We start from the raw sequence: 129,816 nt of genomic DNA on the forward strand, positions 1-129,816 counted from the left end.
GAAGCCACTCCTTCGTTGCCCGGGTGGTGTGTTTGTGATCATTGTCATGCTGAAAGACCCAGCCACGTTTCATCTTCAATGCCCTTGCTAATGGAAGGAGGTTTTCACTCAAAATCTCACTATACATGACCCCATTCATTCTTTCCTTTACACGGATCAGTTGTCCTGGTCCCAAAGCATGATGTTTCTACCCCTTCCACACCCTTGCTTCACAGTAGGTATGGTGTTCTTTGGATGCAACGCAGCATTCTTTCTCCTCCAAACATGACGAGTTGAGTTTTTACCAAAAAGTTCTACTTTGGTTTCATCTGACCAATCCTATTCTGGATCATCCAAATGCTCTCTAGCAAACTTCAGATCCAGACATTTACTGGCTTAAAGGGGTTATCCACCATAAGGTGATTTTAATATGTACCTGGCAGACAGTAATGGACATGCTTAGGAAGGATCTGCACTTGTCTTGGGGCTAAATGGCTATGTTGTGATATTACCATAATACTGTGGCTAGCTTTTTGTGAACTATTTCCTGTTTGACTTTTTTTTACTACAAATCCTAAAATTCAGTTTTCCTCCCTCCCACACATCAGCCACCCCACCCATTGAAACATAAATGAGCTGCATCCATTCAAAGACCTTTGGTTTTCAATCAGGGTGCCTACAGCTGTTGCATTAGTTGCAGATTGATCTCTCTCCCTCCAAGCAATCCCTCCACCCATTGAAGCAGACAGGTCCATGTCATCAGCTGACTAGTGAGTCAGGTCTAAGCTGCATTGCAACCTGGGAAAAATCTGAGACAACAGTCATTTTGTGTGCTGATAAAAATAAATCTTGGGGTGAAAATCACAGAAGAATTGTGAGAAAATCGTCAGACACAGGTACAGACACTATATTATGAACTACACTAACTTTACAGCCCCTGTAGCATAGTGAAAAAAAAATCCTGGAATACCCCTTTAAGCAAGGGGAGACATCTGGCACTGCATAATTTGAGTCCCTGGTGGTGTAGTGTGTTACTGATGGCAGCCTTTGTTACTTTGGTCCCAGCTCTCTGCAGGTCATTCACTAGGCCCCCCCATGTGGTTCCAGGATTTTTGCTCACCATTCTTTTGATCGTTCTGACACTACGGGGTGAGATCTTGCGTGGAGCCCCAGATCGAGGGAGATTATAAGTGGTCTTGTATGTCTTCCCTTTTTTCATAATTGCTCCCACAGTTGATTTATTCACACCAAGCTGCTTGCCATTTGCAGATTCAGTCTTCCCAGCATGGTGCAAGTCTACAATTTTGTTTCTGGTGTCCTTCAACAGCTCTTTGGTCTTTGCCATAGTGGAGTTTGGAGTGTGATTGTTTGAGGTTGTGGAAAGGTGTCTTTTATACTGATAAGTTCAAACAGGTGCAATTAATACAGGTAACGAGTGGAGGAGAGAGGAGACTCTTAAAGAAGAAGTTACAGGTCTGTAAGAGCCAGAAATCTTGCTTGTTTGTAGGTGACCAAATACCTATTTTCCCCTATCAATTGCAAATAAATTCTTTAAAAATCAGACAATGTGATTTTATGGATTCCTTTTTCTCATTATGTCTCTCATAGTTGAGGTATACCTATGATGAAAATTACAGGCCTCTCTCATCTTTTTAAGTGGAAGAACTTGCACAATTGCCCCACTGTGTATATATAAATATATATATATATATATATATATATATATATATATATATATATATATATATCTTTTCTGTAGGCTAAGTCAGACAGAGACCATGGATAATAGTGGTGTTTTTGGAATATAATGCAATTTTTTTCCCTATCTTTTACACAATGAGTATAAAAAAAATTAACACTAAAAAAACAAAAACAAATTCAATTTACTGTAAATTTTGGCAAAAACATTTTTCATTGATGTTCTTAATACTAAAAGATTATCAGTGAACAAAGTCTTAAAGCAGTTTGGGATCAAAAAAAAAAAAACATGGTAACTTTCTTAATAATAAAAAAAACACCTCATTTAGGGGTTCTATCTGGGTATTTTTTTTCCTAACATATGGACACCATTAGTGACTGAGTTGCCCAAGCCTGATAATGGACATTAGCGGGAACATTAAAAGATCTGCATTTGGCAACATGAAACCAGGTTTATAAATAAAAATACAATAAAAAAAAAAAAAAAGTGCCCACCTATTAAGCAGCGCTAGGAAACTACTGATATTCCAGCTAGTCTCTCTAATACTACCATACTTCCCAAGTCTTTTACTCCATGAATGGCCTGTTGCCCCTGGTTTCACATATTTCCAAAAATGAGTTTTCCACAAAGTGCAAACAATACCAATTGTATGTGGTTATAAAACACAGCTGTTATAAAGTGGTACATTTAAGCAGCCATGGTGATTGAGAATACCCATAAACCATTACTCAGGGGCCACAAAAATGATGTATTTTAATACATCTAAGACATGGCATTCTGGCGGGTGCTGCAGTCCTGTCACTGTTTACGGAGCGGTATAGCCACTACTAATGTATGGTGCCATATCTGTTAATCAATGGGAATGTGGTGTTTGCCAAAGTGCTTTAAGACCCTTTAGTCAGCTTATTGGCAGGGGTGCCAGGCTGAAAACTCCCGCTGGTCTGATAGTGATGGCCTATCCGAAGAATACATTATTAATATGAAGGTCCCAGGAGACCGCTTTAAAGGGCATTTCCTTAAAAATTATATTTATCATCTATCCACAAAACAGGTGATACGTGCATTAAAGAAGAAGGAGTTTTCCATTGGAACCCCTCTCGTATTTAGCAGCGCAACCATGTACAGGTGCCATGTAATACTACTTAGCATCTGCAGGGTGAATATATGGCTGCCCGCAGCTCATGTCGATCTATGAGTTGTTGGGTCAAAATCCTTTTAAGATTAATGTTGACCCAAGTGAAAAAAATTCCTTGCAAAATATATTATGGTTACGTGAAAGGTTCTTTATAGTCGAGCAGTCAAGCTAAAGAATGCCTTAACCCAAGAAGTAGTAATAGATATTTTATAATGGCAATGTCATAACGTCTGCTAAGAATAACAGAAATATTTGTTTATCCTGAGCACATTAAATAATGTACTAATACATTACATTGAGATTATCCCTCTTTCTTGAAATAAATATAGCGGTTTGCAACAGTGCAATTCTGCCCTACAAATATAGGGCAGAATGCAACAGTGAGCAAAGTACACCTACCAATAAGCAATAAAACAATACTCATGCTATGTTAACATGGCAACTTTTACCACAAAAGTAGCATATTTGGCAGCTATTAGGTAAAATAAATACATTCGTAAACATAGAGATGTTGTGACAGCATAAATATAGAAACATTCTAATAGAGGATTCTTCTCCTCTAGGTACCAAGATGTGGAGCTCATTGCACTGCATACAGTGTGGCGTTGACGTGTCCCGAACTGGAATCGGACACAATGAGTTCCCATAGGGTCACGTATGTCCCCAGAACAAACCCCAAGAAGCCCACAAGACTGATGAGAACATCCTTGGCTATGACCCAGCGGCTAAGACCTTCTGAGTAGTAAGTGGTTATTTCCAGGAGAGGCGGAATGATGAGAGCCAGGGCACTGCTGCTGACCGATCCCACCAGGGAGATGACCAAATCCAGGCGAGGAATGAGGATTGCCAAGATACCTGGTGACAAAAAGAAAGAATTCAAACATTTTCAACCAAGTCTGGACTAATAACTTACTAGTGACATTACTTGTGTTACTATTATGGTGCTTGGCTACAACCTTCAAGGAGCTGCGGACAGTATGATAAAGCCTGATACATAATGTCCTACTAACCAAAGGTTATAAGGACATTTATATGCCCATTAATTAAAAAGCTGCACCAATAATTTTCTTAGTGCCAGCTTTTTTTTCCCCAAATTAGATCTCAGTTTGTCCGGATGGTGCACAGATATTTTCCCTATGCATTTCTATAAGATACTCAATGTGAGTCAGATCAGGCTACAAAGAGAATGTATCTAGCCCAGGGTTTGACAAATCCCAAGTGCCAGGTCCCCATGGCGACTGAGAATATCTTGCTGGCACATCGGTCTTTGATTGGCCTTTTCATATTGTCTCAACAATTGCCTCATAATACTTGCGATTCACCACAGCGGGGGGTTTGGGTAGCGGAGAATGAGCGGCACCAGTATATCGTCTTAGCAGCAGAAAAGATTTTTGCTGTGGATTAAAGATTATGGTCTGCTGCGGTTTTCAGTGCACCGGATCTGTGCTCCAGACGCACCAAACATGGTGTGAATGCACGTTTACAATTGACTTTGCCTCTAATTTACTGTTTGAACTTCACATATTAATTGTGACGTATGACGTGAAAAAAAAAATTCTGTACACTTTCCAATAAAATATAGCTTCCAGTACAAAGAGTCTTCATAACTGCTGAAGGTGCATGCAGGGGTTAAGTGTGCTAAATTAATGTACATAAATAGTATGTAAAAAAAAAATAATAATAATCCTGACTCCTAACTTTTTATGCTGGCTTCTAGATTTAAAGGGGTACTCCGGCCCTAAGACATCTTATCCCCTATCCAAAGGATAGAGGATAAGATGTCTGAATGCGGGGGTTCCGCCGCTGGGGACCCCCGCAATCTCTCACCCACCTGTCTCAGCTGCACGAAGAGATAAACGCTCCGTGTCTGAAGCCTCACGACCACGGGCCGGAGTATTGTGATGTCATGACTCCACCCCCTTGTAATGTCACGCCCCGCTCCCTCAATGCAAGCCTAGACCACGGGGTCGGAGTATTGTGATGTCACGACTCCGCCCCCTTGTAATGTCCCGTCCCACCCCCTCAATGCAAGCCTATGGCTTGCTTGGATGGGGCGAGGTGTGACTTCACAAGGGGGTGGAGTTGTGATGTCACAATACTCCAGCCCCGTGGTGGTGAGGCTTCAGACACAGAGCGATCATCTCTTCGTGCAGCTGAGACAGGTGGGTGCAGCATGAGAGATTGCGGGGGTCCTCAGCAGCGGGACCCCAGCAATCAGACATCTTATCCCCTATACTTTGGATAGGGAAAAAGATGTCTTAGGGCCGGAGTACCCTTTAAATCAAATTTGCCGAGTGCTGATCTAGCCCATTTGAGAATTTTTTTCAACACTGTACAGAGTAAAAGCTGCACAATAAATGAAAGATTAAAAATGGTAACACAATTTCTTTTGATATAAAACAAATGTTCGTGTGTCAAACGTTTCTATAAGACCCTTACTAAGCTAGAAATAAAAGGGATTCACTGCGATCACATGCACCATGGCATTTTTCTCCACATATTTGAAGATCTGAGCTCATGAGGACGTAGTACCCATATAATTTAACGTGAATGCAATGAACATGTATCATAATCTGAGGTGGAGCACACTTACAGAGCTCTGCAAGTAAAAAGTTGGGAGCATTCTGAATTTAAAGCATACCTGTTATTTAAATTGACATTTCAGGATAAGCTGCCCTGCGTGTACATGAGGAGCAGCACTATATTTGTCTATATTATAACTCGTATATGGTATTTTTAGCAGATTTTTGTTATTCAGGCTTAATCAATAATTTTCAGTTCTTCTAGTGCTGGTGGGCGGAGCCTAATGACTCTATACACTGCAAACACACACAGAGAAGATCCTGCACTTCTATGTCTACACTATGTAGAGGGCCCTGGGGTGAGATCTCTCATTTACAAAGCTGTCTGTGCCGTCTATCAAAAAGTTTGATAACAGGAGAAAGAAGCTCTTTTTGTCTGATAAGATATATATTACACAGATTCTCATATTCACTTGTACTGTTTATCTGTGCAAAGTAAATATTCATATACTACAATATTACTTAATGTGATTTGTAGGATGAAGTGTACATTTTGCTACCCCATCTCCCCCCCCCCCCCCCCAAAAAAAAAAAAATTAAATAATAATCCAGTGTATGTAACAAAGCAAAAACAACAATATTAAAAAGAAAAAACGAAACAAAAATCTGTGAGGGCACAATATAGATTTTATATATATATATATATATATATATATATATATGTATGTATATGATTTATTAACAGGAACTAAAAACAAAACAAAAACTGGTTAGAGTAAAATAATACAAAACAAAGAAAAAAGAAAGAAAAACTAAATAAAAAACAAAACAGTAAATGCACAATACAAAACGGAAAAAAATTGACACATGGTCTCCCACCTTTCATAATCTAAAGTTCCATAGGGAGTCGGCAAGTAATCAAGTGAAGTATAGTACGTGGATGGGAAAATCCTGTCAGTACCTAATGGATAAAGGCCACTGCGGTCACTGCCCGGGCGAGACACTGGAGACAGATCAGTATGAGAAGAAGACTTTCCATAATCAAGCTCAGCATACTGCAATCAGTTAATGTAGAAGGAAGGAGACGCAGACCACCCCCAGTGCAGAATATGGACTTTCAGAATTATGGGTCTTATCTACTTATTGATGTGATGGCTTCATATTGCATTGTACACATGAGTGAAGGCTGAAGTGATTATACTGCTGCCAAAGGACATAGAAATATTATAGGTTATAGGCAACTCTAGAAGCTGGAGGTATGTTAATCTTGCTGGTTGCTAATCTTGATTAGGGTTTTGTATCACGTTGTGTGATTTAAATTTTTAAGTGATTTATAATTTTAAAATCTTAAAGGGGTACTGCAGCCAAAATTAACTTATATCCATCCCATCCATAGCATAGGGGAAAAGTTGCTGATCCCCGGAAGTCTGACCGCTGGGACCCCCTGCAATCTCCGGAATGGGACTTGGCTCTGAGTGAGGAGTGCCTGCGGTAGACGGCACACGCTCCATTGGTTTCTATAGGGAGCTTCGAAGAGACCGGAGTCCAGCACTCGAGCATCATCGGAGCTCCCATGGAATTGAATGGAGTGTATGCCGTTTAGCGATAGACGATGCGCGTTCCTCACTGAGTAAGACGGGGGCCCGTTCCGGTGATCGCGGCGGGTCCGACCGCTGGGATCAGCTACTTATATGGATAGGGAATAAGTTAATTTTGGCTGCAGTACCCCTTTAAAACACTCTCTGCAGTTTGGGGTATCTGACTACGGGGGAACAAGAAAACTAGAATATAGAATTACAGCTCTCCTATGTTTGGTCGCTACAGACAACAGACCTTCTTTGTATTTTGTTCTGCAGTTACAGGTTATAAAAACTTCTGTGATCCACAAATAATAAACCAACATTGCATATAGATAAACCCCTAAGGGTCTATTCACACGTACAGTATCCTGCGCAGGATTTGAAGCTGTGCTCAGTCATTTAGTTTACATTAAAATCTGCATCAAATCTGCCAATGAATACAACTGGATACAATGATATCAGCTGCTGAACTCTTCCTCAGATCAACAACCCCTGGGACTTAAAGCCCAGGATGTAACAACTTAGTATAGGGGACCCCCCACGATCTCCCGCACAGTGAATTGGCTCTCTGCATGAAAGGAGCCATTTCAACCACAGCACGAAGCTGCAGCCGACATGCCCCCTCCATGAAGCTCTAGGGGAGAGCTGGAGATAGCCAAGTACAGTGTTCCGGCTCTGCCACAGAGCTGCATGGAGGGGGCGTGTCGGCCGCCACTTTGTGTGGTGGTCAACACGCCTGATTTAAGCAAAGAACCGGGGTGCAGTGCGGGAGATCGCGGGGGTCCCAGCGATCGGATCTGACACTTATCCCCTATCCTTAGGATAGGGGATAAGTTGTTACATCCTGGAGTTCTCCTTTAAACCATCAATATCAATCTTTTAAGTTTTACAGAATGTTAATCCTCTATTCTCCTATTTCTATTAATTTCAAATATTAATAGAAATAGGAGAACAACACTGTGGTTAACCAAAACAGTCGGAGATGCGATAAATGATAAAAAAAAAAGTATTCAACTACTGAAACGGAAGATAGTGGGGTGGCACTAAAAATTATAAAGAAAATAATACATTCTGCAAAAAAAACAACTAATAAAATTGGCAAAAATTCCAACAGAGAGAAGTAGAGATGAGCGAACTTACAGTAAATTCGATTCGTCACGAACTTCTCGGCTCGGCGGTTGCTGACTTTTCCTGCATAAATTAGTTCAGCTTTCCGGTGGGCTGGAAAAGGTGGATACATTCCTAGGAAAGAGTCGCCTAGGACTGTATCCACCTTTTCCAGCCCACGGGAGCACCTGAAAGCTGAACTAATTTATGCAGGAAAAGTCATCAACTGCCGAGCCGAGAAGTTCGTGACGAATTTACTGTAAGTTCGCTCATCTCTAGAGAGAAGGATTGCCACAGAAAGTAAAAAAGAACCCAAAAAGATTTTTCACCTACATAAATAATAGAAAACTGTAAAATGAAAATGTTTCCCCAGCCCCTTAGAAATAATCTCGGTGTAATGATAAAAGAGGATAAAGAAAAGGCCAATCTACTAAATTCCTTCTTCTCTACTGCTTTTACACAGGAAAATCCAGAAAGTCTGATGACATGAGTAAGTAGATGATGGAAATCTCATCTGTTTATCCGAACAAGAAGTGCAGAGCCACCTTACTGACAATAAAACACATAAATAACTGGGCCCAGAAGGCATCCATCCTAAGGTTTTGCAGGAATTAAGAACCATGCTAGACAGACCCTTATTCTTTATATCTAAAGATTCTATAATGACAGGGATTGTGCCAAAGGGCTGGTGCTTAGGAAATGTGGTGTTTATATTCAAAAAGGGATCCTGAAAGTATAGACATTATGTTTAGCCTCTTTTGGGAGTAAGATTTTTGAGGGTTTTCTGAGAGATGCTATTCTGATGTATCTTAATAAAAGTAACCTTCTAACAGCCCCAACATGGGTTCATGCGGGATTGATCTTGTCAGACTAATCTGATCAGCTTCTATGAGGACCAATCTGAGGCATTTAATATTGTGCCACACAAAATGGGTAGTACATAAAATGAGGATGCTGAGACTAAGGGAGGGTCCGGTCCACTTATTTCAATTTGTTTATTAAAGGGGTTATCCACAATAATGTGATTTTCGTACGTACCTGGCAGACAGTAATGGACATGGCTTAGGAAGCATCTGCGCTTGTCTTGGGGCTAAATGGCTATATTGTGAGATTACCATAACACGTTGGCTAGCTTTTTGTGAACTGGCATTTCCTGTTTGGGTTTTCTTTTTTGCCTACAAATCCCATAATTCCATTTTTCCTCCCTCCCATTCATCAGCCACCCCACCCATTGAAAAATAAATTAGCTGCATCCATTCAAAAGACCTGTGGTTTTCAATCAGGGTGCCTACAGGTGTTGCATTAGTTGCAGATTGATCTCTCTCCCACCAAGCGATCCCTCCACCCATTGAAGCAGACAGGCTCCCTGTCATCAGCTGACTAGTGAGGTCAGGTCTCAACTGCATTGCAACCTGGGGAAAATCTGAGACAACAGTCATTTTGCATGCTGTTAAAAATAAATATTGGGGTGAAAATCACATAAGAATTGTCAGAAAACCGTCACACACAGGTACAGACACTATATTATGAACTACCCCTTAACGACGCAGGACGTAAATGTATGTCCTGGTGAGGTGGGGCTTAATGCACCAGGATGTACATTTATATCCTATACATAATCGCGTGCATCGGAGCGATGCTCGGGTCATGCACGGTAGGTCCCGGGTGCTGATAGCAGCCAGGGACCCGCCAGTAATGGTCGACATTCGTGATCGCACGGATGTCCGCCATTAACCCCTCAGATGCCGTGATCAATACAGATCACGGCATCTGCAGCATTGGGTCACTAAAATGGATGCTGCTGCAGCGATCCAATCACCCAGAACGGCAGACGGAGGTCCCCTCACCTGCCTCCGCTGCCTTCCACTAGTCTTCTGATCTGGTCTGCGATCGAGCAGACCAGAGTAGAAGATGACCGATAACACTGATCAGTGCTATGCCCTATGCATAGCACTGAACAGTGTTAGCAATCAAATGATTGCTATAAATAGTCCACTATGGGGACTATTAAAGTGTAAAAATAAAAGTAAAAAAAATTTTGAAAAACCCCCTCCCCCAATAAAAACGTAAATTGCCCCATTTTCCCTATTTCACCCCCAAAAAGTGTAAAAAAAAATAATTAATATACATATATGGTATCACCACGTGCATAAATATCCGAACTATTAAAATAAAATGTTAATGATACCGTACAGTGAATGGTGTGAACGTTTTATATAAGCAAATATGGTATCAGTAAAAAGTACAGATCATGGCGCAAAAAATTAGCCCTCATACTGCCGCTTATAGAGAAAAATGGAAAAGTTATAGGTCTTCAAAATAGGGGGATTTTAAACGTACTCATTTGGTTAAAAAGTTTTCGTTTTTTTTTTAAGCGCAACAGTAATAGAAAAGTATGTTATCATGGGTATCCTTTTAATCGTATTGACCCAAAGAGTAAAGAACACGTCATCTTTACCGTAAATTGTACGGCGTGAAAACGAAACCTTACAAAATTTATTTTCAATTTCCCCACACAAATAGAATTCCACACAAATAGTAATTTTTTGGGTTGCACCATACATTTTATGGTAAAGTGAGTGATGGCATTACAACGGACAACTGGTTGCGCAAAAAACAAGCCCTCATACTAGTCTGTGGATGAAAATATAAAAGGCGAGGAGTAAAAAACAAAAACTTAAGAATTAAATTGTCTGAGTCCTTAAAGGCCCAAATGGGCTGAGCCCTTAAGGGGTTAATGACCTTGTAAAGGGATTACTGAGTAGAATCTCTATATTTGCAGATGACATTAAAAGGGGTACTCCTGTGGAAAAAAAATATTTCAACTGGAACGAGAAAGTTAAAACAGATCTGTAAATTACTTCTATTTAATAATCTTAATTCTTCCAGTACTTAACAGCTGCTGTATTCTCCACAGGAAGCTCTTTTCTTTTTGAATTTATTTTCTGTCTGAACACATTGTTCTTTGTTGACACCTCTGTCCATGTGAGGAACTGTCTAGAGTAGGAGCAAATACCATATCAAACTTTTCCTGCTCTGGACAGTTCCTGACATGGACAGAGGTGTCAGAGAGCACTGTGGTCTGACAGAAAAGAAATTCAAAAAGAAAAGAACTTCCTCTGGAGCATACAGCAGCTGTTAAAATTTTTAGATAGAAGTCATTTACAAATATCTGTTTGACTTTCTGGCGTCAGTTGATAAAAATAAAAAAAAATAGTTTTCCACCGAAGTACCGCTTTAAACTGGGTAAGGTGATCACCGCAGAGGAGGATAATATAATATTACAGAGGGATCTGGAAGCTGGAAGCTTGGACACAGACATGGAAAATTAAGTTTAATGTGCATAAATGTAAGGTTATGCACTTAGGTCGTAAAAAAAAATTACAATTATGTGCTGAATAATAAGACATTAGAAAACCAGTGACCAGCTGCTGCCAAGGCTAACAAAAGTCATAGAATTTATCAAAAGAGGTAGAATGGATCATGACAGGAACATAGTTTTGCCTCTGTATAAATCATGAATCAGACCATACATGGAGTATTGCATCCAATTTTTTGCACTTGACATAGAAAGGACGTGACTAAACTGGAGAGTGTGCAAAGGACAGGACAAAGGAAATTAATGTTAAGGATGTATTAAATACCAAGACAGGTTATCAAACTTGGGGTTATTTAGTTTGGAGAAAAGACGTCTTAGGGGCGATCACAATGTAAAAATAAATGAATGGACAGTACAGAGATCTTTCTAGTGATCATTTTATACTTAGGTGGGTAACCATGACAAGGGGGCATCCTCTACGTCTAGAGGAAAAAAAGGTTCACTATCATCACAGATGGAGATTCTTTACAGAGTATACCAGGACTGGAAACTTATCCCCCATCCTAAGGGGCCCCAGCAGGGAAGGGGGCGTGTCGACCACCACATGAAGTGGCGGCTAACACGCCCCCTCAATACAACTCTACGGCAGAGCCGGAGCGCTGCTTTCGGAAATCTCCGGTTTTGCCAAAGAGTTGTATAGAGGGGGCGTGTCGGACGCAGCTGTGCGGTGGTCGACACGCTATCTGTCCGGACAGCCAGGGCCCCGTAAGGGAGATCAAGGGGGGGTGGGGGTCCCAGTGGTCTAACCCCCCGCGATCTATCCTTAGGATAGGGGATACGTTTTTCAATACTGGACTACTCCTTTAACCCCTTCATCAAATTTTTATTTCTGGCTCATGTTTTTTTCCTCCTTACATTCTAAGTCCCATAACATTTTTGTTTTTTGACTGACAAAGTTGTATTAGGGCTTATTTTCTGCGTGACGAGTTGGATTTTCTAATGATTCACTTTTTTTTTCTCATACAATGTATTACAAAGCCAGAAAAAAGATTATATGCAGGGCAAAATTGAAAAAAAATATGGAATTGCACAATTTTGTAGGGCAATAATTTTTTCGAAGTTCAAAGTATGGTCAATCTGACATTCCATATTTATTCTATGGGTCTGTATGATTCAAATGATACCAAAACTTGAATACTTTTTCTTTCGTTTTATTGTTAAAAAAATATAAAAAAAAATAAAAATTAAATAAATAAATAAAAACTTTGTTTATTACCATGTTCTCACCTCTATAACTTATTTTATTTTTGCACCTACAGAGCTGTTTTAGAGTCAGCTTTTTGCGTCATGAGCTATAGTTTTTAACAGTACCACTTTTGTGTAGTTCTGTTTTTTTGATCACTTTTTATTACATTTTTTACGGGATGTAATGTAACCAAAAATCTGCAAGTTTGGCGTTTGGAATCAGAAACATAATTTAATAGTTCGGACAATTACGCACACGGTGATACCAAATATTTGTATTTTTTAGTTTGTACAGTGTTTTATTAAATAAATGGGAAAAGGGGGGTGATTAGAATTTTTATTAGGGGAGGGATTTTTTTCATATTTTTAAAAACATTTTTTTACTTTTTTTTTATTCACATTTTTCGGCCCCCCTAGGTGCCTATCATAAGCCCTCATCAGATGGCATTACATTGATCTATGAAATCTGTGCTCGATTACTAAGGGCTGCCTAAGTGAGCCCTAAGCAATCTCAGAGCCAGGGAAGATGCTGAGGATCAGGTAAGACCTCGGGCTTCCCAAGTAACCCATAGTTGATCCAGGGATTTATTCTGATGCCATATTGTAGTCGAGAAGGAATTTTTCCTCTAGTATGGGAAAAACGGCATCAGCCTCATATGGGTTTTTTGCCTTTCTCTGGAGTAACACAGTAGTGCACTGTCCTCTATTTTGTTAATGGTAAAAGGAGATGCAAGAAAGGGAGATGAATCGCGCTGCCACAAGAAGTATGTAGAATGTAAATTTATTGCACACAAAGCGTTTCAAAGCCGCGCCGTACCGCCTGACGAAAAACCCTGCGCGGCTTTGAAACGCGTTGCATGGATCCTTTGTGTTTAATAAATTTACCTTCTGCAAACTTCTTGTGGCAGCGCGATTCATCTGCCTTTCTTGGATCTCCTTTTACCTATTTTTGCGCCTGGATGCTGGGAGCCACTATCACAGGATTCCTGATCAAGCGCATTGAGTGTTGTGCCTCCATTCGCACAGGTGAGTGCGTTTTGATTGGGCTCTCCACTATCTCATCCATCAGGTTCCATCCAGGGGCGCGCACACCCTGTTCTCTTTTGTATTTTCTATTGTGTTAAAGGGGTACTCCCGTGGATCACTTCTATTAAAAAAAAAATCTTAATCCTTCCAGTACATTTTAGGGTCTGTACACTAAAGAGAAATCCAAAAAAGAAATGCATTTCCTCTGATGTCATGACCACACTGCTCTCTTGTGACCTCTGCTGTCCATTTTAGGAACTGTCCAGAGCAGCATATGTTTGCTATGGGGATTTTCTCCTGCTCTGGACAGTTCCTAAAATGGAAAGCAGAGGTCAGCAGAGAGCACTGTGGTCATGACATCAGAGGAAATGCATTTCTTTTTTTGGATTTCTCTTTAGTATACAGCCCCTAAAAAGTACTGGAATGATTCAGATTTTTTAATAGAAGTGATTTACAAATTTTTGGGCACCAGTTGTTTAAAAAAAAAAAAAAAAGGTTTCCACTCGAGTAACCCTTTAACCCCTTAAGGACCGAGCCCTTTTTCACCTTAAGGACCGGAGCGTTTTTTGCAATTCTGACCACTGTCACTTTAAACATTAATAACTCTGGAATGCTTTTAGTTATCATTCTGATTCAGAGATTGTTTTTTCGTGACATATTCTACTTTAACTTAGTGGTAAAATTTTATGGTAACTTGCATCCTTTCTTGGTGAAAAATCACCAAATTTGAAAAAAAATTTAAATTTTGCATTTTTCTAACTTTGAAGCTATCTGCTTGTAAGGAAAATGGATATTCAAAATATTTTTTTTTTGGGTTCACATATACAATATGTCTACTTTATGTTTGCATCATAAAATTTATGAGTTTTTACTTTTGGAAGACACCAGAGGGCTTCAAAGTTCAGCAGCAATTTTGAAATTTTTCACAAAATTTTCAAACTTGCTATTTTTCATGGACCAGTTCAGGTTTGAAGTGGATTTGAAGGGCCTTCATATTAGAAATGCCCCATAAAAGACCCCATTATAAAAACTACACCCCCCCAAAAGTATTCAAAATGACATTCAGTAAGTGTATTAACCCTTTAGGTGTTTCACAGGAATAGCAGCAAAGTGAAGGAGAAAATTCAAAATCTTCATTTTTTACACTCGCATGTTCTTGTAGACCCAATTTTTGAATTTTTGCAAGGGGTAAAAAGGAGAAAATTTTTACTTGTATTTGAAACCCAATTTCTCTCGAGTAAGCACATACCTCATATGTCTATGTTAATTGTTCAGCGGGCGCAGTAGAGGGCTCAGAAGGGAAGGAGCGTCAAATGGTTTTTGGGGGGCATGTCACCTATGGTGCCAGAACAGCAAAAAAACACACATGGCATACCATTTTGGAAATTAGACCCCTCAGGGAACGTAACAAGGGGTAAAGTGAACCTTAATACCCCACAGGTGTTCCACGACTTTTGCATATGTAAAAAAAATATTTTTTTTTTTACCTAAAATGCTTGGTTTCCCAAAAATTTTACATTTTTAAAAAGTCTAATAGCAGAAAATACCCCCCAAAATTTGAAACCCAATTTCTCCCGATTCAGAAAACACCCCATATGGGGGTGAAAATTGCTCTGCTGGCGCACTACAGGTCTCAGAAGAGAAGGAGTCACATTTGGCTTTTTGAAAGCAAATTTTGCTCTGGGGGCATGCAGCATTTAGGAAGCCCCTATGGTGCCAGAACAGCAAAAAAAAAAACCACATGGCATACCATTTTGGAAACTAGACCCCTCGGGGAACGTAACAAGGGGTAATGTGAACCTTAATACCCTACAGGTGTTTCACGACTTTTGCATATGTGAACATTTTTTATATTTTTTTACCTAATATGCTTGGTTTCCCAAAATTTTTACATTTTTAAAAAGGGTAATAGCAGAAAATACCCCCCAAAATTTGAAGCCCAATTTCTCCCGATTCAGAAAACACCCCATATGGGGGTGAAAAGTGCTCTGCTGGCGCACTACAGGTCTCAGAACAGAAGGAGTCACATTTGGCTTTTTGAAAGCAAATTTTGCTCTGGGGGCATGCCGCATTTAGGAAGCCCCTATGGTGCAAGGACAGCAAAAAAAAAAAAAAAACACATGGCATACCATTTTGGAAACTAGACCCCTCGGGGAACGTAACAAGGGGTTAAGTGAACCTTTATAACCCACAGGTGTTTCATGACTTTTGTATATGTAAAAAAAAAAATTATTTTTTTTACCTAAAATGCTTGTTTTCCCAAAAATTTTACATTTTTAAAAAGGGTAATAGCAGAAAATACCCCACAAAATTTGAAGCCCAATTTCTCCCGAGTACAGCGATACCCCATATGTGGCCCTAAACTGTTGCCTTGAAATACGACAGGGCTCCAAAGTGAGAGTGCCATGCGCATTTGAGGCCTAAATTAGGGGTAGACATAGGGGTATTCTACGCCAGTGATTCCCAAACACGGGGCCTCCAGCTGTTGTAAAACTCCCAGCATGCCTGGACAGTCAGTGGCTATCTGGCAATACTGGGAGTAGTTGTTTTGCAACAGCTGGAGGCTCCGTTCTGGAAACAGTGGCGTACCAGACGTTGTGTAGGGGTATGTGTATATGTAGGCTGTGTAGGGGTATGTGTATATGTAGTGTTTTTTACTTTTTATTTTATTGTGTGTTAGTGTAGTGTAGTGTAGTGTTTTTAGGGTACAGTCGCATGGGCGGGGGGTTCACAGTAGTTTCTCGCTGGCAGTTTGAGCTGCGACAGAAAATTTGCCGCAGCTCAAACTTGCAGCCGGATACTTACTGTAATCCTCCGCCCATGTGAGTGTACCCTGTACGTTCACATTGGGGGGGGGGGAAAACATCCAGCTGTTGCAAAACTACAACTCCCAGCATGTACGGTCTATCAGTGCATGCTGGGAGTTGTAGTTTTGCAACAGCTGGAGACACACAGGTTGTGAAACACCGAGTTTGGTAACAAACTCAGTGTTTTGCAACCAGTGTGCCTTCAGCTGTTGCAAAAGCTACAACCCCCAGCATGTACGGACAGCGGAAGAGCATGCTGGGTCTTGTAGTTATGCAACAGCCGGAGGCATACTACATTGGCTGGGGATGCTGGGGATTGTAGTTATGCAACAGCTGGAGACACACTGGTTTACTACTTAACTCAGTGTGCCTTCAGCTGTTGCAAAACTACAACTCTCAGCAGTCAACGGGCATGCTGGGAGTTGTAGTTATGCAACCACCAGATGCACCACTACAACTCCCAGCATGCACTTTAGCTGATTGTGCAAGCTGGGAGTTGTAGTTACACAACAGCTGAAGGTACACTTTTCCATAGAAAGAATGTGCCTCCAGCTGTTGCAAAACTACAAGTCCCAGCATGCCCATAAGGGCATGCTGGGAGTTGTGGTGGTCTGCCTCCTGCTGTTGCATAACTACAGCTCCCAGCATGCCCTTGTTGCATGCTGGGAGCTGTTGCTAAGCAACAGCAGGAGGCTGTCACTCACCTCCAACGATCCACACTGCAGGACTGTCCCTCGCCGCCGCCGTCGCTCCTGGGGCCCCGATCCCAACAGGGACGCCGGGGATCGGGGTCCCCAGCACCGGGGGTCGTCTTCCCGCACCCGCTCACGTCCTCCGGAAGAGGGGCAGAGCGGGTTGCGGGAGTGACACCCGCAGCAGGCGCCCTGATTGGTCGGCCGGTAATCCGGCCGACGAATCAGGGCGATCGTGAGGTGGCACCAGTGCCACCTCACTCATGCAGACTCTGGCTGTTCGGGGCCCTCTCTGACGGCCCCGATCAGCCAGTAATTCCGGGTCATCGGGTCACTGGAGACCCGATTGACCCGGAATCCGCCGCAGATCGCTGGACTGAATTGTCCAGCGATCTGCGGCAATCGCCGACATGGGGGGACATAATGACCCCCCTGGGCGATATGCCGGGATGCCTGCTGAACGATTTCAGCAGGCATCCGGCTCCCCTCCGGCTAGCGGTGGGGGCCGGAAATGCTCAGGGCGTATCCATACGCCCTCGGTCCTTAAGGACTTGGAAACGGGGGCGTATGGATACGCCCTATGTCCTTAAGGGGTTAATGGCTTTACAGAGATTAGTATCATCTGCAAAGAGTGATACTCTACTATAAAATCCCTGTACAAGATCATTAAACCCTTAAGGACTTGGCCAATTTTCATATTTGCACTTTCGTTTTTTCTCCTGCCCTTCTAAAAAGCACTTTCAAATTTTCACCTACAGACCCATATAAGGGCTGGCTTTTTGCATCACCAATTGTACTTTGTAATGACATCACTTATTTTATAACAAAATCTGCCACAAAACCATAAAAAATTATTTGTGGGGTGAAATAAAAAAAAAAACACCATTTTGTAAATTTTGGGGCTTCCTTTTCTACATAGTTCACTTCTCAGTAAAAATTACACATTACCTTTATTCTGTAGGTCCATACGATTACAAGAATACCCAATTTGTATAGGTTTTATAGTTGTTATTTTTTTGTTTGCTTTTTACCAATTTAAAAAATTTAAACTACATGCACCAAAATTAGTATGCTTAAAATTGTCTTCTTCTGACCCCTATAAAACCTTTTTACATTTTCACATACAGAGCTATATGTTGGCTCATTTTTTGCGCTGTGGTCTGTAGTTTATATTAGTACTATTTTTTGATGGGACTTTTTGATTGCTTTTTATTAAAAAAAAAATTGTAAATATATTATATGAAGTGACCCAAATATGCACAATTTTGGACTTTGTTTTTTTTTTTTTACGTGTACGCTATCAATCATGCAATTTAATAAACATTTTATTTTAACAGTTGAGACACTTATTTTTTATTAAATTATTTTATTTTTAAAAATGGAAAAAGACCGGTGATTCAAACTTATTAATTCACTTCTATTAACTTTTTTTTTTAAATACAATTTTTCCCTTTTTTTTTTTTAGGGGGCTATAACTTGCAATCTTATGATTGCATACACTGTTCAAATGCTGAGCTTTGGCTCAGCACTGATCAGTGTTATCGGTGCTCTGCTGCTCTAGCCTGTCATGTCTGGTAGGGACATCAGAGCACCGATCGGACAGTGAGGAGGCAGGTAGGGGCCCTCCCAACGTCCACTAAGCTGAACCTTGAGCTACCAGCAAAGTTAGATTCTGCATTTAGATGCCGCAATCAACTTTGATTGTGGCATCTAAAGGGTTGATGCCGCAATCAACTTTGATTGTGGCATCTAAAGGGTTGATGCCAGGCATTGCCCAAATCGGCAATGTCCAGCATTAAAGGGGTTATCCAGGAAAAAACTTTTTTTTATATTTCAACTGGCTCCAGAAAGTTAAACAGATTTGTAAATTACGTCTATTATAAAATCTTAATCCTTTCGGTACTTATGAGCTTCTGAAGTTAAGGTTGTTCTTTTCTGTCTAAGTGCTCTCTGATGACACGTGTCTTGGGAACCGCCCAGTTTAGAAGCTCTTCTAATCCGGGCGGTTCCCGAGACATGTGTCATCAGAAAGCACTTAGAAAAGAACAACCTTAACTTCAGAAGCTCATAAGTACTGAAAGGATTAAGATTTTTTAATAGACGTAATTTACAAATCTGTTTAACCTTCTGGAGCCAGTTGAAATATAAAAAAAAGTTTTTTCCTGGAATACCCCTTTAACTGTGAGTCCTGGCTGCTGATAGCAACCGGCACCCACAGGGTATGAAGCCTACTCAGTTTGTGAGCATGCTTCAAACTGCGGTAACGGGACCAATATGTACAGGTACGCCCTTGGTCTTTAAGTACCAGGACCTTAAGAGGTTAATAAATGAAAAACACACACATTTAAATCCTAGTACACATTTTAAAGTTCAAAAAGCCATTTAATGAGCTCTAAAATCCTCTAAAACCTATTCTGGTTGTCTGCAGACACCCTAAGGTCCTGTACACAGTACGGAAATTCCGATGGATTCCACTAGCAGCAGCCTCCTATTGATTTCAATGGGATTCTGATGCACATTTCAAATGTCGGTAGTTAAGTCATGGAACTACCAATGAGAAATTATTCCACTGGAGAAGTCCTGTGACTACGCTGACCTGATGCAGGCATACATACCAGGGATCCTAGCATCTAGTCCCATTCATTTGCGCAAGTTCTCTGACTGGCTTAAAGGGGAACTCCCCTGGAAAAAAATGTCTTTTAAATCAACTGGTGCCAGAAAGTTAAACAGATTTGTAAATTACTTCTACTAAAAAAATCCCAATCCTTCCAGTACTTATCAGCTGTTGTATAATACACAGGAAATTCTTTTCTTTTTGAATTTCCTTTCTTCCTGACCACAGTGCTCTCTGCTGACAACTCTGTCCACGTCAGGAATTGTTCAGAGCAAAAAAGGTTTGTTATGGGGATTTTCTCCGGCTCTGGACAGTTCCTGACATGGACAGAGGTGTCAGCAGAGAGCACTGTGGTCAGCCAGAAAGGAAATTCAAAAAGAAAAGAATTTCCTGTGTATTATACAACAGCTGATAAGTACTGGAAGGATTGGGAATTTTTTATAGAAGTAATTTACAAATCTGTTTAACTTTCTGGCAGCAGTTGATTTAAAAGAAAATGTTTTCCAGTGGAGTACCCCTTTAATCTAATAGGCACAGGTGTGTGGGTCTTCCTGTTATAGGGCCCCTTGTTGACTCGATTCAGCCTCATGTAGTGTAAGAAAATGGGTTAGGTCAACCATTGTATAATTTGTGATGACCATAGGTTCTGTACTCCATTTTTTTATTCTAACTCCCCCTGCGTGGGTTCATTTTGTCGGCAAAGCAAACCAAACATTTTTTTTTTTTTTTAAAGCATCTTAATAAAACTTGGTGTTAAATATGGACGCTGACTTTTAGTCTGTTCACTTCAAGTCTGAAAAGGCCGCAGAATGGAGAAACAGTGTTTCACCTTCTATAGGTGAAGATTTAGATTTCCACTAGGATAGCGTCTATACTAAACTGCAATATCAAGATTAATGTGAAGCCAGAGCTGAAATCAAGAACTGTCCAAAAGCAAGGTGGAGAGGGAAATGGAGAGAGTGGTATTAATCAATACAGTAATGGAAGACTCGCTGTATGGGAAGTGACAAGGCGAGCAGCAAGGACCAACTTGTGGTGCTCGCATCTAATTTACACATCAACTCTGACAGCCTCATAATGGGATTAAGTGAAATTCTGACACCACAAAGGAGGTTACATGTGGAGGTTCAGGAGTCTGCCGCATTCGGGGATTTGCTCTCTATAGCCAATACAATAATTCATAGTGCATGGAATGGAAATTTCACCTACGCAATGCCCTTCAGAGGTTTGCGTAACATCTAGAAAATATCGACAAATATTTAGCAAAGTGCACAGAGTTCTCCCCGTAACCGGGAACATTGCTGACAGGCTACTAATGAAAAATAATGCAGAATTCGTTTCACAGGCAAGGTTGGAATGGGATCATCCAAACTCTGGTAAAGCCAGAGAATACTTTACCCTAAAATCTATCCACTTTAGGGAACAATAGGTTAAACCCAATCCCTGTATCTTGGCATGTATAGACAGGCTTTTCAGGGGTCTGTGAAAGCTGGGTTACGATTCTGCAGCATCCTCTGGATACAGATGTAGTAAAGTAGAGTGGTGCAGCAGGAGCTGTCAGTATTCTGATTCATAATCTGCTCAAAGGTAATATTTTCTGAAATATTACCTGTACCATGAACCACACCAGAGAGGTAGCGGGAAATTAGGGAGGTAAACAAATGGCTCAGAAGCTGTTGTAGGAAGGAAGGGTTTGAGTTCATGGAGAACTGGGCGGACTTCACTGTCGGATACCGGCTCTACCGTAGGGATGGGCTGCACCTCAATGGGGAGGGTGCAGCTGTGATTGGGGAGAAGATGGCTAGAAGGGTGGAGGAGTGTTTAAACTAGGGACTGGGGGGGAGGGAACCTACAACATAGAGGGGGAAGATAGTGTAGATAGAGAGGGGGGACTTATTAATGTACCTGGGGGTGGAGCAGAGGGAGGGGTTAGAATAGTTAATAGGCATAGGCTTCATAGGAAAAAAAAAACATACACCATTGAATTGCTTGTTGACTAATGGCAGAAGTCTGTCCAATAAAACAGAAGAACTGGAGTTGATCATGTCTGAGGAGAATTATGACATAGTTGGTAATCCAGGCTGGGATTATTATTAAAAAGGAGAACACTTGGGATGACTGACGTGGAAAAGGACTTAAGGGTCTTAGTAAACAGTAAATTTAGCTGTAGTGACCAGTGTCGGGCAGCTGCTGCCAAGGCAAGTAAAACCATAGGGTGCATCAATAGGGGCATAGATGCCCACGACAAGGAAATAATTCTACCACTGTACAAATCACTAGTCAGACCACACATAGAATACTGTGTACAGTACTGGGCACCAGTGTACAAGAAAGATAGTGGAGCTGGAGAGGGTTCAAAGATGGGCAACCAGGGTAATACGAGGAATGGGAGGACTACAGTACCCAGAAAGATTATCAGAATTGGGGTTATTTAGTTTAGAAAAAAGAAGGCTTAAGGGGCGACCTAATAACTATGTATAAATATATCAGGGGACAGTATAGAGAACTCTCCCATGATCTATTCATACCCAGGACTGTGTCTATAACAAGGGGGCATCCTCTACGTTTAGAGGAAAGAAGGTTTCTACACCAGCACAGACGGGGGTTCTTTACTGTAATAGCAGTGAGACTATAGAACTCTCTGCCAGAGGAGGTGGTCATGGTGAACTCTGTAAAAGAATTCAAAAGGGGTCTGGATGCATTTTTGGAGAATTAGAATATCGCTGGTTATGTATACTAGATTTATAGGGACAGAACATTGATCCAGGGATTTATTCTGATGCCATATTTGGAGTCGGGAAGGAATTTATACCTCTAGTATGAGGGGTTTTTGCCTTCCTCTGGATCAACTCAGTAGGGGCTCATTAGGGATACAGGTTGAACTTGGTGGTCTTTTTTCAACCTTATGAACTATGTAAACAGACTTTAGGCACTTGAAGGGGTTTTTACCATGATTCATTTTCCACAGCAAACTTAAAAGGAGAACTGTACTGAAAATTATTCCATTTCCTCTGTACCCGGGCTGCAAAAAAAAAAAAAAAACTTTAACTCACCTTCCGACGTTCCCCATGTTGCGCTGATATTGGTGTCCCGGTCCTCCAGTGATGGTCTTCTTCCTGCTTCCTGGGGACAGTGAATTATACTGCGCTCAGCGTATCGCCGGTCGCAGTGATGTCTCACCTCGGCCGGTAATAGGCTGAGCACACTGTAAAGCAAGAAACCTGGGCCCCACCTTCTCCCTGCTGCCCTAGCCACAACCCTGTCCTAAGAACATGGCCAAAACAACACAAAAGTGGGACAAATCCGTAAATGTCCTTACATGTCTGGAGACCTGAAAACGGCTTCCACTTGCAGCCCACATCCAACCTGACAGAACTTGAGAGGATCTGCATAGAGGAATGGCAGAAAATCCCAAAATCCAGTTGTGTACACCTTATAGCCTCATCCCCAAGAAGACTGGAGGCTGTAATCTTTGGCAAAGGTGCTTCAACAAAGTAGTAAAGGGTCAGAATACTTATGTCAACGAAAGATTTTAGTTTTTCCTTTTCAATAAATTTGACATTCTGACATTCTATTCTCACTTTGTCATTATGGAGGATTGAGTGCAAATTAATGGGGAAACTTTAATTTCATTTTTAGTGAACACTTTGCAAATGTATTGTACATCTACTGTGTATTCATATTTCACTGTGGTAAAAAATAAATAAGAATTAACACTTGCCTATACTGGTCTCCTGAGGCTCCTAGTCCAGCAAGATTTGGTCCCCTGCTTACTGCTTCCTACATAAAAGTCTTCTCAGTAGGACCTTCCCACTCAGCCAATCACTGAATAAGGCAGGACACCACTAGAGCCAGTGATTGGCTGAGCGGGCAGGTCCTACTGAGAAGGCTCATCGTAGAAGTAGCAAACAGAGGAATCAAGCAGAAGGACCAGAAGTTGCTGGAATAGGAGCTTTTGTGGAACAGGATAGATCATTTATTAGTATCATTTATTTTTATTTTTTATGGAAAAAACAGACACCCCATGACTGTCCCCCGTTTCTTTTAATGCAATCTGGGGTACATAAGACCCCACTAAGCATGCTTGATAGGTGCTGACTAGAGAGGAGCGAACTTACAGTAAATTTGATTCGTCATGAACTTCTCGGCTCGGGAGTTGATAACTTTTCCTGCATAAATTAGTTCAGCTTTCCGGTGCTCCGGTGGGCTGGAAAAGGTGGATACAGTCCTAGGAGACTCTTTCCTAGGAATGTATCCACCTTTTCCAGCCCACCGGAGCACCTGAAGGCTGAACTAATTTACGCAGGATAAGGTATCAACTGCTGAGCCGAGAAGTTTGTGACGAATCGAATTTACTGTAAGTTCGCTCATCTCTAGTGCTGACCCCAGTGGTGACTATGGATCCTAAGTATACGGTTAGAATACCCCAAATTATAATGTATGCCAGAGGAGAAATAAAAAAGTTTCCATAAATGAAAAGATATTTAGAGAAATCTCATCTCCGCACTGAATTGCTAATTTGGTACAGCTTCAAAAAAAAGAGACGTTTTTATCTTATGGACCAGGTAATGAATAAGAACAATGGACCGGAGGATACAGCCACGACCTGTGCCCCTCCAGGAAAGGAAAGAGGAAAGAGCTAAGTGGTACCATGCCTCCTCTACAGTGAAGCAGATTTCCATTAATTCGACAGAAACTCCCATGGGAATCTCCAGCTCTAGTGCATCAGTCAGAAAGCGTTTCATATGTGTCTTCTCCATTATCTAAACACAGCACTTGTCACTCTATGAATATACAATACCTGAAGAGCTACAGGGAAAAGCTGTGTATTTTAGGTCATGTTAACCCACTGTGGTGTATCAAGGTTTATTCTCATGCTATAGAAGGCAAGCAAAACAGGATAAACTCTGGCACGGATATCAGTAAAATCACTTATTCTTTACAAAATGTTATTAAAAGCAGTTATACGTCCATGGCAGACAATATCTGACGCGTTTTGGGTCCTCTGGTATGGAAACTTTTCATTGCTATGCGTACAGTCAAGCGCAACTAATTAAAAAGTGTCTTACAATAGTTATACAATATAGATATGAAATCCAAAATAAAACAACAACATACGACGGACTAGATGATATGTTGTTCTTTCTTCTTGGTTTATATCTATATTGTGCAGTATTATACTTGAATAGAACAGAAATAGGAGCACATAACCAGGATACTTTTGCTAATAATCCTCTGAACAATTTATTGCGTTTTACTACAGGCATAACAATGAAAAGCTTGCATACTGAAAATTTCTTATATACTGTATTTTTCGCCGTATAACACAAACGGGGGGGGGGGGGGGGGGAGTTGGTGCGTCTTATACGGCAAATACACATTAAAACCCTGTCCTATCGTGGCGGTCCCTGCGGCCATCAACGGCCGGGACCTGCGGCTAATACAGGACATCACCGATCGTGGTGATGCCCTGTATTAACCCTTCAGACGCGGCGATAAAAGCTGATCACCGCGTCTGAAGCGAAAGTGACACTAACCCCGCTGCTCAGTCGGGCTGTTCGGGACCCCCGCGGTGAAATCGCAGCGTTCTGAACGGCTTACAGGACACCTGGAGGGACCATACCTGCCTCCTCGGTGTCTGCTCCATGCCGGGATCCCCTGCATGGCCGGCACTCTCCTTCGTCGTCACGCACGCCGTCCCGTCATCCAATAGGAGCGGCGTGCGTATCGACGTGATGGCGGCGACGGAGAGCGAGGATACCGGGCCGCATAGACGTTCCAGAGCAACGGGGACACCCCGGCGAATTGGCTACAGCGGTGGAGGGCGACATCCAGGGCAGCAGTGACGAGCGGTGATGGGTCCGGAGAGGCGGGGACACGTGAGTACTACCTCCAATACCAGTGGTCTTCAACCTGCAGACCTCCAGTTGTTGCAAAACTACAACTCCCAGCATGCCCGGACAGCCGTTGGCTGTCCGGGCATGCTGGGAGTTGTAGTTTTGCAACATCTGAAGGTCCGCAGGTTGAAGATCACTGTCCTATACTTTACATTGTATTTGGTTCAGAATCTTTATTTTCTGGATTTTTATTCTTTAAAATTGGGTGCGTCTTATATGCCGGAGCGTCTTATATGACGAAAAATACGGTAATATTCTGATCCACTCCCTAAGCCAGGGATAAGCAACCTTTTGGTAGTGCTGTGTCAAAAAAAAAAAACAATCAAAGTCACTTGGTGTGCCAGAAATATGGGTGTGGCTTTATTATGGGTGTGGCTTACTGTGGGTGGGGTTTGTCACAGGGTGTTTTTTTTTCTGAATGATTCCAATATATTGTCCCTGCTGTAAGGAACTTAGCCCATACACTTGGCAATTTGGCAGGAAGAAGGATACTAACATTAATGGGTAAATTTACAATGATGCAAAACAGTAATTATGTCCAACAAGGGTTAACGGGGTATTCCAGGCAAAAACTTTTTTTTTATATATCAACTGGCTCCGGAAAGTTAAACAGATTTGTAAATTACTTCTATTAAAAAATCTTAATCCTTCCAATAGTTATTAGCTTCTGAAGTTTTCTGTCTAACTGCTGAATAATGATGTCACGTCCTGGGAGCTGTGCATGATGGGAGAATATCCCCATAGGAGCTGGACAGCTCCCGGGACGTGAGTCATCAGAGAGCAGTTAGACAGAAAACAACAACTCAACTTCAGAAGCTAATAACTATTGGAAGGATTAAGATTTTTTAATAGAAGTAATTTACAAATCTGTTTAACTTTCCGGAGCCAGTTGATATATAAAGAAAAGTTTTGGCATGGAATACCCCTTTAACTTATAGCACTTTTTAAATTTAACATATATTTTCTCTGGGATTTTGTGATGCCTTTTGCACGTGTCATTAATGTGTTTTTCAAGTATAATAATTATGCTCAGACCTGGCTGCTATTAGATATACTATTCATTGTCCATAGTGGGATCTTGTGTCTAGGGGGTAGGTTGTTTTTTTCCAACCAGAATTTTAAATATTTTTATGTGTGTTCTTCGTTCTTGTTTGTAATACATAATTAATTGGATGCCTTTCTTTTTGCTACCTACATATTAACATGCACTTATTTTCTTGCTGGGTCGGGGTCATAGGAATACAGTAGTGTCATCATTTAGGTTTAACCTATTAATATTGGTTTATATCTCATTGTCACATAACATATAAGTCAATAGAACTTAATTCTGAGTTAAAAGGTGTCTCCCTTTTCAAGACCACCAGTGTTACAAAGCTACAAAGACTGCCTCGCTCTGGAGGACCTGTTCTATCCTGTATTACTCTAGCAAGCCAATGATATAAACAGGTAATGCGTACTACTTAACTTCTCCTGTGGTGGCGCTGCAGGGAAACTGAACAGTTACTGCTAGGTTCCCTCACAGATGATCGCTGGAGGTCTGAGCATGAAAACACTCTGCAGAAAATATCCAAATTAGAAAACCTCCTTAAAGGGCATCTGCTGACTAGAGGTTAGGGATCGACCGATATCGTTTTTTTAGGGCCGATAGCCGATAACTTATACCGATATTCCGGTATAAGTTATCGGCTATTTATCCCCCCGCAACACCGCTGCAGATCATTGATTTAAAGCGGGCGCTTTAAATCAATGCACTGCATTGGCTTTTGCGGTGCCATAGGCCGCCGCCACCACCCGCTTCTCTCCCCCTGCCTGTCCGGGGGTCCTGAGACCTATCACCATCACCGCCACCGCTCCCCCGACCCGCCGCACCGGCCCCATTGCCTCCCCCATCCCCGGTTTTATAATTACCTGTTCCCGGGGTCCACTCCACATCTGGCTCCGGTGGCGTCCTCCTGAACTGTCACTGTGCGCACTGACGGTGACGTCATGTCGCGCACGTCACGTCACTCGTCATTGCGCACAGCGTAACGCAGGACGCAGCAGGAGCAAGATGTAGCGTGGGTCCGGGAACAGGTAATTATAAATCCGGGGATGGGGGAGGCAATGGGGCCAGGGCGGTGGGGGGTGCGACGCGGTGCGGCGGGTCGGGGGGGACTTTCGCTGTGCGGGGCATTATCGGCTTATCGGCAAGGCAATTGCTGATACCGATAATGCCCAAAATCGTGATTATCGGCCGATAATATCGACCATACTGATAATCGGTCGATCCCTACTAGAGGTATCAGTAAAATGCCGCTGGCAGTAAGCAGTCAATGATATCCTATGGCTCCATCTCTTAAAAAGATGTATTATGTAAATCCCCAATAAGTGGTGGAAAGTGTAGACCCGAGCTGTGCTATAAGAAATGAAAAGACCAGTTTCATATTGTCGATAGGGTACGTACCGAAACAGCATTGGGAGAATCTAGTGCCCAGTTATCTATTTAATAATGTATACATTTCCTGGATGTATAACAGAGGAACGGCAAAACATAGCTGGAGTGAAAGATGCTCCAGAATTGCTATCTTAGGCTACTTTCACACCACCGTTATCACATGGCAGTGTGGCAGCCATCGGAGGAGCCTGGGGAAATAGCGGGAGAAAAATTACTGCAAGAGCAGTCTTTTTCTCCCGCTACTCCCGTTAAAAAATAACAGGTCCTGGCGGCTCCCATAATATTAAATGGTCAAGAAAGCAGACAAGTAGTCTTCACATAAAAAGGACTCTAGTGTCATGGCTCATATAGAACATAAGGGTTAAAGGGGTACTCCGCTGCTTGGCGTTTGGAACAAACTGTCCCGAACGCTGGAGCTCATGACGTCATAGCTCCGGCCCCTCATGATGCCACGCCCCGCCCCCTCAATGCAAGTCTATGGGAGGGAGCGTGACGGCCGTCAAGCCCCCTCCCGTAGACTTGCATTGAGGGGGTGGGATGTGAAGCCATGAGGTGGCGGGGCTATGACGTCACGAGCTCCCAGTGCCGGCTCCAACGTTCGGAACAGTTTGTTCCAAATGCTGAGCAGCGGAGTACCCCTTTAAGCCTAGTATACAAAATAGTTAGATGGCAGCGGCAATTGGAGTCATCTCTCACGCAAAGCACAAAAGATGTAAAATATTACTTCACTCCACTGAAAAGGGGTTGACCTGTCAAATATCTTTCTCTGCTTCTGCATGAACGCTTTTGATGGGTGCTTATAGGTTTAGTCTAACATGCTGAAAGCTTATATGGTAAACTAGGGTGAGCCTGATGCTATGAAGTCTGGAAAAGCTAAGGAAGAATAAAGTCAGGAGGCAGCCAAGAAAGTCGTAGCCAAATGGGAACAGTGAAGCATTATATCTCTAGTTCTGAGGGGAAAGAACAAAGTATTGCAAGACAGAGAAAGGAACATATACAGTAGTAGAATAAAGGCTTGTTTATAGCTTTTAAAGCATTTCAGAAGACACATTAAAATGTAAAGCTTTTCTACAGTATAATATAGTGAGGTCATAATACAAAAGAGGTCATTCCCTGACCTTGCTGATCCTTGACTTGCTGTTTACTATTGATATTCAGGCTGTTGCTTGATGCAGCTCCATACTTCCTTAATGCAATGAATGAACTCTGTTTGTCAAGGTATTCAAACCATTTAAAGGGGTATTCTGACATCAGGTAAAAGATAGACATGCTGCAGAAGCATTAAACATTTACCCTGTAGTCATCTCCCCTACCATGTCACAAACAATACTTCTTGGTTAGGCAGTGCCCAGCACTACAATTTCCAAATGCATTGCTCAGTACTTCTGCCAGTTTCTCTGCAGAACCAGCTGTATTCATTCCCTGTCTGCTCCTCTGCCTGTGGCAATGCTAAGCACAAGGCAGCATGCTGTAAACAACCCTCATGCTTCCCTAGGAGAGATGTTGATGAAGACTGTAGGGGCTGGTCACAGGTGGTGACATTAATCAGGGGGTGGAGCTAAAGCTCTGAGACAATAAAGCTCTGAGACAATCATGTCTTGTGGTGATAGTATTAAATACAATTTTCTGATAATAGAATACCCCTTTATTTAAACGAATGCACATAATACAGTATTTCCACTGTTGTGGGAAAATCAGTCAGTGGTAAGCAACCAGCACCCTGTTCTGTACGGATGAGGGGCAAGAACCCTAAAACAGCTGTCTTGTTCTTTTGGAGAAAACTCTGGTTTGGCTAATATCCCTAGTCAGGTTTGACTTACGGAGTAGTTCTCTATAGGTGGAAGAAACAGTTTGCAACAGAGTAGGGGAATGAAGAGGAGAGCACAACATCATGTTCTACTGACACTGGAGGGATGCATAAATGGAAGTTGCTAGGAATCCTGTGAAATAGTTGACACCTGCGGGGTGCATGCAAAAAAGCTGTAGTAACAATGAAAAAAGCACAAAGAACGATAGCATGCACTCACCACGACAATGGTGTCTATACATCCAGAGGTCCGGGGCACCAGGAAGTACATCGGGCTGGAAGTGAAGCGCTCAGAGGCTACGCCTCTGAGCGCTTCGCTTCCAGCCCAATGTCCTCCCGGTGCCCCGGACGTATAGACACCATTGTCGTGGTGAGTGCATGTGATCGTTGTTTGTGCTTATTTCAAGAAACAGTTTACCTCCTCCTGAAGAAGGAATTTGCATACTTTTTTTTTCTTATCTCCAGGTAGCATTGCCCACCACAAGATTATCTCCCTAAGGACAACTAATGCCTTCCTAAACTTCCCACACAAACTGCAGATCAAAGTGCGGGAAGCTGCCATTGTCTGCTCATGTGGTGTTACACACAACCATTCCATTGAATGGCCATCCTTAAACAAGAGCTGCTACCTTGCTTCATATGACATCAATTAACTTGTTACTGCACCTTCAAATTGATATTACTGCTAGACCAAAACAAAAGCCAAACTTACATGTGATACAAACTAGAGCTGCCCTCACAGAAAGATCAACCGATAGCACCCAACGTTCATCCACTCGAGAGGTGGCTGAGGGGACTATGATTTCTGCCGCCACATAGAACTGTAATGCGAAGGAGATGAATATTCCAAAAGAGTACAGCAACTTCACCGACTGATACAGCCTGCAAAAGAGACAACCGAGATGATGACCATCACTGCGCAGCATTCAGAGCTTTTTTTGTTCACATCTTGGTCTTGACAGTATCACTGACATTATACCAACCATTGACACGTAAGCTTCAATGGACACCTGAAATTGTGTGTCTACAGCTTCAGTGAAGATCTATGTGCCATCATGGTAATAGACTATAAACTCAACCTGTGCAGTCCAATCCTTATTTGTTCGTAGTCTGTTACCATAGAGGTACATAGAGCTGTAGATACAAAACCACAGAGCTTTGAGATTGTAGATACACTGAAATAGAGTCAGAGGTCAACAATCTGTAAAAAAAAGTAACATTTTATAAGTAAATTAATATAGCCACATATTGGGTATAGTGACTTCAAATTCCTTATGGTATTAGTAAAAATTACAGTGAGCTGCAATCTATAGTCTGCTGAAGCATTTTTAAAGCTGGCCAAACATCTAACGTATATGCTTACCCCCAGCCACTGCAGATGTTGGAGGAAATAAGGATCATGCTATTGGATATTAACCTGTCTAATCCTTAAAAAGAGTTCCTGTCATCAAACCAAATTTTCTAGACTAACTCAGATCATGTTCCCTCGCTACAGCTTTAAAAGCTCTGTATCACACCTTTCCCCTTGCTCACATTGTGTGAGCTCCCGGCAGGAGAATGTGGGTGTTCCTCAGCAGGCGTGACGTCACTGAAGCCTGTGAGAGCTGTGTGTTGCCATGCCCTGCATGCTCTTCCTGAGTTTGGTCTCCTGCCAGGCCTGGAGGAGACCAAACTAACCGTTTGACTTGCGCAGGGAACAGAACAGAGCCTCCTAGTGGCCTTTTTTTCAATCACATTAAAAACATATAAAAGGTTGAGAATTTTGACAGCAAGTAAATTGCAAAGAGTCTTATAATTACATAAGGAATAATATATTAAAAATTTAATTTGTAATTGAACGGACATGTAACCATACATATTGCAAAGTAACTTACCTGTAGAAATGTGTTACAGTCTTTGTTCTGAAATTTACACTGCATTTTTTGTCTTTCTCAATTACATGTTTGTAATGTGTGTTGAAATATTAAAAAACAAAAATAAACAATTGTTTAAAAAAATAAAAGTTTAATTTGGTGACAGGTACACTTTAAAGAAGAAGATATCGAGTGCTAAGAAAATTATTCCCTTTCTGCAGGATATTAAAGTAAAACAGAATGTCCCAATGATGCAGCTTTATTCATGAGGCACAATGGTTCCAACAGCAAACAGACATAGATACGCAAACCTCTAACGCATTTCACGCTCAATGCGTTTAATCATAGAGTAATTTAATACAAGACAACATCGCTTAAAATACTACTAAACCCCGCCTCATATCTATGACGTGTTTCATTAACCAGTTAACCCCACAGCACAGGCGTGTCGAATAGGTTACAATGTTATGTCCATATAAATAAGTTAAACAACATAAATCCTACGTAACTCCTCCAGAATAAACAATACAAATATAACTCATTGCTACACAAGGGGGGGGGGGGGGGGGGGGGAGAGAAAATGATCCTATATACAATTGCATTATGTAAATAGCGTTCAATATGTCATAATAAAATCAAGTCTTTGATTTAAGGGGGAACTCCAGTGGAAAACATTTGGTGCCAGAAAGTTAAACAGATTTGTAAATTACTTCTATTAAAAAATCTTTATCCTTCCAGTATTAGTTGCTACATACTACAGAGAAAGTTCTTCTCTTTTTAGATTTCTTTTTTTGCTGTCCACTGTGCTCTCTGGTGACACCTCTGTCTGTATTGAAAACTGTCCAGAACAGGAGCAAATCCCCATAGCAAACCTATGGACAATTCCTGATACAGACAGAGGTGTCAGCAGAGAGCTGTCTGTGGACAGAAAAAAAAAAAAAAGAAATCCAAAAACAAAAGGAAATAACTTTCTCTGTAATATACAGTCGCTAATAAGTACTGGAGGGAGAAAGATTTTTTTAATAGAAGTAATTTACAAATCTGTTTAACTTTCTGGCACCAGTTGATTAAAAAAAAAAAAAAAGTTTTCCACCGGAGTACCCCTTTATTCTCCGGCTCCAGCGTTCGGAACAGTTTTTTCCGAACGATGAGCAGCGGAGTACCCCTTTAAGGCATGTTGCTAATTGCTTTGACTGATCCTGAAACGTCTGGTCCTCAGAGCAGTTTCTTTTAAGTCTACATAGCTCCCCATAGGGATATTGTTCACGACGTGACGGGAATGACAAGAGGAGGCCAAAACAGTGGAATTAGTAGCTGTCTCTTTTCCATAGGGAGAAACAATAATAATCACAGCCCTTTGATAAAAAAGTTAACACATGTTTTATCAAAATGAAATGTGAATTTCAAATTCAGATTATTATTATTGTTTATATAATTAACGAATGCGATGAACTTTTGCTCTGTACGCTTCCATATAATAAGATCATCTATATACTGTCCAACCCAATGGATTGAATGAAAAAACAGGTAGGTTGGACATAAAGAGGTACTGTAGCTCCCAAAAGATAATGAACAGGTTAGCAAAAGATGGAAAATATTTTGAACCCATGGATGCTCGCCTGGTCTGAAGGTAGTATTCGCCATCAAACATAAAAATATTATGATGTAATAAAAATGTTGTTGCTACAACAATAAACAACCTCATACCAGGGGAATATCTGCTAAACTGTTCAGGATGTCGTTAGAGTGCCAGCACCCCTAAATCCCATGGTATGGAAGGGTACAGAGCGAACACATCGTATGTCGCCCAGTAGTATGATGGATCCAATGTTATTTTTTCCAAAGTTTCAACATGTTAGAAGTTCGTGTATCCGTGTCTGTTTGCTGTTTGTCTCTCATGAACCATGGTGTCTCATGAATAAAGCTTCGGCATTGAAGATTTTAAACCGTACCGCTGAACATTCTGTTTTACTCTAATTATCTGGTTTAAAGCAGGAAGAGGGACAGGCAGGTCCGTGCGCAGGTGCCCATCCATTTTTACAGCAGGACACATATGGGAGAGTACAGCAGGATAGATATTGGGGGTTATAGCAGAACACATGACCACCCTTTCCCATCTTTGTACACTCAGACTTGCTACAGTGTGACCGGACTTGCCCATTCTGCTTCTTCTCACATGTAGGGGAGGAGCTGCTGCATTCTCTACACAAGAAGCTGCCGATCTCTGCATATATTGGGTCCAGGTATAGGGGGATATGTGTAATACAGAGGGGAGGGGGATCACAGCACAGTGGAGGAGTCACACACTGAGAGTCTGTGTGCTGGAGTGCAGGAAATGCAATGAATAAATTATGCAAATGAGCCGACTCAGAATGAGAATGGAGATCACAGCAGAGAGGGAAGAGGCAGAGAATTTTTCCTCCGCGCTCCTCTTTGGTGCCAGGTAACTGATGTCTTGCTGCCTTGTAGCAGCCATGCCTAGTAAGTGTTAAAAAAAAGGAACATGCTGGTATTGGGCACCGTCTCTATCCGGGACCCTTGGGCAGTGCATGACCAGTCAGTCCTTGGGCTAATCTGATTGTGTCCAGGACGATATTTTACATACAAATTTACCGGCAGGAAGATGAAAATACCGGCTCTGTCGGTAAAATACCGGCTGGGTGGCAACCCTATCTGCGATCAGACATTTATCCCCTATCCTGCGGATAGAGGATAAATGTCTTAGCACTGGACATCTTCTTTAAGTTCTTAGGCAGATAAATTAAAATAATTAAGAACACAAGCACACTCAGCTGAGCGGAGCATGCATGTGCATGTAAGGATTGAGAAAAACAGCGGTTGGCCAAGATAGGTAGCTAATATGTACAGTGGTATAAGTGAGTATAGGTAGATGTGGGGATCTGTGTAACTAATTTTATAGTATAAAGGGAGGTCCACAGATATCATAAAACATAGCTTTCATTAAGGATACAAATAAAATGAACATAAACAATGTGTAGTAGATAAACAGTAAGAATATAAATAGTGAGCCTAGATACTGGCCCACTTATGTTTGCCTAAGTAGCTGACCCTGCTAGTCAACAGACCTCCTACCTATTAATGCAGGGAGGCCTTCCTATAGAGAGCCAGCCCATGGGGGTCTTGGGAGATGAACATTTTAATATCAGCCAATAAAGGAACAATAGCGAGCGGTGATCTTGATGATCACTAGCCTTCACACGGCTCAATCAAACCCTTATTACATCAGTGTCGGACACACATCACCTGTTTACACAGGGCAATGTGTGCCTGAGAACGATAATTTAAATGGCTGCAGAAAAGATTCGATTAGCCAATAAACTACCATGGGCATGGGCTTAACCAACTAGCATGGGCATACCCAATAATCGGCCCGTATTGAGGAGCCTTAGGGTATGTTCACACTATGGATTTGTAGCTGAATCTCCGCTCGCGGAATTCAGCAAGCGGAGATTCAGCCTGGCAGCCGGAGGTAGGACTGCGCGGCACTGCGCCGTCACCATTGACGGCTATGCAGTGCTCGCGGACTTCCGTGCAAAGAATAAACATCTTCTTTCTTTGCGCGGAACAATTTCACCGGCGGAATTGTCCCCTGCTGAAATTCCGCAGTGTGAACAGGTCTCGCGGAAGACCCATTCACACAGATGCTTACGTTCACTGTACGGAATTTCACTTGCGGAATTCCACTCACGGAATTCTGCGGGAATTCCGCAGTGTGAACATACCATTAAAGGACGGCACATTCTTGCAATATATGGCATCACTTTGTGTGACTGGAATAACCTTTTACTATGCAAGGTATCTTTAGTGATCTTTACTTTCTCAATATTTGTATTCAAAATTGAACCAAGCAGCAGTGTAGAAACACTTACCAACAATTGGGCAAATTCAGAGTTATGCTGGGCATGATTTCTGGGCCAAATCGCAAATAACCAAGCGTCCCCATGCTGATGTAGAGAATGGTTACAAATCCCATACCAACGTACAACACAACTGGAAACTGATGAGGGATCTTCATCTTATTCTCCAAGGGTAAGACCTAAAAAAGTAAAAGAAAAACGCATAAAAATAACCTTAGTGTTTAATGCTACTGCAGCACAGGGGTGACTTACCCCATAACTCAGCAACTGCTGAAACTCGATAAGAAAAGAAGCTCTTTATGTCAATCAATGACTAAAGTAGCTACACGTGATGGAAAATCATTGTGATTGATATATCAATTATTTAGCAAGAATAAATGATCCCATAAATTCACTGAATGTTCTGATATGATCAAAACTTGCATTAAATTATACAATATTGGTCATATATTACTGTACAGCAAAAAAAAAAAAAAAAAAAGTCTTGTTGGGCTGTCAGTTGTCTGCTCCAGGGCCACTGACCCCTAATTTTGGGATTGGGGTTATTAACATACAATTAGCTTTGTTGTACAGATCACTAAATGCCTGTATATGTTTAGGCCTGTAATGCCTGGAGGGGCACCCTAACACCCTATACATTCAGTACAGACCTGGGAATTCTCATCTTGTGATCTGAGGCATTAACCTATCTCACCCACAATTATTAGTCCTGTCCAGAGATAAATGGTCATAACATTACTGTGTCAAACTAAATAGACAAGGAGCAAATGTCTTTCATTTCTAATAAGACGAGATTCTCCCTGGTGTAAGGTTAGATGGAATGTATAAAAGGCAAAACAATAAGAAATGGGGATATTCACCTGATACATTCAATGTAAAGCTTGGTCAACAGCACTCTGAACGACTGATGAAACTGGGGGTGAGTGTCCGACCACACGTGGAGAATAGGCCATTATGCAGTAAAAAAAAAAAAAGTGTCACTGCTTTTAATTAAAAAAGAAAATCTTTGGACGTGTCACAGATATCTTATGGGATATGGTCGCTGAAAACCCATCAATCTCAAGAACAAGTAGGGAGAAGCGCTCAGCTAAGCACTTCTTTCCCTTCATTTTCCTCGCTGCAGAAGTTGGGTTTCATAGACTTTCTACAGAATTCACCTCCTACAGTCGGGAGAGTAAGGGGTGAGAAGGGGTAAGTAGTTTGCGGTAGCTTCCTACATCATCTCTGGGATGACAGTCACAAGGTTCTTATACATATAAGATGATCATAGGGTCTGGTTGAATCTCTGGGTCGGGCATACATCTTTAATGTGTATAGGGGTAAAGGGTAATCCTAACCCAAGAGGTTATCCGTTATCTACAGGATAGGGGGTACCAGGAAAAAATAGTCCCCACAATAAATGATGCACATTGGTGACTGCATGTGAGCTGTGCTCTGTCTTTCCGGGGACAACTTTGTCCCAGTTGTCGGGATCACTGGTGGTCCCATCATTCAGGCCCCACTGATAAGTTTGTTATTCTTTATCCCCAGGATAGGGGGGAGATTTATCAAAACCTGTCCAGGGGCAAAGTTGCTGAGTTGCAAATAGCAACCAATCAGATTGCGCCTTTCATTTTTCAGAGGACTTTTAAAAATGAAAGAAGCGATCTGATTGGTTGCTATGGGCAACTCAGCAACTTTTTCTCTGGACAGGTTTTGATAAATCTCCCCGTATATATTTTTTATATTATGTACTGTTGTATGCTATATATTCTTTACCCCTTTAAAGCTAAATTCCCACATATTTTGCTACAGGATCTTAGGCCTTCTGCCGCAGATGTGGGTCTAAATGGAGGATAACTGCATTCACTGAGGATTATCTACTGGCTATGGGGTTCCAGAAGCCCCACTTAAATGCAAGGGATGGAGATTATTGTTGAATTTAAAGAATTACTGTTATTTGAATAAACTTTTGTCATTTTTTCCAGACACATCAAAAGTTAAAATTGCACCAGGTCCTGAGACCAACTAAGGAGTGCAAGGCAGCATGTTCCACTCCCCGGACAGCCGCCAAATCCGGTCCTTTTAACCCCTTAAGGACACATGACGTAAATGTACGTCCTGGTGCGGTGGTACTTAACGCACCAGGACGTACATTTACGTCCTAAGCATAACCGCGGGCATCGGAGCGATGCCCGTGTCATGCGCGGCTGATCCCGGCTGCTGATCGCAGCCAGGGACCCGCCGGCAATGGCCGACGCCCGCGATCTCGCGGGCGTCCGCCATTAACCCCTCAGGTGCCGGGATCAATACAGATCCCGGCATCTGCGGCAGTTCGCGAGTTAAATGAACGATCGGATCGCCCGCAGCGCTGCTGTGGGGATCCGATCATTCATAACGCCGCACGGAGGTCCCCTCTCCTTCCTCCGTGCGGCTCCAGGCATCTCCTGCTCTGGTCTGTGATCGAGCAGACCAGAGCAGGAGATGACCGATAATACTGATCTGTTCTATGTCCTATACATAGAACAGATCAGTATTAGCAATCATGGTATTGCTATGAATAGTCCCCTATGGGGACTATTCAAGTGTAAAAAAAAATGTAAAAAAATGTAAAAGTAAAAGTAAAAAAAAAGTGAAAAATCCCCTCCCCCAATAAAAAAGTAAAACGTCAGTTTTTTCCTATTTTACCCCCAAAAAGCGTAAATTTTTTTTTTATAGACATATTTGGTATCGCCGCGAGCGTAAATGTCCGAACTATTAAAATAAAATGTTAATGATCCCGTACGGTGAACGGCGTGAACGTAAAAAAATAAAAAAGTCCAAAATTCCTACTTTTTTTATACATTTTATTAAAAAAAAAATTATAAAAAATGTATTAAAAGTTTTCTATATGCAAATGTGGTATCAAAAAAAAGTACAGATCATGGCGCAAAAAATGAGCCCCCATACCGCCGCTTATATGGAAAAATAAAAAAGTTATAGGTCATCAAAATAAAGGGATTATAAACGTACTAATTTGGTTAAAAAGTTTGTGATTTTTTTTAAGCGCAACAATAATATAAAAGTATATAATAATGGGTATCATTTTAATCGTATTGACCCTCAGAATAAAGAACACGTCATTTTTACCATAAATTGTACGGCGTGAAAACGAAACCTTCCTAAATTAGCAAAATTGCGTTTTTCGTTTTAATTTCCCCACAAAAATAGTGTTTTTTGGTTGCGCCATACATTTTATGATATAATGAGTGATGTCATTACAAAGGACAACTGGTCGCGCAAAAAACAAGTCCTCATACTAGTCTGTGGATGAAAATATAAAAGAGTTATGATTTTTAGAAGGCGAGGAGGAAAAAATGAAAACGTAAAAATTAAGTCCTTAAGGCCAAAATGGGTCCTTAAGGGGTTAAATTCTTAGACTAATGCAGGCTTGCACTGCCCCACACTTCACCCGGCTGTAACTTGCAATCACAGCAGGTTTTAGGAGTGAGACCCAGTGTTATCTAAACTTTATTTTTTATTAATCACCAAAAAAGCTATACAAATTAAGTCAGTGACAAATATTAGCATACACAAAGAATGCTATCCTTGAGTAACTGGCAATGTCAGAAATATTGGTGCATTTATTCAATAAACAAACATAATATGGGAGTAAATCAAAAGACCTAACACAATTATGGAGTTCTAAGGACCTATAAAAAGGGTGTACCATTAAAAAACAAAGGATTACCCCAAAAAGGAAATATTAGTGAAGCATTAGGATCAAGTTTACAAAGTACACATGAAAGCCTCTATCTCTGAATGGTACACCAAATGAGTGGATTTTCTTTGAGAATGGGAAGAACCTCAGAGGGTTGCAAGTGTAGCAGGGTAAGCCACGCTAAGGGAGAAGCAAGACCACATTTAAGAGAAAAGTTGACAAATCTGTTCCTCCCCCCCCTAACCAGTCTAAAGCACAGCATACATTAGCCTAAATGCTGTAAACCTTTAGAATAGGCAGCCTGCAATTTTAAAAATACTGATCATGCACATCTAAATTTTATGCCTCCTATCACCTTTATTTATTATTTTAAAAAAATCCCTTTTTTTTTTAACCTCACAGTGTTCGTGTCCCTCCTTGTGGTGCTGAGAGGTGATTGGTGTGTCTGCTCATGCAGATTTGTCCATGAGTCATTTCGTGTCCTTCACTCATGGACAAGCCTGATGATGCTGCAGGACTGGTTAGTGTCCCCGTAGGCAGTGGTAGGATTTTCAGGAGCCTCTTTCTTTATTAAATATTTAAAAAAAATTACAACCATACAACCATATTAAAAAAGGTCTTACATTTTATCAGTAGTAACATATAAGAATTTTTTGGATCTGATAGTGCCCATTTAAGGCTAGTCCCTTAAAAAACAGTTGCTAGGAAAGAGGCATCCCTTCCAATTGCCAAATCTAACTAAAACAGCAAATAAGGATAACAAGCACAGGAAGTGCAACAAACATTCCAATTCATATGACAGGAAGCCCCCACAATAGTAGAGCTGTATACATTTACAACAAAATCCCTTAATAACAATGTAGCAGTGAGACATGCAGGAGGGCAGACTTCAGGTACATAGGAGAGCCTGACATCCCCCCACACCACAGATAGCCCTGCAGGGGCTGGGAGGAGGCGAAACGGCATCCTGCCTTCTCCCTCACACCAATTGCTGTCATCCTTCAGCCACAACTCCCTCATGCGAAACTCCCTCATCCAAAACGCTGTCATGCCTCAGACGATTCTCCCTCAGATGCAACTTTCTGCCACATAGCAGCACTGTATAGCAGAGCAGACATTGAATAGCATGTACAGCAGAACCCATATAGAAGAGAGCTGACATTGACTCGGCTCTGCTTCTCGGCAGGAAGGTTTTTCGTCTGAGGGATGACGGAGTTTTGGATGAGAGACTTTGTGATGACAAAGGAGGGAGGAGGGACTTGCGGCTGAGGCCTGACGGAGATTGGTCTGAGGGAGGAGGCAGGACGCTGTTTTGCCTGACAAAGGACGGAGGTACGGCTGACGATGTCCTAAAATGGACACTGTAAATTAGATACCTGTATAGAGATAGAGAAAAGACAACCGCATACGGCGCCTCGTGTATTACCCTTGGTAGGCTAGCAGAACTAACAGCAATGTGCTGTCTTCAGGGACCAGTACCGTCCCTTCAGATCTGTGCTCACCTTAGAAAAGAATAAAAAGAGCGTATCGCCCCACTAAAGGGGTACACTGATGTGGATAGCTGCTGCCGGGATCAGGTCACCGGACCACGTATGTAGACGAAGTCCTGGGTATGTGCAGGAGAAGAAGAACAAAAGGGCCTCTGGAATCCTGGCGCTGCCGATCAACACATCTAGATGGTGTATTATAAAGGAAATCCTGGGCAGGATTACATTTATTAAAATAAAAAATGTAGCATACAGCATACAAGTAGATTACGCGTTTCTTCCTCAGATCAGTATGCATAGTCAGAACACAAATAGCAACACATATATACACTTAAAAAATGGCGCCAAGTAATAATGGGCGTGGTTAACTGTGTCATAGGTCAGTAATCATGATGCAATAGTAAAAAGCAAAGGGAATACATAAATATAATAAAAACCATTAAGGGAGCATTGGGGGAAGATCAAAGACTTAACCAAAGTGATATGACATGGTTTAAAACACAACATTTTATAATTCCATAACCGAGGAGGAGCCGGGTTAAAGTAATGCTGTGGCTATCAGCAGCGAGCGAGCGGCTGCGTTGCTAGGGATGCGTCTCCCCGCCTCTGTAGTCACATGCGCAGAGGGACCAATCGAGAAGCGAGGGCGGGGCATCGCCTCTGCTTCCACAGCGCTACAGTACAGGATCGCGATCTTACCGAGGACATTTAATGGTGAGTCTGCAGCGGTAGTAAAACACGCTACAGACCAATCGCTCCGGCACTTCCTCTTCGGGATCCACTGCATCGTCGGCGCTCTCCATCGTCGTCATCACGTCGCTGCGCACGCCGTCCCGTCATCCAATAGGAGCGGCGTGCGTAACAACGTGATGGCGGTGACGGAGCGCGCGGATGCAGAGGCCTTGCCGGAGCGTCGGGGACGCAGCAACAGCGATTGACGGCGACATCCCGGGCAGCAGTGACGGTCCGGAGCGGCAGGGACAGGTGAGTACAACTTCCTCTAACAGTGGTCTTCAACCTGCGGACCTCCAGATGTTGCAAAACTACAACACCCAGCATGCCCGGACAGCCAACAGCTGTCCAGGCATGCTGGGTGTTGTAGTTTTGCAACATCTGGAGGTCCGCAGGTTGTAGACCACTATCCTATACCTTACATTGCACAGATCCCTCAACATGTGATGGTTTCCACAAACGATGGTCCGTTTGGAACGGATTACCATCGTATGTTGAGGGACCCCTGTATTAAAAAAATATTTTTTGTTGGCTCTGACAGGTACACTTTAAGATAATTCAAATTACAGTAATGCTTTAAAAAAAGCTAGGAATCTGTAACAAAATTGGTGTCAAACCTAACAAATGTGAACTTAGCCCAATGCCACATTGACATTGCACAGCACTATATAACATCAGTATTTGTATGCCAAAACCAGGGGCAGAACCTTCACAGAGAATGTATAATGGAAAGATTTGTGCCTCTTCTGTGTTTTGGATCCACTCCTCATTTGTGTGTACAAATTCTGGTGCAAAGCACTAACCAAAAATGACCTAACAGCAATTCAGCTATTATGATGACAGTTTTGGCTCTCTTGCACTGTGTCAGCCATCTATTGCTTCTGACAATTGAGTGTTAGCCTGTCCCCAGTGGGACTCGCAATCTCCTTATCTTGGGGATGGTGACAAGTTCCCCGGCATGTTTTTGGAGAGTGAGAAGAAACCCTCCAAAAAATCCACACAAACACATTGTCCATTTACGGTAACATGTTGGGAAAAATTTGAAAAAATGGGGTGTCAACGTATACATGCATGGATACGTTGACACCCCATTTTTTCAGGAACCCCTTTACTTTCAATGGCACCAAAGTCTCTTTCACATCTAGCAGCGAAGCATTCGCTCATCTCCTCTTTAAATAGGTTCACTAAAAGGATCTGTTAGCAACTTCAATTTCCCTTCAATACACGCAATACTACATACAGTATATGCAATAGGCCGGTCATCCTACAGTAAGTACATATCTATGAATGTAATTCAGTCCCAGACTCATGCTCTGCAATTTGGTAGAGGGTTAATTTCCAGGAATGGGCCGGGGGAGAAAACACCTCAATCAGACAGGGAAAAGCAATCTAGTCTCATCTAGTGGTGTGCGGGTAATAACAATGTATTGTGATATTTACCACTACATTGAACGATCATGAATCCATTCTCTACTGTGCTAAAGGCCAATTCTATATAACCATTAATGTTAAACCTACACAGACCATGTTTATGGCAAGAGGAATTCTACGTACTCCAATAAAGGGGATGTCTCAGCTATAAACAAAAGGATCAGGCATGATAAATCCTGATATTTTATTCCTTTACATTTATCATTGGGAAAAAAAGCCTGGGCACCCCAATAAACATTATATGGTTGGCCAGTCCCACTGAAAAAGTTGGGTTCAAACAATATTAAAAGGAACTTGTCACCCGTTTCATGCTGCCCAAACCACGAACAGGATGGAACAAGTGCAGTGAGTCAATTCATGGAACACTAGGATTTACTCTGGAACACTCAGACATTTTAGGATTGGTAGTGGTTATGGGGGCAGTTCCCGCTGGCCTTCTTTGACATTTCACTCTACACATAGGCAGAAAGAGACACGTCACTCAAGGCTGATGGGAGTGAAGAGCAGCTGCAGAGACTGTGTACAGTGACTACTTAGTCAGTCTATGTCCTTAAACTATGGTTTCTCTGAGATGTCAGAGTTAAATTTTAGTGTGACCACCCCCACTGCACCTGTTTCATGTTGTCAATTAAACAGATGACAGTTTCCCTTTAAGGGTATGTTCACACTATGTAATTCGTGGAATTATGTGCAGTGAACATTAACATCATTGTGAATGAGTCTTCCGCGAAAATTTCAGTGGCGGATAATTCTACTGCTGAAATTGACCCACACAAAGAAGGAATATGTTCATTCTTAGTGCAGAAGTATGCAAGCCCTGCATTGCTGTCAAAGGTGACAGCGCAGGGACCTGCAATCCTACCACGGGAGTATTTTGACAGCGACCACCAGATGGAATTTCCGCTAACAGAATTCTGCTAGCAGAGATTCTGTTCAAAATACTCAGTGTGATCATAACCTATAAGGGTTATCATATCTAGAGTATGTTTCCCCTATCTACAGCAAAAGGGATAACAAGCTGACTGGTGGGGGTCCTACAGCTTGGATCCCTAGTGTGCAACGTGCAGAGTGCTGAACTCGACAACGTTAAGCGGCCTAGCATATGGGCTCGCACAGTGTGTATTCCATAGATTAGTTGTTTTTTGTATTTGTTCTCATGATCAATTGGGGTCAAAGAAGTGGCACACCCACGTATCAGCTTGTTATATCCCGTCCTGTGGATAGTAGGTAATAAAAATATGTATGTAAGAAAAAATCAATTTGCGCGATTATCGCGATTTTTCATTTGGCGATACTGAATCGATTCAAAATATTTTTGAATCGATCCTTTTAGGGATGAGGAATTTGTATCTCCTGACGCCTGGGACATGCTTTTCCGGGCCCTGGGAAGGTGAATATTTCCGGCTCGTGCAAGCAGGGCCGGATCTGACGCGGCGTCACTCTGGGTTTATGGAGCGGGCTCCCGACTCCTGCCCGCTCCATTCTCTGCAGCCCCCGGCTGTTTTCAGTAGCCGGGGGCCTCCGCTAATAGCCAGCATGCGGCCATCGCCGCGGCTGGCTATTAACCCTTTAGATCGCCGCTGTCAAACCTGACAGCGGCATTTAAAGGGATCTGTGAATGCTCCCACTGTGGAGGTAGCCGGAGGGCTTACCTCTGCTTCCTGCTGTCCCGTGGCTCTGTCATTGATAGAGCCTGGCTGGACCAGGCTCTATCAATGGATCACAGATCACAGATCAATGGAGTTCAATAGAACTCTATTCATCTGTCTGAGGAATCTAATGATTCCTCCTAAAAGTCTAATAAAGTGTATAAAAAAATAAATAAAAAAGTTTTAATAAAAGTGTAAAAGACATTGTATTTGAGACAGAATCGGGATATATTGCGATATATTGTCCCATAAACAGAATTGGGATATATCGCGATATATCGTATCGTCATACGTGTATCACGATACGTATTGTATCACCAAATTCTTGCCAATTCACACCCCTAGTGGATAGGGGGCAATTTATTCAGATGGGAATACATTTTCAGTTGTTTTACATGGTAGCTATCTGGCTGGCTTACAGGATACCCAAACTAAAGACATTCATTTAACCTAATAAAGAATAGGCAAAAGGTGCCGTTGCCATGATAGCCTCTCACAGTGAATAGTCACAATTAGGTAGGATTTACACATCCAGAATTAAAGCCTACAAGTTAGCTCTTTAGCTGTGCACCCCTCCCCCTTTTTCACAGGTGGTGTTTTAAATTGTTAATCGATCCAGCATGTCACCCAGCCAGAGGCTATATGCCCAGCAGAGGTGAGTGGATATGAGCGTTAGGCTCAGAATTTGTGCTAGGGTCCCATCCTAAATGAGGCCACCTCCCCGTGGTGGATGGGGGACATGTTTTGATCAAAATGTGCGCTAAGAGCCTCAATTTTTGACCAATGTGTGCTGCTGCAATCTTCTTTTTTTGTATACCCTACAAGTTAGCTCTTTACATACATATTTTGCTTAAGTATACCCACGTGTATGCACAGTATTTTACATTTGGCGCCCTAACACCAGAATGGGGCGCTGCTCTCCCAGCTCCCTGCCTGCATTTTGAGATGGAGTTTTCGACTTTATCTCTATAGCAGCCATATCCAGCGCGACACCCAGAGTCGTGGAATAGCATTATGCTATGTCTCACACTGGAGATGGCTGCTATAGTCTCTTCTGAATAGCAATATGCAAAGGGGGGGCACCTAGTTTCGGTGCAGAATTTGAAATATGTGACAATATAGGTATGCTTTAAGATTTGACCCAATAGCAGAAGTTGGTTTCCATCATTTATCAAATTAATATCTATAAAAATCTATTCCCTATATTGAAAATAATTTTTTCAGTTCGCCATTTTTTGCAACCTGCAACAAAAGAAACATTTTCATCTTTTGTCCATTTAGACAACAACTTAAAGGGGTTATCCAGCCAAAGAGCAGTAACGGCATTCTATATGGGGCAGCACCTCCAGTCTCAGAAAGCTCTTTGCTTCCGGGACTAGAGATGTTATGCTACGCCCTCTCCATTCATGTCTATGGGAGGGGGCATGATGGAGGGGGGCGTTGCATGATGTCACAAGGGGGTGTCACATCTCCAGTCCCAGAAGCAAAGAGCTTTCCGAGACTGGAGGTGCAGTCCTGCATAGAATGCGATTGCTGCTCTTTGGCTGGATAACCCCTTTGATATTGATCAGTAACAAACTACCGTATTTTTCGCCGTATAAGACGCACTTTTTCTTCCCCAAAACCCTATCGCGGCGGTCCCTGCGGCCATCAACGGCCGAGACCCGCGGCTAATACAGGACATCACTGATCTCGGTGATGCCCTGTATTAACCCTTCAGACGCGGCGATCAAAGCTGACTGCCGCATCTGAAGGGAAAGTGACACTAACCCGGCTGTTCAGTTGGGCTGTTCGGGACCCCCGCGATTTCACCGCGGCGGTCCCGAACAGCCCGACTGAATAGCCGGGTTAGTGCTTACAGGACACCGGGAGGGACCTTACCTGCCTCCTCGGTGTCTTCTCTGTTCAGGGATCCCCTGTACGGCCGGCGCTCTCCTTCCACGTCATCACGTCGTCAGTCGCGTACGTGCGTCGGCGTGCGTAACGACGTGATGGCGGCGACGGAGAGCAAGGATACGGAGCCGGAGCGGCGGGGACACGTGAGTATTACCTCCTATGCAGTGGTCTTCAATCTGTGGACCTCCAGATGTTGCAAAACAGCCAACGGCTGTCCGGGCATGCTGGGAGTTGTAGTTTTGCAACATCTGGAGGTCCGCAGGTTGAAGACCACTATTGGGTTCAAAATCTTTATTTTTTTGGATTTTGCACCTATAAATTGGGTGCGTCTTATACGCCGGTGCGTCCTATAGGACGAAAAATACGGTATGTGCAGAAGCAGCTTCTCTGCTCTAGGCCACCATTGTGAATGCCCATGATGCCTTGCCCAGGCACCACATATGGACGTGTACTCAGATCACATGTAGCAGAGGGGGTTGATTGGTTTTTGAAATGGCTGCATGTGGTTTCTCGTCTATTTGCAGCACCAGAAACTAATGTGCATTAGTGGCAATACTAGAACTTGGTACTGAGGTCCAAACCATTTAAAGGACAGTAAACTAGTCATTTCTGTTGTAAAGAGGACCCCCTTGAAATAAAGCAGTTCTTGCTCCACATCAGTAGAAAGCAGGGTACTGGTTGACTAGAGATGTGCCTTTGAGGCAGCTAAGGAAAGTACTTGCTTCTAACTAAACAGACTTAGTTAATGAATTAAAAAATAATTTGACAACTGGGTGTTATCAGTTGGAGGTGTGCCCATGTGCACTCTGACACAGTCCAATTTGTGCAAACAGTACAAGACTGTGTAGGGACACACCACTTGTCAAAAAGAATTGTACCACCCAGTTGTCTAATAATTCAGAAATTTCCTATAGAAAAAACAGAAACAGTACAGTATTTTAAGTATTTATTGAAATAAACAGGTCAGAAGAATTTACAGTTCCACTTTAAAGGGGTACTCCGCTGATCAGCGTTTGGAACACACTGTTGCGAACGCTGGAACCGGCGCTGGGAGCTCGTGAAGTCATAGTCCCACCACCTCATGATGTCACGCCCGGCCCGCTCAATGCAAGTCTATGGGAGGGGGCGTGACAGCCGTCACTCCCCCTCCCATAGACTTGCATCGAGAGGGCGGGGCTATGATGTCAAGAGCTCCCGGCATCGGCTCCAGCGTTCGGTACAAGCTGTTCCAAATGCTGAGCAGAGGATTACCCCTTTAACAGGCCGTTTTCTCTTTAATGCAATTAGGATCCAACCCATTTGTTGTACTTTAGTTGCTTCACACTTTTCCTAACTTTTAAACATGAAATGTACACAAGAAAAAGTTTTTCACTGGTTTTCACTGTTCTTTACCTATAAATCGCTACATCATTGACAAAGGCTTGTACAGCATCCATCTGGCCTTGGCTGCAAATAAATGTCAAGTATTCTACTTCTGCAGGACAACAGATGGAATCAGAAGATCTGTCAGTATGGGTCTACAAAGCATTCCTCCAGTATGTTCAGAGCATACACTGGTATACGCTGACATATACCATGGACGTACTGTGAAAATGCTATGTTAAGCCAGACTTTCCACAAGATTAGGTTTTGAGTAGCCTATTGGTGCAGCAAAAAGACCTAACATAGCCACCACTTCTCTATGTTCAGCCATTAAATTCAATAGGTCAGCTGCCAGTCACATATACGTCTCTTTTAACCCCTTAAAGACCATGGTTGTGTATACATGTCCAGGGTGGATAAACATTCCCGCACCTGGACGAGTATACAAGTCCATGGATCTCATGGGTACAGCACAGTGTACCCACGAGATCGTGGCAGGGTCTCAGGTGTAACACACAGCCGGGACCCTGCCGCAGTGCCGAGACCCAAATATACTTTGACCCCGGCAGTTTAACCCTTACAGCTGCAGTCAGAAGCGACCTTGAACTGTAAGGAGTTAAAGCAACCTGTTAAAACCTGTTGCAAGTTCAAAGTTTTAGGCCTGCTCAATCTTCAGCTCCAATGTGAGGAGACGCAGGCCATGCTGGGCGGTACCGTTGCTAAAGCACCTGTACCACGCTCAGTGAAGTTCCGTGCATGAGTCCTGTTGATCAGTGCCGTACAGGTTGTCTTGAAAACAGTACAACCCAGTGTGGCCTGCGTCTCCCCATGCTGGAGCTGAAGATCGAATGGGCCTGAAACTTTAGACAGGTTGCTGAACTATATTAGCAATGTACTAGTAAAAGATGTTCTGAAATTAGCACCATAATTTCTAGGCTCCTTTAAATCTCTAAAGCAAATATATTGATAACTGTATTATTTTGTTGTCCTGAAGCCAGAATTTACCATCTTTAAAACTGGATTTTTCCCTCTATAGATCCCTCTTAGGGTGGGTTCACACCACATTTTTGCAATACAGTTTTTTTTCGGGTTTTTGATAAAAAACCGGATTCCTCAAAACCTGACTAAACTGTATCAAAACGTAAGTACAAAGTTTTATCTGTATACGGTTTGAAAAGTGATGTCCGGTTGCATCCGTTTTTTAAGAAAAAAAACGCATACGTTTACAACCTTTCACTCCATTATGAATAAAGTTTCACTTGTTTGATTGAAATTCCAAGAAAAAAAACTCTGCAAAGTCAAAAACTGTATGGTAAAATGGATGGAACCGTACACACATACAGTTCTGTACGGTTCCCATTGACTACCATGTAAAAAAAAAAAAACGTATACGGGTCAATATGGTTTTTCACCTGGACCAAAAACCGTGGTAGGTCACGGTTTTCTGTCCAGAAAAAAAAAAAGTAAAAAACCGTGTGGTGTGAAAAACGGAGACAACCGTTTTTGAATGGAAAGTCTATGGCCACGGTTTGCTGTATGGTTGCATACGGTTTAAAAAAAAAAAATGTATCTAAAAACTGTATAGAAAATCGTGGTGTGAACCCACCCTTAGTCTGATTTACAGGACAGTACTTTAAATTCAAGAATAAAGGACACACGCAAAAAAAAAAAAAAAAGCACCTATTATTTACACCACAATGTCTCTTTACTCACACAACAGCGTCTCTATACAATGGGCTATTCCGATAAAAATTATTTTTTTTTTTTTAAAGTCGCTTCACCTGTATCAGACAACTTCAAAGCATTCATGGTTGTAGAATCCAGTTCCTGTAATGGGCAGTAGTTCCCACGCCCCTGGCCTGGCAGAACCCATACCTAATCAATTGTCTTTTCTACATATAATACACATGTACTTCGGCTATCACTTTCCATTAAGACTTTTCTTTGTTGTGCAGCCAACCAAAGAATATACTTCTGTACACAGTACAGGGATTATTTTACCTGTAATATGGGGTTTAGCCAACAAATATATTCAGACAATAAAAGGTTTAGGTACAAGTCAACGTTGAGGCGTTTTAAAAAGAAGAAATACAAGCTGGTCTGTTCTATGAAGATTACAGCTTATATTGTCTAACAGGAATCGTCATACTACAGCCACAAAATTGAGATTACCCCTTTAATGTAGTTTATCAAAGGGATCTTCACTTTGGACAATTCCTTTTTACGTTAAAGCCAATCATTGGGAGTGTCACTAGTGAGACCCCCAGCGATCAGCACAAGAGGAACCGGACAGAAAGTGTTCAATTCTTCTGCAGCACCACCACAGGAGAAATGAAGTATTACACAGCTGTCACTGAAAACAATGGGCTGTCCATGAAATGTACAAACATGCGGTCTACTCTGGAGCAAAATATTCTTTGTAGCTGCTCTTTGCTTTGTCAACTAAATGAGGCCCCAGAATGAGAGACCACCGATCATCCAGGTTTCACCACACAACTCCATTGATTCTCGCCATTCAAATTGACCTTCCTGAGTCCTCCACAGTTTCAGACGCTTTAACATTACCCCTTTGGAAAGGCACATGCAGGAATAGTACTGCTCATGCAGAGCCATCTGTTTCATGAATAGAACCTCAATATAACAGAATTGTAGCACCTCGATAAGAAAGCAGGAAATAAGAGCCCGTAAAAGAGTAACTTCATATGATGTATATTTATTGCCATTCAGAGACTAAGGAAAGCAGGGGGCAGGACCTATAGTCATTGTAACATGACTATCATTCAATATAAACTGGCTGAAGAGTACCCTGAAGAGAAAGAAACTCTATTCCAAACTCACTAAAGGGGGCATACAAGGAAAGACAATAGTTGAAGACATTGGCCCTGATTTACTATTGTAAACCCAACATGTTTTGTCGGGTTGTGCGCCAGAATGTGCACCAGAATTGAAAAAAACCCGACTAACTCTTCAATTTACTGAGAAAACGCAAAAAAAGGGTGTGGCTAATTTTCACAAAAAAACTACATATTTACTAAGATTTCCAAAGAAAATGTAGTGGATTTGAACCCTACAGGTCAGAGCATGTGTAAAAAAAAAAAAAGCAAAGTGTAGGGAAAAGTGCAAAATGTAAGGAAAGCTTAGTAAATACCGTAGAAAAAAAATTGTAGGGAATTAAAACCCACAAAGAAAACTACACAACACTCTTACTAAATCACGGCCATTGGCTTAGATTTATTTTTGCAATTGCACCAGAATTCTGGCTTACATGACAATTGTCACATTTATTAGGAGTTTTAGATGCTTTGCTCTGAAGTCCAACAAAAGTTGCATGGCCTAAATGTGCCAAAAGTTTTGGCGCATAATTCAGGTTTGAAGTAAGCCAGCTAATAGTTGTTCTAAAGTTAGTCTAGCCCCCTTGAAGACTGTTTAGTCTAAGTATTAGATTAGACCGTTTTAGTAAACCTGGGTAATTGTTATATGCATATATATATATATATATATATATATAAATAAACCAGGTGGTGGCTGCATTTTAAAAGGGTATTATCTCTGATAAGATAAGCAAAGTACCGTATATACTCGAGTATAAGCCGACCCGAATATAAGCAGAGGCCCCTAATTTCACCCCAAAAACCCAGGAAAAGTTATTGACGCGACTATAAGCCTAGGGTGGGAAATACATCATCCCCCCGTCATCATCCAGAACCCCATCATTAACACCCTCATCATCATCACCCTGTCATCATCCCCCCCCCCTTCATCATTACCCTGTCATCATCCCCCCCTTCATCATCACCGCCTGTCATCATCCCCCCCTTCATCATCACTGCCTTTCATCATCCCACACCCCCCCCCCCCCCCTTCATCATCACCGCCTGTCAATGTCTGAACAGTATGCTGGGAGTTGTAGTTTTGAAATATCTGGAGGTCCGCAGGTTGAAGACCACTGCGGCCTTTGTCATCATCCAGACCCCCCCCCCACCCCCTTTAGTTTTGTACTCACCTCCGCTCGGCGGGAAGGGTGAGCTGGTCCGGGCCAACTGTGCTGCAGGGAACGTCCCTGTGCGTCGTCGTCAAGGCAGTGTCACTATTCCGGGCCCGAAGAAGAGGCCCCCCCCCCCCGGTGAAGATGGACAGCCCGGAACGACTATCCCTCCCCACCGGACGGTCCCTGCAACACTGATGGCCTGGACCAGCTCACCCTTCCTTCCCGCCGAGCGAAGGGGAGTACAAAACTAAAGGGGGTGGGGTCTGGATGATGATGAAGGCCGCAGTGGTCTTCAACCTGCGGACCTCCAGATGTTTCAAAACTACAACTCCCAGCATGCCATCGACTGTCCGGGCATGTCGGGAGTTGTAGTTTTGAAACATCTGGAGGTCCGCAGGTTGAAGACCACTGAGGGCGGAGAGTTCACTCGAGTATAAGCCGAGGGGGGGTGTTTTCAGCATGAAAAATCGTGCTGAAAAACTCTCATGCTGGGAGTTGTAGTTTTGCAACAGCTGGAGGCTCCCTGGTTGGGAAACACTGCTCTAGAGGATTTGCCCAATAGATTAGGGTCCTGAACATCGGAACCCAATACATGAGTTCAGGGTTCCCTAATAAGGTATTCGAGAATAAACTAAATTAATTATTCCTATGCACATGTTGCAAATCTTATGTCAGATACCGTCATCATCTCATTGACTTCACCCCCCACGGAGACACCCCTGGGCTAATGCAAATATTGGCCAAAATACCTTTTCATGTTCGCTCTGACATGTGTCTCATAGCGAAATGTAGCCAACCCCCTGTCAGATGAGGCTAAAATGTCATTGAAACCCAGTAAGGACAGCACTGAGATAGCAGCCGGGCCCCCACCTGGGGCCGCATAATCATCTCCGCAGCTGCAGCTGTAATGAGGTGTAACAGGACCATCCATTAGGATTAAGCCCCTTATTGCCTAATGTGAAGAGGCAGCGAGCCTGCAAGACATGGACGAAACAAGGAAGAATTCAGCGGCCAGAGGCTCTACAATAAACTTCAGCGGGCTGACAATGATAGAAGAACACAGAGGAGTAATGTGTAATAGCCGACTGCTGGCGAGGACGACTTAGATGTGCTGTGTAACATCGCGCTCGGGCCAATAGGTAATCCAATCCCCAAGTACTGTACTCCGAGCTGACCCACGGGCTATATCTGTAAAGTATTCAGACAAGAACAGGCGCAAAACACACAAGACGTATGTCAGGAGAGCAGAGATTTCAAGAATTCCTACCCTATAAGCTTACACTTGTAGAAACACAATGGGGGAGATTTATCAAAACCTGTCCAGGTTGACCAGTTGCCCATAGCAACCAATCGGATCGCTTCTTTCATTTTTTTCAGAGGCCTTTTCAAAAATGAAAGCAGCGATCTGATTGGTTGCTATGGGCAACTCAGCAACTTTTCCTCTGGACAGATTTTGATAAATCTCCCTTAAAGGGGTACTCCGGTGGAAAACAGGTGCCAGAAAGTTAAACAGATTTGTAAATTACTTCTATTAAAAAAAAAATAATCTTAATCCTTCCAGTACTTTTTAGGGGCTGTATACTACATAGGAAATGCTTTTCTTTTTGGATTTCTCACGACCACAGTGCTCTCTGCTGTCTATTTTAGGAACTGTCCAGAGCAGGCAAAAATCCCCATAGCAAACATATGCTGCTCTGGAAAGTTCCTAAAATGGACTGCAGAGGTCAGCAGAGAGCACTGTGGTCGTGACAGAAGAGAAATCCAAAAAGAAAAGCATTTCCTCGGTAGTATACAGCCCCTAAAAAGAACTGGAAGGATTAAGATTTTTTAATAGAAGTAATTTACAAAGCTGTTTAACTTACTGGCACCAGTTGATTTAAAAAAATAAATAAATAAAAACGTTTTCCACGGGAGTACACCTTTAAAGGGGTACTACCGTGCTGACAACTTAACCCCTATCTAAAGGATAGGGGATAAGTTGCCTGATCGCACGGGGTCCCGCCACTGGGGACCACCGCGATCTCGAACGCAGCACCCCGCTCTCATCAGGCCCCGGAGCAAACATCGCTCCAGGTCTGATGATTGCCGATCACGGGGCCGGAGTATCGTGACATCACGGCTCCGCCCCCGTGTGATGTCACGCTCTGCCCCCTCAATGTAAGTCTATGACACGGGGCGAGACAGCTGTGTAAGTCTATGGCAGGGGGCGAGACAGCTGACAGCATTGAGGGGGCGGAGCGTGACGTCACATGTTCGCTCCGGGGCCTGATGAGAGCGGGGTGCTGTGTGTGAGATCGCAGGGGTCCCCAGCGGCGGGACCCCGTGCGATCAGGCAACTTATCCCCTATCCTTTAGATAGGGGATAAGTTGTCAGCACGGTAGTACCCCTTTAATGGATGCAAATATTAAAAGCAATTGGTCTTAAAATATTCTGCTCTGCTATATAGGACTCCGTTCATGAAAGCCGGTGCCACTTCCCTAGCACCCAGTGATCGGCATGGACAGCCACGACTGGCCAGATATGTAGTCTTATAATGTAGTCTGGGTGACAACCGTTAAAGGGGTACTCCAGTGAAAAAACTATTTTGCTTAAATCAACTGGTGCTAGAACGTTAAACAGATTTGTAAATTACTTCTATATAAAAATCTTAATCCTTCCAGTACTTATCAGCTGCTGTATGCTCCACAGGAAGTTATTTTCTAATATCTTTTTCTCTCTGACCACAGTGTTCTCTGCTGACACCTCTGTCAATGTCAGGAACTGTCCAGAGCAGGATAGGTTTGCTATGGGGATTTGCTCCTGCTCTGGACAGTTCCTGACATGGACAGAGGTGTCTAAAAGAAATTCAAAAAGAAAAAGAACCAGATGCCGTACAGCGTGTAAGCCAAACAGAAAACAAAAAGCCATCGGGTAAAGCTATAGACAAAGAGCAGCCCGCACTCAGCTGCGCACGGGTAGTAGTAGGAGATGACAAAGCCAGGCCTGTATGCACGCTCGGCTGTTCCTGGTGCTCCCTGTCTATCTCTAAATAGCTTTACCGATGTCCACGTGAGAAGCGATAAAACAAGTCATCAAACGGCATCTGCAGTACGTCTTATTTAGGGACTGAAGGCTGTTATTAAAACCACAACTGCTAGGTCTCCCCTACATGTTTCGTGGTACCAACCACGTCCTCAGGGCCTTAGTATGTCTCATAGCCCCTGAGGACGTGGTTGGAAAACATGTAGGGGAGACATAGCAGTTGTGGTTTTAATAACAGCTTTCAGTCCCTAAATAAGACGTACTGCAGATACCGATATACTATTTTTACTCCATATAGGAGAGTTGAACCTGTTACTATAGGGACTGTGCTGGTGTCTTTAACTCACTTTCTTTTGTACCTTTTAATAAGTGATAATAAAAGCGATGTTTTAATACACTTATAAAAATTATATAAGAGGGGGATTTTTTGTTATAGTGGTTTTATACCCCTTCACCTTTTGGTGATTGGGATTTGGTATTGAAAAGCGATCATACTAGGCACAGGTCTATTAAAATACATGGTTACGAATCTCAACTTCTGCTTCCCCCTCATTCAGGCCTGTGGTGGCACCGCAGTCTACAAAGTGTGGTAGGAAGAAAAAAAATTGGGGGATTTAGAGTGTTGCCACAGAAACAGTATAGTTCAGATATACAGAGCATTCAGAAAGTTTTCAGGTATTTCATAGCATGATGCTGCCCTCACTATGCTTCGCTGTAGGGATGGTGTAGGACAGGTGATGGGGAGTGCCTGCTTTACTCCAGACATGATGCTGAATTGAGGCAATTTTGTTTCACCAGACCAGAGAATCTTGTTTCTCACAGTCTGAGAGTCCTTTAGGTGCTTTTCTGCAAATTCCAGACACTCTTTCATGTATGTTTTACTGAGAAGTGAAATAACAACCCTGCGGAGAAAACCCTTAGGCTGGGTTCACACTGCAGAATTTCTGGGCAGAATTTCTGCCGGAGATCGAGCCGGCAGCGCTAGGACCGAGCAGACTGCATTGCTGCCCCCATAGACTGCAATGCATTTCTGGGTGGATATTTTGGGAGATCTGCTCAGAATTGCATTGCCATCTCTGGGGACGGCAATGTAGTCCGCGCGGTCCTAGTGCCGCCGGCTTGATCTCCGGCAGAGTTTCTGCCCAGAAATTCCATAGTGTGAACCCAGCCTTAAAGTGAAACTGATCGATGTATCAACCCCACTAAACTAAATACAAAGGTGGGTAGTGTGGTTGATCGTAAGTAAAACAATGTATTGCTTACCGTTCAGTGGTTCAAGATATATAGCCAAAACTTGTATTAGGCAAATGAGGTCTTAAAGGGGTACTCCCCTGGAAAACTTTTCTTTTTTTTTTTTTTTTTTTAAATCAACTGGTGCCAGAAAGTTAAACAGATTTGTAAATGACTTCTATTTTCTATTAAACAATCTTAATCCTTTAATAGAAAAGCTCTCTGCTGACATCATGACAACAGTGCTCTCTGCTGACACCTCTGTCCATTTTAAGAACTGTCCAGAGTAGGAGAAAATCCCCATAGCAAACTTATGCTGTTCTGGACAGTTCCTAAAATGGACAGAGATTAAAGTAGAGAGCACTGTGCTCGTGATGTCAGCAGAGAGCTCTGTGTTCCAAAAAGAAAACCATTTCCTCTGTAGTATTCAGTAGCTAATAAGTACTGGAAGTACTAAGATTTTTTAATAGAAGTAAATTACATATCTGTTTAACTTTCTGGCACCAGTTGATTTAAAAAAAAACAAAAAAAAAACGTTTTCCACGGGAGTACCCCTTTAAATGCACCAGTTTGAACACTATCTGCACTTCTGATGCCGTCCCGAGTCCAGCCCGCACTGCCTTGCTCATCCATATTCATCTTCTTTACTGAATTGACATGGACGACGTGACTGCTGATGAGACTTGCTAAAAAAAAACTCCAATTTTGTCTCATCAATCCGAAGGACAAGCCACAAAGCTTATGGGAGAATGTCCTTTGGACAGATTAGGAAACAGGAGCTTTTTGGCCAAAAATTCCCAGTTGCCCATAGCAACCAATCAGATTGCTTCTTTCATTTTGCTGAGGCCTTGTTAAATATGAAAGAAGCGAGCTGGTTCCTATGGGCAACTGGGTAACTTTTCCTCTGCACAGATACATAACAGCTCGGTTACGTTTTGGGGCTGCTTTGCTGCATGTGGCACGGGATCCCTGAATATGTACAGGGTCCAATTAAATCTCAAGACTATCAAGACATTCTGCAGATATATGTGCTGCTTAGTGTCAGGAAGCTTCATCTCAGTCACAGGTCATGGGTCCTCCATCAGGATAAAGACCCAAAACACATTGCTAAAAACACCCAATACTGGCTAAGAGCAAAAGATTGGACTATTCTAGTATCAAACCAAGAAATGTTATTAAAAAAGGAAAACAATCTTGAAAACAGCAAATTGAATACAGGAATAACCTGGACACGAAAATATAAGCAATAACATAAAGGGAAATAACAGAAAACAAATGTGACAAAAAGGTCAAACCTCCAGCCACAGTATCATATAAAAGATAATAGAAAGCATACGTCAATACAATGACAAGCAAATAGATCAAAAAGGAAAAAGAGGTCTCCAGTCCACACAAAAATCCAATGGGGTCCAGTGCCAAAGATGTGGGGCAAATAGAACTTAATAGATTTGCCTATCAATTATTAGTTTGGACAATAAAGTTCTATTTGCTACAAATCTTTGGCACTGGACCCCATTGGATTTTCGTGTGGACTGGAGACCTCTTTTTCCTTTTTGATCTATTTGCATTTCCTATTGCCCGGTATTGTATGTCAAGCCAGCTGAGGCTCTCACGCAGCATATCCCGACACCGTAGCTTCTCCCCGGAGCGGGATTGATCTACGCTATAGGGTGTTGTGGCTTTCCCATAACCCCACCAGGTGAGCACCCTGTTGCTATATTAATACCTACACTTATTGGGCTTTAGAGGTATTACCCGATGAAGCGCTCTCTACTTCTTTTTTGCTTTCATTACAATGAGAAAGGATAGTTCAAATCAGGGTAATAGGAGGAGGACAACCAAGGGTCCCACACCCTCCGAAAACCATCAACACCATCTTTCCTCATGACAGAAATTTTCTCCGATAAAAGACTACCATTAACCCTAGCCACTACTGCATCAAAAGAGAGGTCCCATTGATTCCAACTAGAGGAGATATGTATACGGGCGGCCATCAATATAAAATGACAACGTTTAAACAATCTAAACGCCATATGAGAAGGTTTATCACTGAGAATACAAAAGGAAAGAAATGGGGTAAATGGGCAAGAAAAAGAGGCGACATCCCTCAAAAGCGCCACCACATGGTCCCAAAAGGCCTGCACCATGGGACAAGACCACCAGACATGATGCATAGTACCCACCTGGGAACAACCTCGAAAACAAAGCGGAGAGGAAGTAGGAAACATTGGATGGAGGCGAGAGGGGACATAATAAGCCCGATACTGAGGTTTCAGTAAGTGATACCTACCAACTACCCTTACTCAAGGATTCACAACAAACATACCACCTGGGGAGACCCCAGGACAAATTAAAATCAATAAAAAGGTAACTTCTTGCCCTTAGGGGGTGAATTTAGATGGGAATAAAGAATAGACAAAAATCCAGGGATGAGAGAAGAGAAACGTGCAGTCGCCTCAAAAAAGGTGAGTCTTAAAGGCCAAACTATGTAAAAAAAAAAAACAAAGAAAAAAGTGGAGACTATTCTAAAGTGGCTTCTATGAGCTTCTGAGGAGATGAAACCTGCAGTATGGTGAAGACACCTTCACATCTGGGACTTCTGGAGCAGATACCTGGAGACAAGTGCAGAAGTCTCATTGAATGCAGGGTCTGCCTCAAAAGGTTGTGTAACAAAATATTACATTCAGGGACCATTAGTTTTGTCCAGGTCAGGTTCATTGTTTTGTTTTTAAAATTATTCTGTAGAACCAAATTTCAAAAGTAATGTCTGATCATCAGTTTTCGGTAATTTTTTATTAATTATTGCTGTAAGTTTCCAGTTATTACATAGAGCATTCTGGTTTATTCTGTCTTTAACAGAAGGGCACCAACAATTTTGTCCTTGTCTGTATTAAAGGGGTACCTAACTGGAAAACATTTTTTTTAATTATTATTATTATTTTTTTAATCAACTGGTGCCAGAAAGTTAAACAGATTTGTAAATTACTTCTATTTAAAAATCTTAATCCCTCCAGTACTTAACAGCTTCTATACGCTCCACAGGAATGTCTTATCTTTTTGAATTTCCTTTCTGCCTGACCACAGTGCTCTCTGCTGACACCTCTGTCCATAGTAGTAGTAGGAGCAAATCCCCATAGCAAACCTATCCTGTTCCAGACAGTTCCTAAAATGAACAGAGATGTCAGCAGAGAGCACTGTGGTCAGACTAAAAAGGAAATTAAAAAATAAAATAACTTCCTGTGGAGCAAATAGAAGCTGATATGTATTAGAAGGATTAAGATTTTTAAATAGAAGTCATTTTCAAATCTGTTTAACTTTCTGGCACCAGTTGATAAAAAAAGAAAAGAAAAAAAGTTTTCCAGGGGAGTACCCCTTTAACTACCTATTTAGTATGATTTTTATTGTTTTTGTTGTTATAGATTATGATCTGTGACATCACCCCGACCCAATGTTGGGGCTATTTTCATATCTGTAAACTGCACATTAGTTATGTTTTTCATATTGGCCTGTCAGAAACGTTTGGCAAAAAGGAGGGGAAAAAAACAGGAGTTCTCATATCTGGATTTTTTTGGCATTGGTCTATATCCCCTATCTTGTCTTCAATACATTAATATGGAATGGAAGTTGCTGTTTTCTACCCAAAACAAGCCCTTAAGGGTCTTTTCACACGTACAGTATTCTGCGCAGATTTTATGCGCAGGATTTTATGCTGCAGATTGACAATACAGCTTCAAATCTGCGCAGAATACTGTACGTGTGAATAGACCCTAAATCAGTGTTTCCCAACCAGGGTGCCTCCAGAGGTTTCAAAACTACAACTCGAAGCATGCCTGGGAGTTGTAGTTTTGCAACACCTGGAGGCACCCTGGTTGGGAAACACTGCCTTAAAGAAAACTGTCACATGTTCACTCCCGCACTAACCACAGGTGCTGACGGATAGTGCGGGGGACGCTGATTCATATGATCCCTACCTTGCCCGGATATGTAGAAAAACTAAGATTGCGGGCAAACAACCGGACGGATCCGGGCGAGGTAGGGATCGTATGAATCAGCATCCCCCGCACTATCCGTCAGTACCTGTGGTTAGTGCGGGAGTGAACATGTGACAGTTTTCCTTTAAATATATGCAACATCTATGTTTAGATCAGTGTTTCCCAACCAGGGTGCCTCCAGATGTTGCAAAACTACAACTCTCAGAATGCCCGGACAGCCTCCGGCTGTCCGGGCATGCTGTGAGTTGTAGTTTTGCAACAGCTGGAGGCACCCTGGTTGGGAAACACTGGTTTTGGATGGTTATATGTAGGATAATGGCTGGGGTGCCTTCTTGTTGGAACGAGCCAAAGGTAAAAGGAACCATTACGGTGACAGTATTAAGAATTAAAGACCCCATCTTACCACTCCAATGCCCTCAAAGGCAAAGATGGCTGTCCCAAAAAAGAGAGGATATGTTCTCCAGCTGGCGGTATAGGAAAGGTGGGTCGGATCTGGAATGTCCTGAAAGCAAGCAAAGTCATCCCATTAAAGCGCCAAACAGACTCATAAAACAAACACTTTCCTAGGGGCTAGAGACATAAAAGGATGTAATTGAATGCTGGAAATGAAGAAAACCTTATGGATTCTACACAAAGCCAATGAGGATTTATTTAATTCATGGAGGAAAGGAGTGTTAACAACCCAGGCTTTTATGATAATGTCCAGGAATGTTCTTCACTTCCAAGAATGACAAGAAACGTCACTTCTGAAAATTCTCCCTGTTATGTGTCAGGGAAACATGTCTAATTGACTTTACTTTACATGTTGTACAGATTAAACTGATAAAACCTAAAATCTATATTAAAAATTATGTTTTCTTTTCCTTCTGTGAGATCATGTATTTTATTATGCATCTCTTATAACACATACATTCTTTTACATAGGTTATCCAGGACTACAAAATGAATGGTATACCTGCCGATCACTTCACAGAAGGGTCCGCGGTTGCCACCACCTTCATTTACTAAACACTGGTTCTTTTATTTTTCTCTGCCGTGAGGGGAGGTTGTGGGTGGGTTATAAGGGAAGGAAAATGTTTGCACTATGTATCATATTGAACTGCAATATTTATTTGTATTTATGATTGCAAAAATAAAAAAAACACTTGTTCTGTTAGGTAATGAAACTCAGGCCCGTTCAAGTGGGCTGTAATTTTGGGCACAACCACTACTAAAAGTACAAAGCTGTCACTGGCAAATAGTGGAAGTAATGCAGCTCTTGTTGGAGCGCCACAGCTCCCTCACTCATCTATGCCAAGGGTCAATATGGCAGCCCCAGACAAGCCCTTCAAAAAGGAGTAGTGTGGTGCTAAACCACTTATAAGTGTCTGATCGCTGGGACTCCCTGCTACCTCCTGCCTGGGGCCCTGCTCTCCTTGTGCATAGAGCGATCTGATAACCCCCTACACGAAGCGGTGGCAAACACGCCTCCTCCATGTATCTTTATGGGAGAGCCAGAGATACATGAACACTGTATCTCCGGTTCTCCCCTAGAGATGCATGGAGGGGGCGTGTTGGCCACTGCTTCGTGTAGGAGTCAACACAGCTCAGTTCAGGCAGAGAGCGGGGCGCCGTGTAGAAAATCGCAGGGAGTCCCAGCAGTCGGACCTCCGGCAATCAGACACTTATCCCCTATGTTGTGGATAGGGGATAAATTGTTTAGCACCACAGTACTCCTTCAATCATAAAAATCTCATCCACCCATCTCTTTGATATGTCTCTTTTAGGAAATACTTTACATTTGCGTCAGAGCTCCACAGTGTTCTTTTTGTCAGGTAAGATCTTACTAAATACCAGACTAATACCCATATGACCCTATTAAAGACAATGAGATCTCTCAGGCTAGGATTTTTGACATTGAACGAAATCCGTGATCAAGACTCCGAATGAGGCTCTGACGCAAATGTGAACCTAGCCTCACACAGATTACAGCCACAATAGCAGCTGCAATGGTGGTGTCACTAGAAAGGAGCAAACTTGAGAGGATTTGCTGCGAATCGGCTGTTGATCAAGTTCTCCATCGACAGCCACTTTCGGACACACACTTTCTTGGAGTGTATTAGTGAGTGTATTGTTCTATGCATCGCTGCTTAACTCTACACCAGTGTACAAGAGCAGAGAATCCAATCAAAGACAAGAGTCCCTGCTCCTGTATGTACTGAAAGGCAAAGCAACACTACGCACTAAACATTTTCAGAGCACCCAGTTCTGCAATGCCGAAGAAACCATCCATACTTACCCTTCCAATAAACTGGTAGATCATAACTACACTACCCAGCATGGCCACATTGGCGAGTAAAGAGAAGCCAGATAGGTAGCGGAGGTTGCGGATGAATACCAGTAGAATGAGAAACGGTAGAAAAGAAAGGATGTAAAGCCTGGAGTCCATGCTCTCTTTCAACACCACAGTCATGTTGGAGCTGCAGTCGTTGGTTGTGCCATTGGTGGCTTCTACTACCTTTAAGGAGACAAGACAGTGGTTGTAAATATAATGCATGATAGCATAAGAGATCTATTTCATCTAAAAAAAATCTTATCTTAGACGCCAGCTCTCATACCCCCAGCGTTCAGCTTGTTATCCCATCTTGTGGATGTTGTAGATGGGAATTACCCTTTAAATAAGAGTCAGCTGCAATACTATATACATAACATAGCAGCTAAGCCCTTTAAGCCCACTCACAGATACTTAAAATTAGGGTAGGAAATACAGTCAGGAAATATTGGATGGGAAATGATCCCAGCTGAAAATGATGTACTGTTTACCCCATACCCACACTAAAATAGGAAGAAAAGGTCCCTCCCTGTAAATGGTAAAAAAAAAAATTTCCCCCTAAAATGAAACCTCTGCCGTTTCAGTGGTTGTCCCCCAGCATTTAGTCAAATAAAAATCACAGCTATAACTAAACATTAAAATAACTGTCCAGTAAAAGACAACTTATCCCCTATCCTTTGGATAAGTGTCTAATCGAGGGGGAGTCCGACCGATGGGACCCCTTGCGATCTCCTGAAAGGAGAGCGTGCTGCAGACGGCATGCACTCCATTCATTCACCCGGTTCTCTATGTTGCTCCCAAAGAAATTAATGGAGCCTGGGCCATCTGCAGTACTTGCTCCTCTCAGAGAGTCGGCGTCCCATTTAGAAGATCAGATAAGGGATAAGTTGTCTTTTACTGGACAATTCCTTTAAATTAGACTTCACTTCAAATGGAAAGACATACATTCTACCAAACTGGCTAAATAAATAATCTTTAAAGAAAAAAATTAATCTGAAAAGATAAAAAATAGGTGTATTCCAGGAAAACTTTTATTTTTTTTAGATCAAATCAACTGGCTCCAGAAAGTTAAACAGGTTTGTAAATGACTTCTAATGAAAAATCTTAACCCTTCCAATAGTTATGAGCTGCTGAAGTTGAGTTGTTCTTTTCTGTCTGACAGCAGTGCTCTCTGCTGACACCTCTGTCTGCCTCAGGAACTGTACGGAGCATAACAGGTTTGCTAAGGGGATTCGCTCCTACTTTGGACAGCTCCCGAGACAGCTGTCATCAAAAAGCAGTTAGACAGAAAAGAACAACTCAACTTCAGCATCTGAAAAGTACTGGAAGGATTACAATTTTTTAATTGAAGTCATTTACAAAGCTGCTTAACTTTCTGGAGCCAGTTGATATATTAAAAAAGTTCTTTTTTTCCTGGATAACCCCTTTAAAGGGGTTATCCAGGAAAAAACATATATATATATATCTCAACTGGCTCCAGAAAGTTAAACAGATTTGTAAATTACTTCTATTAAAAAATCTTAATCCTTTCAGTACTTATGAGCTTCTGAAGTTAATGTTGTTCTTTTCTGTCTAAGTCCTCTCTGATGACACGTGTCTCGGGAAACACCCAGTTTAGAAGCAAATCCCCATAGCAAACCTCTTCTAAACTGGGCGGTTCCCGAGACACGTGTCATCAGAGAGGACTTAGACAGAAAAGAACAACCTTAACTTCAGAAGCTCATAAGTACTGAAAGAATTAAGATTTTTTAATAGAAGTAATTTACAAATCTGTTTAACTTTCTGGAGCCAATTGATATATATAAAAAAGTTTTTGCCTGGATAACCCCTTTAAAGCTTGTAATCAGCACTGGTCTCCACTAGGTGGTACCTAGAACTTGTATGCAAAGCTTTATAGCTCAGCAGATCTGAAAACATGACAAAATCATAAATAATACAACGAATAGACAAGTAAATGATTTAACCGATACCTGCTTAACGTTATCAGCCAGGAACACAAAGTACACACAGCAAAACCCCAGCTGAGTGAGGATGAGAAAGAAACCGACCGTCCGCCTAGGGCACAAAGACAAAGGGAATGTATAAGAATTTCAGGATTATTGTTTAATACTGAAAGTAAAATGAAAACTTAGAAAAAACACCAAAAATTCTTAAAAATATACAGATTAAAACAAAATGTAATTTTTTGATGCCCCATTTCCGTTAACAGGAAAGCTGCTGCGGCCGTAAGGAAATGACAGGCATAGAATTAAAGAAGGGTTAAAAATCTTTTGAATATACTTTTTCATGTGCAATTTGTCTGTTTAGTTGTCAGAATTCCTCACCATTCTGTACATCTCTGCTTGCTGTCAGTAAAGAGGGACATGACTACATGCAGAGGATATCATAAAACTCTGATCACCCCATTATTGTCAATAGGGTAAGTAGATGACCGATTCGATCCTTTGGATATTGACAGGTTATAAAGGGAAGCCATGACGTTCGTCTAAAGCAGTGCTTCCTAACCAGGGTGCCTCCAGCTGTTGCAAAACTACAACTCCCAGCATGCCCGGACAGCCATTGGCTGTCCGGGCATGCTGGGAGTTGTAGTTTTGCAACAGCTGGAGGCACCCTGGTTGGGAAGCACTGGTCTACAGAAAGCCTTATGGATCATTTTAGCAATAATTTATTTTAGCCCAAAAGAGGATTTTAAATTCACATTTTACAGTTTAGTGCTGGGATCACATTATCTTTGCATGTAAAAACACATTTTATTGGTAATAATAAGGTATAGGAATAACAGGACACTGACTTGTAGACCAGCTAAACAAATGCAAGGACGACAGAAAGCAAAAAGTGTCAAGAAAGTTTACTATGTGATTATTTGTCTAATTTCGCCACCTTGTGGACAACACATGTACAGCTGCTGCATAGACGCGGAGCATAATAAAAATGAAAGAGCTTTAAATCAAAGTCCAAAATTGCTGATTTTTACTATACCCGGAAAAAATGAAATATAAAGTGATACACAAAAGTGGTAGCGATAAAAACTACAAATCACAGCAAATAATTTAACCCACATTCAGCTGCATATACGGTGGCATAAGAAAGTCATAGGGGTCAGTATTTCTAAGCATACTTTTAAACAAGTGTGTTTCCTGCAGAGCTTATTATCCCTATAATCTATACATTTTACCTGTTATGATCTTGTTAAATTTTATAATCCTCCCAGTTCACTGCCCCCATCATGATAAACCACCCAGTCTTTATTTTCATAATTATTTTAGTTTTCTACCTTTATATTGCTCTGTATTTTCTGCCCAATATCAGTCAGATTTACAGAATGGGAAGGGGCGTTCCCCAGCAGGCCTGACATCATCTGAAGCCATACAGGGGAGAACTTCCTCCCTCACTCTGCTACATACAGCCCAGAGCAGTTCAGTGTGTGAGATGAGCTATGATTGGCTAAGGCTGCACACACACCCCTCAGCACTCCAGACTGCATTTCCTGATTTTGAACTTCTGCCAGGCCATCAGTTTGGACAAGTAGGGAGTTACCTAGTGACAGCTTTTTTAAACACAAACAAAACATCAAAAACTTCATTTTTTTTTAAAACAAATTACACTAGAAAGATTTTTATTTACCATAAGGAGTGCAATAACAAAAATTTGTTTTAATGACAGTGCCCATTTAAAGGGGTACTCCACCCCTAGACATGCTATACCCTATTCAAAAGGATAGAGGACAAAAAGGTCTGATCGCAGAGGGTCTGGCCACTGGGACCCCCCACGATCTTCAGGCCGGCACTGCAGCGTTCCGAACACGGAAGCCTAGGGCTTCTGAGTTTGTGACGTCACACCACGCCCCCTCTATTCATGTCTATGGGAGAGGGCATGATGGCTGTGTACTATCATTGTGTTTGGAATGCCACACTGCCTGTCCAGAGATCGCAGGAGGTACAAGCTGCTGGACCCCCGGCTATCAGACATGTTTTCCCCCTTTGGATAAGAGATAACATGTCTAGGAGCAGAATATCGCTTTAAGCACCAGAATAGAATAATTTACTCTGTACCTTCCCCAGACAGCGTATGTTCTCAGCCACTGACTTGGACTGGACTCCATACTGTACATGACCGCATCTCCATAATCCACAAATGGTCGCTGGTTCCTTGTGAAAAGAAAATAAGATCATCAGACAAATTCTCTAAACGTGCCTCCTTACTTATCATGAGTGTCCGACCTGCAGCGCTGGCAAAGCACCAAGGTCCCATAGCTGCAAATACCTTACAGGCTGGGTCACTATAGGCATGTACAAAAAAAAAAAAAAAAAAGCTGAACCTTATTCTAAGGATTAGTGGGGAGACCATCAGTCTGACCCCTACAATTAGTCAAGAGAAATCATAGGGCAGCGTTTTCCAACTAGTGTGCTTGCAGCGATGGCAAAACTACAACTCACAGCATGCCCGGAAAGCCCAAGGCTGTCCAGGCATGCTGAAAGTTGTAGTTTTATAACAGCTGGAGGCACACTAGTTGGGAAACACTGTCCTAGGAAAATATATCTGTCACTCTTAGTGATGGAAAGTCCTCAAAGTTACTATATTTTTTAAGTGTAAACTGTTGCTTTAAAGATTTTTGACATGTCCTAGAGCAGTTTGCCAACCAGGGTTCCTCCAACCAAAGGTTGCCCCGGCATGCTGGGAGTTGTAGTTTTGCAACAGCTGGAGGTACCCTGGTTGGAAAACAAAGTTCTAGAGAGATATGTCAAAAATTTCTGTTGTTCAGGGTTGGTGTGTTTAGAACTTGACCAATCACTAGAACAAGCAGGGAGAGAATTGGCAGCTGAGCGAAACCGTCCCATACACATGCTTTAAAAGATTAACTCTGTTACGGGGTACAGAGATGGAGTACTCGCTTAGCTGTGCTCTCTATCTAGCAGTCGATCAACACTCAGACCCCAACTGATCGAAACATATAAAAAGGTGTTTTTTTTGGGGGGGGGGGGGGGCTGTAACAGGATATCTATGACACAAATAGTGCTGGGGACAGATTGGTATAATTCAGCCTGACAATCAGAGTCCATTTCCATAACTTGATTTCATATTGACAGTGCCTATAAGGTTATACAACACTGAACCATCACACACCCAGTATATTTACCTCTGACAGATGTGATTTGCACATTTTACCAAGAGGTCCATGCAATGAACAGCAATGATTCCCATAACAACTAGACTCAGGGGACCCAACTGCAAAAGAAAAAAAAAAAATAATAATAATATAAATTTCACTATATATATACACACATACATACTATATATACTTATATTTAGGCTCATAATGTGTGTTACGGTCCCATCCGAAATGAGGCCACCTCGTGTGGTGGATGGGGGGGGGGGGGGGGAAACGTTTTTATCAAAAAGCGTGCTAAGAGCCTCCATTTTTTTACCAAGTGTGCTGCTGCAATCTTCTTATTTATATACTCAATGATGGCATTGTGTCTCAGGGCTCTTTTGATCACTGAAAACAATCTCGGACACCTGTCATAATTAGATTGCCAGGTGAGCCCAATTTAAGGTAAAACTACTAAAGGTGGGGTGTTCCACATTATTAAGCAGACACCATTTTCAAGCAATATGGGGAGGAAAAAGGATCTCTCTGCTGCTGAAAAGAGTGAAATAGTTCAATGCCTTGGACGAGGTATGAAAACATTAGATATTTCACTAAAACTTAAGTGTGATCATCGCACTATTGAGAGATTTGTGACTGATTCAGAGCACAGACGGGTTTGTGCAGATAAAGGCACATTGAGCAAGATTGTTGCCAGATCCATGCATCGGATCAAGAGAGCAGCTGCTAAAATACCATTACATTGCAGCAAACAGATTTTTGAAGCTGCTGGTGCCTCTGGAGTCCCAAGGGTATCAAGGTGTAGAGTCCTCCAGAGTCTTGCATAAAACTTCTATTTGGCCACCACTAACCAATGCTCACAAGCAGAAACGGCTGCACTGGGCAGAAAAATACATGAAGACTAATTTTCAAACAGTCCTGTTCACTGATGAGTGCCGTGCAACCCTGGATGGTCCAGATGGATGGAGTATGGATGATTGGTAGACAGCCACCCTGTTCCAACAAGGCTGCGACGTCAGCAAGGCGGTGGTGGAGTCATGTTTTGAGCTGGAAACATAGGAAGAGAGATGGTCGGCCCCTGAAGGTGTAAAGATGACCTCTGCAAAGTATGTGGAGTTTCTGACCATTTTCTTCCCTGGTACAGAAAGAAGAACTATGGTTTCCGTAATAAAATCATTTTCATGCATAACAATGCACCATCTCATGCTGCAAACAATACCTCTGCATCAATGGCTGCTATGGGGTTAAAAGGAAAGAAAGCCATGGTGTGGCCTCCATCCTCCCCTGACCTCAATCCTATTGAGAATCTTTGGAGAATCCTCAAGCAAAAGATCTATGAGGGTGGGAGGCAGTTTACATCCAAACAGCAGCTCTGGGAGGATATTCTGACATCTTGTTAACACATTGAAGCAGAAACTGTCCAAAAACTCACAAGTTCAATGGATGCAAGACTTGTGAAGCGGCTATCAAATAAGGGATCCTATGTTAAAATGTAACATGACCTGTTAAAATGTTGTTAAAAGTTTGATTGAAATAGCTTTTGATTTCAGTAAATATTCTGCAAACACAACAAATGACAATTTTCAGTTCTTTACAACCTATAAACTGTTTGGAAACTTACTGTGCGTAATAATTTGGAACAGTGCATTGTACGTTTATGTTTTTAAAAAAAATACTGTTATTAGGAAGTTTGTTGAATAAAATTTGAATTGTACTCTTAATAGTTGATCACAGGAGAATTATGCTGACTGTTATTTACATCAATTATTTAGGTACCGTATTTTTCGCCGTATAAGACGCACTTTTTCTTCCCCAAAACTGGGGGGGAAAAGTTGGTGCGTCTTATACGGCGAATACCTGCGGCCATCAATGGCCGGGACCCGCCGCCAATACAGGACATCACCGATCGCGGTGATGCCCTGTATTAACCCTTCAGACGCGGCGATCAAAGCTGACCGCCGCGTCTGAAGCGAAAATAACACTAACCCGGCTGCTCAGTCGGGCTGTTCAGGACTTCCGCGGTGAAATCGCGGCGTTCCAAACAGCTTACAGGACACCTGGAGGGACCATACCTACCTCCTCGGTGTCTTCTCCATTCCGGGATCCCCTGCGCTCTCCTTCGACATCATCACGTCGTCGACGCACGCTGTCATCCAATAAGAGCGGCGTGTGTAGCAGCGTGATGACGGCGACAGAGAGCGTGGATCCCGGGGAAGAAGACGTCCGGAGCGTCGGGGACACCCCGGGGACGCGGCGACAGCGATGGAGCGACATCCAGGGCAGCGGTGACTGGTCCGGAGCGGCAGGGACTAGTGAGTACTACCTCCTATACCAGTGGTCTTCAACCTGTGGGCCTCCAGATGTTGCAAAACTACAACTCCCAGCATGTTCGGACAGCCAAAGGCTGTCCGGGCATGCTGGGAATTGTAGTTTTGCAACATCTGGAGGTCCGCAGGTTGAAGACCACTGTTGGGTTCAGAATCTTTATTTTATATCTATAAATTGGGTGCATCTTATACGCCGGTGCATCCTATAGGGCGAAAAATACGGTAAATACTTACTTTTGGGACCACTTTTTTCTCTGGTAGATTTTAAAAGATTTTCATTAAAGAATTATTTATTTTATGGGACTTCTATTACTTTATATTTTTGTTTATCTCTTAGAAGCCTTGTGATGATTTAGGCAGTGGATATATCATCCAATAACTGATATAGGGTCTATTCACACGTACAGTATTCTGTGCAGATTTGATGCGCAGGATTTCAAGCTGTGTTCAGTCATTCAGGTTACATTGAAATCTGCAGCAGAAAATCCTGCGCATCAAATCTGCGCAGAATACTGTACGTGTGAATAGACCATTAAGGTGCAGACATGAATACATCACTGGCGCTGTGGACGCAGACAAAACAAAACTGAGGATAGGTCAATAAATTTAGAAATTTAGCCTGGTAAGCCCCTTCAACATTTAAAGGGCACAACCAAATTTTGTTTTTGTTTCTTTTTTTTTTATGTATTTACCGTTTTAGTCCCTCTAGAGAACTTGAATATACAATTGTTTATTGAAATGACTACGCTGCAATACATTCCTTTTTAAATGTACTTTACAAGATAAAAAGAGAAGAATCATGGAAGTCACAGAGGCCTCTGCCCGCCATAACAACAAATCAGAAACCTGCAACTAAAGGGGTCATGGAGGATTAAGGGTTTGTTAGTAACATTAGGGATTTCAGATAGCAATTTTTTTTTTTTTATGACTTGTTTTTCATGGTTGGGCTATGTTATTGTTTTTTGTATTTTTGCTTAGTAAGAAAAAATAAATAATAATAATAATAAAATAAAAAAATAAACGATATATCTTCCCTGTTCCCATTACTGCTGTACCTGCTGGTCTGGCTGGGACAGGCTCTGGGGGAACATCGGCAGGAGCAAGGAAGGTAAGTATATGGTTTAATGTTTTTCCCCAATGGTAAGCACATTTAAGAAAAATAAAACCTACCCCTTTAAGGTGAGAAATTACTTCTCGATCGCTGCCGTGATCTGTGGCCTTTTCTAGGATTCTACTGGTTGGGGCAGAATGTTTTATAAGGCCCAGCAATGCTTACAGGTAATTAAGCTACAAATATGGAAAACAGCTGTCTCTCTGTCACCTATGGGAGCTATCTATCTCCAGTAGGTGGCACTAGAGCGACAGTCTTCTTTCTTCTAGAGATGAGCCTACTGGCAGAACAGGTGTAACCCCTAGATGAGTGTTTTGCATTGGCCATAAGGATGTCACTACAAATAAGTAAGTGCTGTACAGAGGTGTCACCGCTCACATCAGTGTATGTCTTCACACCCATCAGTATTTGTATAGCAAAATGCATGAGAAAATTGCTTGGATATGGTCATGGTCATAGAAGGGGTCTGATGAATCAAGATGGCTGCCGGAGCTTCACTCACCTCCCAGCCATCTGCAGCGATGATCTTCTCTGGTCTACTTTCTTGCAGACCAGAGAAGTAGATCGCGAATTACACTGATCAGTGCTGTGCCTATGCATAGCACTGATCACAATTTGCAATCTAAAGATTGCTATTAATAGTCCCCTGTGGAGACTAAAAAAAGTGTTTAAAAAATAGTTCATAAATGTGAATAAGCCCCTCCCAAATAAAATAAAAAATCAGAGACAAAAGTAAAAATATGTAAAAAAATATATAATATCAAAATTTTTTGTATTGCCGTGTGCTGAAACGTCTGATCTATTCAAATATTACGTAAATAATCCCGTACGGTGAACAGCGTAAACATAAAAAATTCCAAAGTCCAAAACTGCTGATCTTGAGTCACATAAAAAAAAAAAAGTCACATATATGCAAAAGTGATACTTATAAAAACTATAGATCAAAACGCAAAAAATGAGCCCTCATACAACCTTGTGTACGGAAAAATGAGAAAGTTATAGGTGGTCAGAATAAGGCAATAAAAAAAATGAAAAATTAAAAAGTTTTGCGTTTTTTTAAAAGCAGTTCAATAATAGAAAAGTATCTAAACATGATTATCATTTTAACCGTATAGACCCACAGAATAAAGAAAACATGTCATTGTTCCCATAAAGTGCACTGTGTAAATACAAACCCCCCCAAAATTAGCAAAATTGCTGTTTTCTTTTGAATTTCCCACCATAAATAATATTTTTTTGCTTGTGCCGTACATTTTACAGTAAAATGAAAGGTGTCAATACAAAGAACAAGCCCTCATATGGGTCTGTCGATGAAAAAATATCAAGCTATGTTTCTTAGAAGGCAAGGAGAAAAAAATTAAGACGCAAAAATGACAATTTCCTGTGTCCTCAAGGCGATCTCCGTGCAGCACCCAGCATTCTGTGCTGCACGGAGACAGGACATCACACCACGCCTCCTCGTAATGTCACATCACACCCACTCCATTAATGTCTATGGGAGGGGGCGTGGCGGCCATCATGCCCCTTCCTATCGACATGAATGGAGGGGTTGTGGCGTGATGTCGCGTGACGTCACAAGGGGGCGTGGCGTGATGTCTCCGTCTCGGGAGCAGCACCCGGCACAGGGACCACCCTTGCAATCAGACATGTTGTTATCTCCTGTCCTTTGGCTAGGGGATAAGATGTCTAAGGCCGGAATACCCCTTTAAGGATGTATACACACGTACAGTATCCTGCGCAGATTTTATGCAGATTTTAATGTAAATAAAATGACTGAACACAGCTTCAAATCCTGCGTAGGATACTGTACGTGTGAATAGACCCTAAGGGGTTTATCTATATTCAATGTTGGTTTATTAATTGTGGATCACAGAAGTTTTTATAACCTGTAACTGGAGAACAAAATACAAAAATGGTCTGTTGTCTGTAGCGACCAAACACAGGAGAGCTGAAATTCTATATTCTGTTCTGCATTTGGTTGCTATGGACAACAAAATAAACCGTTCTTTAAATCTCCCCTGAATAAGGGTGCGTTCACACGACCATTTGACCCCGTTTCGTTTAAAAAAAAAAAAAACGATTTAAAAAAACGGATAGAAACGGCTGATCAAACGTGTATCCCTTTTTAATTCGTTTTTTTTTTTTAAGAAAAAATCAGCCACCTACAGACTCCCGGACAAGTACTACTTCCATCATGGAACAGACTTGTTTCCATGGTGGGAGTAGTAGTTCCTGGCTGCAGGAGTCTGCTGGCGGCAGGGGAGGCTACATTAGTGCTTGTACTACTACCCCCATCATGGAACAGACTCTGTTCCATGTTGGGGGTAGTAGTACAGGGGCTGAGGGATTGATCGCACCGGGTCTCACTTCTGATACCCGATCCGATCAGAAGTTATTAAGCAGGGGAGCGGGCGGCATGCTCCGTAACCCTGCGATCACCGATGTATTTTACTTTCATTTTTAAATTTCCTGCAGGGAGCTCTGAATGGCCGATACTGAGGAGCCAATCAGGGATCCCTGCAGGATTTTTAAAATGGACAATGTATATTAAAAGCGCTGTGGGGGGGAAAATATATAGCGCTATATATCTAGCCCCCCCAGCGCATTTATAAAGATATAACCCCCGACAGCGCAAAAATATATACCCACGCAGTATATGTATATTTTATATATATATATATATATATATATATATATATATATATATGTGTGTGTGTGTGACCCCCCCGCAGGCGCATTTATAATGTAACCCCCGCCTGTGCCTTTATAATTATATACCCCCCGCAGCGCAATTATCAATATATACCCCCCGCCAGCGCATTTATGTGACCCCCCGCTGGCGCATATGTCATTACTGCAGCGCTATCTGTGAATAGTATTTTACTGGCAGAGCATCGCACCAGCTGCTGCCGGCGCGATGCTGCCGATAGAATACTATTCATACATCGTGCTGTAGCCTGCAGGGGCATATTATATAGAAGTGCTGTGGGGGCCAGATATATAGTATTATCTGGCCCCCACAGCACTTCTATATAATATGCCCCTGCAGGCTGCAGCGCGATGTATGAATAGTATTCTATCGGCAGCATCGCACCGGCAGCGGCTGGTGCGATGCTCTGCAAGTAAAATACTATTCAGAAAGCGTTGCAGTAATGACATATGCGCCAGCGGAGGGTCACATAAATGTGCTGGCGGGGGGTATAGATTGATAATTGCGCTGGCGGGGGGTATATATAATTATAAAAGTGCGGGCGGGGGTTATATTATAAATGCGCCTGCGGGGGGGTCACACATTATATATATATATATATATATATATATATATATATATATATATATATATATACACACTGCGGAGGTAAGGAGATTTTTTAACACTTACCGTAAAATCTCTCTTTCTCGAAGGATCCATTGGGGGACACAGACAGTGGGTGGATCTTGCTGTCTCTTGGAGGTGTGACACTATGGTGATAAACAAAAGTCAGCACCTCCCAGCAGGATACACCCGCCTTCAGGCTCTGAGCTAGTCAGTTTAAGTTCCAGAGCAATAGGAGGAGACCAATAGGTCAAGGAAAAACCCCAAACTGTCCGAGAACCAGAAGAAAAAACATAACTGAATACACCCTCGGACAGAGAACCAAGGAAAAAAAAAAAAAAAAGAAGGGGCGGGAGCTGTGTCCCCCAATGGATCTTTCGAGAAAGAGATTTTACGGTAAGTGTTAAAAAATCTCCTTTTCTCTATGGGCTCCATTGGGGGACACAGACAGTGGGACGTACCAAAGCCGTCCCTTGGGTTGGCAGATAAGTAATCAGGCAGACGGCTGATCCACTGCCGCCTGCAACACCTTACGCCCCAGGGAAGCATCAGCCGATGCGAAAGTATGAACCCGATAAAACCTCGAGAAAGTGTGCAGACGACCAGGTAGCCGCCTTGCAGATCTGCGAGGCCGAGGCTCTATTCTGGAGGGCCCAGGATGCCCCAACAGAACGAGTGGAATGAGCCACAACCCTGAAAGGAGGAATCTTCCCCTTACAGCGATAGGCTTCCGAAATGGCAGACCGAATCCACCTAGAAATGGTGGCCTTGGAAGCAGTTTGTCCCTTCCAACGACCTTCCGTCAGGACGAAAAAGGAATCACACTGACGAAAGGAAGAAGTGATGGAGAGTTAAGACCGAACAGCCCGAACCACGTCCAGCTTGTGCAGTAAGCGCTCCCTAGGATGAGAAGGAGCCGGGCAAAATGACAGGAGGACAATATCCTCATTGAGATGAAAGGCCGAGACCACCTTAGGTAAAAAGGAAGGGTCTGGCCGGAAAACGACCTTGTCCTGGTCGATCACCAGAAACGGAGAACGGCAGGAAAGGGCTGCCAATTCAGACACCCTCCGGATGGAGGTGATAGCCACCAGAAACGCCACTTTCCAAGAAAGGAGGCGGAGAGACACTTCTCTAAGGGGCTCAATGGGTGCACCCTAGAGGGCACTCAGAACCAAATTCAAGTCCCAAGGGGGAGAAGGTGACCGATAAGGAGGAACAGCATGGGCCACTCCTTGCAGAAAGGTCCGGACATGAGGATTAGAAGCCAGGAACCGCTGGAAAAGAACAGTAAGGGCCGAAACCTGACCCTTAAGAGAACTGAGAGACAACCCCAGTTCCAACCCCGACTGCAAAAAGGAGAGAAGACGGGGAACAGAGAAGGTCACCGGGGAGAAGTCTTGTACTTCACACCAACGAAAATAAGACCTCCAAGTACGGTGGTAAATCCTTGCAGAAGAGGGCTTACGAGCCTTGAGCATGGTGCGAATGACTTGGGAAGAGAACCCGCGGGCCCTCAAAACTGCGGTCTCCACCGCCACACCGTCAAATGCAGCGACTGTAAATTGGGGTGGCAAAGAGGACCCTGAGAGAGCAGGTCCAGACGGAGCGGAAGGCGCAGTGGTGCGTCGTCCAGGAGCCTGACTACGTCGGCGTACCACGACCTTCGTGGGCCAATCTGGAGCTACCAGAATGGCGGGGATGCCCTCTGCCTTGAGCACCCTGGGAAGAAGCGGAAGAGGAGGGAACAGATAGGGTAGGGTAAACCCCGCCCAAGGAATCACTAGGGCATCCACGGCCAGAGCCTGAGGGTCCCGGAACTTGGACACAAACGGAAGGCTCTTCCGATGGTGCCGGGACGCAAAGAGGTCCACGTCCGGAATGCCCCAGAGGTCGCAGAGGTGCGCGAAGACCTCTGGATGTACAGACCACTCGCCGGGGTCGGGTGAGGACAGACTGAGGAAGTCCGCTTCCCAGTTGAGCACCCCCAGGATGTGAATCACCAAAATGGCCGGAACCTTGCTCTCCGCCCAGGAGAGAATCTTGGTCACCTCGGCCCTGGCTGCCGAGCTGCGAGTGCCGCCCTGACGATCTATGTACGCCACGGCCGTGGCATTGTCCGACTGAACGCGGACAGGACGGAACTGAAGATGGGACTCCCAATGAAGAAGACAAAGAAGAATCGCCCGTAATTCCAATATGTTTATCGGAAGAAGGGTCTCCTGGGGAGACCAGAGTCCCCGAACCCTCCAATCTCTGAACACGCCGCCCCAGCCCGACAGGCTGGCATCCATTGTAACAACCTGCCAGTGAAGGGGAAGAAACGACCTCCTCTGGAGAAGAAGAGGGGAGCGGAGCCACCAGAGCAGAGACTGATGGACCCTGGGAGGGAGAACAATCTGACGATCGAGGGACAGAGGAGACCTGTTCCACCGAGAGAGAATCGCCAGTTGGAGGGGACGGTAATGAAACTGGGCAAAAGGTACGGCCTCCATAGTTGCCAATATCCGACCCAGGACTTCCATACAAGTGCGGATGGAGACCGATACCTGGGTCCGAAGGGAGCGGACCCCCAACCGGAGCGCCAGACCTTTGTCTGTCGGAAGAAGAATTCGGGCAGAGGCAGTGTCGAAAAGAAGTCCCAGAAAGGTTAGAGACTAGGTAGGACGGAGGACTGACTTGTCCTGGTTGACCATCCACCCGAAGCGAGTCAGAGTGTGGAGAGTGATGTCCAGATTATCCAGAGTCTGGGCCCTGGTTGGAGCCTTGATGAGAAGGTCGTCCAGATAGGGTATTACTGAGATTCCCCTCGACCGTAACAGGCCCATCACTGGCGCAAGGACCTTTGTAAAGACCCGAGGAGCCGTGGCTAGACCGAAGGGGAGGGCTACAAATTAAAAGTGCCCCTCCGGAACCGCAAAGCGGAGGTACCGATGATGGCCTGGAAATATTGGCACATGGAGGTAGGCATCCTTGATGTCTACCGATGAAAGGAACTCCCCTTGTTCCAGGGACGCCACTACCAACCGGAGGGATTCCATTCGGAAGTGGCAGATGAGAAGATGAAGATTGAGACGCTTGAGGTCCAAAATTGGACGCACAGAACAGTCCTTCTTGGGGACCACAAAAAAATTTGAATAGAAACCCCGAAAACGTTCTCCTGAAGGAACAGGAACCATAACCCCCTGGAGAAGCAGAGACTGGAGAGCCGCTCGAAACTGCTTCGCCAGAGGAGGAGACCGGGGGGCCCGGGATCGAAAAAAGCGATCCCTCGGAAGGGATGCAAATTTGATCCGGTAACCGTTGGACACCACGTCCCTGACCCAAGAGTCTTGAATGTGAGAGGTCCAAATGTCTCAAAAAAGTAAGAGATGACCTCCCACCCGAGAAGAAACCGCGGGTGGGTGCCTCACTTCATGCAGAAGTGGGCTTGCGGTTGCCTGATTTGGGCGCAAAACGGCCGGACCGGTTGGAGTCCGACTTCCAAGACGGGCGAGCCCGGAACGAGGGAGCCTTCTTGTCTCGCGAGGGCGCCTGCCCGGATCCCTTGTTGGAGCTGGAGGTCTGAAAGGACCGAAAGGAAAAGGCCTTCCTTTGGGAAGTAGGGCGAGCCTTATTTTGAGGTAACAAGGAACTCTTACCTCCCACTGCCTCGGACATAATCTCATCAAGGCGTTTGCCAAAAAGACGGCCAACCGTAAAGGGAAGCTCCGTGAGAGATCTTTTGGAAGCGGCATCCGCATTCCAAGCCTTAAGCCACATAGAGAGGCGAAGAGACACTAGATGACCCACAGCATAGGCAGAACAACGGGCTGCCTGCATGGAAGCTGCGCACAGAAAATCCCCGGCTTTAGAGCATTGGAGAGCCAAAGCAGATAGGTCCTCCGGGGGGGGATCCCGCTAAGATATCCTGACGGAGCTTTTGGCACCACTCCGACAGGCCCTTGGACACCCATGTGGAGGCAAAGATGGGAAGAAGAGAAGAGCCAGCAGCTTCAGTGGATTCTACCTTCTTGTCCGTGGGATCCTTGAAGGCAGCGGCATCTGCCAGAGGCAGTGTAGGCGCCTTATATAGCCGGGAAACTGGTGGGTCCACTGAGGGAGGAGAAACCACCTTAGTGAAAAAGACCTTGTCAAATGGATAACGATCTTCAATTGTCTTGATTCCTGGGAACCTCTTGTCTGGATGTTTCCATGCGGTCTCCAGAATGTCGTCAAAGTCAGCATGAGAGCTGAACTTCTGAGGTGCTGGCTTAGCACGATGAAAGGATACTACTGGATTGACATCCGAAGATCCTGGGTCCTCTAAGTGAAAGGTGTCTCTCAGGGCTGTAACCAAAGAGTTAACCGTTGCAACTGAGTCCGGGCGGTCCTCAGAGTCAGATGCCGGCTCGGAAGCCTCGTCCACCAATTCGCCAGGGGAATGAGAATGGGTAGAGGCAGTCCTGGAGGGGGGGGGGGCGACTGACAGAGAGCGTGGCTCTGGCGTGGCAGAGCGGCGACTCCGAGAACGTCCTCTGGAGGAGCGACGTTTGTGCCCAGATGACAGGGGGCGGGACCCACGAGGGGAACGCTCACGTCTACTTGAAGACTCATTGGAAGAGTCAGACGAGGCACCCCTAGGAAGCTTAAGAGAGCGTGAAGAATGTGGGGACGAGGAGCGAGCCCTTCCAGAGGTCCTGCGCAGGGAAGACCCCTTCAAGGCGGACAACACTTCCCGGGAGGCCTCAGCCACCGAGCGGGAGCCATATACTGGGTCAGGGAAGAAACCCAGGCTGGGGGAGCAGTGGAGCAGGCAGGACAAGCCAGACATTTTGGTATTGCAGTGCTTACAGAGATAGTAAGTCACTGAAGTTCCAGGTCTCTGTTTAGAGGGAGGAACAGCTCTGGGTACGGACATAATGAGAAAAGAAGGGAGATAGGAACTTTCTCACCCTAGTCTGTGTCCCCTGTCAGCTGCAGTGAGGAGACTCGCTCTGTGCAAATAGAGAGAGAAACTGGCCAGCCAATAGGAAGAGAGGGGCGTGCCTGAAGCAAGGCACTAAGTAAATGACCCCTTCCTACTGAAATTTGCGCCCATGGCGCTGATTGGAGGCTGCTTCGCGCCTCTGAGCTCTCCCAGCCCCGTGGACGGAGCCACAGACCGGCCGGGAGAACTGTCATGGCACCCGCTCCTTGCCCCGAGCACACCTGTCGCTCGTTTGTGCGCTCGGGGGAATAGGGCGGGCGGCCAGCGCCGGCAGAGACTGCCGGTGAAAAGAAGTAAGCCGGCGCAGAAAGCGCCCGGCTCAAGCACTAAGCTTAAACTGACTAGCTCAGAGCCTGAAGGCGGGTGTATCCTGCTGGCAGGAGCTGACTTTTTTTTATCACCATAGTGTCACACCTCCTAAAGAAAGCAAGAAACACCCACTGTCTGTGTCCCCCAATGAAGTCGATAGAGAAATATATTTTTGCGCTGGCGGGGGTTATATCTTTATAAATGCGGTGGGGGGCTAGATATATAGCGCTATATATCTTGCCCCCCACAGCTCTTTTAATATACATTGTCCATTTAAAAAATCCCGCAGGGAGCCCTGATTGGCTCCTCAGTATGGGCCATTCAGAGCTCCCTGCGGGAAATGTAAAAATGAAAGTAACATACATCGGTGATCGCAGGGTTGCGGAGCATGCCGCCCGCTCCCCTGCTTAATAACTTCTGATCGGATCGGGTATCAGAAGTGAGACCCGGTGCGATCAATTCCTCAGCCCCTGTACTACTACCCCCATCATGGAACAGAGTCTGATCCATGATGGGGGTAGTAGTACAAACACTAATGTAGTCACCCCAGCCAGGGAATTACTACTCCCATCATGGAACAGACTTGTTTCCATGATGAGAGTAATAGTAGTCCCACAACACTGCAGGAGTCTGCTTATGTCACCTCTTCTGAGCATGCTCAGATGTAATTACGGATATTTTAAACCCGGGTGCAAACGGATGACATTAAAGGTTCATCTGTTTGCCATAGACTTCAATGTTAAAATTATGATGTCTGTGTTTTATTCCGTTTTTTTCACAGAAGAAAAAATACTACATGTGCCGTTTTTTTCCTCCATGAAAAAAACGGAAGTGAGTGCAAATGGGTGCACACGGATGTAAACGGATTGTAAAAAATCCCATTGACAAGAATGGGATTTTTTTTTTACCGTTTTAATCCGTTTACAATCTGAAAAAACGGAGCTGAAACATGGATAAAAAAACGGGGGCAAACGGCTGTGTGAACGCACAATGACCCAGCAGCGTCAGGCCCAGGATGACAACTAACATCTGGCTCTGTGTCAGCTTTGTTCCAGCATCTTGTTACTCGGCAACACAAGTAGAAACCAGGATTTTTTTATTTTTTTGATAAAACAATAAATACATTTATAAATAAATAAAAAGAGATGATAGAGTCGCTTGTCATCAAAGCCGATGCACAAACAAGAAGACAGAGAAGCTTTCTGCCTCTCCACTCACTCAGATCTATGAAGCCGATCTGTACATGAAAGCAGATAAGATGCATATCATGGGCTGTAATGTGATCAGCATCTTGTAAGATATATACAAAGCTAAACAGAGACAAAATACAGAGAAATGCTTCACTAGAAGGAAAATGAAATTAAAGGGGCAAAAAACCATATACACACATTTGTCGTTCACCGTGCAGGATCAACAACATTATATTATAGTAGTTCAGACAATTTCACTATACAGTGATCCCTCAACTTACAATGGCCTCAACATACAATAGTTTCAACATACAATGGTCTTTTCTGGACCATTGTAAGTTGAAACCAGACTCAACATACAATGTACAGACAGTCCAGATCTGTGAAAAATGTCAATGGCTGGAAGAACCAACCAATCAGAATGGGCATTTTACTGGTAAAACCCTTGTATTACTGAAGTGTATGCACTGACTGATATCTGGTAGCGCCCCCTACAGAACAGGGAGGTATTGCATGTTCTGTACACTTTACCTATACCAGGGTTACCTGCTCCTTTGGACACCAGGTGAGGGCGACTCCATGATACTTTTTTAGGACATTGCCCGAAAAAGATCCTGTCCTCAACATAGACCAGTGTTTCCCAAGCAGGGTTCCCCCAGCTGTTGCAAAACTACAACTCCCAGCATGCCCGGACAGCCTTTGGCTGTCCGGGCATGCTGGGAGTTGTAATTTTGCAACAGCTGGAGGCTCCCTGCTTGGGAAACACTGACATAGAAAGTGATTTACAGCTCCCAGCAGATCTTTCTTACTTTTATATGTAAGGATTTGCTTTATCTGTATTAGTTATCTACTTATTTTTGTTTAATCCTTTTTCCTATTTTTGGATGACATTTTGGTGCCTTTCCATAGAGTTCTGGTCTCAACATACAATGGTTTCAACATACAATGGTCATCCTGGAACCAATTAATATTGTAACTTGAGGGACCACTGTACTGTACCAAATTTCTCTCTTTTTTGTTTACATTTTTTATTTATAAAAAGGTTATATACATTTTTTTTTATAAACAAACAAAAAAGAAAATCCCCCCCAATATCACAAAAAAATGCAGCGATCCATACACCCTTAACATACCATGATGTAAATGTACATCATGGTGTGTTAATGCCTTTGAAAGGCATCATTCTGGCAACTTCTACTATCACTGTCAGCTCCATAGGGAATGAATGGAACGCATGCCAACCTATTCAGCAGGAGAAATGGGTCCACGGTTTCAAGATTTAATGGGGTCTTAGAGGTTGGACACTCAACCCCTACCCTGTGGATACGTTTCTAGTGCCTGGAATAGACCTTTAAAATGATCCCTAAAGTTTCTGGTTGTAAATTAAAAATATAAATAATTTACAACCTGCTCCTAGTTTCAGTCTCTCCTTATGGTTGTGTCCTTCCCAGTTATACATTAAAGGGGTACTCCAATGGAAAACATTTTTTTTAATTATCATTATTAACTGGTGCAAGAAAGTTAAACAGATTTGTATATGACTTCTATTTAAAACTCTTATTCCTTCCATTACTTATCAGCTGCTGCATGCTCCACATGAAGTTCTCTTCTTTTTGAATTTCTTTTCTGTCTGTCCACAGTGTTCTCTGCTGACACCTCTGTCCATGTCAGGAACAGTCCACAGCAGGAGAGGCTTGCTATGGGGATTTGTTCCTGCTCTGGACAGTTTTATCTCATGGACAGAGGTGTCAGCAGAGAGCACTGTGGTCAGACAGAAAAGAAATTCAAAAAGAATAGAACTTCCTGTGGAGCATACAGCAGCTGATAAGTACTGGAAGGATTAAGATTTTTAAATAGAAGTAATTTACAAATCTGTTTAACTTTCAAGCACCAGTTGATTTAAAAATGTTTTTTCCCACTGAAGTACCCCTTTAACCCCTTCAGGACGGAGCCCATTTTGGCCTTAAGGACCGGAGCGTTTTTTGCACATCTGACCACTGTCACTTTAATCATTAATAACTCTGGAATGCTTTTAGTTATCATTCTGATTCCGAGATTGTTTTTTCGTGACATATTCTACTTTAACATAGTGGTAAATTTTTGTCGATACTTGCATCCTTTCTTGGTGAAAAATCCGTAAATTTGATGAAAAATTTGAAAATTTAGCATTTTTCTAACTTTGAAGCTTTCTGCTTGTAAGGAAAATGGATATTACGAATACATATTTTTTTTGGTTCACATATACAATATGTCTACTTTATGTTTGCATCATAAAATTGACGTGTTTTTACTTTTGGAAGACACCAGAGGGCTTCAACGGTCAGCAGCAATTTTCCGATTTTTCACAAAATTTTCAAACTCAGTATTTTTCAGGGACCAGTTCAGTTTTGAAGTGGATTTGAAGGGTCTTCATATTAGAAATACCCCATAAATGACCCCATTATAAAAACTACACCCCCCAAAGTATTCAAAATGACATTCAGTAAGTGTTTTAACCCTTTAGGTGTTTCACACGAATAGCAGCAAAGTGAAGGAGAAAATTCACAATCTTCATTTTTTACACTCACATGTTCTTGTAGACCCAATTTTAGAATTTTTACAAGGGGTAAAAGGACAAAATTTTTACTTGTATTTGTAGCCCAATTTCTCTCGAGTAAGCACATACCTCATATGTCTATGTAAAATGTTCGGCGGGCACAGTAGAGGGCTCAGAAGGGAAGGAGCGACAAGGGGATTTTGGAGAGTACGTTTTTCTGAAATGGTTTTTGGGGGGCATGTTACCTTTAGGAAGCCCTTATGGTGCCAGAACAGCAAAAAAAAACCACATGGCATACCATTTTGGAAACTAGACCCCTCGGGGAATGTAACATGGGATAAAGTGAACCTTAATACCCCACAGGTGTTTCACGACTTTTGCAAATGTAAAAAAAAAATAATAATTTTACCTAAAATGCTTGTTTTCCCAAAAAATTTTTATTTTTAAAAAGGGTAATAGCAGAAAATACCCCTAAAAATTTGAAGCCCAATTTCTCCCGATTCAGAAAACACCCCATATGGGGGTGAAAAGTGCTCTGCTGGCGCACTACAGGTCTCAGAAGAGAAGGAGTCACATTTGGCTTTTTGAAAGCGAATTTTGCTCTGGGGGCATGCCGCATTTAGGAAGCCCCTATGGTGCCAGGATAGCAAAAAAAAAACACATGGCATACCATTTTGGAAACTAGACCCCTCGGGGAACGTAACAAGGGGTTAAGTGAACCTTTATACCCCACAGGTGTTTCACGACTTTTGCATATGTAAACATTTTTTTTTTTTTTTTACCTAAAATGCTTGTTTTCCCCAAAATTTTACATTTTTAAAAAGGGTAAAAGCAGAAAATACCCCCCAAAATTTGTAACACAATTTCTCCCGAGTACGGCGATACCCCATATGTGACCCTAAACTGTTGCCTTGAAATACGACAGGGCTCCAAAGTGAGAGCGCCATGCGCATTTGAGGCCTAAATTAGGGATTGCATAGGGGTGGACATAGGGGTATTCTACGCCAGTGATTCCCAAACAGGGTGCCTCCAGCTGTTGCAAAACTCCCAGCATGCCTGGACAGTCAACGGCTGTCCGACAATACTGGGAGTTGTTTTGCAACAGCTGGAGGCTCCGTTCTGGAAACAGTGGCGTACCAGACGTTTTTCATTTTTATTGGGGAGGGGAGGGGGGCTGTGTAGGGGTATGTGTATATGTAGTGTTTTTTACTTTTTATTTTATTTTTTGTGTTAGTGTAGTGTAGTGTTTTTAGGGTACAGTCGCACGGGCGGGGGGTTCACAGTAGTTTCTCGCTGGCAATTTGAGCTGCAGCAGAAAGTTTGCGGCAGCTCAAATTTGCAGCCAGATACTTACTGTAATCCTCCGCCCATGTGAGTGTACCCTGTACGTTCACATTGGGGGGGACATCCAGCTGTTGCATAACTACAACTCCCAGCATGCCCGTTGGCTGTCGGTGACTGCTGAGAGTTGTAGTTTTGCAACAACTGTAGGTACACTGGTTATGTATCACTGAGTTTGTGACCTAACTCAGTGTTTCACAACCAGTGTGCCTCCAGCTGTTGCAAAACTACAACTCCCAGCATGTACGGTGCATGGTGTAAGGTGACTGCTGAGAGTTGTAGTTTGCAACAGCTGGAGGCACACCGGTCGTGAAACACTGAGTTAGGTAAAAAAAAACTCTTGAGTTTCACAACCAGTGTGCCTTCAGCTGTTGCAAAACTACAACTCTCAGCAGTCACCGACAGCCAACGGGCATGCTGGGAGTTGTAGTTATGCAACCAGCAGATGCACCACTACTACTCCCAGCATGCACTTTAGCTGTTTGTGCAAGCTGGGAGTTGTAGTTAGACAACAGCTGAAGGTACACTTTTCCATAGAAAGAATGTGCCTCCAGCTGTTGCAAAACCATAAGTCCCAGCATGCCCATAAGGGAATGCTGGGAGTTGTGGTGGTCTGCCTCCTGCTGTTGCATAACTACAGCTCCCAGCATGCCCTTTTTGCATGCTGGGAGCTGTTGCTAAGCAACAGCAGGAGGCTGTAACTCACCTCCTGCTGTTGCTTCATCGCTGGACTGTCCCTCGCCGCCGCAGCTGCTCCTGGGGCCCCGATCCCAACAGGGGCGCCGGGGATCGGGGTCCCCAGCACCGGGGGTCGTCTTCCCGCACCCGCTCACGTCCTCCGGAAGAGGGGCGGAGCGGGTGCGGGAGTGACACCCGCAGCAGGCGCCCTGATTGGTCGGCCGGTAATCCGGCCGACGAATCAGGGCGATCGTGAGGTGGCACCAGTGCCACCTCACCCCTGCAGGCTCTGGCTGTTCGGGGCCGTCAGAGACGGCCCCGAACAGCCAGTAATTCCGGGTCACCGGAGACCCGATTGACCCGGAATCGCCGCAGATCGCTGGACTGAATTGTCCAGCGATCTGCGGCGATCGCCGACATGGGGGGGCATAATGACCCCCCTGGGCGATATGCCGGGATGCCTGCTGAACGATTTCAGCAGGCATCCGGCTCCGGTCCCCAACCGGCTAGCGGTGGGGGCCGGAATTCCCACGGGCGTATGGATACGCCCTCGGTCCTTAAGGACTCGGGATGCAGGGCGTATCCATACGCCCTATGTCCTGAAGAGGTTAAATGCTGGATGTGAGGTCTTCAGGATGCTACTACCTTCCCGCGCTCGTACGGATCAGCACAGTTGCATTCCTATATACTGATTCCTCTTCTATAGCCCATGATCGGTCTCCTCTCCCCTGTTCTGATATACACTGATGCTGAGGAGTGTGTGACTTTTTCTCTATACTCATACACAACCTATATTATCTCAGATTGTCTTGTGTTTGTGCTCTTTTTCCTTTCTACAGACTGTGTGATCTAACCTGGATGGCTTCCCAACCTCTCTATTCTCTGATCTGTCCTATATACCCTCCTCCCAACCCCGCTGCTATCTCTCAGGTAATGGTCACATTTAGTACTTTGGTCAGTATTTTTAACCCAAAACAATTCATGTTTTTTTTCATACCACAATCCCGGCATTTTTCACAGCAAGTGGCAGTCCAAGTAGTCCAGTCCCAATGTTCCCTTTTAGTAAATGAATGAATGTCTGGAACCATCTGCAGTAGAAATATAGAAAAGGATTACAACTATAACAGTGACATTGAGCTATTTAATAGTGTTTAATAGCAACAGCTAGCAAACAGTAGTCCATAGGAATAAAACATATGCTCATGGATTACTGTTTACTTAGAGCAGTGTTTTCCAACCAGTGTGCCCCAGCCGTTGCAAAACTACAACTCCCAGCATGCCTGGACAGCCGTAGGCCGTAGGCTGTCCAGGCATGCTGGGAGTTGTAGTTGTGCAACAATTGGAGGCACATTGGTTGGGAAACACTGACATAGAGTGCAGTGTTTCGTTTGTTAGAGCAGCAGTTTGTGCTCCAGAGCAGTTCTTCCTTCTTTAAAGGGGTAGTCCAGTGGCGAAAAACTTATCCCCTATCCTAAGGATAGGGGATAAGTTTGAGATCGCGGGGGGTCCGACGGCTGGGGCCCCCTGCGATCTCTCTGTACGGGCTCTCCGGGCTCTCCGGCCAGATAGCGGGTGTCGACCCCCGCACGAAGCGGAGGCCGACACGCCCCCTCAATACATCTCTATGGCAGAGCTGGAGATTGGCGAAGGCAGCGCTTCGGCTCTGCCATAGAGTTGTATTGAGGGGGCGTGTCGGCTGCCGCTTCGTGCGGAGGTCGACGCGCCCCCTTCCCGCGGGCTGTTGGAGCTCCGTACAGGAGATCGCAGGGGGCCCCAGCGGTCGGACCCCCCGCGATCTCAAACTTATCCCCTATCCTTAGGATAGGGGATAAGTTGTTCACCACTGGACTACTCCTTTAAAGGGGTATTCCAGGCAAAAACATCTTATCCCCTATATCGAAAGGATGGGGGATAAGATGTCTGATCGCGGGGGGCCATTTTGAGGGATAAATCCGAACTAAATAATAATTCAGAACTTTGTTTGAAACTGCTCTTTTACGCTAGATTATTAATTTTGAGAGCGTGGCTGTCAAAAGAGGTGCTAGGGATTGCGCACTGGATAAATGTAGTTAATAAAGTGACAAGATACGAGTTATTGGCAATTAAAGGTCTTGGTAAGAAAGAAAAAAGGGGCAAAACAATTTGGGCCAAATGGATTAACTAATTACAAATTATTGTGCATGGTTTTTTTTTCTTCTCTCTTTCATTCTCGGTCTCTCCTTCGGCGTGGAGGGAGGACAAGGGATTATAGGGGTTCAATAATTGACCTGGTAGTTTCGGAAACCGCCTGAAGTTTATGAAACCGCCGGGCTTCCGAGACGGGGACGTGACATCACGCCGCGCCCCCTCCATTCATTTCTAGGGGAGGGGGTGTAACGGCCGCAACGCCCCCTCCCATAGACATGAATGGAGGGGGCGTGGAGTGTCGTCACGTCCCCGTCTCGGAAGCCCGGAGGTTTCCGAAACTTCAGACGCAGCTATGCATAGAATGTGGGTGCTGCAGGGAGATCGCGGGGGGTCCCAGCGGCGGGCCCCCCACGATCAAACATCTTATCCCCTATCCTTTCGATAGGGGATAAGATGTTTTTGCCCGGAATACCCCTTTAACTAGAAACAGGAAACTGCATGCAGTAATTATGGAGGCTATAGAGGACAGTCTTTGGTTTACCATCATGCGAAGAGTCATGTACAGACACTTCCTTGCCACTCTCCCCTTCAAAACCAACTTTTAAGCTTACAAATGTACAGTAGATAAAGCACTTTTTCCGCTTGATTCACATAATATTATGGATTTTTTTTGGGAATGGGTCATATGGTAAAAAAGTAAGTAAGTAGAGGGAATCTACACAGAGTGGAAGGGAGATGGAGAAAACAATTTCACAGTAAGGATGATAGTTTTTGGGGTCGTATGTTTAAAAATGTTAATGTGCTTTCGATTAATAGGGACTACAGATTCACCCAGTGGAAGATTTTGTGGAAAATTCAACTAGCTCCGGTAGACTTGGTGAAATTTGGTTATAATCATGACGCAGAATGCTCAAGATGTCAAGGTCAGGATGCTGACTTTGCCCATATTATTTGGGCTTGTAGAAAGATCCAGGAGTTTTGGGAGATGATATACCAAGAAATTAAAAATAGATCAGGGACAGAAGTACGATTTAAATTAGAGGTGGCCATTTTGGGGGATAAATCCGAACTAAATAATAATTCAGAACTTTGTTTGAAACTGCTCTTTTACGCTAGATTATTAATTTTGAGATTATGGCTTTCAAAAAGAGGTCCCAGGGATAGAGCACTGGATAAATTTAGTTAATAAAAGGAGGTTGTGTAGGCATATTGTCCCACCCAAAAATGACCATGCAGCATGGCAAGACGCAACTGTCCTATGTTCCCAATTATCGAGTAAGGGTTCCGTAACTTAAAATAGCGCCTGTACAAGATACCAGCTGGACATAAGATTGTTGCATTGTCCCTCACGCAGTTTGATCTACGCGCCTGATATCAGATGAGGGTATCTCTGTGTAACCCCTTTAGAAGTGCACCTGAAAGCAGCTCAAAAAAGTCACCTTAATATGATGCCCTAATAAAAAGGTAACTGTGCCATCTGTCTCTCAGATGCTGCATTTAGGGAGCCGCACATGTTTACAGCTCTCTCCATTTACTTCTATGGGAAGTGTAAGGCTATGTTCACACTGAGGAATTCAAGAGGAGTTCACAAGGACTAATTTTGGTCAGGAAATTGTTGCCTTCTGTCATTTTATCCATCAAGCGGAATTCGAGCGGAACTCAAGTGGAATTTCCACGCGTAAATGATGAATGAAGGAGGCGGCTATTTAATTCAACTTTTCTGAATTCCGCTTGAAAACTATGTCAGGCGTAGAACATTTTTACCATTGACTTCTATTGGATTCTGCTCCCGGATTCCGCTTGAAGAATGAACATGACCATCTTCAAGCAGAAAGGAATTCAGTGCCAGAATTCCGCTAGCAGAATTTCCGCAGTGTGCACAGGACAGCGAAAAAAACATTTTCTTTTAAATCAACTGGTGTCAGAAAGTTAAACAGATTGGTAAATGACTTCTATAAAAAAAATCTTAACCCTTCCAGTACTTATCAGCTGCTGTATACTACAGAGGAAGTTCTTTTCTTTTTGAATTTCCTTTCTGTCTGACCACAGTGCTCTCTGCTGACACCTCTGTCTATTTTAGGAACTGTCCAAAGTAGGAGAAAATCCCCATAGCAAACTTCTCCTGCTCCGGACAGTTCCTGACATGGACAGAGGTGTCAGCAGAGAGCACTGTGGTCAGACAGAAAGGAAATTCAAATCTCTGGAGCATTCAGCAGCTGATCAGTACTGGAAGGATTAAGATTTTTTTTAAATAAAAGTAATTTACAAATCTGTTTAACTTTCTGACACCAGTTGATTTAAAGGAAAATGTTTTCCCAAAGGAGTACCCCTTTAAAGTCAATGGGCAGAGGAGATGTGCATTAATTTGGAGTGGAGAATTCAAGAGGAATTACTCGAGTACAGTGACCCCTCGACCTACGATGGCCCCGACATACGATAATTTCAACATACGATGGCCTCTCAGAGGCCATCGCATGTTGAAGGCAGCATCAACATACGATGCTTTTGTATGTCGGGGCCATCGCATAAACGGCTATCCGGCAGCGCTGACTGCTTTAGCTGCCGCCGGATAGCCGTTTACGGTGCCCCGTGAGCTCCGGTGAGGTCTCTTACCTGTCCTCGGGGCTCCGGCGCGTCCTCTTCGGGATCCCCTGCATCGTCGGCGCTCTCCATCGACGTCATCACGTCACTGCGCACGCCGTCCCGTCATCCAATAGGAGTGGCGTGCGTAGCGACGTGATGACGTCGACGGAAAGCAGGATGCCGGGGAAGCAGAGGCCTTGCCGGAGAGTCGAGGACACCGCGGGGACGCAGCGACACCGATGGACGGCGACATCCAGGGCAGCAGTGACGGTCCGGAGCGGCGGGGACAGGTGAGTACAACTTCCTCTAACAGTGGTCTTCAACCTGCAGACCTCCAGATGTTGCAAAACTACAACACCCAGCATGCCCGGACAGCCAACGGCTGTCCGGGCATGCTGGGTGTTGTAGTTTTGCAACATCTGGACGTCCGCAGGTTGTAGACCACGGTCCTATACTTTACATTGCACGGATCCCTCAACATGCGATGGTTTCAACAAACGATGGTCCGTTTGGAACGGATTACCATCGTATGTTAAGGGACCACTGTATATTCCTCAGTGTGAACGCACCCTAAAAGCAATCAAGCAAGAGAGAGGATGAATAGAGGAGTGTCCTGCTATAAACGTACGTGGTGCTGCTGCTGCCATGTTCTCCAAGCCTCTCGTACTGTCTGGGTCTGGGGACGAAGCTGTTGATGACCCCCGGGGAGCTCTCTTCACTGGGACTGGCCTCTGTGGAGCTGTAGTCATTGTATGTGTCATTTCTCAGCCTGGTGGTAGCCATGATTCCTACAACATCAAAAGTGGAAAAAGTTTACAAGTACTGAAGTCTAGCACCAAGCTCTGAGGAAAGTTACACATCTACCTAAATCAATTTTCTGGGATTGATACATAATATTCACATGACTGTATCACAAGATATGTCACTAGTCCACATTAGTTGTGCGACTGCTGCATTCCATTTAATGAAAACAACATCATTTTCTGGGAAACCCCCTTAAGGGTGTATTCACACATACACTATTCTGCGCATATTTTATGCTGCAGATTTCAATTCAAAACTAAATAACTTGAACACAGATTAAAATCTGCAGCAGATCCTGTACGTGTGAATACACCCTTAGGGTCTATTCACCCGTACGGTATTCTGCACATATTTTATGCACAGGATTTCAAGCTGCCGATTCGCAGCTGTGTTCATTCGTTTAGTTTACATTGAACTCTGCAGCATAAAATCTGCAGCTTAAAATCATGTGCTTCAAATATGTGCAGGATACTGTAAGTGGGAATAGACCGTTAGGGTTCACATGTACAGGATCTGATGCATTTTTTTTTGTTCAGTTGATTTTGCTACCTATTAAATGGGGGAGCAAAATCAGCTGCAGAAAATATGCAGCAGATCCTGTAACGTGTGAACGTACCCTTAAAAGGAAAAAGAAAACGGCATCAATAACAATGATTTCTGGAAATCCTGTCAAAAAACAAGTTCTGCAACTTTCAGGGAAAAGAAGGCAGAAGCGGGTAGCCTCCATAACATAGTGACATTTGCAGAAGCGGGTAGCCTCCATAACATAGTGATATTTGCAGAAGCGGGTAGCCTCCATAACATAGTGACATTTGCAGAAGCGGGTAGCCTCCATAACATAGTGATATTTGCAGAAGCGGGTAGCCTCCATAACATAGTGACATTTGCAGAAGCGGGTAGCCTCCATAACATAGTGATATTTGCAGAAGCGGGCAGCCTCCATAACATAGTGATATTTGCAGAGGCGAGTAGCCTCCATAACGCAGTAATATATGCTGTGTCCTAAAAGGCAACAATGCCTAATATAGTATCCATTTTATGAAGTGAAACCTACAGAATCCTGAAAAACTGGGCAAAAAGAAGTCAAATACAATGCATTAAGGGGCAATATGCAGCATAAAAGGCACCTGTAAGTGCACCATAACACCACATCCCTGCATAGGCCCAGTACATAATTGCCCCCCAGTCCCCCCCCCCCCCCCCCCCCCCGCGATCAGACACCTATACCCTATCCTGTGAAATGGGGATAATTTTTAATCCCCAGATATCCATTCTAAAGGGGTTATCCGCAGTTTTGCAAAAACATATATCCTGCTGGGACTGAAGAAAAAAAATCCTATATACTTACCTCACCCCAGTCCCCCACAGCTTCCATTCCACTTCATTAGTTCCTCCTATCTTCTCTTTGCTTCCAAGACAAGACAAAAGCATGAAGCAGGTTCTGCTAGCCACAGTCATGGTTAGCAGGTAAGTGATTACAGCCAGGGATTGTCTGAATGGACAGATCCTGCTCCAAGCGCTTCTCAGAAGCAGAAAAGAAAAAAAGACAGCTTGAGGGACTGGTCTGAGCCAAATGGGAGCTGCAGGATACCGGGGTTAGGTAAGTATCGTTTTTTTATTTTTTTTTCTATTGTTTCCTGGTCCTAGGGGGATATATATTTTTGAAAAATGCAGAATAACCCCTTTATATGAAGTGACAGGTCCAAAGATGGCTCTGGTGGTCTAAATGAGCTTCACTGCCCACAAGCTCCTGTATCACCACCATGCATGCCTTCATATGAATTACGAATTTTGCAATTCAATTTTGAAGCCTTGGTATTTTTGCTTAGAAGAGTGCAGCCATGGTGTGATTTCATGGTACAGACTTCAGGGCAAAGACTTAAAGGGGTACTCCAGTGGAAAACTTTTATTTAGTTATTTTATCAACTGGTGCCAGAAAGCTAAACAGATATGTGAATTACTTCTATTAAAAAATCTTAATCCTTCCAGTACTTATTAGATGCTGAATACTACAGAGGAAATTCTTTTATTTTTGGAACACAGAGCTCTCTGTTCACATCATGACCACAGTGCTCTCTGCTGACATCTCTGTCCATTTTAAGAACTGTCCAGAGTAGGAGAAAATTCCCATAGCAAACATATGCTGCTCTGAACAGTTCCCTAAAATGGACAGAGATGTCAGCAGAGAGCACTGTGGTCATGATGTCAGCAGAGAGCTCTGTGTTCCAAAAATAAAAGAATTTCCTCTGTAGTATCCAGCAGCTAATAAGTACTGGAAGGATTAAGATATTTTAATAAAAGAAATTTACAAATATGTTTAACTTTCTGCCACCAGTTGATTTAAAAAAAGGGGTACTCCCTTGGAAAACTTTTTTCTTTTTAAATGAACTGATGCCAGAAAGTTAAACAGATTTGTAAATGACTTCTATTAAAAATTCTTAACCCTTCCAGTGCTTTTTAGCAGCTGAATACTACAGAGGAAATTCTTTTCTTTTTGAATTTCTTTTTTGTCTTGTCCACAGTGCTCTCTGCTGACACCTCTGTCTGTGTCAGGAACTGTCCAGAGCAGCAGAGGTTTGCTATGGGGATTTTTCTCCTGCTCTGGACAGTTCCTGATACGGACATCAGGTGTCAGCAGAGAGCACTGTGGACAGGACAAAAAGAAATTCAAAAAGAAAAGTTTTTCCTCTGTGGCATACAGCTGCTAAAAAGTACTGGAAGTGTAAAGATTTTTTTTTAATAGAAGTCATTTACAAATCTGTTTAAACTTTCTGGCACCAGTTAATTAAAAAAAAAAAAAAAAATGTTTTCCACTGGAGTACCCCTTTAAAACAGCGTCCGACAACCCATTCCCCCTTCCGAAACCATCCCAGCAATTCATCTTTTACATTAGAGGAGATGAGGCTTTCAGGGCACGGCTATTATTGCCAATATCAAAGCTTTAGAGTACTTGTATTACCGCTTCCTCTGATCTCAAGCACAAAGCAATACTGAATGGTGACCATACTAATTAGAGATGAGCGAACTTACAGTAAATTCGATTCGTCACGAACTTCTCGGCTCGGCAGTTGATGACTTCTCCTGCGTAAATTAGTTCAGGCTTTCAGGTGCTCCGGTGGGCTGGAAAAGGTGGATACATTCCTAGGAAAGAGTCTCCTACGACTGTATCCACCTTTTCCAGCCCACCGGAGCACCTGAAAGCTGAACTAATTTACGCAGGAAAAGTCATCAACTGCCGAGCCGAGAAGTTCGTGACGAATCGAATTTACTGTAAGTTCGCTCATCTCTAATACTAATCCATAAGGCCTCATATTCTACAGCAGTGTTTCCCTACCAAAGTGCCTCCAGCTGTTGCGAAACTACAACTTCCAGCATGCCCGGACAGTGGGATTTGAACCCAAGTCCCCAGCACTGCAAGGCAGCAGTGCTAACCACTGAGCCACCATGCTGTCCTTAGCATACATCTGCTATGCACGGTTGCTAAAATGGACAGAGATGTCAGCAGAGAGCACTGTGCTCGTGATGTCATCAGTGTTCCAAACAGAAAGGAATTTCCTCTGTAGCATTCAGCAGCTAATAAGTACTGGAAGGATTAAGATTTTTTTAATAGAAGTAATTTACAAATATGTTTAACTTTCTGGCACCAGTTGATTTAAAAGAAAAAAGGTTTTCACCGGAGTACCCCTTTAAAGGAGTACTGCAGCCTTATACATCTTATCCCCTATCCGTAGGATAGGGGGAAAGGTGTCTGATCGAGGGGGTCCGAACACTGGGACCCCCCCCCCCCCCTCGATCTCCTGTACGGGGCCTCGGCTCGCCTTATGCAGGAGGTGCATCAGCCGCAGAATGACGCTGCGGCCAATACGTCCCTCCCATCTCTATGGGAGATGCAGCATTCATGCCTCTCCCATTGAGCTGAATAGAGGGAGAGTGTCTGTCAACCTCTTAGTGAGCTGCGGCAGTTCCAGGGCCCCATACAGGAGATCGTGGGGTGTCCCAGCGAGCGGTCAGACCCCCCGTGATCAGATGGATAGAATAGGGGTTAAGTTGTCTATGGCTGTAGTACTATTTTAATGGGGTACTCCCCTGGAAAACATTTTCTTTAAATCAACTGGTGCCAGAGAAAATTAAACAGATTTGTAACTTACTTCTATTTAAAAAATGTTAACCCTTCCAGTACTTATCAGCTGCTATATGCTCCAAAGGAAGTTCTTTTCTTTTTGAATTTCCTTTCTGCCTGACCACAGTGCTCTCTGCTGACACCTCTGTCCATTTTAGGAATTGTACAGATCAGGAGCAAATCCCCATAGCAAACCTCTACTGCTCTGGGCAGTTCCTGACATGGACAGAGGTGTCAGCAGAGAGCACTGTGGTCAGACAGAAAGGAAATTCAAAAAGAAAAGAACTTCCTGTGTAGTATACAGCAGCTGATAAGTACTGGAAGGATTACGATTTTTAAATAGAAGTAATTTACAAATATGTTTAACTTTCTGGCATCAGTTGATTAAAAAAAAAAAAAAAAAAAGTGTTTTCCAGTGGAGTACTCCTTTAAATATTTTCTGCAGGTGTGGACAGTCCCTATCATAATACATAGCAGTGATTTAGGATGGTCCTCTATGAATTTCCTCAGTCCGGAATGGGGGCTTATTTTGTGCAGAACTTTACAGTGTCAGAAATCAAAATCCCATTGACTAATGGGCATTTTGGGGTAAGATTTCACCACAAAAATTAAAATTTTTCCAGCAGAATATGGATCCAGGCTGGAAAATGTACTCGGGAACCTTCTTAGGCCATGTTCAGCCAGCAATTTTTTTGCGGAATGTTCAACCAATAAATTGCTGTGTGGACAATCCGCAAACAGCGGGTGCCGGCAGGGCTGCTCAGAAATGCGCCATCTCCATAGATGGCAATGCATTTCCGAGTGGATTCCGTAGAATTAATTGACATGTCAATTCTTCCTGTGGAGACCGTAATTGGGATTTCCGCGACAGATGACTCTGCTGCAATGGAATTTCTGAGTGGAATTTTTCCGATGGATTCCGCTCGGAAATTCTGCCGTGTGAACATGGCCTTAGCGTGAACCAAGCAGCAGAATCCCATTGAGATTAGTGTTTTGTTTTTTTAAAGCAGATTTTACTCATAATGGGGGAGATTTATCAAAACCCGTGCAGAGGAAGAGAGGTGCAGTTGCCCATAGCAACCAATCAGATCGCTTCTTTCATTTTCCACAGGCCTCTAAAGAGGCCTGTGGAAAATGAAAGAAGCAATCTGATTGGTTGCTATGGGCAACTGCACCACTCTTCCTCTGCACAGGTTTTGATAAATCTCCCTCAATATCTGTGGTGTGTTTCCAATGACTGCTGGGAGCACATCGACCTCCATATAAATCGCTGATGGAAAGATCACCTCACGTCTGTACTGGGGATTGCACAATCTGAGACTTTTGCTTTCAATATAAGGAACATGAAAACCAGTGTTATCTCCTAGAAAAAGTGATGAGTCAGGAGCTCACGGTGACGCAAAGAAGAACAAAGGGTAGAAATAACCCTGGAGACAATGTTTAGCAATACCACACTGACCCCAAAAGACATCACGAGTCACAAGTAACTTTACATTTCAAGTTTAAAGGAACAATTCATGTAAAACACAATGTTAGTGCAGGATGTAACAGGTGCAGAGCTCAGATTTTGGATAAAAAATGATAAAAAAGAGATCATTCCAAGATGTAAAGTTTTCCCCTATCTAATGGACAAAGAATAACTAGCTGAATGATGGGGGTCCGATCGCTGGGTCCCCCCCAACACAGGATGTACCTAATGGATATTTGGTGATAAGTAGAATGATGGTTGGGTTTGATGGTTGGGTGGCACCTCCACCTTTTAATAAAGTCTTCCACGCATCTTTGATATCTAGCAGCAGAATAACAGCTCTCCATTCCAGCCCTGCCATACACATGCACGCTCTGCTGAGAACAAAGCCAAACAGCCAACACCCCCCCCCCCCCCTGCAGCCATACCCTTCCTGTGCCTCTCCAGCTGTTAACAACTACAACTCCCAACATGCCCAAACAGTAGCAGGGCTGTCAAAACCATCAGCACAGGGCCAAAAAATTCACAGTTCCCTTCCTATAACATCAAACATTGAGCGACCATCCTTCCCTGCCATTATATTCTCTGAAATTGTATTATCTCTCTGAAAACAACACTACAGTATTGACCCTCTCCTGCCCCTGTAGTCATATTACTGTCCTAATAACACCCATAATTCTGACCCTCTCCTGCCCCTGTAGTCATATTACTGTCCTAATAACACCCATAATTCTGACCCTCTCCTGCCCCTGTAGTCATATTACTGTCCTAATAACACCCATAATATTGACCCTCTCCTGCCCCTGTGCTAACATTACTGTCCAAACAACATCCATAATTCTGACCCTTCTCGCCCCTGTAGTCATATTATTGTCTTAACAACATTTATAATACTGACCCTCTCCTGCCCCTTTACTGATATTACTGTCCTAACAACATCGATAATGCTGTACTGATATTATTGCCCTAACATTTATAATACTGACCCTCTCCTGTCCCTGTACTTATATTACTGTCCTAACAACATCCATAATACTGAACCTCTCCTGCCCCTGTACTTATATTACTGTCCTAACAACATCCATAATACTGAACCTCTCCTGCCCCTTTACTGATATTACTGTCCTAACAACATCCATAATTCTGACCCTTCTCGCCCCTGTACTGATATTATTGTCCTAACAACATTCATAATGCTGACCCTCTCCTGCCCCTGTACTCATATTACTGTCCTAACAACATCCATAATACTGACCCTCTCCTGCCCCTGTACTCATATTACTGTCCTAACAACATCCATAATACTGACCCTTTTCATCCCTGTACCGAGATTAATGTCCAAACAACATCCATAATACTGACCCTCTCCTGGGCCCTTACTAACATGGTCGCTTTAGTAATGTCCATATCACAATATTGACCCACTCCTGCCCCCGTACTGATATTATTGTGCTAACAACAATGCATAATACTGTTCCTCTCCTGCCCCCATACTGATATTATTGTGCTAACAACAATGCATAATACTGATCCTCTCCTGCCACCATACTGATATTATTGTGCTAACAACAATGCATAATACTGATCCTCTCCTGCCACCATACTAACATGACTGCTATACCGGTAGTAATGTCCATATCACAATACTGATCCTCTCCTGCCCCCGTACTGATATTATTGTGCTAACAACAATGCATAATACTGATCCTATCCTGCCCCCATACTGATATTACTGTCCTAACAACAATGCATAATACTGATCCTCTCCTGCCCCCATACTGATATTACTGTCCTAACAACCATGTATAATACTGATCCTCTCCTGACCCCGTACTGATATTACTGTCCTAACAACCATGTATAATACTGATCCTCTCCTGCCCCCATACTGATATTACTGTCCTAACAACCATGCATAATACTGACCCTCTCCTGCCCCCATACTGATATTACTGTCCTAACAACCATGCATAATACTGATCCTCTCCTGCTCCCATACTGATATTACTGTCCTAACAACCATGCATAATACTGATCCTCTCCTGACCCCATACTGATATTACTGTCCTAACAACCATGCATAATACTGATCCTCTCCTGACCCCGTACTGATATTACTGTCCTAACAACCATGCACAATACTGATCCTCTCCTGACCCCGTACTGATATTACTGTCCTAACAACCATGCACAATACTGATCCTCTCCTGACCCCATACTGATATTACTGTCCTAACAACCATGCATAATACTGATCCTCTCCTGCCCCCATACTGATATTATTGTCCTAACAACCATGCACAATACTGATCCTCTCCTGACCCCGTACTGCTATTATTGTCCTAACAACCATGCATAATACTGATCCTCTCCTGACCCCATACTGATATTACTGTCCTAACAACCATGTATAATACTGATCCTCTCCTGACCCCATACTGATATTACTGTCCTAACAACCATGCATAATACTGATATTACTGTCCTAACAACCATGTATAATACTGATCCTCTCCTGCCCCCATACTGATATTACTGTCCTAACAACCATGCATAATACTGATCCTCTCCTGCCCCCATACTGATATTATTGTCCTAACAACCATGTATAATACTGATCCTCTCCTGCCCCCATACTGATATTATTGTCCTAACAATCATGCACAATACTGATCCTCTCCTGACCCCGTACTGCTATTATTGTCCTAACAACCATGCATAATACTGATCCTCTCCTGACCCCATACTGATATTACTGTCCTAACAACCATGCACAATACTGATCCTCTCCTGACCCCCTTCTGATATTACTGTCCTAACAACCATGCATAATACTGATCCTCTCCTGCCCCCATACTGATATTACTGTCCTAACAACCATGCATAATACTGATCCTCTCCTGCCCCCATACTGATATTACTGTCCTAACAACAATGCATAATACTGATCCTCTCCTGACCCAATACTGATATTACTGTCCTAACAACCATGCATAATACTGATCCTCTCCTGACCCCATACTGATATTACTGTCCTAACAACCATGCATAATACTGATATTACTGTCCTAACAACCATGTATAATACTGATCCTCTCCTGCCCCCATACTGATATTACTGTCCTAACAACCATGCATAATACTGATCCTCTCCTGCCCCCATACTGATATTACTGTCCTAACAACCATGCATAATACTGATCCTCTCCTGCCCCCATACTGATATTATTGTCCTAACAATCATGCACAATACTGATCCTCTCCTGACCCCGTACTGCTATTATTGTCCTAACAACCATGCATAATACTGATCCTCTCCTGACCCCATACTGATATTACTGTCCTAACAACCATGCACAATACTGATCCTCTCCTGACCCCCTTCTGATATTACTGTCCTAACAACCATGCATAATACTGATCCTCTCCTGCCCCCATACTGATATTACTGTCCTAACAACCATGCATAATACTGATCCTCTCCTGCCCCCATACTGATATTACTGTCCTAACAACAATGCATAATACTGATCCTCTCCTGACCCCATACTGATATTACTGTCCTAATAACCATGCATAATACTGATCCTCTCCTGCCCCCATACTGATATTACTGTCCTAACAACCATGCATAATACTGATCCTCTCCTGCCCTCATACTGATATTACTGTCCTAACAACCATGCATAATACTGATCCTCTCCTGACCCCATACTGATATTACTGTCCTAACAACCATGCATAATACTGACCCTCTCCTGACCCCATACTGATATTACTGTCCTAACAACCATGCATAATACTGACCCTCTCCTGCCCCGTACTGATATTACTGTCCTAACAACCATGCATAATACTGATCCTCTCCTGCCCCCATACTGATATTATTGTCCTAACAACCATGCATAATACTGATCCTCTCCTCCCCCATACTGATATTATTGTCCTAACAACCATGCATAATACTGATCCTCTCCTGACCCCATACTGATATTACTGTCCTAACAACCATGTATAATACTGATCCTCTCCTGACCCCATACTGATATTACTGTCCTAACAACCATGCATAATACTGATATTACTGTCCTAACAACCATGTATAATACTGATCCTCTCCTGCCCCCATACTGATATTACTGTCCTAACAACCATGCATAATACTGATCCTCTCCTGCCCCCATACTGATATTACTGTCCTAACAACCATGCATAATACTGATCCTCTCCTGCCCCCATACTGATATTATTGTCCTAACAATCATGCACAATACTGATCCTCTCCTGACCCCGTACTGCTATTATTGTCCTAACAACCATGCATAATACTGATCCTCTCCTGACCCCATACTGATATTACTGTCCTAACAACCATGCACAATACTGATCCTCTCCTGACCCCCTTCTGATATTACTGTCCTAACAACCATGCATAATACTGATCCTCTCCTGCCCCCATACTGATATTACTGTCCTAACAACCATGCATAATACTGATCCTCTCCTGCCCCCATACTGATATTACTGTCCTAACAACAATGCATAATACTGATCCTCTCCTGACCCAATACTGATATTACTGTCCTAACAACCATGCATAATACTGACCCTCTCCTGCCCCGTACTGATATTACTGTCCTAACAACCATGCATAATACTGATCCTCTCCTGACCCCATACTGATATTACTGTCCTAACAACCATGCATAATACTGATCCTCTCCTGACCCCGTACTGATATTACTGTCCTTACCACCATGCATAATATCGATCCTCTCCTGCCACCATACTAACATGACTGCTATACCGGTAGTAATGTCCATATCACAATACTGATCCTCTCCTGCCCCCGTACTGATATTATTGTGCTAACAACAATGCATAATACTGATCCTATCCTGCCCCCATACTGATATTACTGTCCTAACAACAATGCATAATACTGATCCTCTCCTGCCCCCATACTGATATTACTGTCCTAACAACCATGTATAATACTGATCCTCTCCTGACCCCATACTGATATTACTGTCCTAACAACCATGCATAATACTGATCCTCTCCTGCTCCCATACTGATATTACTGTCCTAACAACCATGTATAATACTGATCCTCTCCTGACCCCATACTGATATTACTGTCCTAACAACCATGCATAATACTGATCCTCTCCTGCTCCCATACTGATATTACTGTCCTAACAACCATGTATAATACTGATCCTCTCCTGCCCCCATACTGATATTATTGTCCTAACAACCATGCACAATACTTATCCTCTCCTGACCCCGTACTGATATTACCGTCCTAACAACCATGCATAATACTGATCCTCTCCTGCCCCCATACTGATATTATTGTCCTAACAACCATGCACAATACTGATCCTCTCCTGACCCCGTACTGCTATTATTGTCCTAACAACCATGCATAATACTGATCCTCTCCTGACCCCATACTGATATTACTGTCCTAACAACCATGCATAATACTGACCCTCTCCTGCCCCCATACTGATATTATTGTCCTAACAACAATGCATAATACTGATCTTCTCCTGACCCCGTACTGATATTACTGTCCTAACAACCATGCATAATACTGACCCTCTCCTGCCCCCATACTGATATTATTGTCCTAACAACCATGCACAATACTGATCCTCTCCTGACCCCCATACTGATATTACTGTCCTAACAACAATGCATAATACTGATCCTCTCCTGACCCCCATACTGATATTACTGTCCTAACAACAATGCACAATACTGATCCTCTCCTGCTCCCATACTGATATTATTGTCCTAACAACCATGCACAATACTGATCCTCTCCTGACCCCCATACTGATATTACTTTCCTAACAACCATGCATAATATTGACCCTCTCCTGCTCCCGTACTGATATTACTGTCCTAACAACCATGCATAATATTGACCCTCTCCTGCTCCCGTACTGACACGATTTCTATAGTAATGTCCTTCTCACAATACTGATCCTCGCCCACCTCCGCATTGGCATTACTGCGGTAATAATAAGGCTATGATTTTGACCCTCGCCCGCCCCCGTAGTGACATCACTGTCCCCTATAATAACACTGACCCGCACTCCTCGGCTGTGTCTCCGCACACGCTTCCTGCTCCCCCGCTCTGTCAGATTCACATCCTTACTGCCAGCTGCACACGCTACAGTCACGTGAGGCGGAGGTCAGCTGATCATCGTCATGACAACTGTACAATGTATTTTTTTTTTAAATATAACTTTATTGTTCCCTTAGTGAATTTTTTTGTTTACAATCCCGGTTTTCCCCCAAAATTTATCAAAACCTGTGTATGGGGAAGAGTGGTGCAGTTGCCTATAGCAACCAATCAGATTCCAGCTTTTGTTTTTCTTAGAAGCCTTGTTAAAAATGAAAGATGCAATCTGATTGGTTGCTATGAGCAACTGTACCACGCTTCCTCTACTTAAATTTTGCAAAATCTCCTTCAGTGTGCCTCCAGCTATTTCAAAACCGTATGCGTTTTTAAACTGTACACATTTTTGTCTCCGGTTTAAAAACCATACTGCAACCGCATACGTTTTTTTTTTTTTTAACATGGGCGTCAAATGGGCGAGAAATGCACATGTACACAGTTCCATACGGGAAACCGTATACGGTTTTTACTTTGCACATGCGCATTTGCATCCTAAAGTCCCCACCCAACACCCCTCCCATTGAAAATGGACAAAATTATCAAAAATTGTTTTTATTTTTGTTTTTTTTTATAAAAACGGACGGAACTGTATGCACTTTTAAAAACAGTATACAGTTTATAAATGTACCGTATTTTTCGCCGTATTAGACGCACTTTTTCTTCCCCAAAACTGGGGGGGAAAAGTCGGTGCGTCTTATACGGCGAATACACCCCTATCGCGGCGGTCCCTGCGGCCATCAACGGCCGGGACCCGCGGCTAATACAGGACATCACCGATCGCGGTGATGCCCTGTATTAACCCTTCAGATGCGGCGATCAAAGCTGACCGCCACGTCTGAAGGGAAAGTGACACTAACCCGGCTGTTCAGTCGGGCTGTTCGGGACCACCGCGATTTCACTGCGGCGGTCCCGAACAGCCCAACTGAATAGCCGGGATAGTGCTTACAGGACACCGGGAGGGACCTTACCTGCCTCCTCGGTGTCTTCTCCGTTCAGGGATCCCCTGTATGCCGGCGCTCTCCTTCCTCGTCATCACGTCGTCGCGTACATGCGTCGGCGTGCGTGCGTAACGACGTGATGGCGGCGACGGAGAGCGAGGATACCCGGCCGGCAGCAGAGACGTTCCAGAGCGATGGGGACACGGCGACATCCAGGGCAGCGGTGACGGGTCCGGAGCGGCGGGGACACGTGAGTATTACCTCCTCCTGCAGTGGTCTTCAATCTGCGGACCTCCAGATGTTGCAAAACTACAACTCCCAGCATGCCCGGACAGCCAACGGCTGTACGGGCATGCTGGGAGTTGTAGTTTTGCAACATCTGGAGGTCCGCAGGTTGAAGACCACTATTGGGTTCAAAATCTTTATTTTTTTAGATTTTGCCCCTAAAAATTGGGTGCGTCTTATACGCCGATGCGTCCTATAGGACGAAAAATACGGTATACGGTTTACTTTTTCCCATACTGTTCCATCAGTTTTTTTGCCATATGGTTTTCTTTAGAAAAACGGATCGAATGAAAACAGTATGGCAAAAACGTGATGTGATCCCTGCCTTATTCATCATTCACAGGCTAATGGAGAAGTGTGTGATCGCTTGGGCTGACTGCTGGGACTCCCCATAGTCTCCTGTATGGGGCCCAGCTACCTACCAGTCCCACAGTGCTTCTGCCCCCACTTTCGGAGACGCACTTGAGTGACGGCCTGCGTAGCCAATCCCCGACTGAGTCGGTCCTGTCTCTGGTGATTGGGTAAGCAGGGGATGCACTGTAGGGTGCCTGATGAGCCCTCCGAACTCACCAGTACCTCCATGTTCCCTATAGATGCTTTCATCAGCATTGAACACTGCATCTGAAGGGTTAGTGGCGGACATCGGCATGATTGCTGATGTCCGCCATTAGCTATTGAATCCCCCGCTGCTGATAGCAGCTGGTACTCACCTGCTATTAAGCAAGCGCAACATCCCTGCACTCACTTTAAAGTCGTGCCGTGAATGTACGCTGCTGTGTGCGAAGTAGTACACTGCAGTGCCATAATAAAAAATAAATAGTGGTAAAGTTCCAGGTCAAATTTTGCATTTCACTATAATTTATTTATTTATTTTTTAACATTGTTTTTTGTATTTCAGAGAATACAGAATGCCATGCAATTCATAATACGTAATTTCCTATTTATCTTATTTCTTGCATATATGTATCAACAACAGTCTGGATAGGCTCTGATAATATTATTGCTCATCTTCTAAGCTATATTAAGAGTGGACAGGGTTTGCTTTTACTTGTAGTCCTACTCAACCCAGAGCAGGAAAAGGTCACAGGTGGCTACACTAGTGATGAAAACCAAGTGCCCCCTAGAGTTACTACACATTTATTAAGGGTGAGGTGCTGCACTGATGGTGTATGATCTATGGGGGGGGCATTTATCAAGGCTCAAATTGGCCTATATCTTTGCAAATTCATGGCGTACAGCATGCGCCGCATTTATGAAGCCCCAAATCCAATGAGTGTGGCTCTGCATGGTTTCCTAGGTGCAAAGTTTACACAATGATTTATGACATGCAACTTTTGCTACATTTGCACGGTTTTGCTCAATGGACACTCCAACCAGGACCAGATGCAGACAACTGCACTAGGTTGACTGACGTGCGCTTCATATAAGCACAGTCTCCTCCAAACATTAGCCGACATTTATCAAAAGGTTCAGGCATCTTGACAAATGCCGATGCACACTAGTACTTCCCTGATGATAATGTCCTAGTTGGTGTTGTGTTAGGTGTGAAGTGTAAACCAAGACACCAGGACTTAAAGGGGTACTCCGGCCCTGAGACATCTTATTACCTATCCAATAGACTTGCTTGGTAGGGGTGACGTCACACTGGGGCGGAGTTGTGATGTCACAATATTCTGGCCCCGTGGTGCGCAGCTCAAACTGGTGGGTGGTGTATACAAGATTGCGGGGGTCCCCAGCGGCGGGACCACCGCGGTGAGACATCTTCTCCCCTATCTTTTGGATAGGGGGATAAGATGTCTCAAGGCTGGAGTACCCCTTTAAAGGGTGTTGCATCATAATGGGTCACACTTTTAGGGCATGCTCCCACGTGCCGTATTTTGCTGCGTATTTGCAGCTGCGTATTTTCTTTCCCATTGAAGTAAATGGGTAGCAAAATAAGTGGCTGATTTTGCTACCCATTGCAATGGGAAAGAAAATACGCAGCAAAATCCGACACGTGGGAACATGCCCTTAGACTGGGTTTACACTTGTGAAGCTCCAGACGGAAATCTTCCATCCAGCTTGGCCAGTGCCGTCCCCATAGAAGGCAGTGTCTGGGAAGCAGAAATCCGCCAGAACATTGAATTTTTTAAGCTCTATTAAAGGGGTATTCAAGTGGGGTGGCTGATGTGTGGGGGGAGAAAAGTAAAATTATGGGATTTGTAGTATTTTTGATCTACACCCTATCGCACACCCATGAACGTTAATGCTCCATGCGAATACATGGAGCATTGCTGTACCAAGTCTTGTTTTGCATTGCTCATTACAGTCCGCTTCTGGAAATCTTCTTATTTCTCTTTTATTTTATTTCTGTTGCTTCTTCTAAATGTAATTACCTTGCATTGACTGACTTTAAAACATGTAAAAAATGAACCGGAAATACCGGTTCACAAAAAGAAAGCTACAGCTTTATGGTAATCTTACAACATAGCCATTTAGCCCAAGGACAAGCACAGGTCCTTCTTAGCATGTCCATTACTCTCTGGCAGGTATGTACTAAAATCACCTTATGTGGATAACCCCTTTAACTTTAACCCCTTAAGGAGGCAGGGTTTTTCAGTTTTTGCATTTTCGTTTTTTCCCCATCACCTTCTAAAAATCATAACACTTTCAATTTTGCACCTACAGACCCATATGAGGGCTTATTTTTTGCGCCACCAATTATACTTTATAATGACATCAATCATTTCACCACAAAATTTACGGTGAAACCAGAAAAAAAAATATATTTGTGGGGCAAAATTGAAAAAAAAAAAAAACGCCATTTTGTAACTTTTGGGGGCTTCCGATTCTGTGCAGTACACTTTTCGGTAAAAATGACACCATGGCCGGCATTTATCATTGTAGGTGTAAGGCTAAGTTTCCACTTGTTTTTTTTTCTGGCAGTTTTTGGATATCTGCCACTGCAGTTTTTGAGCCAGAGTCAGAAGTGGATCCATAAGGAAGGAGAAGTGTAAGTCCTTCCATTATACGTCCTATTCCTTTTGAATACACTTCTGGCTTTGGCTCAAAAACTGCAGTGGCAGATATCCAAAAACTGCCAGAAAAAAAACCAAGTGGAAACTTAGCCTAAGTGAAGCATTTTTCTACACCTTTTTTTTTTTGTGTGCTGGTGATGTGTAGGAGCATCAAAGTTATTAAATGGTCGCAGAGCACTTGATACATTATGTGTAGGTCACATTTTCTGAAATTTCTCTCTTCACTTACACCAAAAAGCTAAGCTAAGCCTGGGCTGGTGAAGTTTTTGAGACTTTTCAGTGGCTTTGCACTTAAAAGGCGCAGTTCATAAAACCCTTCCATATCATGTGTATTGCCAAAATCTGTGGATTGCAACTCAAAATCTGCAGAAATGTGTAAACAAAAAGGCACAAATAAACCCTGCATGCGCCTTTTGTTTGCCTTTTGTAGACACAAAAAAACTGTCTAAAGACAATTATAAATGTTTCACCGCGGCGGTCCCGAACAGCCCACTGAGCTAACCGACAACAATTTTGCTTGCTTCGCATAACGGGAGCCGGCCACAAGAGGTTACGCTCGTGGTCGTTAAGGGGTTAAGGCTATGTTCACGTCAGAATGTCCATACAGAAAATCTCAGGATATTCTGGAGACTGCGGCTATGCATTCCGTGTGGAGTCCGCAGAAAGAATAAACAGGTCAATTTTTTATTTGGACACGAAATTCAGAATTTTCATGTGCACCGCACACCTGAATCCCATTTAATTCAGCAGGACTCTGCTTCAGCGTAATTTCTGCGCAGAATTCCAATGGAATTTCCACACAGAAATTCAGAGGTGTGAACATTGCCTAACGGAACTAAGCTGCAACACAAGGGCACCTCAAGACAGTGTCCCAGCTTTTTTTTTTTTTACAGAAATCAGCTCTGTTTGTCTAATTCTGGATGACATCTTTTACATGCCTCCCAACTTTTGCTGGGAGCAGAGGGACAAGCCACGTCCCTGGCCACACTCACGCCCTAATTACGCCTGCACCTGCAGAATGGGAATACCTCTTAACGGCAATAATGTTGTTAGTCTATTACCTAAGTTTAGGAGGATGTTCTATACTGACAACAACCCCCATCATTACCACTACAGACCATATAAGTTATTACATACAATTATATCAGGTGACGTCATCTCTGATCTCGTCCACTTTCCTTTTTTCTTCTCCAGCTTAGACCGCCATGGTAATTTCTCACCGGCTATGACTCATCTCTGGAGAGCATGGCGGGAAATAAACATTTTAGGCCCCACACTTTTCCAATAACTATAATGCCCCATTATTATTAACATTAGGTTGGCATCAGATGTCCCCCACGTTAGGTTGGTAGCAGATGTCCCCCACGTTAGGTTGGCAGCAGATGTCCCCCACGTTAGGTTGGCAGCAGATGTCCCCCACATTAGGTTGGAAGCTGATGTCCCCCACATTAGGTTGGCAGCAGATGTCCCCTTCATAGTGGGTGGCAGTACCCCCCCTATAGTAGGTGGCAGTACCCCCATAATAGGCGGTTGTGTCCCCCACAGTAGGCGGTTGTGTCCCCCCACAGAAGGCAGCAGCAGAGTCCCCCCTGTTAGGCAGCAGCAGAGTCACCCCTGGTAGGCAGCAGCAGGGTCACCCTTGGTAGACAATAACATAATTCATCTCAATACTTCCTGACCTCTGTCATTGCCAACAAAGGGCATATAACAAACGTTTTCTGCATGTCTTCAGAATGTTTTTACACACTGTTGCTGGTATTTTGGCCCATTCCGCCATGCAGATCTCCTCTCGAGCAGTGATGTCGCTGGGCAACACAGACTTTCAACTCCCTCCAAAGGTTTTCTATGGGATTGAGATCTGGAGACTGGCTAGGCCACTCCAGGACCTTGAAATGCTTCTTTAAAAAGCCACTCCTTCGTTGCTCGGGCAGTGTGTTTTGGATCATTGTCATGCGGAAAGACCCAGCTACGTTTAATCTTCAATGCCCTTACTGATGGAAGGAGGTTTTCACTCAAAATCTCACGATACATGGCCCCATTCATTCTTTCCTTTACACGAATCAGTCGTCCTGGTCCCTTTGCTGAAAAACAGCCCTAAAGCATGATCCACCCACATACTTCACAGTAGGTATGGTGTTCTTTGGATGCAACTCTGCATTCTTTCTCCTCCAAACACGATGAGTTTAGTTTGTATCAAAAGCTCTACTCTGGTTTCATCTGACCTGTTGGAAACTACAACTCCCAGCATGCACCGTACATACTGGGAGTTGTAGTTTTGCAACAGCTGGAGGCACACTGTTTGTGAAACACTGAGTTAGGTCACAAACTCAGTGATACACAACCAGCGTGCCTACAGCTGTTTCAAAACTAAAACTCTCAGCATGTACAGTCTGTCAGCGCATGCTGGGAGTTGTAGTTTTGCAACAGCTGGATGTCCCCCCCCCCAATGTGAGTGTACAGGGTACACTCACATGGGCGGAGGTTTACAGTAAGTATCCGGCCGCAAGTTTGAGCTGCGGCAAATTTTCTGCCGCAGCTCAAACTGCCAGCGAGAAACTACTGTGAACCCCCGCCCGTGCGACTGTACCCTAAAAACACTACACTACACTAACACAAAATAAAATAAAAAGTAAAAAACACTACATATACGCATACCCCTACACAGCCCCCCTCCCCTCCCCAATAAAAATGAAAAACGTCTGGCACGCTACTGTTTCCAAAACGGAGCCTCCAGCTGTTGCAAAACAACTACTCCCAGTATTACCAGACAGACACTGACTGTCCAGGCATGCTGGGAGTTTTACAACAGCTGGAGGCACCCTGTTTGAGAATCACTGGCGTAGAATACCCCTATGTCCACCCCTATGCAATCCCTAATTTAGGCCTCAAATGCGCATGGCGCTCTCTCACTTTGGAGCCCTGTCGTATTTCAAGGCAACAGTTTAGGGCCACATATGGGGTATCGCCGTACTCGAGAGAAATTGTGTTACAAATTTTGGGGGGTATTTTCTGCTTTTACCCTTTTTAAAAATGTAAAATTTTGGGAAAAAAGCATTTTAGGTAAAACATTTTTTTTTTTTTTTACATATGCAAAGTCGTGAAACACCTGTGGGGTATAAAGGTTCACTTAACCCCTTGTTACGTTCCCCAAGGGGTCTAGTTTCCAAAATAGTATGCCATGTGTTTTTTTTTTTTTTCTGTCCTGGCACCATAAATGCGGCATGCCGCCAGAGCAAAATTTGCTTTCAAAAAGCCAAATGTGACTCCTTCTCTTCTGAGACCTGTAGTGCGCCAGCAGAGCACTTTTCACCCCCATATGGGGTGTTTTCTGAATCGGCAGAAATTGGGCTTCAAATTTTGGGGGGTATTTTCTGCTATTACCCTTTTTAAAAATGTTAAACTTTTGGGAAACCAAGCATTTTAGGAAAAAAAACATTTCTTTTTTTTTACATATGCAAAAGTTGTGAATCACCTGTGGGGTATTAAGGTCACTTTACCCCTTGTTATGTTCCCCGAGGGGTCTAGTTTCCAAAATGGTATGCCATGTGTTTTTTTTTTTTTTTTTTTGCTGTTCTGGCACCATAGGGGCTTCCTAAAGGTGACATGCCCCCCAAAAACCATTTGTCGCTCCTTCCCTTCTGAGCCCTCTTCTGCGCCCGCCGAACACTTTACATAGACATGAGGTATGTCCTTACTCGAGAAAAATTGGGTTTCAAATACAAGTAAAAATTTTTTCCTTTTTACCCCTTGCAAAAATTCAAAAATTGGGTCTACAAGAACATGCAAGTGTAAAAAATGAAGATTGTGAATTTTCTCCTTCACTTTGCTGCTATTCCTGTGAAACACCTAAAGGGTTAAAACGCTAACTGAATGTCATTTTGAATACTTTGGGGGGTGAAGTTTTTATAATGGGGTCATTTATGGAGTATTTCTAATATGAAGAACCTTCAAATCCACTTCAATTCCTGAACTGGTCCCTGAAAAAAAGCGAGTTTCAAAATTTTGTGAAAAATTGGAAAATTGCTGCTGAACTTCGAAGCCCTCTGGTGTCTTACAAAAGTAAAAACACGTCAATTTTATGATGCAAACATAAAGTAGACATATTGTATATGTGAATAAAAAAAAATTATTTGGAATATCCATTTTCCTTACAAGCAGAGAGCTTCAAAGTTAGAAAAATGCCAAATTTTCAAATTTTTCATCAAATTTTTGGATTTTTCACAAAGAAAGGATGCAAGTTACCACAAAATTTTACCAGTTTGTTAAAGTAGAATATGTCACGAAAAAACATTCTTGGAATCAGAATGATAACTAAAAGCATCCCAGAGTTATTAATGTTTAAAGTGACAGTGGTCAGAATTGCAAAAAATGGCCGAGTCCTTAAGGGGTTAAATGGAATTTTCAGGCTTAGTAGTGGAGACCGTCTTATAGACGGAATCCATGATTAAGGATCGGCTTAACCCTAAAAATAGCTAACGCTAACCCCCAAATATTACCCTGGTACCCACCGCCAAAGGGATACCGGGAAGAGACGGTCCCACCAGGCCTGGAGCGTCAAAAATGTCGCTCCTGGGCATAGGCGGTAATACGCTGGCGTTATTTAGACTGGGAAGGGCCAGAAGAAATGGTCCTTGCCCACCTGGTAACATCAAGCTGTTGCTGCTTGGTTGGTATCTGGGTAAGCATGAAATACAGTGAACCTTTTCTTTTTTCTTTTCTTTCTTTTCATAAATACATTTTTTTAAAACGCATATGGGTTCCCCGTATTTTTATTCTCAGCCAGATACCAAGCAAGCAGCAACAGCCTGACGTTACCAGGGTGGGCAAGGATCATTGCTACTGTCCCTCCCCAGCCTAAAAAACGCCAGCCTGTTACCGCCTAGGCCTAGAAGCGCCATTTTTGATGCTCCAGGCCTGTTGGTACTGGCTCTTCCCGATACCCCTGTGTACCCCTGGTACTCCCAGCATGCTGGGAGTTTGTCTGGGAAGACACTGCCAGAAGGGTCTGTTCACATTATACAAAATGTGAACAGAGCCTCACATTTAACACCCTGGTTAAATGTTCCTGTCTGTAGCTGTGCCCCTAATGATGCCATCACCGGGACAAGAGCCAGGTAGGTAAGTGGACCTCGTCTTCTGTATACACAATATACAGCTATCTATAGATAGCTGTATATACTGTATACTGCCCAAAGGAACTATAGGAGCAGGAAAAAAAAGTGGAAGCCTAGCCTTAGAATCATTTTTAAGCAGAGAGAGACACATTATTAAGAGGTATTATATACCCAGTCACGTGATTCATAACGTTCACTTGTGCCAGACATTTAAAAATTATCAAAATAAATAATTATATAATTACTATATAGCATACAACAGTACATAATATAAAAAAAACATATAGGGGGAGATTTACCAAAACCTGGCCAGAGGAAAAGTTGCTTATAGCAACCAATCAGATCGCTTATTTCATTTTGCAGAGGCCTTGTTAAAAATGAAAGAAGCGAGCTGACTTGTTGCTATGGGCAACTGGGCAACTTTTCCTCTGGACAGGTTTTGATAAATCTCCCCCACAGTGAAAGTACATTATTACTAGAGATGAGCGAATCGAAGCTGACGAACCCGAATTCGTTACGAATCGCTTCATTAAACTTAATTTTACACGTTTCCCGACCGTAGGCAAAAACGCAGTCGACCACGTTTTTGCCTGCGGTTGGGAAACCGCATACGGCCGAAAACGCAGCCGACCGGAGGCTGCGGTTCACTCCGGTCGGCTCATAGACATGCATTAAATACGGTTCCCCTATACGGCTGAGTGCGAGCGCCGTGATTAAGCCCCACCCCCTTATCCCAGCAGTATACGGGAACCGTAAGTACAAAACATAGTGTAAACACAGCCTCATACAGATCAACAAGCTGCCTGAACTTTATGTACCATCTTATCTTCTAATTTTTCAGCGCAATTCAGTGTTTTTTTTGCTCCACAAATCATCTGCTGCTCAGAATTGTGTGACCGAGTGCAATTTAGGGTTTAATCCCCGTATATTTTTTTTTTTTTGTGGTGCTGCACTGTTGGGTCCTGCTGCTTTTCACAAATACGTTATTTTTCAGCAGACTGTAGTGCATTTGTCTGCCCTCATACATGCATAACACATGCCTACATCAAAGCAGTCTACTATTCTGTATCTGTAACAAGTCTAGATACAGGGAAAGTCCTGACTCCTGGCAAAAGTAATCACCTGCTGGTGTTTTTAAAAAATACTTATTTTCTTCCGCGTATTGTTGCGCATATTATTGCCCTCATCAGTGCATACCGCATACGTATATCCAAGTATTGTACTATTTTGTACCTGTTAATCTGTCAAGGGCCTACATACTGTGAAAGGACAGCCATAAGTAATCACCTGCTGCTGTTCTAGACAAATACTGTTTAAAGATTAGTGTAGCATATTGTAATACCCTCATATACGCACTAAGTATGTCAGGCAGAGAAGTGCCAGGATGTGCACAGAGGAGTGGCAGAGGCCTAAATACTTCACGCAGAGTTGGCAGCAGAATAGGGGCGAGTGGCAGCAGGAGTCGCAGTGAGAGGCCTAAGCTCCTGTTATCAGCCAGCGGTCATGTCTCGACCAGCAACCCATCTGCCGTCGTCGATTGGTTAACACGCTCATCCACATCATCACAAGTGACATCTGACACCCCCAGTCAACAGTCGGTGGGTTCCTCCGACACAACCCTCAGTTGGCTTGGCCCGGGAGCAGTCCCTGTCCTCCCATTGCCTTTGTCCTATGCTGTTCCCTCTCCTAGAGAAGTATCTTATGCTGTGGGTTCAGCTCCACTATTCACTGAGGACGATCTAATAGAGGACAGCCAGCAGCTACTGCCCAGCCAAGAAGGGCAGGAGACATGCGCCGCTTGCTCCGCTAGGCGGCTAAGTAGTGATGCGAAGAGTGACGTGGGAGGCGGTGTTGCAAGGGTTCAGGGTCCGGAAGCAGACACTGTTGGGGAACCTGAGGAGGACATCAGTGACATGCACTCACCTGTTGATGATGATGATGAAGCCGATCGCAATTGGGAGCCGGGTGCAGAAGGGGCTTCATCATCATTAGGAGAAGAGAGTTGCAGGTTGCCCTTGAGGCAGCAAGGCGGTAGCACGGTTGGCAGTCAGCGTGGTGGCAGTAGTGGAAATTCAGGAGCCAAACGTGCCCGGGGGAGACCACCTGCTTTGCGGCAGCCTACCTTTCCGGCAGGGGTTCCTGGAGATGGCGCCAGTAGCAGTCAATTAGTGCAGACTGTAGGTGGGAAAATCAGCTACTCGGCAGTGTGGAAGTTTTTCATCAGGCATCCGTAGGTTGCAAGATCTCTCGGCAGAAGGTGTAGCGTGGCCAGGGTCCCAATGTCGGCACCACGGCCCTGCGTCAACACATGCTTCGCCACCATTAAGCGGCCTGGGAGAACCATGGCTCCGATGTAGTGGTCCAGCCTGCTGCATCACCCAGTGGCCATCTGCTCCCTCCTTCATCCAGCCAAGGCTCTACCACCTCAGCCAAAGGGAGCTGTGTGTCAAAACCTCCTTCTGTTGCTCCAGATGCTCCTGCTTCTCCTGCTTTTAGTCAGCCATTCTGCCAACAATCCATCGGCGAAGCCATGTCCAAGAGACAACAGTATGCGCCCACTCATTGCCTTGGCAAAAAGTCTTGGAAACAATGGCCGGTCAGGGCAATGGAGACGTTGCACCTACATCTCACGGCCACATGAGCCCTGTGGGGGCTTGTTGGATTTGGTCCTTCGTACCCACACGCTGGGGTCCGGGACCCTCAAAGTTTGATTTAAATTTCAAATAAAAAAATCTGACATTTCAATGGTCTCCTCATGCATCAGCCAACTCCAGGCTGTGTCATTCAGGCAATATATGGTTTACTGATGCCGCTATGGGGCCTGGGAATTTCAAATGTTCTCATAGGTAGCACCCGCTATCCAAAATCTTTTTGAAGGCCTAGTGCCTACTCATGCTGCTGGCAACTCCGGGCTGTGCCATTCATCCACTATATGGTCTCCTCATGCTGCCAACACCTCCACGCTGTTTCATTCAGCCACTATATGGTGTCCTCATACTTCAGCCTCAACCAAGCTGTGTCATTCAGCCACTATATGGTCTCCTCATGCTGCCAACACCTCCACGCTGTGTCATTCAGTCACTATATGGTCTCCTGACACTGGTGCCACCACCAGGCGTTGTCAATGTGCTGCTTTGCGGCAGTGATTCTAAAAGCGATGCCGGTAATCTGCGTGTTATTCTGAATAAGAGTATTATTTCACTACCCCAGCACACTCCATATCCGTTTTAGAACACAGCAAAGTGTTCTATACCCCTATTGAGGCTGTATGTAGGCTAGAAATAGCCTTTTTTAATATAGATTCGCCGCAAAAAATTTGTATCGAAACAAACTTTTTCGGAAAATTCGGCGAATCGGCTGAATCAAATTTGTCAAAAGTTCGCTCATCTCTAATTATTACATATAAAGTGCATTAAAGTGTGTATATAAATACACATAAAGACTTGAAAATGTCCCAGTAACTCTAAAAACAGACCTCTTCCTAAAGTGCTTAAATGGCCCCTCTCATTAGAACAAATTTTTATTATTGCACTCCTAATGGTAAATAAAAAATCTTTCTAATGTAATTAAAAAAAAATTACGTTTTCAATGTTTTATTTGTGCTTTAAAAAAGCTGTCACTAGGTGTATCCCTACTTGTCCAGAGCACATTTCCCCCCATCTTTTGCACAGACTTTGGACTCCTGATGGCCTGGCAGAAGTCGAAAATCAGGAAATGCAGTCTGGAGTGCTGAGGGGTGTGTGCAGCCTTAGCCAATCCTAGCTCATCTCACACACGGAACTGCTCTGGGCTGTGTGTAACAGAGTGAGGGAGGAAGTTCTCCCCTGTATGGCTTCAGATGATGTCTTGCCTGCTGGGAACGCCCCTTCCACATAAGGTGCAGTATAGTTCCCCCACATTAGGTGCAGTACAGTTCCCCCACAGACATACAGCCTTCAGCCATATACAGCGTATGGCTGGAAGCTGTATGCCTGTTTACTGCCCCACTTCAGTATTCCGACCACCGCTCCGGGGTACAATCTACTGTTATGGCCTATGGACCATAGCGGTATGTCCTGGGACCGGAGGTGGGGTAATCGGAACTAGGGATCGACCGATATCTATTTTTTAGGGCCGATACCGATAATCTGTGGAGGTTAGGGCCAATAGCCGATAACTTATACCGATATTCCGGTATAAGTTATCGGCTATTTATCCCCCCCCTCCCGCGACACCGCTGCAGATCATTGATTTAAAGCGGGCGCTTTAAATCAATGAACTGCAGCGGCTTTTGCTGTGTCATAGGCCGCCGCCGCCACCCGCTTCTCTCCCCCTGCCTGTCTGGGAGTCCTCCTTAGTCCTATCACCGACACCGCCCCCCTCCCCCCCACCGCCGCACCGTGCCCCCCACCGTACCGCGTCGCACCCCCCACCGCCGCACCGCACCCCCCACCGCACCATGCCGCGTCGCACCCCCCACCACACCTCCCCATCCCCGATTTTATAATTACCGGGGTCCACTCTACATCTGGCTCCAGTGGCGTCCTCCTGAGCTGTCACTGTGCACACTGATGGTGACGTCGCGTCACGTCACTCGTCATTGCGCACAGTGTAACGCAGGACGCAGCAGGAGCCAGAAGTAGCGTGGACCCCGGCCCCCGGGAACAGGTAATTAAAAAACTGGGGAAGGGGGAGGCAATGGGGCCGGGGCGGTACGGTGGGGGGTGCGACGCGGGGCGGGGCGGTGGGGGGGCGGTCACGGTGGGGGCGGGGGGGCAACGCATTATCGGAATATCGGCAAGGTAATTGCCGATACCGATAACGCCCAAAATTGTGAATATCGGCCGATAACATCGGCCAAACCGATAATTGGTTGATCCCTAGTCGGAACACTGAAGATGATGTGCCGCTGGTCACTTACCATGCGCGCGCGTCCTCTTCACTGCTCCGCTCTGCTCGGTTACTATGGGCGCACGCCGGGACGTCAGTGACGTCCCGGCGTGCGCTACCTCCCGGCGGCCCCTGCGTTTTTAAAGTTAACACGGAGAGGTAACGGGGGCATCCTTGTGTCCCGAAAAGATTTTTCGGGACACAGGGATGTCCCTAATGTGACGGGGGTCCCCTACGGGCACGGGGCTCTGAGCAGGTGCTCCATGAGCGCCAATGATGATCCGGCCCTGGCGGCCGCTGAAGGGGAAAAAAAATGCAGCCACATCTCAAAGCGGCCCACCAGGATATTTACCGGTAGGCCAGTCCGGTCATGAGATTACCATAATGCTGTGGCTAGCTTTTCGTGAACTTGTATTTCCTGTTTGACTTTTCTTTTTTTTACTACAAATCCCAGAATTCCATTTTCCTCTCTCCCGCACATCAGCCACGCCACCCATTGAAACATAAATGAGCTGCATCCAATCAAAAAGACCTGTGGTTTTCAGTCAGGGTGCCTACAGCTGTTGCATTAGTTGCAGATTGATCCCTCTCCCATCAAGCGATCCCTCCACCCACTGATGCAGACATGCTCCCTGTCATCAGCTGACTAGTGAGTCAAGTCTCGTCCGCATTGCAAGCTGGGAAAAATCGGAGACAGTCATTTTGTATGCTGATAAAAATAAATATTGGAGTTAAAATCACAGAAGAATTGTGAGAAAACAGTCACACACAGGTACAGACACTATATTATGAACTACACTAACTTTACAGCCCCTGTAGCATAAGTCAAATAAAAAAAAATCCTGGAACACCCCTTTAACGGCCTAGATACTGTGAAAGGCCAGCCAAAAGTACTGCTGGTGTTGTAGACAAATACTGTTTTAAGCATACTGTAGCGCATTGTACTCCCCTCAGAAGTGGATACCACATACGTACATCTAAGTGGTGTACCATTTTGTTCCTGTTAAAGTCTTAAGGGCCTAGATACTGTGAAAGGCCACCCAAAAATACACACCTGCTGGTGTTGTAGACAAATACTGTTTTAAGCGCAGTGGAGCATATTGTACTGCCCTCATATACGCACTAAGTATGTCAGGCAGAGAAGTGCCAGGATGTGCACAGAGGAGTTGTTGAGGCCTAAATACATCAGGCAGAGGTCGCAGAAGACTGGGGGGCGAGTGGCCGCAGAAGTCACAGCGAGAGGCCTGAGCTCCAGGTATCAGCTAGCGGTTGTTTCTCGACCAGCAAACCATCTGCCGTCATCGATTGGTTAATACGGTCATCCACTTCATTACAAGGGACATCTGACACGCCCAGTCAACAGTCAATGGGTTCCTCAGATACAACTTTCAGTTGGCATGGCCCGGGAGCAGTCCCTGTCCTCCCATTGCCTCTTTCCTATGCTGTTCTCTCCCCCACAGAAGTATCTTATGCTGTGGGTTCAGCTCCACTATTTAGTGAGAACGATCTACTAGAGGACAGTCAGCAGCTACTGCCCAGCCGCCGCTTCCTCCACTAGGTGGGCAAGTAGTGATGAGAGTGGCGTGGGAGGTGTTGTTGCGAGCGTTCAGGCTCCTGAAGCAGACACTGTTGAGGAACCTGAGAAGGACATCAGTGACGTGCAGACACAACTCAATGGTGGCAGAAGTGGAAAGTCTGGAGCCGAACGTGCCCGGGGTAGACCACTTTGTGGCAGCCTACCTTCCCGGGGGTTCCTGGAGTCAGCGGCAGTAGCAGTCAATCAGTGCGGACTGTTGGTAGGAAAATCAGCTAATCGGCAGTGTGGCAGTTTTTCATCAAGCATCCAGAGGATGTTAACCTGGCCACATGCAAGATGGGTCGGCAGAAGGTGAAACATGGCCAGTGTCCCAATGTTGGCCCCACGGCCCTGCGTCAACATATGCAGCGTCACCATAAAGCGGCCTAGGAGAACCATGGCTCCAATGTGGTGGTCCAGCCTGCTGCATCACCCAGTGGCACGCTGCTCCCTGTTTCAGCCAGCCATGGCTCCACCACCTCAGCCGAAGGGAGCTGAGTGTCATACCCATCTTCTGTCGCTCCAGATGCTCTTCCTACTTTGATTCAGTCATTCTACCAGCAATCCATCAGTGAAGCCATGTCCAAGAGACAACAGTATGCACCTGATGGCTTGTGCCGAGCTAAGGTGGAGAGTCCCAAGCCGTTATTTCTTTGCGAAGAAGGCAGTACCAGCCCTGCACAATTTTGTGGAACAGAAGGTAGGCCAGTCCTTGAGCCTGTCGGTGTGTACCTAAGTGCACGGCAGCGTTGACGTGTGGAGCTGTTACTACAGTCAGGGACAGTTACTGTGTGAATGTGGTTCCTGCACAGCCACAACAGCAACTTGGACAGGTCACGCCGCTTCCACCTCCACGCTCTCAGGCCGTTGGTCCTGTGACAGTGTGCGACTCCACCTCCTCATCCTCCACTGTGTCCTCAGCCTCCACTGCACGGACAAGTCTTAGTGCCTTTCCAGCACACCATGTGTGCAGGTCACGGCTGTATCACGCTGTACTTCACATGTTTTGCCTTGGCAAACAGTCACACAGGGGAGGAACTGCTAAAAGTCATTCATAAAAAAATCGAATCATGGCTTACTCCACGAAAACTGGAAATGGGAACCATGGTGACTGACAATAGGAAGAACATCTTGTCTGCGCTGCAACAAGAAAGCCTAAGACATGCGCCCTGCATGGCACACGTGTTCAGTCTGGTTGTCAAGCGGTTCCTGAAGTTTTCACCCCCATCTGCAAGACATCCTAACAAAGGGAAGGAAACTTTGCATGCACTTCAGCCACTTGTACACCGCAAAGCACACCCTCCTTGAGCTGCAGCATCAGAACGGTATCCCCCAACATAGTCTGATTTGCAACGTTTCCACGCGTTGGAATTCCACCCTCCATATGTTGGACCGATTATACGAACAAAGAAAAGCCATCACCGACTTCTGGATGATCCAAGCAAATAGGGGAACTCCCCTGTGTAACTTCAATGTCAACCAGTGATGGCTCATACGTGACACCTACCATTTGCTCAGGCCCTTTGAGGAAGCTACATTATTAGTCAGTAACCAGGATTACGGGATGAACGTCATTCCACTGCTTTATTTACGACAACATGTGTTGGAAATGATGGCTGGTCAGGGCACTTGGGACGTGGCGTCTACATCTCACAGCCACATGAGCTCTGTGGGGGATGAACTGAAGGAGGAGGGGCACAGTGGAGCACAGTATAGGTTTTACGAGATGGGCGTTTTTCTAGTCATCTGAAAGGATAGGAGGAGCTAGAGGGTTATGAATAAGGCGAGACAGAGGACCCAGACACACTGTGGCAGTATGCAGTGGAGATGGAGGCAGGGAGTCCCTCTGAGTCACTTGCGCAAATGGCATGATGCATGCTCACTTGCTTGCGTAGTGACCGCCGAATTGTCACCATTCGGCAACGGGATGACTTCTGGCTCTCCACCTTATTGGACTCTCACTACCGGCACAAAATGGGGGCCTTTTTTACACCTACTGGGAGGGAGGACAAACTGACCTGCTACAGAGACATCCTACGTAGTCAGTTGGCCGATGCCTATCTGCTCCATCGTCCATCCTCTCTAGTGCCACACCAACTCTTCACAAATATGGATAGTGCAAAAGATATTTAAGGTGCTGCTCCCCAGTTACAGACATTCCTACGCATCAGACCACAAGTAAGTCTTGAAGATATGCATTACATGAAACTTAACTTTTCTTACGATAAAATATATGTACCCAAAAATTTTTTTAAATCAAACAAAAGGAAAGGTGTGCAAAAAACATCATGTGCCATCTACACCACCAAGTATTGATGTGATGCAAAGACCTCTAAAAGGTGGAAGGGAACAACGTATGGTCCATTGTAACCTGTGGGGGTAAAAACTTCCCCTGTAAGGCCCTTCTCTCACATTATTAATTCCCTTCTTGGCAAGTGTTACTTGCCCTAAAAAGGGCAGCCCCACACAGGAACCTCTCCCTATTTCCACCTACAAACACTGCCATTTCACAAGGTTTTTAGGTGGAAATAGGGAGAGTTTCCTGTGTGGGGCCGCCCTTTTTAGGGCGAGTAACACTTGCCAAGAAGGGAATTAATAGGGAGAGAGGGAGGGGTTAATCGTGCGGATGTCCGCCATTAACCCCTCAGATGCCGTGATCAATACAGATCATGGCATCTGCGGCAGTGCGGTCACTAAAATGGATGATCAGATTACCCGGAGTGCTGCCACAGCGATCCGATCATCCAGAACGGCAGACGGAGGTCCCCTCCACTGCCTTCCACAAGTCTTCTGCTCTGGTCTGAGATCGAGCAGACCAGAGCAGAAGATGACTGATAACACTGATCAGTGCTATGCCCTATGCATAGCACTGAACAGTATTAGCAATCGAATGATTGCTATAAATTGTCCCCTATGGGGACTATTAAAGTGTAAAAATAAAAGGAAAAAAAGGAAAAATTCTAAGTAAAAAAAATTAGAAAAATCCTCTCCCCAATAAAAAAAATTGTCAGCTTTTCCCCATTTTACTCCCAAAAAGTGTCAAAAAATATTTTTATAAACATATTTGATATCTCCGCGTGTGTAAATATCCAGACTATTAAAATATAATGTTAATTATCCCGTGCGGTTAACGGCGTGAATGTGAAAAAAAAAGTCAAAAACTGTTGCTTTTTATAACATTTTATTCCAAATAAATTGATAAATGTATTAAAATTGTTATATATGCAAATGTGGTATCAAAAAAATTACAGATCACGGCGCAAAACATTAGCCCTCATATTGCCGCTTATACAGAAAAATGAAAAAGTTATAGGTCAGCAAAATTTGGTTAAAAAGTTTGTGATTTTTTTTAAAGCGGTATAATAATAGAAAAGTATGTAATCATGGGTATCATTTTAATCGTGTTGACCCACAGAATAAAGAAAACAGGTCTATTATACCGTAAAATGTACAGCATGAAAACGAAACCTTCCAAAATTTGCCAAATTGCGGTTTTCTTATCAATTTACCTACACAAATAGTATTTTGTTGGTTGCTCCATCCCAAATTGCGGTTTTCTTATCAATTTACCTACACAAATAGTATTTTGTTGGTTGCTCCATCCATTTTATGGTAAAGTGATTGATTACAAAGTGAGTCATTACAAAGGACAACTGGTCGCGCAAAAAACAAGCCCTCATACTAGTCTGTGGATGAAAATATAAGAGTTATGATTTTTAGAAAGCATGGAGGAAAAACAAAAACGTAAAAATAAAATTGTCCTTAAGGTCCAAATGGTCTGAGTCCTTAAGGGGTTAAAAGTTACATAATGCATATCGTCAATACTTACTTGTGCACACTAACACTTTTACAAAAGAGACTGTTTCTTCGGCCTCAGCTACTATTCTGATCCTGCCACCTGCCTGATGCCACACATCTGATGCTAAGTTCTCCTTTTTTCACCCACCTTCGTCACCGGGTACTGGTATTGCCACACACCGCCCCACTATGTCACCGGGTCACTTTCAGGACTCCTGATGCTGCTGATGCCACCTCCAGGCTGTCTCATACTGCCACCATATGTTCTCCTCATGCTGCTGCCACCTCCAGGCTGTCTCTTTCTGCAACTATATGGTCTCCTTATTCTCCCTCCACCTCCAGGCTGTGTCATTCAGCCACTATATCGTCTCCTTATGCTGCTGACACCTCCATGCTGTGTCATTCAGCCAGTGTTAAAAAATATCTTTAATCTTTTCAATTGTGAGGCCCTATGGTCTTGTCAGGCTGTTGCCACCTCCAGGCTCGGTCATTCAGCCACTATATGGTCACCTCATGCTGCCACCACCACCACGCTGTGTCATTCAGCAACTATATGGTCTCCTCATGCTGCCGCCAACTCCAGGCTGTGTCATTCAGCCACTATATGGTCTCATCATGCTGCCACCAACTCCAGGCTGTGTCATTCAGCCGCTATATGATCTCCTCATGCTGCCTCTTACTGATGCCATCTACAGGCTCTGTCATTGTGCCGCTCTGCGACAGTGATTCTAATAGCGACGCTTCTAATCTGCATGTCATACTGAATAACAGTATTATTTCACTAACCCAGCACACACCCTATGCGTGTTACAGCAAGACAAAGTGTTCTACACCCCTATTGAGGCTCACTGTAGGCTAGAAATAGCCAGTTTTAATACAGATTCACTGCGAATAAATTCAGACCGAACCAAAAAATTTTCAAAAATTCGCTCATCTCTACTAGTCACTATAAGGTGGTAATGATGATGGTCATGGTGTGGTTGCAATTATTTGTTCATTGTATTAAATAAATATGTGTGGCACAGTTATTCATTCCAATAATTAAGTGCAATCTCCTTGTCTGCCACTAGATGCCACTCTTGTACACATATTGTTGTATATGGAGTTAATGTTCTTGGCAGTACCTGTGTAAGTACACTGAATGGAGTAGAAGGAGTCTTGTTCATCAGATTGAAATTAACTTTTTTACATAAGGGTTTTAATTTGTACTTGTAAAGATTTTACTCATTGAGTTACAGAAATCTGCAACAGGTAGGAAGGACATGGTTGGCTGTAGGTATCTGCACACTTACATATACAGTAGTTGATCTCTGAGGGCAAAATAACACACACACACACACACATATATATATATATATATATATATATATATATAATATGATATGATGTGAGAAGATGGACGAGGGGGGACGATGAGGAAGAAGAAAAGGACGAGGAGGAGGACAAAAAGATGGACGAGGGGAAACTGAGAAAGAAGAGAGGAAGGGGAGGAAGACGAGCAGGAGGTGGATGACAAGGAAGAGAAGATGGACATGGAGGGGGAGGATGGTGAGTAGAAGGAGGAGAGGGAGGAGGATGACAGCAAGGAGGAGGAAATCAAGAAGAAAAAGAAGGCTAAGGAGATTGAGGAGGAGGATTATTTTGAAAAGACAACAGAGCCCATACAGGTGGCAGAAGAAACAGAGGAGGAGGAAACCTCGTACTGCGCCTGGTGTTGCATACCAACAAGGCGCATCTTCATTTATAGAATGTTAACACCTACTGGATTTAGGAGAAGGCACCCTTAAAGGGGTTATACAGACAGCTAAAAGGTATTACCTTTCTATGCTCTCAAGCGGCCTACCTCTGGTTTGGTCTCATCCTGATACCTTCTGGTATGAAGGGGATAGGCTGACACGGTAGGGTAAGTACTAAGTTCCAATCGCATGCAGGCGAAACCAGTGGCAGTAAATGTACCTACAATGTTGCTGATGTTGTGGCAATCTTTTGTTTACATTGGCCACCACAAACGCCTGGTCTAGCCACATGCGATGATTGCAATATATTGCCTAACTTCAGCCTGCCCCCTTTATTCCAGGTCGGAAGGTATCAGGATGTGACAAGACCAATCCAGAAGTGAGCTGCCGAGGAGCAGGGAAAAGAAATGCCATTTAAGCTCTTCAGATAACTCCTTTAACATCTACAGGCAAATAAGGTGCTTTTACCATCAGGAGGATTCATTTGCCTCATATGGGGTAGGAGGATACCCCCTTTAAAATCACAAATTTGGGGATAAGACTCTCTTAACACCTCAGAGGAGTCTGGGGGTGGCACAAATAACATCTAAAGGCCATATGAGGCGCTTTTCCCATCAGGAGGATTCATTTGCTCTATATGGGTAGGGGGAGACCCCCTTGCCATATTATAAAACTAGAGGACAAGACTCCTTAAACACCTACTGGAGTCAGGAGGAGGTGCCCTTAAAGAGGCTATCCAGATAGATGAGAAGGTTTTACCTTTCATTGCTCAAAAGCGACTCACTTCTGGTTTGGTCTCATCTCTTCCTGTTACTTTCTGGTATGAGATGATGGGGAAGGCTCTATGCTGCAATCACGGCATTCAGGGGAAACTAGTGGCAGCAAAAGTACACACATTGTTGCTGATGTTGTTGCACCATTTTGTTTACATTTGACATACATGAGGGCCTGGTTTCGCCTGTATGAGGTGAGTGCAATATATTACCTAATCTCAACTCGTCCTCTTTATTTCAGGTGAGAAGATATCGGGGTGTGACAAGACCAAAATGAAGTGAGCCGCCGATGAGCAGGAAAAGGAAATGCCATTTTAGTTTCTCAAATAACCCTTTTTAAACCCTACAGGACATCAGGCATACTTGGTATGGCCTCGGTTCCTGGGCTTTAAGGCACCAGGGCATACAGGTATGCCCTGCATGTTTTCGATCACCCCCACCAATCGTGTGGTAACTGGGCCAGGATTGCTGCTGTTATCTAACAGCAGCCATCCAGAGCTCATCGCCAAGGGATTTTTAAGAGACCACTTGACAGCAGTCGCAGTGATCAGCCGCTCAATTATGACTGGCGAATCACGGTGCTTCCAGGCAAATTTGGCCACTGGTAGCCTGGAAGATAAGGGTGATTGGTGCTGTGGTCAGTAACAAGAAGCTATACAACAAAACCCCCAAGGATGTCAGGGTAACAATAAAGGTCACAACAACTTTAGGGGAAACCCCCAAAGCGGTACCCTAAACTTAGAACTCTCCCAATAAAATTTAACTTTTATTATATACTTTAAAAATATCTGGAAAATCTAATTAATTGTAATACAAAATAACACCACTGGATGTCAATACCACACCAATATTAAAATAACAGCTCAAGTCTAGCTCAGTATTGTTAGCTCATAGAAGATGTGCACTTTATTTGTATGGCCACTCACAGAGCTAAAGTGATAGCAGGAAGCTAACTGGTAAAGCTGCGATTAAAACGTCACTCTAGCCAGTTTCCTGACTTTTGCTGCTACTTCAGTACCAATCACCTATAAGCAAAAGGAGTGAGGTGGTACTAGTGCCACTTACCTATCGTCATGATTGGTCAGTCGGGACCAACCGACCAATCATGTCTGCTCCTCCTGCTGGGAAGTTTGAATAACTGCACCATCCCTCATCCATAATCTGCATGGCGAGCAGGTACTTGTTAGTGTGCATAGGTAGTGGTTGTAGCAGCAGAGCAATGGTGGCGGCAGTATCATCATCAGTAGCTGGAGTCTGGGAGGAGGTGAGAGGGACCGAGGAGGTTAGGTAGGGAGAGTATTGCCCCACTAGTGTGACTCCAGCTGTTGCAAAACTACATCTCCCAGAATGCCGGTCTGTCCATTCATGCAGGAAGTTGCAGTTTTGCTACAGCTGGAGACAGATTGGGAAACACTGAGTTAGGGTCTGGTACATGTCCCCTATACATGCTGATCAGTAATTTGTACTGATTAGCTGTTTTTTGAGGAGAGATGATGTATTTTTCTTTGCCCATCTAACTTTTCTGGTTTATTTAGGCTAGACCCGCTATATGGACCTCTATCAAAGCAGCTGAGGACCTATTGGGCATTGTCCTACATATGGGCCTAATTAAAAAAAAAACAGGCAATTAGGCAATACCGGAGTGGGGATATTCTGTAAAACACCACCGTTTACCGTATGGCCACGATAAGGACCTGCTTTGAAGTGATCTGAAAATGTCTGCATTAAGCTAATAATGCAACAATCCCCCCCCCCCCCATGCGCCATTGTCCCTGATTATATTAATCATGGCCGAAGAACTTTGATCCAGGGATTTATTCTGATTTGCATTTTTGGAGTCGAGAAGGGATTTTTCCCCCCTGATATTGCGCAATTGGCATCAGCCTTCCTCTGGATCAACGCATTTTTGCCTTCCTCTGGATAAACACAGTAGGGATATGGGGGAGATTTACTAATTGGGGCATTTTGGTACGCTGCACGTAAGTAAAGTTCTGCCCATTTGCGGTCCGCTAGATTGACTTAAGAGACGCACGCCTCTTAGTACATACATTGGCCCGGTGGCTGCTCTTGCATTAGGTGCAGAAATATACACCACCTATGAAGGTGATGTATATTTCTGCAACTTTAGGTGTCGCAAGGCCCTTAGATTCCCTGCAACTATCAGCCACCCCTGTGCAAGTTACCAATTTAGGCCTTAAGTGTGCATGAAACTCTCTCACTCCTGAGTCCTGTCGTATTTCAAGGCAACAGTTTAGGGCTATATATAGGGTATTTCCGTAGTCAGGAGAAATTGTGTTTTTAGAAGGCTTTTTCTCATTTCCCCCATGTGAAAATTTTAAACTTTGTGGCTACACCAGCATGTTAGTGTAAAAAATGCATTTTTCACAAGGGGTAAAAGGAGAAAAAGACTCCCAAAATTTGCAACCCAATTGCTACATAGTATGAAAATACCCCGTATGTGGAAGTTAAATGCTCTGCGGCCATACAACAGGGCTCAGAAGTGAGAAAGCACCATGTGCATTTGAGGCCTAAATTGGTGATTTCCACTGTAATGGCTGATAGTTGCAGAGGTACTGACATAAATGCTAAAAGAAAAAAATCCCATTGTGGAAACGCCCACAGGAATATAACAAGGGGTGCGATGCTGTGAACATTTAGACCCCAAGGGTGAGTCCAAGATTTTTGGAACAGTGGGCCGAAAAAATGAACAATTACATTTTTAGATTCACAGCCCAGTGTTTCGAAAATCTGTCAAGACTCTGTAGGGTCTAAATACTCACTGCACCCCATGTTACTTTCCTTGAGGGGGAAAGTTTCCAAAATGGGGGGGTTCCACTGACTTCCATTCCATGCCACTCCTTTGTTTCTGAGCCCTGTTGCGTGCCACAAAGCACTTTACATCCACACATGTGGTATTTCCATACTCGGGGAAATTGAGTTACACATTTTGTACAGGTCTTTACCCATTGTGAAAATGAAAAATTTGTGGTTACACCAGCACTTTAGTGTAAAAATTGTCATTTAAAATTTTCACCGCCCACTGATCCAAAATTATGTCAAACACTTGTGTCGTGTAAATGGTAACTGTACCATTTTTTTTTTATTATTCCTTGAGATGTAGTTTCCAAAATGGGATCACGTTTGGGAGATTTCTCATGTTTTAGCACCCCAAAGCCTCTGCAAACATGAAATGGTATCAGAAAAAATACCCACATTTAAAAGGAGGCCTCAAAATCCACTAGGTGATCCTTCATGTCTGAGGCCTATCGTTGACTCAAGTAGCGTACAGTGGCATTGCTAGGGGGTGCGGACTGCATCAAATGACACCACCGAGCAGGGTGACACCACCAGGAGCAATGGACCTTGCCCTCCAAGATCTTTTTTTTTCTTTGTAAATCCCTATGTCACAGAGGTATGGCTCTTCCCCTAGGATAGGAAGAAGGCCAAGAGCTGACAGGTCTCCTAGGAACACTGCAGATGAGCTGCTTTGTGCGAGTAGGGCTTTGGAACTCTGTCCCGCCTCTCACCTCCTCAGACTAGCAGTACTACTTGGGGCAGCACAGTAACCTGAGGGGCTGTCTGGTCTGTATAGTAGCAGCTCAGTGGGGCCACTTGTTACCAACAGGTCGCATTATCGCCACATCTTTCCAATAAATTGCAGCACATATTTGCCATGACTTTTTAAACAATTGTGATGGTAATGCGACCTGTTGGCATAGTGCGGACACTAATGCGACCTGTTGGCATCCTGTGGACATACTGGCAGAGCAATATGGATAATGCTGGACATCACTGATCAGGCTGATGTTCGGCATTGACCTTTTAGATGCCGAAATGATGACAGCTTATAACACACAATTCCACAAGTAAATTTCATAGTATGAATGGGCCCTATGGGTTCACAGACATAGAAATCCACTCCTTTAAAGTTTGTTTTAGGTGTACATTACACTCTGTCATACATACCTGAAACGCATTACTGCTATCCTGCTACTTTGTATCCTGCACACATTGAGGGGAATTTATAAAAAAAACAATTTAGACAGCTTTTTTTCGTCTAAATTTGTCACAGGAAAAGTTGCAGGCTTGTCCCGTGCGACTTTTCCTGCGACATTTCATTTACACAGTTTAATTTTTATGACCACAAAGTGATCTGTTTTAGAGCACTTTTGTGCAGTTGCCACAAATTTATTATGTGCGACTTTTCAGCGAAAAGTCGCACAGACAAGGGCAATCCAACCCTGCCCTATATCACTCAATGCGACAATTATATTAAGGTCTCTGCGACTTTTAATACAAATTGTCGCACGCCTCACCACTGCTCTGCGACATTTAACTAGAGCAGTTCAGCGGGCATTCATCAACGCCCATGTGCTATTTGATAAATTTGGCGCACGGATGCCACTTTCTTCGCAACTTTTTTAAATCTAAAGTGAACAAAAACCAAGTTAATTTTGAACCTCATTATCTCAATTAGTAGATTTTTAACTGCATAACCAAGCACTGGACAGCCTTTCTTTCTTTACTTGGTGTACTGGGTTTTGTTCAGTGATAGTACAGGGTGGGCCATTTATACGGATACACCTTAATAAAATGGGAATGGTTGGTGATATTAACTTCCTGTTTGTGGCACATTAGTATATGTGAGGGGGGAAACTTTTCAAGATGGGCGGTGACCAAGGCGGCCATTTTGAAGTTGGCCATTTTGAATCCAACTTTTAATTTTTCAATAGGAAGAGGGTCATGTGACACATCAAACTTACTGGGAATTTCACAAAAAAAAATGATGTGCTTGGTTTTAACGTAACTTTATTCTTTCATGAGTTATTTACAAGTTTCTGACCACTTATAAAATGTGTTCAATGTGTTGCCCATTGTGTTGGATTGTCAATGCAACCCTCTTCTCCTAATCTTCACACACTAATAGTAACACCGCAGGAGAAATGCTAGCACAGACTTCCAGTATCCGTAGTTTCAGGTGCTGCACATCTCGTATCTTCACAGCATAGATAATTGCCTTCAGATGACCCCAAAGATAAATGTCTAAGGGGGTCAGATCGGGAGACCTTGGGGGCCATTCAACTGGCCCACGACGACCAATCCACTTTGCAGGAAACAGATCATCTAGGAATGCTCGGACCTGACACCCATAATG

General features: G+C 43.7%; 1 protein-coding gene across 3 annotated transcripts; it reads right to left on the bottom strand.

Moving 5' to 3' along the window:
• Positions 1-2,640: 2,640 nt before the first annotated feature.
• Positions 2,641-102,601, bottom strand: LOC130267313 (proton-coupled amino acid transporter 1-like). 3 transcript variants are annotated; one of them, XM_056516853.1, is made up of 11 exons: positions 102,464-102,601; positions 90,596-90,755; positions 86,255-86,345; positions 67,511-67,599; positions 66,426-66,521; positions 64,344-64,428; positions 62,341-62,559; positions 60,466-60,564; positions 35,607-35,773; positions 30,576-30,745; positions 2,641-3,668 (listed from the first exon to the last, which is right to left on the bottom strand). In XM_056516853.1, the coding sequence occupies exons 2-11, from the start codon at positions 90,748-90,750 to the stop codon at positions 3,394-3,396; spliced, it is 1,446 nt and encodes a 481-aa protein (XP_056372828.1). In that variant the 5' UTR covers positions 90,751-90,755; positions 102,464-102,601; the 3' UTR covers positions 2,641-3,393. The 3 variants fall into 3 exon arrangements, with proteins under 3 accessions (XP_056372828.1, XP_056372829.1, XP_056372830.1); XM_056516854.1 differs by lacking the exon at positions 102,464-102,601 and adding an exon at positions 96,585-96,699; XM_056516855.1 differs by lacking the exon at positions 2,641-3,668 and adding an exon at positions 29,222-29,242.
• Positions 102,602-129,816: the final 27,215 nt, after the last annotated feature.

Source organism: Hyla sarda, chromosome 4, assembly GCF_029499605.1.
Source record: "Hyla sarda isolate aHylSar1 chromosome 4, aHylSar1.hap1, whole genome shotgun sequence".
Lineage (NCBI taxonomy): Eukaryota > Metazoa > Chordata > Amphibia > Anura > Hylidae > Hyla > Hyla sarda.

What these genes read in the sequence shown, in the direction of transcription:
- LOC130267313 (XM_056516853.1), bottom strand. Translation starts at nt 90,750, where the DNA reads ATGGCTACCACCAGGCTGAGAAATGACACATACAATGACTACAGCTCC. An exon ending in TGAAAAATGCCGGGATTGTG is followed by an intron (nt 67,600 to 86,254) that starts GTATGAAAAAAA and finishes TTTCTTTTGCAG; the next exon opens with TTGGGTCCCCTGAGTCTAGT. An exon ending in CTGAATTTGCCCAATTGTTG is followed by an intron (nt 30,746 to 35,606) that starts GTAAGTGTTTCT and finishes TCTCTTTTGCAG; the next exon opens with GCTGTATCAGTCGGTGAAGT.